The 144,179-nt window shown below is 41.4% G+C and overlaps 2 protein-coding genes and 1 pseudogene across 5 annotated transcripts; 1 reads left to right on the forward strand and 2 right to left on the reverse strand.

Moving 5' to 3' along the window:
* Positions 1 to 7,059: 7,059 nt before the first annotated feature.
* Positions 7,060 to 34,752, forward strand: PANK2 (pantothenate kinase 2; the record flags this gene model as incomplete). The annotated part of the gene is given in 8 exon segments (XM_041732392.1): positions 7,060 to 7,110; positions 7,112 to 7,616; positions 20,977 to 21,329; positions 25,630 to 25,883; positions 27,006 to 27,182; positions 28,824 to 28,947; positions 30,538 to 30,663; positions 34,186 to 34,752. Coding segments are annotated over 8 exon segments (1,641 nt in total), but the record flags the coding sequence as incomplete, so codon positions are not given.
* Positions 34,753 to 39,238: 4,486 nt separating this feature from the next.
* On the reverse strand, positions 39,239 to 118,035 carry RNF24 (ring finger protein 24). Of its 4 annotated transcripts, none has more exons than XM_041732339.1 (7): positions 117,781 to 118,035; positions 91,000 to 91,135; positions 74,443 to 74,592; positions 58,700 to 58,742; positions 56,313 to 56,354; positions 44,469 to 44,548; positions 39,239 to 43,542 (listed from the first exon to the last, which is right to left on the reverse strand). In XM_041732339.1, the coding sequence occupies exons 3-7, from the start codon at positions 74,583 to 74,585 to the stop codon at positions 43,404 to 43,406; spliced, it is 447 nt and encodes a 148-aa protein (XP_041588273.1). In that variant the 5' UTR covers positions 74,586 to 74,592; positions 91,000 to 91,135; positions 117,781 to 118,035; the 3' UTR covers positions 39,239 to 43,403. The 4 variants fall into 4 exon arrangements, with proteins under 4 accessions (XP_041588273.1, XP_041588275.1, XP_041588272.1 ...); XM_041732341.1 differs by lacking the exon at positions 117,781 to 118,035 and adding an exon at positions 92,005 to 92,948; XM_041732338.1 differs by lacking the exon at positions 91,000 to 91,135.
* On the reverse strand, positions 49,337 to 50,959 carry LOC121477802 (annotated as a pseudogene).
* Positions 118,036 to 144,179: the final 26,144 nt, after the last annotated feature.

Below are 144,179 nucleotides of genomic sequence, written 5' to 3' on the forward strand. Positions count from 1 at the left end.
ACACATTATAAAATATTGGAAAGTTCATAGCTAACTGTTGTAATCAGTGAAGACTTTAAGAAGGAGGTATCTTTTGGGCTAAGCCATGGAAGTTGGGTTGAATTTTGATTATGCAGAAGTGTGGTGGGAAGGAATTTCGTGTAGATGAAGGATGAGTTTTACATCTGGGTAAGAATTGAGTCTGTCTGGAGAACTGGGAGATTCATTTTGCTAGAACACACTGTGCAAGCATATGGAAAGTAATGAGGAAAAATGGAAAGATGCTAAATGTGGGACTCCTTGGATGTTAAGTGTTTTGGACTTTGTTCTGTAGGCCAAGAAGCCACTGAAAGTTTTTTTTCTTTTCTTTTTTTTTTTTTAAGTAGGCCCCACGCATAGCGTGGAGCCCAAGGTGGGGAATGAATTTGTGACCCTGAGATCAAGAGCTGAGCTGAGATCAAGAGTCAGAGGCTCAACGGACCTAGCTACCTAGGTACCGCTCATGAAGACCTTTTAAACAGGGGAGATTATATCAGAACATTGGTTTAATAAGATTAATCTGGGAGCAGTGGGCCTGGAAAGTAAACCAGAGGCAGAACAAACATTTAGGAGGCAACGGAAATAAGTTAATGAGCAGAGCTTTTTTTTTTTTTTTTTTTTGGTCTAATTTTATCAAATTAGACACTTGTGGCTATTGACCACATTTTTTTTTTTTTTGGTAAAGATTTATTTATTCATGAGACACACAGAGTGAGAGAGAGACACACAGGCATAGGGAGAAGCAGGCTCTTCCCAGGGAGCCCGATGCAGGACTTGATCTTGGATCCTGGGATCACGACCTGAGCCAAAGACAGGTGCCCAACTGCTGAGCCACCCAGGTGTCCCTTGATCATATTTTTTTGTTGTTGTTTATTTAGTTTTAGTAATCTCTATACCCAATATTGGGCTGGAACTTACAACTCAGAGATCAAGAGTTGTGTGCTTTTCATATGACCCAGCTAGGCTCCCCTATTGATCACTTTTAATGTGACTAGTGCCACATGTTGAAATACTAACGTTTTGGATATTTTGAGTTAAATAAAATATACTAATAAAATTAATTTTGCCCTTTTTTTAAAGTTTTTTTTAATTTTAATTTATTTATGATAGAGAGAGAGAGAGGCAGAGACACAGGCAGAGGGAGGAGAAGCAGGCTCCACGCACCGGGAGCCCGATGCGGGACTCGATCCCGGGTCTCCAGGATCGCGCCCTGGGCCAAAGGCAGGCGCCAAACCGCTGCGCCACCCAGGGATCCCTTGCCCATTTTTTATTAAAGATTTATTTTTATTTATTTATGATAGACATAGAGAGAGAGAGAGGCAGAGACACAGGCAGAGGGAGAAGTAGGCTCCATGCCGGGAGCTCGACGTGGGACTCGATCCGAGACTCCAGGATCGCGCCCTGGGCCAAAAGCAGGCGTGAAACCGCTGCACCACCCAGGGATCCCCTCGCCCATTTCTTTTTACTTTTAAATATGTGGCCACCAGGAAATTTAAATTACACATGTGGTTTTCATTATATTTCTATTGAACAGTGCTGGACTCAAGGGGGACACAAGAGGGAAGAATCACTTGCCTAGAGGAACAGAAATGGCAGTGCTATTAAGAGAACTGAGGAAAGGGGAGCTAAGTTGAAAGAGAACAAACTTGTTTTCAGAAAATAGATGCTTTTACAAAGATGGTTTCTCCTATCTGCGATGGATATGTTCCAAGACCCCTAGTGAATTCCTGAAACCAGAGATAGTACCAAACCCTATATATACAGGTTTTTCCTGTCAATACACACCTATGATAAAGTTTAATTTATAAATTAGGCACAGTAGGAGATTAGTGCAATAATGACAAAATAGAGCAATTATAAGAGCTTATCATAATAAGTTATATCAATGTGGTCTCTTATTAAACTGTACTCACCCTTTTTCTTGTGATGATGTGATAATAAAATACCAACGTAAAAAAAAAAAAAAAACCAACGTGATGAGATGAAGTGAGAGGAATGGTGTAAGTGTTGTGATGTAGCCATTGGCTACTAGTGACCTTCTGACAGTATTTCAGAAGGAAGATCATCTACTCAAGGCCCTGGCTGACTACTTCAAGTCCCTAAAGCCTGGGAAAGTGAAGCTGCAGGTAACAGGGGTGGGGTGGGGGTGGGCTACTGAAGGTTTAATTGGGGATAAAGAAATAGTGGTCAACCTGGGGCACTTGGATGGCTCAGTCAGTTAAGCATCCATCTCTTTATTTGGGCTCAGGTCATGATCTCAGGGTCGTGAAATGGAGCCCCATGTTGGGCTCAGCAATGGGCATGGAGCCACCTTAAGATTCGCTCTCTGGGCAGCCCGGGTGGCTCAGCCTTCAGCCCAGGGGGTGATTCTGGAGACCCGGGATTGAGTCCCACGTCGGAATCGAGTCCCACGTCAGGCTCCCTGCATGGAGCCTGCTTCTCCCTCTGCCTGTGTCTCTGCCTCTCTCTCTCTCTCTGTGTCTCTCATGAATAAATAAATAAATAAAATCTTTTTTTTTTTAATTTTTTTTATTTATTTATGATAGTCACAGAGAGAGAGAGAGAGAGAGGCAGAGACACAGGCAGAGGGAGAAGCAGGCTCCATGCACCGGGAGCCTGACGTGGGATTCGATCCCGGGTCTCCAGGATCGCGCCCTGGGCCAAAGGCAGGCGCCAAACCGCTGCGCCACCCAGGGATCCCAATAAATAAAATCTTAAAAAAAATTCTCTTTCTCTGCCCCTTTCCTCTCTAAAAATAAGTAAGCCACTAGGCTTTCTTTTTTAAGATTTTATTTATTCACGAGACATACAGAGAGAGAGGCAGAGACACAGGCAGAGGGAGAAGTAGGCTCTCCATGGGGAACCCAATGCAGGACTTGATTCCATGACCCCGGGACCATGACCGAGCTGAAGGCAGATGGTCAACCACTGAGCCACCCACGCGTCCCACCACCAGGCTTTCAAAATGGAAAGAACTAGATCTTTCCTGTCTTTAATATAACAGAGATGCGAGTGATTTGTATATCAGAGATGAATTTCCCAAAGTGTGTCTAAGGAAAAGATTCTGTGAAAAAAAGGATTCCACAGTCAATTACATTTGGAAGATAGCTACATACCTCAGCTTCCTCTTGGAGATACATCATGTCCTTCAGCATATTAAAAGCTTTAAGAAGAAGCACTTAAGCTTACCTTATATTTCCCAGACTTATTTGAGCGTAGTGCTAAGTCATTAGTTGTTATCTGGTAATAGTATCCAAATCAGGGATATTTAAAGATAAGAAAGGGGCAGCCCTGGTGGCGTAGTGGTTTGGCGCCGCCTGCAGCCTTGGGTGTGATCCTGGAGACTCTCATCGGGCTCCCTGCATGGAGCCTGCTTCCCCCTCTCCCTGTGTCTCTGCCCCTCTCTCTCTCTCTGAATAAATAAATAAAATCTTGAAAAAAAAAAAGATAAGAAAGGTTGTGAGCTTGAAAAAAGAAAAGTTTTCAACCCTTTTAATACTTGGGAAGGGATAGGATCTTCCATGTCTAGGAAACTCTGAGTTGCTCTAAACTCTATTTCATCTTGGATTTTTAAGATTTTATTTATTCATGAGAGACACACACACACAGAGGCAGAGACACAGGCAGAGGGAGAAGCAGGCTCCATGCAGGAAACCCGATGCAGGACTTGATCTCAGGACCCCAGGATCACGCCCTGACCAAAGGCAGATAGATGCTCAACTGCTGAGCCACCCAGCCGTCCCTCATCTTGGATATTTCGGTCTCTCTTCCCCTGAGACAAGTTAAGCCTTATATCTGAAAGCAGACAACACTTTCACATTGCCTGTGAGCTCTGGTGAGACCACCAGAATGCCACATGCTAGTATACTGTGTGTGTGTGTGTACATGCACATATAACATACATTCCTATCCCTCTTCAGTAGTGGATTCTGGGCCAGGGGTCAGGCCCTGGAATAATGTCTAGGGGCTTACTAACTTTATGTTTTTTTCATCTTTATGAATAGGGAGAGATAGTAAGGTTTTCCCAAATTCTCCACACCATTATACTCTGGAAAAAAGACCTTGTGTTTGAAAGGGGCCTGATTTTATGCTTTTCATCTTCCTGGCACTAATACAAGACCAGTGAAAGGGGAAAGAAGTTGGTCTATATCTCTGTGGCTTGGTACTCTTGTGATCATACTTTTAATTTTTTACTCCCCAGTGATGCTCTACTTTAGCTGCAAGAAAGCTCTACAGACATTCAGAGATGGTCTGGCCCCTGGCTCTTAGAAAGTTCTAAGAGATGAGGATGTGAATCTTCTCACATCCTCTGGGGGCCAGAGGGCATGGCCTCCAATGACTCTCTCCCTCCTGGTATTCACATCTTTGTGTAGTATAAACTACTTTGAAGAGGGCTGATCTGTATAATAGCATATTGCAGTAATGATGGGAGTATGACTTCCTAGGCTAGATCTTAAAAGATACTGTGACTTCTCCATGTTTTTCCTTTGGGAGAAGCCAGCTGTCATGTTGTGAGGACACTCAAGCAACCCAATGAAGAGGCCTGCCCATGTTGTGGGAGCTGAGGCCTCCTGCCAAAAGCTAGTTACAGCTTGCCAGTCACGTGAATAAGCCATCTTGGAAGTGGATCTTCCAGCCCATATGCCTGCAAATGACTGCAACTTCATGAAACACCTCCAGCCAGAACCACCCAGCTAATTACTCCTAAATTCTTGACCCACAGAAACTGAGATAATATATATTTATTACTCAGCCACTAAGTTTTGGGCTTATTTCTGACCTAGCAAAAGGCACCTAATATGGTAGATGTGTATTCTGTGTGTTTTGTCACTGAAATGGCTCTAGATCTGCAAATTATTACTTTAGAATTTGATTAGTTCCTCCAAAACACTATGCTTACTATGACCTCAGTGCTTCTTATTCTGGTGTGATACCAGAAAGCTGGTTCTCCCCAAGGGTAAATAACTGAGAGAAGTGATAGAAAAACTTAATGATACTCTCCTTATAAACTGTTATAATAACCAGAGAGAAAGGAAACCTCTTAATCACTACTTTCGTATGAACTTTTGGAAAAACAAAACTCCCAAAAACCAACGATGCTCCAGGACAAACTTCAAGTTATTTTTTTTAAATAAATGTTTTATTTAAGTAAAACATACAGAAAAGTGCACAAGTGAACGTCTTGATGACGTATTACAGTGAACACACCTACGAAGCCACCACCCAGACTACAGAAAATGAACACTCCCAGTCTTAGAGAAGTCTCTCTGTTGTCCTGTCATCACTACTCTTCCCTTTCCCCCACAAAACACCATCATCCTGACTTCTAATATCTTTTATTAACGTTGAACTTTATATAAATCATATGGTATGTATTCTTTCATTCTGGTTACTTTTGCTCAATTTATTTGCAGTTTTCATTTAGGATTATAAACGTCTTGCCATTAGCGTATGCTTCATCTGTTATTTTGGATAAACTTCAATGATAGCCACAAACTGTAGGTTCACACCAGAGTAGAGAGACATATTTATTTGGGAGGACAAAACGCCTTCTAGTAACTTATTGGAATTTTACTGAATCTGTGTCTTTTGGTTACTGGAAGGCAGAGAGCAGGTGAACTTCTCAGGAATCCAGGCTCTGTCATTTTTTAAGCTGTGTGCCTCTGGTTAAGTTTTCTTCATTGTCCCAGTGTTGCTGGGAGGATTAAATGACATGTAGAGACACTTTGTACGCTGTAAAAGCCAAAAACCAAACTACCATATTTCAGGTGTTGTTTTGCTCTTGGGGGTCATCTTGGCAGCCTTGGATGATGATAGTGATTCCTGATTCTTCAGAACTCACCGCTTGGATGAAAGCTCCCTCAGGTTAAGGAGGACTATATTGGTGGGGGGTAGACAGAAAGGCCACACTGGGCACGGAGATTTAGAAGACTAGCCACAGGTGTTCTTGGTTCTTGTAGGATCCATCTGGGGTGGCTTCTTGCAGGAGCTGGAATTTCCAGAGTTTGGATATAGGGTTTCCAGAGTTATCCCTACAGTTGAGGGGGGCTAGTTTGGAGGGAACATGGTTAGTTTTGTTCAACAAGCAATAGAGAAGCTCATCTTTTTTTTTGGTCAGCCGGCTACTAGCAGTCACTACTGGAAAGGTGAAGAAAATGAGGGCTATCGTCCAAGGAACACTGCAGCGTCCCAAGGGAGGCACTTACCAATGATTAGCAAGCTAGAAAAACCCACTGTCCCGCTCAACTTGAAGGAGTGAGGGAGTGCCTTGAGGGTAAAGAACAAGGCGGGATCATTTCAGGCTAGGGTAGCCTTTGGAGAGGAATGGTTGAAAGGGCCTTTGGTAGATGAGTGGTCACTACCTCAGGGCTGGAGAGGACTACGGTCCCGCCGCCTCCCACCCCCCTGCAAAGGGAAGATAACGATGGACGCGCGCGCCCGCACTCCTAACAACCCAGGCTCCGAGGGAGCCACCAGATCCCACGTCCCCCCAGGGCGCCGCACAGAAAAGGAGTCCAGGCTGCCCTTCAAAGAGCCAACCCCACTCCCCGGCTCCCACACCCCCGCCTCAGCGCAGGAGAGTGGCGACGGATTTATAACCCACCTCTTTCTCCCAGTTGCCATGGAGACCAGCCCCAAGTCCTTTCATTCCTTCTGGTACCGGGAACATTTCTCCGACGCAGGCGGAACGGCGCGGGGCTCGGCCCTGACGCGCCCGTGGCCGCGCTGGGGGACAGAGTGGTGGTAAAAAAAAAATGCAGCGCGGAGGGGCTGGCGGTCTCGACGGCAACGGCGGCACCGAGGCGACGGACAAAGGCTAAGGTCAGCCGCGGTTCACGCCTCCCTCCCTGCCGACGGCCAGACGCCGGGGGGCACAGCGCGGGGCGGGAGGAGGGTGCGGGCCGCGAGAGCCCCGCGCGGCGGGGGCGGGGGCCGCTGAGGCCCGGGCGCGCACCTGTCCACCTGCGCGGGCGGGCGCGCCGACCCCTCCACCCACATTGGGCGGCGCCGCCATCACTCTCCCCTCAGCAACACCGCCTCTCAGCGGCCCAGCGCGGATCCCCTCCCCCGCCGCTCTCCGCCCCGCCCCGTCCCCGGGAGCCTTTCATTGGACGGAGGCGCGGTCGATCCGCCTCGAGGGAGGGAGACGATTGGGCGCGAGGCCGTCGTGCCGCCCCCGGCCTATGCGGATTGGCTTGCTGCGCGTTGGCGCAACGGAAGAGGCGGCCGGCGGAGGGTGCGCTTCTGCTTGGGCTGGGCTGCCGCGAGGGAGGAGGCGACGAGGGGCTCGGCGCTGGGGGCCTGGCTCGGGCGGCAGCGGTGGCTGCTGCGGATGGGAGCGGGCCGGCTCGGCATGGCCATGGAGCGCCACGGCAGAGCGGCCGACGCCTCCGCCTCGTCGGCGGGGGAGCCGGCGCCCGAAGGGCCTGATGGGCGGCGGCGGGAGCTGCTGCGGCGCCGGGCGAGCAGCGCGTCGGAGCCCCCCGTCGGCGCCTCGGCCTCGGCGGAGGGCGTTCGGCGAAGCCGGCCTGGCTCCTACAGCGGCGCCCCCTCGGTCTCCCGCCAGCGCGTCGAAAGCCTTAGGAAGAAGCGGCAGCGTAAGTGCCCGGCGGGTCGTCCTCGCGACTCGCCCTGCCCCCTTCCGGCCCGGCCGCCGTTTTTCCCGCGCGCCGGTGCGGGGACAGTGCCCCCGCACGGTGGTCCCAGGTTGGTGCAGGGGCTGACAGCCGACTGGAGGCCTTGGGTGCAAGCTCGGGGGGATCGGGGATTCGGGCCCCCCGCCCCCAGCCCTCGCGCGCATTGGTCCGCGCTCCCGGGCTAGGGAAGTGGAGGGGCTTTACCCAGGACTCTCCCGCCCCTTAGCTCCTGGCTCCTCGGGTAGTCTTTGCCCGCGAGTCACGTGATTTTATCCTTGGGAAGGCTGCTTTTGACTCTTTTCCACCGCCTCCCCTCCCCCTCATTCCTTTGAATCGCCAATGTCTGTCTTCCGTGGGTTTCCAATCCCTTTAATCTGAAGATTTCAGGCTTCCTGGAAAATGATTAACTGGCCCTTGAGTTGCTTGCAGGCCTAAAACTGGATTCCGTATTCTGGGCACTTAAGCTTTGGCTGCTTTTCCTCCCGTGAGAATTCGGGTCATCTCTCGCCAGATGTGTCTGTTTTCTTTGCATTTATTTGCTGATACGATTCAGGACTGTAGCATTCTGGGCATGAAGGCTTTATCTTTTGAGGGAATCTTGGCAACCTTGGCAGTTGCACGTGCTCTTTCCGGAGAATCCATTTCTTCATTTTATTATCAGGCTGCTTTTTCTGCATTGTGATCTAGTCCAGGTATTTCCTTTGCTTTTCAGGTCTTCGTTTCAGGTGCTCTGTCTAGCAGCCTTTGCTAGTGTTGAAAGTATCCTCTGTCTTAATACTCTAGTATGAGCTTTATCACATAGTGTCATTTTACATACGGTTAGATTTTTTTTTTTTTTTTCTGTCGTTGCCAAATTTCTCTTTCAGGAAATCAGCTTGTTTTAAATGCAGATTATAAGAGTGAGGGAAGGGATCCCTGGGTGGCGCAGCGGTTTGGCGCCTGCCTTTGGCCCAGGGCGCGATCCTGGAGACCCGGGATCGAATCCCACATCAGGCTCCCGGTGCATGGAGCCTGCTTCTCCCTCCGCCTGTGTCTCTGCCTCTCTCTCTCTCTCTGTGACTATCATAAACAAATAAAAAATTAAAAAAAAAAATAAGAGTGAGGGAAAGTGGCAGGATGAGTGTGAGGTCTTTATTGGATAGTCTTCTATCTTAGCCCAACCACCTGGTTGCTTTACTTTTATCTTCTACGGTTGGATGATTAAATGTTAAATGTAGCCCTGTTTCGCTGTGAAAAATTTGGGAGTCTCGATTATTTTGTTCTTTTCTGTTGGAAGAGGGATTAACTGCTTTCAACCTATATCATTTTTCGAGCCAGTTACCTGGTCTGTTTTTTTATTTGAGAAGCAATCTGATTTTTAAGCAATGTACAATATTCCTTAATGGTTTTGTACTACATTGTTAGAAATGGATGTAAATTCCAGAGACTTAGCAAATAAGAATCCCAGCCGTGCAGCCAACTCTTTTTGGCCATTGGCCATAAGGATTCTTTTTTTTTTTTTTTTAAAGATTTTATTTATTTATTCATGAGAGACACACACACACACACACACACAGAGGGGCAGAGACACAGGCAGAGTGAGAAACAGGCTCCATGCTGGGAGCCTGATGTGGGACTCGATCCCGGGACTCCAGGATCACGCCCTGGACAGAAGGCAGGTGCTAAACCGCTGAGCCACCCAGGGATCCCCGGCCATAAGGATTCTAAATGAGTATTGTATTTTGGGTGTTTGCAGTGTTCAGGTACTCTTAAAAATTTTTGCACTCCAGGATCGCGCCCCGGGCCAAAGGCAGGCGCCAAACCGCTGAGCCACCCAGTGAGTCCCACGTTGGGCTCCTGACATGGAGCCTGCTTCTCCCCCTTCCTGTGTCTCTGCCTCTCTCTGTCTATAATAAATAAATCTTAAAAAAAAAAAAAAGGGATCCCTGGGTGGCGCAGCGGTTTGGCGCCTGCCTTTGGCCCAGGGCGCGATCCTGGAGACCCGGGATCGAGTCCCACGTCGGGCTCCCGGTGCATGGAGCCTGCTTCTTCCTCTGCCTGTGTCTCTGCCCCTCTCTCTCTCTCTGTGACTATCATGAATGAATAAAAATTAAAAAAAAAAAATAAAAAAATAAATAAATAAATTCAGGGGTAGCACTCCTCAAAAAAAAATTTTTTTTTTTTTTTGCACTCTTCTGAGAGCTTTAATGACTCATTAGTACTCATAACTCTGTGGTAGGTGGTAGTATTTCATTTTACAGATGAAAAAACTGGCACATTTGCCTCTTGTAAAATGGCTTGTGAGAGGTGGAATAGAGATGTAAATTCAGGAAGTCCAGCTTCATACATCCTCTTAACCACTGTGCTTTATCAAGTTGTTCATATTCTGTTAGCTGTTTCTTCATTGCTCTAAATCCAAGCATAATCTTCATCTTTTGTATTCAAGGTTTACCTGGTGGTGAAAATTTCTAGCTACTGTGGAAGTGCTTCCAAATTTTGAACATAAAAATGACCTTGGAAGTTAAAAATGAAGATTCCGTGGGTCCAACTTTTTTTTAAAAATCAGAATCTGGAGAGAGTTCCAAGAAGCTGCGTTTTAAAAGTCGTATTTTGTAGGTACAGGTGGCTCAGACAGCTCTGGAAAACTCTGGTTTAGACTATAATGGGGAATGGGGTAGCATATAAGGTGATTTTGAGACGTCTTTTAAGGAACGAAGACAAATACGTTGTAGGGCTTATTTTTTGTTTTTATGTCTGATTATTTGCCATGGTTCCCTTTACTGCTTTCTGTGATAAATCATGAAAGCTATATCTCAGGTAATGAGACCTGCCAAAGAAATAAACAAAGTATTGTTCTTCCATTTGTTTTTTCTTTTACTACTCAGGGATGTACCTGTTAGATGGAGAGGCATTCTGTTGATTTCTGAACCCTCCAAGAATGGTTTTCAACTTTGAGAAAATTCAATAAAGACTAAATCTCTGATTTTATCTTTGGGAAAGTTGGGTATAGGGTGGTGCCACCATTCTTTTGAGATTAGCAAGCCTGGTTCTGATGTCCTTACAATACTTGTCTAAAGGGAGGAGACTAGTCGTCATTTGAAACTAGAAGGAGCTACTCATTTTATTTTAGGAATTCTTGTGGGCCCTGGTTGCAGTCCTGTTTGCTACACATGTTCCCTAGAGCAGTGTGATTCTCAAACCTGTTCTCATCCTGGACTTACACAGGCATTAGGGAGGCTAGGCATGTCTGTGTCTAAGAAGTTCTTTGGAAGTTTTAGATTAGGTGGACTGTCTCATAGGATTGAGAGAAATACCAAGTAAAGAATGATTTAACATGATGGAAACAAAGATGCTAATGATAGCTATATAGTGCTTACTTGTTTGTGTTAGATACTGCTGTATATTTTATAGACATATCATTCAAGTCTCACAGCTATCCTGTGTGGTAGGTATTTTTTTATCCTGGGTTTCCAGATGAAGAAACAATGTTAGTGAAATTTGTCCTTTGTCCAAGGGCATAATAGTGAGTTGATAATGGAGCTGTCTTTTGATTCTAGATGTCTGACTTCAGACCAGTGTACTTGACTCTTCCCATTTTTGAGTGGGGGAAGGTACATGCAGTGTAACGCAGAGCAGTTCTCGCATGGAATCACTCAGAAGCTTAAAAAAAAACCTTCAGGTCTGCAAAAGAGTCTAAACATCTGTTTAACCTTTAAAATTTTATTGAGGCATAGTTACATACAGCAAAATGTGCAATTTTGACAAATGTGTACAGGCATGTAACAAGAGAACATGTATTTTAATTGAGGGTCCCACATGTGCAGCAGATGTGCAGGAGGTGTGGGAACCTGCGATGAGAGTGCCTTGTGGGTCGGGGCATGAGCTGGATCTTTGCAGGTGACTCTCAAGCATGTTGTAGCACGCCAGAGAGATCTTTGGGACATACTGCTTTTGGACTCATACCAGTCATGGAGTATCCTTAACCGCCATTGATCTAGAAAATAAAGCTTTTGTTTGTAGCTTGACGATACTAGCCTGGCAAATGGATTGGTTATCCTTGGCTTTTGGGGAGCATCAGTATTGGCAGGATGGAATTGGTGCTGGGGCCCTGGGAGACTGCCCCTTATTAGGTACAGTGTTTCATCTTCAGCTGGGGAATTAGGAAAGGCAGCCTGTTTTTGAGAGACAGAATGGGAGAGGATGTTTTTTAACCTCTTTATCAACTTTAAATCTAAATGAAATCAAAGTAACTTGGCCCTTCATTCTGGATGTACAACAAATGTGAAGCATTAAGCAGGGCCTAAAAACAGTCCAATTATGCAGCTGTGTAAAATGGTACGGTATGTTATTTTAGGGGCTATATGTATGAATCATGCATTTAGGCAATATGTTTGTTCTGTGTTGGTATCCCTGCCCTCTTTTTATCTACGGGGTATTGTATGCAAGAAGTGATGTATACTATTAAAAATCTTTTGCTTAAACACGTGTTAAAAGGAGAGAGAAGGAATACAATAGACTGTAGGCTGTTAGAAAAGAATAGTTATTTTGACTGGTCATTTAAAAGGACAGTGATGTTTATTGGGCTTTAAATTTATAACCTAGTGAGCATTTTTCAGGTTCATATCATGGGGTATCTTTATTTTTAGGCACTGTTCTTTGTCATTGTATTATGTTCTTTATCAGTTTATGTCAGTAAGACTACCGTGTGAAGACCCCTTTTCTAAATAATGGCTTGAAGTTTTCTTTCTAAAAATGGAAGCCATCTTTAGTTTTTAGTTTCTAAGTAGTTTATTAGGTTTTGTGTGTTTATATTTCCTGAATGTAGAATTTATTATTGAGTCTGCTGGTTTGATAATATATAATATTTTATAAGGATCTAGTCACCAAGTTAAAACTATTTTGGGAATAAGAATAATTATTATTAAAGTATGTCTTTTAAGGTGGGGCCAAGGATTGCTGCATAGACCAGCCTTGAGGTTTGGGTTTGCAATATCTTAACCAGTTGTGGTCTGGTAAAGATGTAGTTGTAATGTTGGAAAATTGAACACACTTTTATAAACCATTTATTTTCCATTGGGAGGCATTTCAATTGTTGAGAACCATTATGAGACAGACATGATGCTACAGATGGTTTTACGTAAAACCTGTGATGGAGAGTAAATTCTTTCTAGAAATGTGTCCTAAGTCAAGTATGGATTGTCTAGATTGAGTACCATGAGGCCTTAGATCAGGAAATAGGCTAAGGGTTGCAAATGCACTAAAATTAATGGTATGACTCACTAATTAGAAGTGATAAATAGGTGTTCTGTTGGTGAGATAGGAAGAATGTGATGATATAGCAAAAGTGCCTTTTTCCATGACTTTTCCCACCAGAAGCACAGTGTTTTGAACAAGTATTGGAAAGCTTATTACAGTGTTCATTATATTATAATATCTGGGGCACTCTTGCTGACAGTGATAGGAATCTAAACCCCTTTGGACAGGCTGAATGTTGAGAAATAATTTTGTGGCCCGACACAGTTCTCTCAGCCATTATCAAAGAACCTGTGTTTAATGGACCTCCCATGTTTCTCAGTGTTTCTCCATTCTTGGATATGTAAATGGTTTGATGAGTGCACTGAAAAATCCTGAAGTGGTTAATGGCTATAATAAGCATATGAATTGAGTTTTGGTTAAGACTTTTTTTTTTTTTTTAAGATTTTACTTATTCTTGAGAGACACAGAGAGAGTGAGGGAGAGAGAGAGAGAGAGAGGCGGGCAGAGACCTAGGCAGGGGGAGAAGCAGGATCCATGCAGGCAGCCTGATGTGGGACTTGATCCCAGGACTCCAGAGTCCTGCCCTGAGCCAAAGGCAAACGCTCAACTGCTGAGCCACCCAGGCATCCCTCATTATTTTTCTTATTTTTCTTTATATATATTGTCGATCCTGCTAATTATTTAAATATGTGATTTTTACTCAACTGCTTTTTAATTTTATTTATATGTGTTCTGTCCTCTTAGGTTTGTATAGGTACTTGTGGAAAGAGGCTTTTTAGCAAGTCTAAGATTGAGTCCCGCCTCTGCCTTTTCTTGACTATGACGTTGGGCTCTTTTGCACTTCTGTCTTCTTATTTTGCTTTTTTTGGAGGGGGGTGAAGGGGGAGAGGGAGAGAGAGAATCTTAAGCAGGCTCCACACCCCATGCGGAGCTGGACGCAGTACTCAATCCCAGGACCCTGAGATCATGACCTGAGCCAAAATCAAGAGTTGGTTGCTTAACCGACTGAGCCACCCAGATGCCCCTACAGTTTCATTTCTTATTCTGTAAAGTGGGATGATTATAGTAATTGCCTTATATGGTTGTTGCAAACATTAAATAAGCTAATATAGTCAAATGGCTAATATAGTGCTTGGCTGTTAATAGATGATCATTTAAAATATAATAGCCATATGTTAATGTTTCAGTTTCTTAAAGAAATGGGAGTAAAGCTTAATTTAGAGTCTTCCATTGGTCTTAGATATGTCCAAACCTTCAGGTTTCAACTCTGTTGATGTGATATGTTTGTTGGTGGAGTGCTGTGTCTTTGGTAAACACAAGGTTGGCAGTTGATGGTCAAAGAATGGTGCTGCAGATAGAAAAACAGGAATCAAATTTCCTTGCTGCCATTATATTCAGCGCTCTTGTGTTCTTGAGTGAAGAAACTTTTCTTGTAAGTGCCAAAGACAGACTTTTCATGATTTGTGCCAGGCTGGGTTAGGCCTGTCCATAGAATTTTTGTAGGTGTAAAAAAAGATCGAGGACTATCCCTGGGACTGATGTGGAATGGCTGCTGGGGGCAGTCAATCACAGTGTTCTCTTTAGAATTGCATTGACATTGTTAGACTAATTTGACATTAGTCAAGAGAATTGACATTTTAGTAATACTCAATGCTTTCTCCTGGAACAATGTACATCTTTACACTGCTATGATTTTCAGTACACTATTTTAATAGTGATTGTACATATTTAGTTTTAAGATTTATTTCTAGGTATTGTTATATGTGACAATTTCCATGTCATTTTCTTGTTGGGTTTTGCTTATTATATAGGAAAAGCAATTGGTATTTGTATATTTCTTTATCCACATACTAAAAATTTTTTTATTGTTACTTTATTTTTTAAAGATTTTATTTATTCATGAGAGATAGAGGGTGAGAGAGAGGCAGAGACACAGGCAGAGGGAGAAGCAGGCTCCATGTAGGGAGCCGGATGTGGGACTCAATCCTGGGTCTCCAGGATCACACCCTGGGCTGAAGGTGGCACTAAACCACTGAGCCACTGGGGCTGCCCTGTTCTGTTATTTTAATTGATACTCTTAATTTTACTTTTTTGGACTCTGTTGAGGTAATTTCTTTTTTTTTAATTTTTTTTTTTTTTCTATTTATGATAGTCACAGAGAGAGAGAGAGGCAGAGACACAGGCAGAGGGAGAAGCAGGCTCCATGCACCGGGAGCCCGACGTGGGACTTGATCCCGGGTCTCCAGGATCGCGCCCTGGGCCAAAGGCAGGCGCCAAACCGCTGCGCCACCCAGGGATCCCCCTGTTGAGGTAATTTCTAATGTGAAAACCATCTTTTGGGGATGCCTGGGTGGCTCAGTGGTTGAGCCTCTGCCTTTGGCTCAGGGCATGATCCCGGAATCTGGGATTGAGTACCGCATCAGGCTCCCTGCAAGGATCCTGCTTCTCCCTCTGCCTGTATCTCTGCCTCTCTGTGTGTGTCTCTCATGAATGAATAAATAAATCTTAAAAAAAAAAAAAGAAAAGAAAGAAAAAAACATCATTTGTGTACTGAGAAAAATCTCTATTGACCATGATGTATTACTCCTCCTGCATAACTGGATTCTGCTGTTTAATAATTTATTTTTATTTATGTATTTTTTTTTAAGATTTTATTTATTTATTGATGAGAGACACACAGAGAGGCAGAGACACAAGCAGAGGGAGAAGCAGGCTCCATGCAGGGAGCCCGATGCGGGACTTGATCCTAGGTCTCCATGATTACACCCTGGGCCGGAGGCAGGCGCCAAACTGCTGAGTCACCCAGGGGTCCCCCTGTTTAATAATTTAATACAATTTGTTGTGAGATATTTTTTTTTCTAGTTTTGATATGAGGTTAGAATGACTTACGAATCTTTTTAGATTTTTCTGTGCTCTAGAAGCTCTTAAAAGTTTGCCTGGAAACCATTAGGACCTGGTGCTTTTTTTGTTCTTGTTTAGGTGGTGGATCTTTGACATCTTTTAAAAATTTCTCAGTGCTTTTGTTTTTTGATTATTATTTTTTAAAAATTTTTATTTATTTATGATAGTCACACAGAGAGAAAGAGAGAGAGAGGCAGAGAGAGAAGCAGGCTCCATGCACTGGGAGCCCGACATGGGACTCGATCCCAGGTCTCCAGGATCACGCCCTGGGCCAAAGGCAGGCGCTAAACCGCTGTGCCACCCGGGGATCCCTGTTTTTTGATTAAAAAAACATTTATTTGAGAGTGAGGGATCAAGAGAGAGCACAAAAGCAGGGGAGAGGGAAAGGGAGAAGCAGACTCCCTGCTGAGCTGGGACTTGGGTCTCCATCCTAGGATGCTGGGATCATGACCTGAGCTGAAGGCAGATACTTAACCAACCGACTGAGCCACCCAGGTGCCCCATGGGTATATACTCTTTTAACTTTGAATTTATTTATTTTAATTTTTTATTTTTATTTTTTTTAAGGAAAAGCTCTATCTTCTTTCTTGGATACCAGAAATTTGTCTGTTTTAATGGCTTTTTAAAATCTTGATTTTTATTGATCAGCTCTACTGTGGCTTTGTTCATGAGGTGATGGTCTTTTCTCTTTTCTTTTCTTTTCTTTTCTTTTCTTTTCTTTTCTTTTCTTTTCTTGATAGTCACACACACAGAGAGAGAGAGAGAGGCAGAGGCACAGGCAGAGGGAGAAGCAGGCTCCAAGCACCGGGAGCCCGACGTGGGATTCGATCCCGGGTCTCCAGGATCGCGCCCTGGGCCAAAGGCAGGCGCCAAACCGCTGCGCCACCCAGGGATCCCTGATGGTGTTTTCTGATTTCATTTACATCTTGCTTTTATTTTTAATAATGCCCTTCTGCTTGGGGCACTTGGGTGGTGCAGTTGATTGCCCAACTCTTGGTTTCAGCTACCGTTGTGATCTCAGGCTTATGAGATCGAGCCCTGCATCAGGCTCTGTGCTCAGCACAGAGTCTGCTTGAGATTCTCTCTCCCTTTTTCCTCTGCCCTTCCCACTCGTGTGCATGCTCACTACTCACTCTCAAAGAAATCTTTTTTTTTTTTAATAAATATTTTATTTATTTATTCATGAGAGACACAGAGAAAGAGAGAGGCAGAGACACAGGCAGAGGGAGAAGCAGGCTCCATGCAGGGAGCCCGATGTGGGACTTGATTCGGGGACAGGATCATGCCCTGGGCCGTAGGCAGGCGCTAAACTGCTGAGCTAGCCACTTGGGCTGCCCTGTTTTTTTTTTTTTTTATTTTTTTTTATTTTTTTTATTATTTATTTATGATAGTCACACAGAGAGAGAGAGAGAGAGAGAGAGAGGCAGAGACACAGGCAGAGGGAGAAGCAGGCTCCATGCACCGGGAGCCCGATGTGGGATTCGATCCCGGGTCTCCAGGATCGCGCCCTGGGCCAAAGGTAGGCGCCGAACCGCTGCGCCACCCAGGGATCCCCTGTTTTTGTTTTTGAACTGATTTTTTTTCCATAGTTGTTTGAAGGTCATATGTTCATTTTTTTTTTCTTCTGGAGTTACCTGTAAATTTTGATGCATTTAAACCATCACTTCTTTCTTTTTATTTAGAATTAATCAGAATCTGTGTCTTCTTTCCTCCATCAAGACAGAACCTGCAGTTTGCTTCACTTCCCTCTCCTTTCTCTTCCTTCTTCAACTTCCTGTGTTGAAATCATGTATTTTATTTTATTTTGCTGACTTTTTTGAAAGTCACATGTATTGCTGCTTCCTTTGCTTATCATTGTTTCTTAAAGCTCATACCTTTTGGATTCTTTGTAATATTGGAATGCATTTACTAATTAGAGAAGGTTTTTGACTAGTAAACATTGAGCTCTTTCATGTGTGAAAATTTCTTTTGAAGGAAGCCTGGGTGGCTCAGCAGTTGAGCCACCTGCCTTCTGCCCAGGGCTGGATCTTGGAGTCCTGGGATCAGATTGAGTCCCACATCGGGCTCCCCCCATGGAGCCTGCTTCTCCCTCTGCCTCTGCCTCTGCCTCTGCCTCTCTCTCTCTCTCATAAGTAAATTAAATAAATAAATAAATCCTTTTTTTTTTTTTTAAGATTGATTATTTATGATAGAGAGAGAGAGAGAGAGAGAGAGAAAGAAGCAGAGACTGGCAGAGGGAGAAGCAGGCTCCATGCTGGGAGCCCGATGTGGGACTTGATCCCGGGACTCCAGGATTGCGCCCTGGGCCAAAGGTAGGCGCCAAACCGCTGAGCCACCCAGGGATCCCCTAAATAAATAAATCTTAAAAATAAATTTCTTTTGCATTCCTCCGTGAAAGCTGATTTTGCTGGATATATTTCAAAATCTTTTTCCTTTTAACCTTGAAGCCAGTGCTCCAATGTCTTCTAGCATCTGTGTTGGTGATGAAAAATCTAATTCCGCCTTTATGTGATTTGTATATCTTTGAAGTAATTCAGTTTTTTTCTTTGGAAGTTTTTAGGATTTCTTTATTTCTTTCAAAAAAATTTTTTTTAAAAAGATTTTATTCAATTTTTTGAGAGAGAGGAAGAGAATGAGCAGAGGAGGGTCAGACGGAGAGGGACAAGCCGACTCCCCTGGGGAGCCTGACAAGGGGTTCGACCTGGGGATCATGACCTGACCTGAGCTGGAAGGCAGCTGGCAGCCAGCAGCTGCTTAACCGCTTAACTAGCTCAGCTACACAGGCGTCCCTAATTTCATGACTTTTTCAATAGCATGTCCTGTCTTGTCCTTTCTCCGTAAATTCCTCTTAACACTTAGTGAACTTGAAGATTTATGTCTCCCCCAGGAAATTTCTGGGACTCAGAGAAGGTATATACCGGACTTCCTGTTCTGTGTTTCTCTTTTTTTTTTTTTTGTATTTCTATATATATTTACCTTTCCTTTATATTTGAGAGGCGTTTTGGGAGAATTTCTTGCTTTTGTTTTCCATTTATTTTTTATTGTGCCCATTTTGCTGTTAAATATATCTGTTGAGTTTTATTTTGGAAATAGATTTGTTCCTTTTTTTCTCTTTTATAAAACTCTTTATTGAGGTATAATTTACACACAAGCAGCTGTACCCATTTAAAGTGTACAGTTCCATACATTTTGACAGATTGTATACACCCGTGAAGCTTTCCCCTCAAATCTTTCCAACAGTCAAGATTTGGGCACTGCAGTGTTTTCTGTACCTGTACAGTCCCTCCCTCCCTTCCTCCCCTAGCCAAGATCTACTTCCTATCAAATGCAGAAATGATTGCTTTGTGTTTCCTAGAGTTTCATGTAAAATCAGTCATATGGTGTGTAGCCTTTTGTGCAAGGCTTCTTTTACTTAGCCTTAGTTTTTGTGACTCATCTGTTAAGTATATAGTAATTTGTCCTTTTGTCCTTTTTCTTTTCTTTTTTTTTTTTTTTTGCTTTGGAAAACTTCACTCCCCTCCCCCCAACTGAGAAGTTAACATTGATACAGTTCACAGATTTTACTTAGATTTCATCAGTTTTATATAAACTCTTTTGTGTATGCATATTTAGTTCTGTATAATTTTATCACATGTAGATTTTTGCAGTCACAGCCACAGGTGACCAACATTTCTTAATTTCTGATTTTTCCTTGTGGTAGCTTACTCATTTTTCATGGATCAGATCTCATTTTGTCTCTGAAGATACTCATGATTATTTTTAAGTCTACTGTTTGTTCCTGCAATTCTTTCTTCAGATGTTTAGTTTCTCATTTTTGTGTTATAGATTTCCCTTTTGGTGATCCTAATTTGTAAAGTGATCATCTCTGTTTTGAGGATTGCTGTTGTCAGTAGATGCAATGTCTCTTTACCTGTCTCTCAGGATGGATTGTACAGATATATGGCTAGATATAGGGGCTCCTCATTTCTTCTGAGTGATAGTAGCTACTTGGGTGCCATTCTGAGTTTTTGGCTTAAGTGCCTGTGTTTATTGAAGACTTTGCCTGGCGGGGTGGGGGTGGGGTGCAAAGAGCAGGGAGGGTGGAGATGGGGAAGTGGTTGGTCTGTCTAGTTGTGCCAGATGCATTCCCCACCAGATCACCCATGACCACAGAGTCTGCCCCTGTTTCCCTATGGCAGCCACCCCTATATACATGTTGGTGGAGCACCCCTATGCGTTCTGAATGTTCATAGCTGCTCCTAATTTTTATAGCATTCCTCTTTTGATGGTTCTGGACAGTTACTGCCTCTATCAACTTAGTTCTGCTGATTGTATCATTTCTTGTTTCGCAGAACTATTTTGGAAAATAGTATATCAGTAAAGCTCTATCTTTAGAATTTCTATGGTCTAAGCTGGGAGCCAAGGCATGCATGTCTGTGCAGTCCACCTTGATCTGATCTCCCGAAGCCATTTTTTGGGAAGGATTTTTTGGGAACACCTATAACTCTGAAACGCCTATCTCATTGAAACCTTTTATTTTGGGGACATCAAGTTTCAAGAGACAAATTGACCATTGGAGCTTACGTGTTACATGGGAATTTCCTCTACCCCAGTTTGCTTATTACACTGGAGCTCTGGGACACCTGGGTGGCTCAGTGGTTGGGCGCCTGCGTTTGGCTCAGGTCGTGATCCTGGGATCCAGGATCGAATCCCACATTGGGCTCCCTGCGAGGAGCCTGCTTCTCCCTCTGCCTGTGTCTCTGCCTCTCTCTCTCAGTCTGTGTCTCATGAATAAATAAATAAATCTTAAAAAAAATTAAAAAAATAAACTGGAGCTCTGAAAAGTTTTAACATTTCTTCTTTAAGCCAAGGGAAAGGATGTAGATTTTCATTCTCAATCCCCCTCCCCCAGAGTTGAGGTTCATAGGTAGTCATTTTGTTATTTTTAAATATTTCATAGTTTAGTTTAGGCTTATTTGTACAAGAGGGTTGATTGGTGCAATATTCTGATTTTTTTTTTTCCTGATCGTTGTGGTTTTTTTTTTTTTAAAGATGTGCTTCCAAATCAGAATCCTATTTCTTTTCCCAAATCCCTTTTTATATTTATAGTACGTGGAAACCTCAAGGTATGAATAACTTGCTAATCTAGTACATTTATGTTTAGTTTTCAGAAAAAAAGTTCTTTTTTTTTTTTTTCTCCATTTAGTTTTTCCATGGTTTGGCTTGGATATTGGTGGAACCCTGGTCAAGCTGGTTTATTTTGAACCCAAAGACATCACTGCTGAAGAAGAGGAGGAAGAGGTGGAAAGTCTTAAAAGCATTCGGAAGTACCTGACCTCCAATGTGGCTTATGGGTCCACAGGTATTCGGGATGTGCACCTGGAACTGAAGGACCTGACTCTGTGTGGACGCAAGGGCAATCTGCACTTTATACGCTTTCCCACTCATGACATGCCTGCTTTTATTCAGATGGGCAGAGATAAAAACTTCTCAAGTCTCCACACTGTCTTTTGTGCCACTGGAGGTGGAGCGTACAAATTTGAGCAGGATTTTCTCACAGTATGTATTTTGCAGCTTATATACAGTTTATGGTAATCTGATTTTTTAAAAAAAAGATTTACCTATTTATTTGAAAGAGCAAGTGTGTGTATGAGCATGTGCAGGGGAGGGGCAGAGGGAGAAAGGAGAAGAGAATCTTTAAGCAGACTCCCTGCTGAGCATGGAGGCTGACATGGGGCTTGATCCAACAACCTGTGACCCATGAGATCATGATCCAAGTGAAAACCAAGAGCCGGGTGCTCAACCAACTGAGCCACCCAGGCATAATCTGATTGTTAAAAATAATACCAATAGCAAGTGGTGGAATCATTTCTGTTTCTAATGGAACTTGAATTTTCTTAAGTCAGATTAAGATTAGCCAGAGGGGGGATCCCTGGGAGGCGCAGCGGTTTGGTGCCTGCCTTTGGCCCAGGGCGCGATCCTGGAGACCCGGGATCGAATCCCACATCGGGCTCCTGGTGCATGGAGCCTGCTTCTCCCTCTGCCTGTGTCTCTGCCTCTCTCTCTCTCTCTCTCTCTCTCTCTCGCTCTGTGACTATCATAAATAAATAAAAATTAAAAAAAAAAAAAAAGATTAGCTAGAGGAGTGGTAGCCAGGGGTTAGCCATCTAGAGCTTGTTGTGGAGTTTATTTTTTGCCTGATTCAGCTAAGTTGAGAATCAGCAGCAGTGAAAGCATAGCATTTTGTTCTTCCAATGTGGAAAAGTAGCAAAGCTTTGATAAGCAGACCAAAGAACTACTTAATGAGGAACATGTCATTCAGTCTTGAATGATGAGGGCACCTGGCTGGTCAGTTGGGAGAACGTGCGACTCTTGATCCTGGGGTTATGAGTTTGAGCCCCATCCCATGTTGGGTGTAGAGATCACTATTAAAAAAAAAAAAGTCTTCAACAATGACATTGAAAGATAATTTGGGGGCGGTTGGCTTGCTCAGTCGGTGGAACATGTGACTCTTGATCTCAGGGTCATGAATTCAAGCTCCCCTTTAGGTGTGGAGCCTACTTAAAAAGATAATTAAAAAATTAAAAAAAATAATTTTTACAATGTCATTTCATGTCAAAATTGTTTCCAGTCTTGTCTATTATATAATTTCTCCTGTCCCCCTCAATTGTTTCTTGGCAGGTTTACTATTAAAAAAAAAAAACAAAGAACTCTGGTCCACAGCAGTGGCATTTTGGTCTTAGGGCTTGTTGGAAATAGTTAACAGAGGAGCCTCCTCTCTCCAGATGCCTTCTGATGCGTATTGTGCTCTTGTCATAGGAGTCTCTGAATCATGTGTGGACCCTGGGGATGCCAGTGGGTATCTGATTTTTTCATTCAGTGAACACTGTGCAAGGTCTTAAGGCTATGTCCTTTGAGGTGGATGTGGGGGTAGGGTTGGTGGGAGAGTAGACCAATGGGTTGGCCAAGACCTGGACCTTCAGGGTTCATTATAGATTGAAAATATCTTCAGTGACCGTGTTTTTAATGCCACTAATGAGAATGTGATTCCAGAGGTTCTGCCTTTGCCTCTGTCATTCTTTCCTTTTTTTTTTTCTGTGTGTCATCGTATGGTTTGTGACTTTGTCCTCTTTCTTGGTCTTCTGTCTCCTGTCTTTCTCTTATCAGTGACCATAATACAGAATTGACATGAATTTCTTTTTAACAAGTTTCTATATTCTCTGCTTGAATTTCTTTTGGTGGTTGGTTTTCAGTGGTTCTCTTCCACCCCTGAGTTTTGGGAAGTGTAGCTGGAGGAGAAATGGTTCCCTCCTTTGTGGAAGCCTCATAGTGGGCCCTGGATCCTTTTTTTTTTTTTAATCTCATTTTTTAGATAGATAGATAGATAGATAGATAGATAGATAGATAGATAGATTTATTTATTTATTTATTTATTTATTTATTTATTTATTTATTTATTTATGATAGACACAGAGAGAGAGAGAGAAAGAGAGACAAAGACACAGGAGGAGGGAGAAGCAGGCTCCATGCAGGGAGCCTGATGTGGGACTCCATCCCAGGACTCCAGGATCATGCCCTGGGCTGAAGGCAGGCGCTAAATCGCTGAGCCACCCAGGCTGCCATGGGCCCTGGATCCTAATGGAGATGCCCTTTATGCCCTTTGGAACATATTTGCAAACCATTCAGCTGTTCCCAGAGGTTCAGCATTGTGTGGTAATTCAAGGGGAGGGTGCAAAGTGGATTTTAGACCTGGGGAATTTGTTCTGAGGCTGCAGGAGTTTCCCTTGTATATGCACCATTTTTGTCCTTGAAAAATCGTAGGAAAGTGAAATGCCCATCGAATGCTATTTGTGTATTAGGAGTGACTAGTGTTTAGTAAACCACAGTGAAATATTTTTTAAAATATTGAGTTTACCCTGTTGCTTTTTTAATGTGAATCATTTCCTAGCATACTTGGGTGTGCTTGTTGATGTAGCTCGTACATTATCAGTACCTTGTGTTGGTGAAATCAGCTGTGTATTCAGTCATCTGTTTCATTTAGAGATGGGGATTCATTAGGAATTAGGACATTTCAGGATGACAGGGATTAGAGGAAGGAAAAGGAGGAAATTATAGGAAGACAAAGGAGACCAACTACTTGGGCTCCAGTAGACTACCAGTGAAAAGTGATGAAATGAAAAGCTAGAAATGGAAATGCTGGCACTTGAGATTCATGTGTCAGGAGGCCGGTTTTGAATTCATGATAGCAGGGAGGGCATGAGCACGTATAGTAGGAATGGTGGTGAACACTCCAGGAGCTTGGGTTTGGTCAGAGGAGTGATTTAATATTCTCACTTAGGGATTAATTAAGGATTAAGATGAAGGTATTTGTTAACTTCCCTCTCTGCTGTGGAGCTGAAGAAATTGACGAGTAGAATTAAAGGGGGGAAATATGCAGGGCTAGACCTGATTGTAAACAGAACTAGGTGCCTTAAGTGGGTTGAAGCAGTTTTACCTTTGTCATGTGTATGGAGCATTTGTGCTCGTATTCTGTCACGTGGGTTGGAAGTCCAGGGAGTGACGTGGGGGTGTTCTTTATGCTATCTCTCCAGAGTCACCATTGTTAGAACTTTATATGTCTAGTTTTCTTTGCATGGCTGTGTTTGACACATACACTTGTGTATAAACTTGGCTTTAAAAACAGGCAGGTGGGGATCCCTGGGTGGCTCAGTGGTTTAGCGCCTGCCTTTGGCCCAGGGCGCGATCCTGGAGTCCCGGGATCGAGTCCCATGGGCTCCCGGCATGGAGCTTGCTTCTCCCTCCTCCTGTGTCTCTGCCTCTTTCTCTCTCTCTCTCTCTCTCTCTCTCTCTATGTCTATCATAAATAAATAAATAAATCTTAAAAAAAAACAAAAACAGGCAGGTATCATCCTTATGAAATGTTTCTCAACTTGTTTTTTTGATAACATGTCTTGGGATTCTTTCCACTTCATTCTTAATTGATTGAAGATCCTCTTCACTCTAATTGCTTTACAGTGCTCCCTAATATGAAGAATAATCATTCTTTTATTTATTTATTTATTTATTTAAAAAAAATTTTTTTAAATTTATTTATTTATGATAGTCACAGAGAGAAAGAGAGGCAGAGACATAGGCAGAGGGCGAAGCAGGCTCCATGCACCGGGAGCCTGATGTGGGATTCGATCCCGGGTCTCCAGGATCGCGCCCTGGGCCAAAGGCAGGCGCCAAACCGCTGCGCCACCCAGGGATCCCTCATTCTTTTATTTAAATGGGATTAAGTTGATAACAGTTTTAAATTTTTATACTGCTAAGATCTTTTCATCCTTCAGGGGCTGTAATTGTTTTAGATAGTAAAAAAATCTTGTCTTCCATTTGGACACTTTTCAGCCCTTTGATGTCTGTTTGATAATAATAAAGTGGGGCCTACTTTGGTACTGCTCCATAACCTTGAAGATGATGGTCTTTCGGAAGGCAGATATCAGAGTCCTTGTGGTTCCTGCTGTGTGTCACCAGGTGTTTGAGTCACTTGAATTTCTTGGAGTCGGCTTTCTTACAGGGCTGTGATCTCCCCTGTGCTCCTGACTCAACGTTCCTTCTGAGACCTCTCTTTCTCTGCTTGGGTTTGGGCATGCGTCTCTGCTGCTGTGGTGGTTTGCAGGGGGGGTGGGGGTTGGATTTGGGTCTGTCTGGTCAGTCCATCCTGATGTTTGTTGTCTCCAGGTCTGTTCTGTGAATTGTGTTATAAATCCACATCTGTGAGCACTTCTGTGGTTTATTTAATGTGGAGGGATGTCTTATTAAGCAGTTTCTATTTGTTTGGCTTGTTAAAAAGTCTGAATACATTTTTATTTCATTACAGATAGGTGACCTTCAGCTTTGCAAACTTGATGAACTAGATTGTTTAGTAAAAGGAATTTTATACATTGACTCTGTTGGATTCAATGGACGGTCACAGTGCTATTACTTTGAAAACCCTGCTGATGCTGAAAAATGTCAGAAGTTACCATTTGATTTGAAAAATCCATACCCTCTGCTTCTGGTGAACATTGGCTCTGGGGTTAGCATTTTAGCAGTATATTCCAAAGATAATTACAAGCGGGTCACGGGTACCAGGTAGGTTTTTTATGTAAAGGTTATTGTTTATTCTTGATATCATAATGGGTTACAAGTGAATTTTCAGGTATTGTGTATCCATATGCTTTTAAGAATCTGTTAAAGTTAAGTCAAAATTTTTTTTCTGGGATTATGCAAGCAAATGCAGTTTCTCTTTGAAAATTCTCACATCATGACCTACTTTTAAAAAATCTGTATTGCTTAGGATTTCATTATTTTTGTTCCATAAAATATCTCATTGGCAGACTCCTTGAGCCCAAAGTCCCTGTCCTCAGTCAGTGTATTGTGTGCACACATTGTAAAGTTGCCAAAGCTACTAGGTAGCATTTATAAGAAGTCGAGGCAAGACCCAGCTTTGAAACTGGCCTAGACTTTATACATACAGGTACACATGTGCACACGTATCCCGCCCATCCACGGGATGGTCTGAGATCTAGAAGGTGAGGTACTCAGCAACAGATAAATAATTGGGCAAGCTGAAAAAAAAAAAAAAAAAATTGGGCAAGCTGAAAGGGGAAGAGAAGTGGCAGAAAAGTGGCAGGCAAAAAAGAATATGTTGCAGTTTAAGGATTAGGAATCACTTGAAGCAAAACAAGGAGCTGGGGATTGGGATAGACCAGTTTTTTTTTTTTTTTTTTTTTTTTTTTTTTTTAACAGGTGTGAATTAAAAAATGAGATGAGTAATTTTGGGGGAGAAAACGCATTAAGGGAGGAATTCTTTGTGAAGTGGGGGGCTGATAAGCCAGGGTAACCAGGGCTTTGGAGAGACGAAGGGAGGTGCTAGCATGGCCTGGGTATGGTGGGTGGACCTGCTTCCGAAGCTGCTCACACTCAGCAGATGCTCAGACTGCACTGGGGACGTGGGTGGGGACGTGGGCAGAGATGTGGGCCCTGTGTTTTGCTATTTCGTTTGTTGGCTCACGTGAATATGTAACCTCAAGGTATGTGACAGGCAACAACTTGTTTTTTATCTTTCCACAGACTTGCCTGCCAGTGGCATCTGCGCGATTAGGTTGGGACAAGAGTGGGTTGATGTATGAACGTGGTTTTGGGCTCATAAGTACTACCTTCCTGTTCTTATTTTTAAAATGTTAAAATACTGTGTTGTTTGTTTTTAATCAGTCTTGGAGGAGGAACTTTTTTTGGTCTCTGCTGTCTTCTTACTGGCTGTACCACTTTTGAAGAAGCTCTTGAAATGGCATCTCGTGGAGATAGCACCAAAGTGGATAAACTAGTTCGAGACATTTATGGAGGGGACTATGAGAGGTTTGGACTGCCGGGCTGGGCTGTGGCATCAAGGTAAGGGGGGGGGGTGTGTGTTCTAAGAAAGACAGGAATAAGATACTAAATATTGGGTGTATCTTTTTTCTTTTAAACAGCGTTTATTGAGCTATAGTTTACATACTCTACAGTCACCTGTGTAAAGTGTAAAATTTAGTGGTTTCTAGTACATTTACCAAATTGTGCGGTCATCACCATAATCTAATTTCAGAACATTTTCATCATCCCAGAAAGAAACCTTCTGTCCATTACCTGTCACTCCACATTTCCCCACCTCAGTCCTTGGTAAACATTAATATATTTTCTGTCTTTATAGATTTGCCTATTCTGGACACTTCATATAAATTGTGTCCTATAATACGCGATTTTTGTGACTGGCTTCTTTCCACTTAGCATGTTTTCAGGGTTTACCTATATGGTGGCATGAATCAGTGCTTTGAATCTGGGTGAATTTTAGGATCACCTTGTCAGTGGTTGCAAAAAAGGCAGCTGGGATTTTGATAGGGTTGTACTGAATTTGTAGCTTACGTTGGGGAGTTATTGCCATCTTAACCTTATAAAGTCTTCTGATCTAAGATAAAGTGTTTTTCCATTTATTTAGAATTTTGCTTTTTTTTTTTTCACTGATGTTTTATAGCTGTGATTTTCAGTGCAGTTGTTATACTACTTTTGTTAAATATATTTCTAAGTATTTTATTCTCTTTGATGCCATTGTAAATAAAATGGTTTTTAATTTTTAAATTACTTTTTTTTAAGATTTAAAAAATTCATTTGAGAGAGATAAGCAAGGGGTGGGCAGAGGGAGAAGCAGACTCTCTGTTGAGGAGGGAGCCTGACCAGAGGCTTGATGGATCCCAGCACCCTGAGATCATGACCTGAGCCAAAGGCATCAGATGCTCAACTGACTGAGCCACCCAGATGCCCCAGGAACTGTTTTTTAAATTTCATTTCTAGATTGTTTAGAAAAAGAGTTGTTTTCTTTGTATTGAAATGTGATTTTTAATTATAGAAAAGGAGCATACATAGCATGCTTGTGGACTAATTCCAGGGACTTTGTAAATGCTGTCGATGTTCTGATTTTTGGCATTTGCATATGGTTCACTTTGGTTTCTGATTGGGTTTATGTTCTGCTCACAGTTATTAATGTAGCAATTCTGCTGGTAAAGTACTTTGAAGTACTTTATCTTCCAGGGAAATCTGAAATTCTTAGGGAGTTTACTCTGGTACTTTACTGTCTGCTTTTGTATTGCTCTGATGCAGCTGTTTTCCAGAGCTAATGTGACCATTCAGCTAAGCAAGATGGCTGTGCATTTGGGAATGAATTGCTAATTCCTGGAAGTGTCCCTGACTGCAGAAGGAGCCATGGTGCCTTAGTGTGGATCTGATCAGATCCTAACTAGATGTGCAAAGATCTGTTAACAAAGCTAGATTTTATTGGAATCTGTGAGGGAAAAGCATTTGCTTATTCACAACACGGGAGGGCTTTTGCATTACTCTTTGAGCAGATGCTCTGTTATTTTGTAATAAAAAGTTTGAAGATTTGAACAATGTAGCCCTAGAAGTCACATTTATCTTAGTAGAGTTAACATTCAAGTTCTGTTGGGCTGTGTTGCCTTTGGTTCAGCAGGTGGATATATATATATATTTTTCCCTTCACAGCTTTGGAAACATGATGAGCAAGGAGAAGCGAGAGGCAGTCAGTAAAGAGGACCTCGCCAGAGCAACGTTGATCACCATCACCAACAACATTGGCTCAATAGCAAGAATGTGTGCCCTTAATGAAGTAAGGGGACGTGGATTTCTTTAGATGCTCTGAGGAAAATGCAGAACTTACTAAGCGGGCCTCACCTTGTGTACAACGTCTGTCTTATCCGGACAGTGCCTAAGTGTAGTTGTATGGGGTGGAGTTGTTTCATTGGCGAAGTTAAAGCTCTTCAAATGTAGACTAAACTTCACTGATTTTTTTTTTTTTTCTCAGTGAAGATAAATATTGCCACTGTCTAGAAGTAAAAGTACATCTTTTGAGGAGAAAGTAGGAAGGTAGGAAGGCAGTCAGAACTTCGGGTGAAGGGGACTGTGGGTAGCGGTGATGGCTAGCCATGTCAGATTGAGGTCCCATGCTCCACATAGAGCCCTGGAGTCCCTGGGAAGGCACCTGGAGGAAGTCGCTGAAGCTGGAGAAGACTGGGCAGCCGAGGAGTGCCCATCCACCGCCGCAGAGCTGTCTTTGTGCTTTCAGCTTCTTTACAGTGCTGCCTTGTAGCATTCAGGTCAAGCAGCATTGTACAGGGCTATGAAAGAACCGAGAATGGCCTTCCCTGGGGGGTCCAGAGGTGCAGCTTTACAGCTTGTCCTTATTTACACAATTTTGTTCAAAATACTCTGTTTGATTATGTAGGCATGCGGTTTAAGGAGGCTTTGAAAGGTACAAAAGGATTGTCTCATTTTTTAATTAAAAAGATAACTGTATCAGCATTAAGTAATTAAAAGCATTCTTCATTTGAATATGTTAAAGTTACTGTTTCCTTTATTGCATGTTCCTTTTCCTGTACTTATATATTCTAAGATCTGTTAGTTGTGTGGGTGTACATACCATTTTATATTTTTTACTTACTTAAAATTTCACTGCTGTATATTTGATTTGTTTTTGTATCATCATTCACATAGAGCTGGGCATTTGGTTGCTTGCCAGTGATCGCTCTGCAGGAAGGCATTTTTAAGTGTGAAGCTTTTCTTTGGTTGAATTTTATTCCTGATAAGGAGCTTATAACTCTGGAGTGAGATGAGATTCTCTAAAGAATATGACCATACTTAAGAGTTTTGGTAGGTATTGCCAAGGCACTTTGCACAAGGGCTGTACTAATTCAGATCTCTTCAGCACTGAATGAGTGGATCAGTTACCACAACTGGGCTCATTGTTGGGGTGAAATTTCAGTTAGTTGTTCTGCTAACTTTTAATAGGTTTAAGATGCTCCTTTTTTGGATTACTGGTGAGATCGAATTTTTTCCCGTTGTATTTCTTGTACAATTTGCATATTTTTGTCACTTTCCTTCTTTGAATTGGGGTCTTTTTTTTTTTTTACTTTTCTGTATAAAACATTAATAGCAGTTATTTGTCATATTTAATACAAATGGTTTTCCTAATTTGTTTTCTCTTGTGACATTTTCTGGCATGGTTTGAAGTGGGTCCAGAGTTGTCTGGGTTCAAATTTAAGTAGCCTTGGACTAAATGGATTAAAAGTAAATACTTTTTTATTTTTTGCTCAGCAAATTGCTGCTGAAGACCATGCACATGGTGCTCTGTTTTGGGGTAGCTTTTACAAGAGAACAGAAGTTAAGATGAAAACTAATTGCCTTTTTTTGATGTGCTCAGAACATTAACCAGGTGGTATTTGTTGGAAATTTCTTGAGAATTAATACGATCGCCATGCGACTTTTGGCATATGCTTTGGATTATTGGTCCAAGGGGCAGTTGAAAGCACTTTTTTCGGAACACGAGGTAAGCAGACTTACTTCTTGGGATATGTTACTAACGTGCAGGGCATGCAGTTCCCCCTGTTTTGGAACTTGAAGTAAACGTGAAATAGACTTCAGTTTTTTTGTTTTTGTTTTTTGTAAAAGTATGATATAGGGTTTAACCTTGATTGTAATATTCAAAAGCTATTTTTTACCTGATTTAATGCAAGGGAAATTTTTGGTTTATTTAATTGTGAGCTTCAGCAGTTTCAAAGAAAGCTTGAGGAACACCTATATCTTAAATGTTATGTTCTTTTCTGAACTCTCTTTATATTTTTTCCCATTATGCTTATTTTGTAAATGCATTTACTCTGGGTTCTGCTTTTTTCATTTTGATGTCAGTTTTTGTGTATTGATAGAGTTCCTGTGCCACTTACTTAAAATGCATGTTCTAAAAACAAACAAAAATATATTCCAAGGTTAGAACCACACTTAACACCTAGACCAGCTAGAAATGACAAAATGGAAGAGAATCATTGAATCACTGAACCTGGTATCATCTGTGGAAAGGTGCCCTTCTGTTTTTCCAGCTCGGGTGAAAAAACAGAACCCTAGCTGGGGCGCGGGACCTTTCTTCTGTCCCCTTGGCGGTGGGGCTGTGGAATGGTTTCTTTGCAGTGTTGTTGGATTTTAAATAGTGTTCCCATGAAGTCTTCAGAATTGTTCATGCACGTTCACTTTACCAGTAGTTACGTGAACTGACAATAAGATCTGAAGTGCCATGGGCAGTCACGGTGGCGCAGTGGTTTGGCGCCGCCTGCAGCCTGGGGTGTGATCCTGGGGACCTGGGGACCTGCATGGAGCCTGCTTCTCCCTCTGCCTCTCTCTCTGTCTCTATGAATAAATAAATAAAATCTTAAAAAAAAAAAAAAAGATCTGAACTGCCACCAAGGTTGCTTTTCCCTATAAAATTGCTCTTTTTCCTTTTTAAGTGGCTTCAGTTCAGAGTTAAAATTCAAAGTGCACAAATACCCCTTTTCAAAAGCTTCATGTTGAGTCATTAATTTTTAACTGTGTTTTATTAAAGTTTTTAATTGAATGAATCTGACACGTAGCATTGTGTAAGTTGAAAGGGTATGTGTTACTGTGACGCACTACGTGCCGCCACACGTGCAGCTCAGCCTGAGATCAGTGCGCTGCTGCTGTGGGGGTGCTGGGCATCAGGTCTCTCCAGTTTTTTTACCACTTGTGAGTTTGTACCCTTAAACATTTCTTTACTTTTAATGTTATTAATAAATTGGTACCAAATTATCATTAAGTTGTGTATACCTTTTATATGTATCTTTTTGTGATCTTTGATCTTTTATTTTGCTTTACATTAGAATACAAAGAAACTCTCTTTAATCTCACATCATAGTAGAACTTTCCTCCTCCATTTCTACCTCTTGAAAACCGTTTGGTAGGTGGAACGTGGATTCATTTCTTAGGTTAACTTGTCTTTTTTAAAATCTTCACACCATAAGTTTGAACACCTTCTGGAACCTCGGTTTGACGTGTTATCTTCCTTCCTGCCTGCTGACTTCATTTTCCTCCCTGGCTCTGACACAGCCCTGCTGCCTCTCCTCCCGTGGTGTCCAGGCCTTGGACTCTGGTGTCGACTACTGTGCTAAGGGAAAACGTTGATATTTTAGGCTCTCTGCATCTTGAGGTCTTGAGAACTGTTCGCACACTGAAGTCAGTTTAACTACTGTGAGAGCTTTGTCTGGGTTCCTGTCAGCCTTCTGTACTGTTCTCAGCTTAGCATTTGGCAGCTTGTAATAGCTGACTAGCTTCTGCTTCGTGCTGGGTCCTGGTCTTCAGGGGAGCTCATTATAATGGTTAACTTCATCTTTTGTTGTTGTAAAATAGAAGCTACAGAAAGCCACTGAAAGGGATGCCTGGGTGGCTCAGTGGTTGAGCATCTGCCTTCGGCTCAGGGTGTGATGGAGTCCCCGCATTGGGCTCCCTGCAGGGAGCCTGCTTCTCCCTTTGTTTGTCTCTGCCTCTTTCTCTCTCTCTCTGTGTCTCTTGTGAATAAATAAATAAAATCTTTATGTATATATATATTTATAGAAAAAGCAAGCCACTGAAAACAAAGCCATGAGTCTGTCCTCTGGTGGTGGTGGGGTCCCTCATCGTCCCTTCCTCCTGCTCGGCCAGGTGGCCTGTGGGGTTGTGGGCCGACTCTCATTACACATGGTTTGTGGCTGCCTGTTTTTAAGCCAGGAAACAGGGAGAGGAGAGGCTTCAGCTTCAGCTGTTCTTGTGTTTGGCCACAAGTTTCTTGGAGTAGCTTTCTTTGGGAAACTGGACTGGTTTCTTTGTTGCTTCTGATATTTAGCCTCTTAGCTCATCCTTCTCAGTCTGCCAGCAGGCCTTTCAGGATCTTCCTTCCCACTTTCCTTTTTCAGTCCTTTCTCTCTTCCTGAAAGTGCTTGGCTGTCTGATCATCCATTGGAGACCTTGATGGATTCTGGACCATCAAAGGATTAATCTCTGCTCTGATTCCTGCCATCCTGCCCTTTCTGCCAGCGTGGGTTTTATCTCATATTTTGTTACATTCAGTTCTTTTTCTTTCTATTTCTGGGTTTTAATGTCTTGGTTCTTGATTGTATTTGACTTTGAGTCTTTCTGGCGATGGTCCAGCCTTGTCCTCCTCCAGCCATGCCTCCACCCTCCCTGCTGTCTCCTCTGTTGTTCTGCAGATGGTGCTTCCCATCTGTGCCCCCCACCAAGTGTCGCATCAGGGCACTCTTGTCCATGCCTCCACTGCCTGTTCCTGCCAGTGCTGCCCTGCCCATGGTCTTGTTCCAGATCCAGACATCCAGTTACTTCCTGGGTGTGGCTGTTAGGCCACCTGGGGCCCTTCGGCCTTGCCCAGGCCAGATGGAACCCCTCCTTGTTCACTGCATCTCTTGCTCCCGTGTCCTCGTTTGTTCTTAGGGGCACTGTCACTGGATGCATGGGAGAGACCTAAACCTCCCTGCTGCCTTCTTCCCTGTCTTTAGGCAGGTCTTGAATCCACCTCCCCCCTCTTCGTGGTCTCCCTTACATCCCCAGCCCTGTCAGTCCCCCCTCCCCCACAGTTACCAGCACACCCCCACCACCCCAGCTCTTCTGCTCTGCTGCACTTCATGTCCCATCCTCCCTTCAGTCGTTAGTTGTCTGGAAATGCACCAGGCCTCTGCAGCTTCTCCCATCCTATTCCTGCAGGAGACCGCTCAGTTGGCGCTCACAGAGGTAATGGGGCCAGTGCGGGCCCCAGAGCTGCAGCCCCCACCATGGGCCTTGGTCTTACAGGCTGGCATGCCAGGGTGTCCTGTACATCCAGTCTTCCTCCCCAACCTGGGAGCTCCTCAGAGCTGCTCTGATCCCAGGCTGGCCTTGGGCTCAGCAAAATGGGTGCTCAAGGAACCGGTGTCAGGAATTAAGGGCACTGTTGGCTTTGATACTAGTAATCATATTTATGGTAATATAAGTAAGTCAAAGGAAAATTGCTCTCATTTTTGGTGTACTTTTTTTCCAGGGTTATTTTGGAGCCGTTGGAGCACTCCTTGAGCTGTTGAAGATCCCCTGATCGTTACCCAGGGAGGGGTTCCTGGAACATTCCACAATGGGATCTGTGAACTTTTGTTTTTTAAGAGACTTATTCAGTTTTGTGATTGTGTACTACCCGAATCAAAGCAAGAAAGGACAAGTGTATTTTTCTAAGTCATGAAGATAAATCCTTAAAAATTCAGCCTAAACTAGTAACCAGTAAGGAAAGATACAAAAAAAGTGGACCATGTCTGTGGCAGTGAGGATCTGCTGTGTTGAAGTTGCTCTTCAGTATAGCTTTGTTACACCTGCCACGTATTTGTGAAATTCAGTGTCCTTACTGGAGCCACTTCAGGGGTGGGCTGTTCTGTGTTCAGCTGACTGCGGTTTTGTGTCCTGTCGAACTTGCTAGATGTAAGGCAGGCACTACATGTTGTAATCTAATCACAATGTTAATATGGCCTTGGAGATCATCATCTGTGCATTAACTCTGGTGTGCTATTTAGCCTTTGTGTGAACATACTGAAAAACATGTTTTATTTCAAGGTTCTGTGAACTTGATTGGGCAGAGTAATTCTGTATTTGAAACTTTGGCAATTAAGCAACTTTTGGAAAGGCAGTTCCAGGTTCCTCTCCACACTGCACATCCTGGGGAGGTCTGTTTGGAAAGATGGGGCTTCGTCTACCCTAGGCAGAATTTCCTGGGGGGCAGTGGGGGGGGTGGGGTGGAGGTCATTTTGTCAGAAGTGAGTGTAAGCTAGTAGAAAAAGCACACCTGGAGACTAAACCAGACAAAAGGGGCCTCTTGAAATGCCGTCTTTTCAGGGAACCAGGGAGAATTTGTTTTTTTCAGGCTGGTAGAAAGTGAGGAATTGAAGTCCATTGATTCACTTGTAGGGGGTAGGGCGAAGACTTGCTCCTTCCCCTCCCACTTGGGGTCTGTACTTGCCAGAAACTGCCAGGCAGGCTGGCTCGGTAGGGCTGCACGAGGGCTGCACATGCAGGCTCGAAAGGCCGCTTGAGGAGAGTCAGGTTTTAAGATGATCTTGGTAGAGATTGACTTGGAATGTTTTCTTTCTGCTGTGCAGAATAATTTAAAAAACCCTTCCCCTTGGAGAGAGAGCAACGTTTGAGTCTTCTGTGTATTTTTGTGCCTGCATCGCTGTTGAAGGTAACAAAGGGTCTATATAAAGCACCCTTTGAACTAGAAAGAAGCCTCAAGGCTCTACAGCCTCTTTGTGCCTGGGGGAGGGAGATCTGGAGGGACCTTCCAAGGGTCAGAAGGGAAGGGTCCAGGGCCTAGGGCCACCCAAGGGCCAGGCCTGGTCGCTAAGGGAGGCGGGTTGGATCCCTTGGTACCTCCTGTGTTGGCCACGTGGGGGCAGCAGAGGCATGTGGCACCTGTGGGCAGCAGCTTCCCACGGGCACCCCTTCACGTACTTGGGCATCTGTGGGTTGTTGGTGCTGCCAGCCTGGCACAGGCAGCAGAACTGGGGGTCCCTGCGGGGATGGGACTTGTGGCCTCCAGGTGGTGATTGGCTTCTCTGCTGCTGCCACCCCTGTGGGGCTTGGGGTCCTCAGCTGGAGGCCCCTCTAATCCTGTCCCTCAGCCCTCAGATGCTTGCTTGGAAGCCCCACATTGTGCGCAGCCTCCAAAGAGAGTGTCACTGGCTACTCGCTGATGCAGAGAAGGTAGTGGAGGGAGGGAGGGAGCCCGCTTCCTAGGAGCCCTGGCCCCCGCACCCCGGGCTGTGCTCACGAGGCTGTGAGCAGCCAGAGCTTCACGCGGCTGGCCTCCCTGTAGCCTGTGTTAACCCCGAGGTCACACAGCTCGGGCAGGCGGAGCCCGTCTCCTGCACAGCGCTGACCTTCCTTCCACTTCCGCGCACCCACCCTTCCTGCCCGAGAAGCTGCCTCCCTGACTTCGCCGCATTCAGTGCTCAGCCGCCTCCTGTGTGCCCAGTGAGTGGCCTCTAAGCCTTCCGTGCCCTCGGTTCTCACACAGCGGCCCCGCTCGCGGTTCCCTCTGCCTCCTGGGCCGCTGCCTGTGCTGTGCTGGCGGCTGCTCCTCAGAGGACACAGGCGCAGTGGTGGGCCTCCCCAAGCAGTGGGCCTCCCCAAGCAGTCGACCTCCCCAAGCAGTCGTCAAGGTGGTGGCCCCTCCCAGCCCTTGCCTCTGAGCTGTGGCCCCAGGCAGGGACTGCCTTCCCCTCCACCACTGAGTGTTCCCAAGGCCATCTCTGTACATTTTCTTCCCTGAGCCTGATCCCAGTTTACTGCCACTTCACTACGTCTGGCTTGTGAGATGCTCGTAAACAAACTCCTCTCTCCAGGCACCACTGCCCCTTCCAGCAGTGCTCCTCCCAGTCTGCCCTTGAGGTAGTCCGAGGGTCCCCTTCCATGTGTGAGGGGTGGCCTGAACCAAGACTGGGGCAAGAGACGGCGCAGAGGGCTGAGTGCTGGGATGTGGGGATTGGCTAGGATGAGGGAGTCTGGGAGGGCACCCAGGCTTGGTTGGGGAGGCTTGGTTTTGGACCATGATTCTGATACAGAAAGGCAGCTGGATATTTGGAATTCGAGATTTTAGACCTGAGAATGATGTGTATCTAGATGGGACTCTAGTGAGCATGAAGGTAGAGTGAGAGTAACAGTTACAAGATGGGCAGAGAAGGAAAAGGCTGCAGAGAGTGGTCCGAGAAGGGGCTGGCAGGGTGGAGAAGAGTTGTTCTCCAGGCACCTGCATCCAGAGGGGGTTTAAGAAGTGGCCCAGATTTGTGGCAGGGCCAGGGATGTCCTTGAGGGGAGCGCTTTCCCCCAGGCTACTAGGTCAAAGCTGACCTGCAGGGACCCTAGTGAGGGGTGGTGAGGGGCAATGGCAGTTGCCACAGGATGGCTTTGGTCCAAGAGGTGTTTTCTAATACCAGAATACTTGGTATTTGCGAGCCTGAGCTGTAGCTAGAGGGGGAACATGTGGGCTAGTCCACCACCTCAACCCCCTCGCGCACTGAGGTCCGTATTGGTTATAGCACTAGTGTGTCCAGCCATATCTGCAGTGCTGAAGCCAGGGTGGCAGGTAGGCCCTTGACCTCTTTCTCCCTCACTGTGACCTGGTGCTCTACTCACCCTTGACCCCGCAACCCCACCCCATGGGAGGTGCAGGCCACAAACTCTTTCATCACAATCCTGTGTTGTTGGTGACCAGCTCACTTTGATCAGAGCCCTTCACCTTGACTTTCCAACTCTTGCTAAACAGGCTTAAGTGGGGTGTAGTGACCTCAGGCCCCTCGGAGTTGAAGGGTACATACTCAAAAGTATTTTCAAAACCTGCTTTTTATTTACATTTAAGTCAATTACATGCATGTTTTGTTTTTAAAACAAGAGTAATTAGCAAAAAATGCATTAAAATTTTAAAATAGCAATTAAATATACAAAAATATAGCTTACAAAAAAACTGCGAATGTTTAAAAATATTCTGCTGCAGAATTCTTAGTGTACAAACACGTCTATGAAACCTGAGGCTCAGCATTTCATAAACCTTTTTTTTTTTTGAGGGAATTATACAATAATATCTAGTGAATAAAACCCAGTAGGCTAAACTAGAGGACTTAAACTACCCCCCTTGCTGGCAATGATGTCATAGAAACGCAGAGAGGACAGTTATCAGGAACACTTTGGAAGACCAGGCCCTCACCAGGAGGGACTTCCTAACACTGGCCCCACCTGCTCTAGCAGGGTCTGGGAGGGGAGGGGCACATGGAAGGCCCAGGTGCAGCTGGCCCTAGACACAGGTCCACCAGGCTTGTCCTGGCACAGTGAGCAGAGGGGAGCTTCAGCAGACTACAGACAGGTCCCTTGATACCGGTGGGGACCACATGCTAGGTCCATGTCCCTGGAGCAGGATGGGTGTCCTCCCTTGACCCGAGAGCTGCAAAGTGAGTGCTGGATTAGTTAGCCAAGTGTGCAATGCTTGGTTTAAAAGTGGAACTATCTGCATCTTGCAACAAGTTGGGCTATAAAGGTGAACACTGAACAAGCCCCTTTATTTCTATTTTTCTCCTAATACTCCCACTCAAATGGAAGGACATTCCATGGCTTGTGGGATCTTTCATTCGTTTTATCTACTAAAAACCACTTCCAGTTTTCAACTGCAGATTTCACCAGAATTTAGACCTGTTCATCTCTTAAGTTCGTAACAGCTAATGTGGAAGACCGTTGAACCTAGGACGAGATACTCAAGTAACAGAAGGGTGGCATTTCACATAAACTTCCTTTCAAGTTTCAGATTAGGGCCCACGTTGCACTTTTAATCCTAGGGAAGGCAGGATGCCAGGGACGTAGGCGAGGACCAAAAGGCAGGAGTCCTGCCCCTTCTCACAGGAATACTTGGAGGAAGCAGCTTTATCTCCTGCAGGGGCAAAAATTGACTTTTTTTTTTCCCCTTGAAAGAAGATATGACTGGTGGAGTCATTTCTATTGTCAAATGGAGAAAATTCTATGGGAAGCATTTTGTGCATATAGAGTGGGGAGGGAAAGGTAGCAGAACCATGACCTCAAATATGGACACTGAAGTGTGTTGATCTATGGCTAATTTTGAGGAGACCATCCACCTACCTGCTTAGCATCATGTCCAACCAGTACTCTGCCATCTGAGACATCTTTCTCCCCTACCCCCCAAAACAAGGTTGCATCAGGCTTCAGTTGCTGCTGTTCCTCAAACTGCTGCCTCAAAAACACAGGAGCTCGCCTAAGAAATGGCAGTTGGAGCTGGACATCACCTCCTCAGGGTTTGGCAGGGGTGGCAGGGAGCAGCTTGTCCAGGCTCCTGCAAAGGCTGCTGGACCTGAACCAGAGGCCTGCACTGCTGCTCTCAGCAATGGAGCAGAGCCTACTCTTGAGTGTCCTGTCACAAACCAGAAAGCCAGTCTGGAAACTGGTTGTGCTCACATATTATCCGAGCATGTGTGTGGTAAGGGCCAGGGAGGGATTGATGTTTCTGCTTTGTATGGAAACTAGAATTCCAGTATCTGCTGCAATCAATAAAAAATAATGCCTTATTCAAAAAGGAATGTGATTGCAAAAACATTCCCCAGTTATGGGCTCACTTTTTATAGATACTCCGTCTTCTGGGATGGCTCTTCGCCCATTAACAGGAATGGTCCTTGGATATACTGGTCTGGTACCACATGAGTTTAAAAAAAAATTATGTACACACAAGCACATGTGTGTATTCACCGGTATATGCACAAGTGGTCACTGGAAGGATGTACATGGAACAAACTAAAAGTATTCGAAGGGTGATAAAGTTGGGCTTGCCAGGTCAGGGATGCAAGGAAGACTGATTTGTGAACTATGTGAAGGGATTACTTATTTGAAAACTTAAGGAATAGCATTCAGGGAGCACTATGGGCAACGGTTCACGGAGGTGACTAGGGAAGATCTCAAGAGGAAAAGGAAGGGAGTCAGGCAAACCCAGACCCTGGGGGAGCACGTGTCCATCAGGAGGCTCCTGCTGAGGTTCTGTTGCCACCCGAACTACTGAGGAGCCCCATGTGACCTGCTTGATGTTGCCTATAGTAAGGAGCTTTCACAACCCCAGGCCTACTGCCCACCAGGCTTGGGACATGGCTGGTCCTCACAAGAACCTGCGAAGATGCTATCAAAATTCTTAGGTGTGGATAAGGAAACTAGCTTTGAGAGGCTAACTTACATAAAGACAAATAGCTGGTGGATGGCTTGGGGTGATTCAAATCACTCTGAGCACTTTTTCTGTCTAGAGCTCTAGGGATACCTCCCTGTGTTCATTTTGTAATTCTCAGACTTCCAGAAAATTACTACAGTTGTTCAGAGTAGCTTAGAGCAGGACCAGGCCATGGAGGTGACAGGCTTTGAAGTAGGGCTGTGGAAAGGGACAAACCCTTCCTCTAATGGGCCTAAGGGACTTGGCACTGGGGAAAAGGATCTTCATTTGTTAAGACATATCATGAACAAGCTATCTGGCAAAGATAGGATGTACCCTGTATTCCTCACCGCAGACTTACCCATGGGCCATCTGCTCCCATCTGGCCATTTCTGTCTTGTCCTGTTCCCTACCTTGGTGGGCACAAGCTACAAGGACCTTACTGGCTGGCCAAGGACAGGCCCAACCAAATCACACTGTGGCAAAGAGAAGTGGCAGAAGACAGTATCTTAGGCCTACTTATTCAGGAATCAAGTCAGGCTGGTTTTGTTCCCTGTTTCTGAAGCCAGCTGAGTTCATCTGTACCCCTAGCAATAACTAGGTAATGATGCAGCCACCCATGGAGTTCAGTTGGGGCTGAGTTAGGTTCTTTTAACCCACAGCACACAAGTAACATCCAATCTTTGAGCTGCTTAAGACACATTAAGAGAAAGTAGAAAAACTGCCATGTCACCAGCCAGTGGCCCAAGAGCACAGCAGAATCCCCATGTGTCTACAGTTAACAAAAGGTCACCAACAAAAGACCGATGCGGCTAGGGTGCCTCACTGTGTTAGCCTGTGTCAAGAATACGAAGGGGTCCTTAATTCATTCTTTAAAAAAAAAAATGTCCAGATGGAGATTTAAATTTGGCCATAGAAAGCTGTGTTTTAATCAGAATAAAAGGAAGATGTAAATTAAGCACTGGCCATTGGCAGTTTTGGCAGTGCAGAGAGTCCTGGAGGAGGACCCAATGTGGGGCGTGAGTGCATCAGGTTGTGTTCCTAAGAGTCGCATGAACTACTGTGAGTGGCACTAGCCATGCTGCAGTGAGACACAGAGCCCAGAAAGGACAGTGAGTAGGAGCAGAGGAACACTGACCGCTCCACACCCAGCCCCACCCTGACGGAAGAGCTGCATTTAAAAAGCCCTCGGTTTATGGTGTCATGTTAATGGCACCTCAGGGGGGTTGGTGCCCAGTAGAGAGTGCACAGCATTCTCGGCTTTTCTCAAACGGCCAGCCGGAACTACGGACTATGTCGACTTTGGCTTCCTGGGATACAGGGAAACAAACTCCTCATACCTCCCTACACATTGAGGGACTTGTGGGGCGGTCTCCTCATGTTGGTGCACAGGAATAGAAAAAGGCTGCAACCAATCGGTAATAATCCTGCTGAAGCTGTGAGCTGAAATCATTTGCAGATTAAAGCACAAGAATTCCTCCTTTGAGGGGAGAAATTCTCTTTACTGTTTGAACCCCATAACGACAAGGTGAGATTTGTCCCAGGGCCATTCCATGGGAAATGGTGTTGGCCACTAATGAGGCTACTCCAGAAGCAGGCTTATTTCTCACATTGGTCACTGGAAACCTTTCACTGTAAACTGGGTGCTTTGCAGAATTCAACTCCATCATGCTACCAACACAGAACCCAGAAATGGTGAAGGTAGCACACGAAAGGTTCTCTTCAAGGATGCCCAACAGGCTAAGGCTTTTATATAAAGATACCCACACTTTGCCCTGTTTAAGCAGCAGCCAGTTGGTGTGCCATGAATAGGTCACACGGAGGAAACCGCCAATGCTGACCAACTGGATTTGTAATTTTCCAAGCTGGATTCTGCCCAGCACTTTCCTAGGCTTGTGGGGATTTTCCTCCTCCTCTGACCCCAGGCACCTGAGCCAAGGACAGGTTCCCTCTCCCATTCTAAGATGGATTCCAGGAAAAATCCCTGGAGACATGCTGTGAATAGAATAGCAAAGCTTCTTCCATCCTCTCTCCATATCATGCAGACCACATTTCCAATGAGACATTCCCACTCACCCCTGGGGCATGGAGCAGAGGCAAAGCTGTTGACTAGGAGTCCACCCTTGACAGGTGGAGGTAGAAAGCAGGGCTGTGGAAAAGAACGTTCTAGCTGACCTAAAGCCACTTCCGATAGCTAATTTGTACAGTATTCATGAATCCAAACAGATGGGAGTCATTTCTAGAAACATTGGACAGAAAGCCAAAGAGCAGCATGTGTTTGTTTCTCTCCTATAAAGACACTTTCAATTACTCCTCTCCAAGTCTGAATAGTGAGGCACACACCAGCGGGTGTACCCTGCAGGAGCTTCCTGACACTATTTACAATTTCAAGGGGATCCCTGGTTTCAGAATTACATAAGGATCTTATTTCAGATGCTTTAAATTGTTAGAAAGTCACGACAGGCATTTTCTCTTAAGTAGAAACAGGGTAAGAGGGAAGAAAACAGGGAAGGAGGGGGCGAGGCAAGGGGGTCAGCACCCTCCCATCTCAGCAGGGCTGGGAAGACTAGTCATTCTCAGGAAGGAGCTCCCTTTGGGAGCCCTCTGAGGGGCTCACAGCAGCTCCTTACCAAGGCAGGGGGCTGAGACTAGCAGCTGCTCTGGAACCACGCTGTGTACATGGGGGCATGGGTGGCACTCTGAGGTCCCCTGGGTCACAGGGACAGCATGGGCTCAGAGGCCCAACCCTGCCTGGCTGGGGCTCCTCATGGGCAGCTTGGCCGGGGCTCACTGGGGAGTCGGGGGTAAATAAGAGGAAATGGCTTCTGACCAGGCCTTTCTGAGCACATCTAATGTTCTTAGATGGTTTGATAAGCAAGTGTTGTGAACTTGAGGGAAAAGGGGTGGCGAGGGGCACTGCTGCTCTGGTAACCAAAGCCCTTGGGTTCCAAGATGACCTTATCAAAGGAACATAATGTGAAAAGCCTTGTTGGCACTGCCTCACCAATTACTGGCAACCAGTCGTGCTTCAGCTGAGGTAACTGCTGGTTTTACTTGGCTCAGGGCCTGCCAGGAGGGTCTGCTGCTGCAAAGGCATGCATGGTCTGCATAGAAGCTCATCTGTCCACAAGGTGGGGGTGGGGGTGGCTTTAAAGACCTGCTCTCAGTTCCCTTCTCTAACAGTTCTGTTTATCTTCCCTTCTGCTTGATAAAGATTCACCTTGATACGGAGATAAGTATCTGGGAGACAGAGTAATGGTGTCAGCAAGAGACCCTCGTGAAATTTCTTGAACATAACCTGAAGGCTCATTCATCATCTGCTCCTCTTCTCTTGGCATGGGGTAGTGTCAGCGTGCTTTGGTTGTCACAAGACCCAGAAGTCTGGGTTCCCAGCTTAGCTGGCCCAAGTTCTTCATGAGGCAAGGAAGTGGCAGCTGGTGCCCCAGGTAGAGCAGCCAACAGAGACCGCTTGTGTTCCTCCTGACTCCACATGGACATCGGATCCCGCAGCAGTTTGATCCTTGGGGGAGCTATACAATGTTCTCTGCCCCAGGCAGGGGCCCCTGTGGTGGTCCACGGTCCTGCTTACTGTGCAGCTGGGCCAGCTGCAGAACTGGCATGTTGCACAGTGGACACACCTTCCGAACCTCCAGCCACTTAATAAGGCACCTGCAGGGCAAGACAACACAGGAGAAAGATGTGAGGCCCATGCTTATGGTGCCCCCTGCCTACATGCCTCATGGGTTGAACACCTCTGTCCCTTATTGCTGGGGGCCATGTGAACACCCAGGTCCCAAGCAGCTCCACCAGCAGGCAGACCAGAGCCTCTAGTCTTCCAAAAGGTGATACTAAGAAACCGCAGTCAGTGTGCAATATCCTCAAATTATCCACAACTTTTTAAAGAATGAATTATACTGAGGAGGATGGTGGGAAGTAGAAAAAATAACTTTTTAATAGAAATAAAAACAAAATTGTGAAAGAAGAGGGAATATTAATATGTCTGCATGGGAGATGGTCTTACGCTATTTGTATTCATAACTTTATCTTGATTTAAAATAATGATGGTTTTGATTAAAATAAGTTTTTAGTAATAGAAACTTTTGTTGGAAAGTTCCAGTTAAGTAGCTCTTTCTAGCCTGGGCTCTAAGGAGGTGTGGGCTTATCTGGCCCTGTGCCCAAAGTCCTGCCTGGTGGTCATGTTCCACCACCCCGATCCCTCATGTCACATGTACAATTGCACACCCCTCACCCTATAGAGTAGTTCAGCTTTCTGCATTATAGATCAATCATGAAGCTGTCAAGCTTGCCTGGCACTGCCCCAAGCCCACATGTTGCTTGATGTGCCTCAAACTGAGGTTCCTTTATTTTATTTTTATTTTTTAAAAAGGATTTTATTTATTTATGAGAGACACAGAGAGAGGGAGAGTGGCAGAGACAGAGGCAGAGGGAGAAGCAGGCTCCATGCAGGGAGACCGATGTAAGACTTATCCTGGGACCCCAGGATCATGCCCCGGGCTGAAGGCATGCGCCAAACCGCTGAGCCACCCAGGCGTCCCAACTGAGGTCCCTTTAAAAAATTCCACACCAATACTCACTTTCTGTGGAAGGCATGCTTACATGGACAAATGCCCAACTCATCTCGAGGCTTGAAGTCTTCTAGACACACTGCACAGAGCTGAAAGACATATTCACAGATAAGATAAAGTGTCTGTTAGGTACTTTCGCAGGCCCCAAAGTAAAGTGCAGATCCCTGAGGCCAGCCATTTGAAGGGACTTACAAGGTCCCATAACTCCTTAAGTGAAAGAAACAGGCTCGAATGGGCCAGGTCTTTTGAAGAAGAGTCTTCTGCTCTTCCTGTCATAGGTCTTCAAGATGATGGACAGACAGAAGAAGATAGCAAAAGGCAGCTTCCTCTACTTTGGTGTGTCAGAAGACTCTGACTTAGGTTTATACTCAGTAGATAGCCTGAACATAATGCAATTTTCCTGTGGTGGGTGAGGGGCTGACTTTCCCAAGGAGTGCTTTACCTGTTTAGCAGCACAGCCCCTGAGGGGGACAGCTAATGCTCTGGGACTCTCCTTTGGTTTTTCACCAAAGGTAGAAAGTATAAACCATGACACAGCCTGTAGAAACATGCTTTTTATAGTTCCTGGGGCCCCTTGCATGGCCCTGTCCTGTCAGTGTCGTCGTCATATATAAAGTTATTCAATTGGGGCGTCTGGGTGGCTCAGTCAGTTAAGCTGGCTGTCTTGGCTCAGATCATGATTCCAGGGTCCTGGGATGGAGCCCCATATCTGGCTCCCTGCTCAGCAGGGAGTCTCCTCCCTCTCTCTCTGCTCCTACCCCGTGGCTCATGCTCTCTCTCTCAAATCTTAAAGAACAAAACAAAAAAAGTAGCAGAGTCCTTTGCAATTAAAAAAAAAGTTATTCAAGAAGTTAAACTTTTGAAAATGTAAGATGGGGCCAGGATCACATTCTGACAGGTGGTTAGGCTCCACTGCCTGGAAAGAGGCCTCCTTTACAGTCAGGTGCTAGGTTTCAACCACTACTTCTTGGGCATATAACAGCGCCCAGGGACATTAAACATCATTGCATATACCTACTTTACAGATGAGAAACAGAGGCTCAGAGCCATAACCACCTTGACGAGTAGCTGGGCCTGGCTGAGGACTCAGGTCTGTTGCACTTATGTGCTGCTGTATCACTTGTCTCCTGCCCAAAGGTTGAACTCCTCCCTGCTTCTCTGTCCATCTCCAGGGATCCTCGTTCAACTATCATCATTTCTTGTCCATCCTGCTGACATGGCCTCCCTGTTGCTTGTTTTTTAACCTGTAACATGTAACCCAGTCTTCTTAGGTTATGTCACAAGATACATGGCTTTTGGTGCCCCACGGCCAGTGCTGTGAATGTTGGCTTTCCAGCACCCTTTTCTGGGGAGCTCACAGGGCCTTGTGTATACAGCAGCTAGGATCTTCACAGGAAGAGGAAAATAGGTAACTGTCTTATCAGGTTCAGCATTACAATGGAGATAGCAGGGGAGAAGGCAAGACAGACAGTTGGCCTTGGCTCAGACACCCACTAGATGTGGGACCTCTGCCATCATGATGCCTCTCAAGTTCTGTTCCTTCATCTATAAGGTGGGGACACTACCTGCCCTACTGTCATCAATTCAGACTGAGGGAAGGGCTGAGAAGGTAGTAAGGCAGTCTACCATTACCAGTTGTTTTTATTTAAATTTTGTGATGGGAGCACTTTTTTTTTTTTAATTGGAGTTCAATTTGCCGACATATAGCATAACACCTATTGCTCATCCCATCAAGTGCCCCCTCAGTGCCCGTCACCCAGTCACCCCCACTTTGGGAGCACTTTTTTAAAGGCAACTTTTGACTTTTGGAGGAAGGCTGAGAACAAGCTGTGGGTAAAGATAGGACAGTAGCAGTAGCCTTGCAGATGGTCTTTTTGGCCTTTAGCTTCCCATCTATAAAGGGGGATGATGTTCCCACTTTTTAGACTATATGAACAGACCCTTCAGCCTTAAACACCAAGCTTTCTTCCTACCACAGGGAGGGAAAGTGTCAGGGTCAGGATTGCTGGCTCTGCTTCTGGAGATTCAGCACTGATCCTACCAAAGGGCAAGAAGTTGGTCAAGCCACTCATTTTAATTTGCTTATTTTTCAAGGATCCAAAATTAGATTTGTAGCCTTTTCAAAATGGAGTGATGATTAATGGTTATAATATACTATTATGTACTTAAATTCCAAAACCATAGACACCTGAAAAAATAAAAAAAGATAAATTCTGACATGTTAAGTGCTAAAGGTGACCAGAAGCTAAAGGCAGTCACAAAGAGAAAAGACTCAGATCTGACTTCTCTCACAAGTTACGTGAAGGGCTGAACTAATTTTATAACTTAAAAAAAAATTATTTATTTGACAGAGAGCATGTGCATAAGCAGGGAGAATGGCAGAGGCTGAAGGAGAAGCAGGCTCTCCGCTGAGTAGGGAGCCTGATGAGGGGCTCAATCCCAGGATCCTGAAATCATGACCTGAGCCAAAGGTGGATGCTTAGCTGCCTGAGCCACCCAGGCACCCTCTAATTTTACAACTTTATTTATTATTATTTTTAAAGATTTTATTTATTTATTCATGAGAGACATACACACACACACACACACACACACACAGAGAGGCAGAGACACAGGCAGAGGGAGAAGCAGGCTCCATGCAGGGAGCCTGATGTGGGACTCGATCCCGGGACTCCAGGATCACGCCCTGGGCTGAAGGCAAGTGCTAAACTGCTGAGCCACCCAGGGGTCCCCTAATTTTACAACTTTATAGATCATATTTTGCAAATCGGCTTTATCTTCCAGTATTTCCCTAAGATTGTTTCTCCAGTGTAACTTCCCATACCTTTTTAAAATGGAGATGTAAGTCACATAATATTCAGCCCTTTAAAGTATACAATTCGGCAGTTTTTAGTATATTCACAGAATTGTGCAACTATCACCACTATGCCTAATTCCAGAACATTTCATTCCCTGCCCCCAAAGCTGACACTTATACATAGTCACTCCCCATTCCCCCTTCTCCTCAGTTCCTGGCAACCACTAATCAACTTTCTATTTTGATGGATTTTTCTATTCTGGTCATTTCCAGAATGGAATGAAATCATGAAATGCTATCATACAATATGTGGTCTTTTTTGTCTGCCTTCTTTCACTTAGCACAATTCCAACATTCATCCATGGTGTATCATGAGTCAATACTTTATTCATTTTTAAAGCTAAATAGTATTGCAGATATACCATATTTTCTTATCCATTCATTTGTTGATGGCTACTTGGATTGTTTCTACCTTTTGGCTACTGTGAATAATGTTGCTTTAAACAAGTAACTTGAGTTTTTAATTTTCTGGATATATAGCTAGGAGTAATTGCTAGATCATATGGTAACTATATTTAACTTAAAAAATTTATACAATTTATTTATTTGAGAGAGTGAGAGAGATAGTGAGAGAGAGCATGAACAGGGAGGAGAGGGAGAAGTAGGCTCCCCACAGAGCAGGGAGCCCGACATGGGGCTTGATCCCAGGACTCTGGGATCATGACCTGAACCGAAGGCAGACGCTTAACCAACTGAGCCACCCAGGTGCCCCTATATTTATCATTTTGAGGAATTACTAAACAGTTTTCTAGAGTGGTTACATAATTTCATATTCCCACCAGCAGTGTAGGAAGGGTCCAATTCCTCCATATCATCAGATTATTATTATTATTTTTTATTATAACTATCCTAGATGGTATGAAGTGGTATCTCATTGAGGTTCTGATCTGCATTTTTCTTTTTTTTTTTTTTTTAAAAAAAACCCTTTATTTATTCATTCATGAGAGACACACAGAGAGAGAGAGGCAGAGACACAGGCAGAGGGAGAAACAGGCTCCATGCAGGGAGCCCAACGCGGGACTCGATCCTGGGTCTCCAGGATCAGGCCCTGGGCCAAAGGCGGCGCTAAACCACTGAGCCACCCGGGCTGCCCATGATCTGCATTTTTCTAATGACGAATGATGATGTGCTTATTGGTCTGTTGTATACCTTCTTTGGAGAAATGTTCAAAATTCTTTGCCCATTTTTTTGGTTGGGTTATTTTTCTTTTTATTATTGAGTTGTAAGAGTTCTTTATAAATATTCTAGACACAAATCCCTTATCAGATAGCCAACTGATTTTGACAAAGGTGCAAAAGCATTTCAATGGCAGAAGGACAACTTTCTCAACAGAGAGTGTTGGAGCAACTGGACATCCATAGACATCAAAAGCATGATATCACCCCTAAGCATAAACAACCAAAGGAAAAAATATTGATAAACTGGAATTCATCAAACTAAAAAACTTTTGTTCTGCAAAAGACCTTGTTAGGATGAAAGGACTGATCCAAAATATTTACAGATCTTTTTATTTTGTAGGCTTTTTATTATTGAGTACTAACAGTTTTTTTTTATATTGTGGGTACTAGATTCTTATCAGATACAAGGTCTGCAAATGTTTTCTCCCTGTGGATTGTTTTTGCTTTCTTGATAATGTCCTTTGAAGTACAAGGGTTTTTAAATTTTGATGAAGTTCAATTGATCTATTTTTTTCCTTTGTCTTGTATTCTAGACATTTGAACTCCTTTGCTCTCATAATCTTTGGTGGATTTTATAGTTTTCAGTTTTTATAAATTTATATCATCTGCAAATATAGCTTTTTCTTCCTTTTTAGTCTGTATGCCTTTTATTACTTTTTCTTGCCTAACTGCTTAGGCAGTACAATGTTGAATAAAAGTGGTAAGAGCAGGGACATCCTCATCTTATTCTGATCTTAGGGGAGAAAGCTTTCAGTCTTTCATCATTAGCTCTGTGTTTTTCATAGATGCCCTTTATTAAGTTGAGGAAATTCCTTTCTATTCCTAGTTTGTTGAATGTTTTATCATGAAAGAATGTTGACTATTGTCCAGTGCTTTTTCTGCATCTATTGAAGTGGTTTTTTCTCCCTTTATCTGTTAATAGGGTGTATTATATTGGCTGATTTTCCTTTGTTGACCAACTTTGTATTCCTGGGATAAATTCCATTTGGTTACAGTATATAATTCTTTGTATATGCTTGTGGGTTTGGTTTGCTAGTATTTTTGAAGATTTTTTTCACCTATATTCATAAGGGATATTGGTTTTGAGTTCTCTTTTTTTGTGATGTCTTTGTTTTTGACACTAAGGACCTGACAGAATGAGATAGGAAGACTTCCTCATTACTCTTCTTCTTCTTTTTTTTTTTTGAAGTCAAAGAATACATCCTAAGATAATATCAGCTCTGCCAGAAGCTGGGATAGGGATATATATTTACTGACTTGTCAGTCTATAGGTACTTGAGTTTGCCCGTTTTACATGTTAAAAGTCAGAAAAGTTCTTAACTGATGGGTACCTGCAGAAAGCAGAAGGAAGGTGGTGGGTCAAGTACCTCTAAAGTAATTTTTTGCAGCTTGGGGAACAGCAGAAATTTCAAGTCTATGGGGGCAGTAAGCATCATAATGTAATGGCTCCAGACTCAAACAGATAGGGTCACGCTCTTTTGGTTTTGTTTTGTGTCCAAAATGTGTTTATTGGGATGGTTTCCCACTCATCTTGATTCAGGGTGCTTTTAGGGATGCTTTTGTCTGAAGGAACACCCTTTTGTATGCCTTGCTTTTCCTCTTGTAGGTTGGCAGAGGACAGTGGAGCAGCCAACACACAAAACTACCATTTGTGCATGGTTAAATCTGGTGGTGATTTTATAGCAACCTGGGCATATCACATCTGTGAATTAGGAAGTGGGGCTCTGCACTAGGTGCATCTTATGTTTCCTCTTTTCTTCTGGAGAGGGATGGAGAAGATTCTTTGTGAGGGGCATGTTCTTGTGCGGAGATTGTCACCATGGAAAAAGCTAGAGTCACATTCTTTCTCCATGCTCAGAGCTGGATAACACGTCCATGCCCATTCTACTTGACTTTTAAATTAAATTAATTTGTGAGAGAGCTCAGCAGGGAGCCCAATGAGGAGCTCAATCCCAGGACCCCAGGATCATGAACTGAGCTGAAGGTAGATACTTAACAGACTGAGCCACCCAGGTGCCCCTCTACTCAACTTCCTTAAATCTCAGTTTCTACAAATGCAAAATAAGGAATAATACTATCTTATCTACATTTTTTTTAAAATGTGAGTTCCCTTGCTCTTAAAAGATAATTATATGAAGTAATGGACATCTTGATAATCTTGCCACCTTGTATGCTGATTCCATTCCATGACACAGAGATTATATCCATAAATAAGACACGTTTGAGGAAACAATGGCTTTATGGGGACTATAGAATGTATATTGGACTAGTATCCAACTAGTGCACGATCTCTAAAATGCCTAAGAAGGCAGGCTTTGATAATTTCCAGGTGGCTGATATAATCTATAAATTTACCTTAAATGCAAACTGGGGAATGGAGAGTTATGTGGGGAAGACAATGTCACACAATGAAAATGACCCATAGCTCAGGTGATTCAGCCAAAATAGTTTTCTTTTATTTTTATTTTTTAAAAAGATTTTATTTATTTATTCATAAGGCACACACACACACACACACACACACACAAACACACACAGGTAGGCAGAGATACAGGCAGAGGGAGAAGCAGGCTCCATGCAGGGAGCCCAACATGGGACTCGATCCTGGGTCTCCAGGATCATGCCCTGGGCTGAAGGTAGTGCTAAACCACTGAGCCACCCGGGATGCCCAATGGTTTCCTTTAAACAGATCCTATGGTGGGCACTCAATATCATTATACCTTTCCTTGAATGGTTATGAGGGTATCACATCTTCTGCAGAGGCAACATTTCCAGTTCAGAGGAGTCATTCAAGGTTGGAATCTTTGAGAGTTATGAAAGCAACCTAAATATGGCTGTGCTATTCAGGAAAGATCCAACTTTCCTGTTCCAAACTGAAGTATAGTGGGTAGTCCTTTCAATGGCCCTTAAGTGTTTGTGTCCTTGATCCATACTGTATATACCTCATTAACTTGTAACCTTCTTTCCCATGGGATCAATGTTCCTTGATAGAAGGGAGGGACTACTATATCCTACCCACTCAATCTCTAGGGTCCTGTATACTGTCAGTACCTAGGCTTTGACAGTTATAAATAAAAAAAAATATAACATCCTGATGGGATTTTCAATGTACACAGACATAATATGACAGATATTGCATAAAGGGAAAAAGATGAAGGGATCTATATATGGAAGGTTTCTACATTTCAATTGAAGTGCTAAAAACCGGATTCTGAGTATTTTCTTTGTAATCCACTAAAATATTACATAGAAAAGATAAAGTCAAAATCACAATATATTCTAAAAATTGATTACTGAAATGGAGTACTAAAAATGTTCAAATAACCCAAAGAAAGCAGGAATAGGGAAAAAGAATGACAGAGGGAAAAGCATAAGACAATACAGCTGCAGACCTAATTCCAAACATCAAAAATTGTCTAAACACACCAATTAAAATAAAGACTGGCAGAATGGGTTAAAGAAAAAAACCCCCACCATAACCCAACTTTATGCAATCTATAAGAAAACTCACTTATAAACTCAAATATAATTACATAGGGTAGATTGAAAATAGAAAGATGGAAGAAGACATACCATGCAAACATTAATCAAAAGAAAGCTAGTGGTGCTATGTATTTTTTTTAAAGGAATTAATTCTTTTTATTTTATTTTATTATTTTTTCTGAGAGAGAGAGCGAGAGGGAGAAAGAAAGCGAAAGGGGAGAGAAGCAGAGGGAGAGAATCTTCAAGCAGACTCCCCACTGAGCGGGGAGCCCAACACAGGGCTTGATCTCACAACCCATGAGATAATGACCTGAGCTAAAATCAAGAGTCAGATGCTTAACTGACTGAACCACCCAGGCGCCCCAGCTAGGGGTGCTATATTAACATCAGGCAAATATTTCAAAGCAGAGAAAACCGCCAGAGATGAAGAGGGATATTACAATTTCAATCAAGGGTCAATTCATCAAGAAGACACAATCCTAAGAATCCTAAATGTGTATGCAGCTAACAGAGCCTTATACAAATAAGTGAATAAACAGAAAGACATGATGTGTTTATAGATTAGAAGACGCAACATGGTAAAGATGCCAATTTCCCCCTGATTTATACAGATTTAATGCAATACAAATCAAAATCCCAGAAGGATTTATTCTTTTTTGGAAATACAGACTAGCTGATGCGACAATTAACGTGGAAGAGCAAGGGACTAGACAAGCTATAATAGTTTTAGGAAAGAAGAATAAAGTTAGAGGAATCACACTGCCTCATTTAAAGACTTCTAATAAAACTACAGTAAGCTTTATTAGTAAATCTACATTAAGATGTGATATTGAAGAAGGAATGAGTGCATAAATCAATGGAACAGAATAGAGTATCCAGAAATAGAGTAATTAAATATGGCCATTTGATTTCTGACAAAGGAAATTTAATGGAGAAAGCAACTACTCACCAAAACTAAAGTTGGGTGACTGTGGAGAACAAATCAAAGACTAAATGCAAATAGGGAGCAGATCATAAACTAATGTCAAGACTCCCAGGCTTTTCTTGAAGAAACTAATTTAGCAACAACTGGCTTGTATTCTCCCATGGCAACAATCAGCTAGATCTGAATGCTGGCAATTTCTTTAACAGGACTTGCATGCCCCAGTGTGTCTCAGCTTCCACAGCACCCTTCTCCTTTTCTTGACACCAAGACTTCATTAGATGCCATTTATTAACCCACCTGCATGATTGTTCTATTGTTTCTCTTAGAGATCTCCTTTAGATTTATGTCTCTATGAAAAGATGGAGAAGGGATGCCTGGGTGGCTCAGCAGTTAAGCATCTGCACAGGGTGTGATCCTGGAGACCCAGGATGGAGTCCCACATCGGGCTCCCTGCATGGAGCCTGCTTTTCTCTCTGCCTATGTCTCTGCCTCTCTCTGTGTCTCTCATGAATAAATAATGAAAATCTCCCTTAAAAAAAAAACTTGAAGAAAGGGCCTTCAATTATATATATATATATATAAAGAAAAGATGGAGAAATAAAAATAGGGAAGACTATGGGTACTGAGAGAATTATTTTTCCTTATAGAAGGACAATATATTCTCATGTTTTGATTATGTATATAGTATCTCCTTGGCTTCACTTAGTATAAGTGTTATTTGACTCCTATACTGGTAGAAAAAGTTAAACAAAAATGATATAGTCACAGCTATAGAGCCAACTGTCTAAGAAGCTGGGGTGGGGGGGTGGTGTCTGGGCATCTGAGTCTGCAAGGTCCCAGGAAAGCTCCCTTGGGGAGCAAAAGCCAAGAAGTAGCTGTGTGACTGTGCAATATCAGACCCTTTTCAAGAACTTCTCAGCATATATCCCACATAACACACAGCACCCTTCTGCACACTCCAGTGTGACTTTCTCATTTAGAGTCTCCTCTACCAGACTATTAACTGGTTAAGAGCAGAAATTAGTATTTTATGCTTCTTTGTGTGTCTGTAGTTTAGTACAGTGTCTGACATGTTTTATGTATTCAATAACTCTAAAATTATTATTTTTTTTTTGAAGAGGGGAGTGGGTAGAGACAGAGGAAGAAGGAAAGAGAAAATCCCAAGGATGCTCCACACCCAGTGTGGAGCCTGACAGTGCGGGCTGAATCTCACAACGCTAGTATCATGACCTGAGCAAAAGTCAAGAGTTGGATGCCTAACCAACTGAGCCACCCAGGTACCCCAACTCTAAAATTATTTTAAAAGTAATATATTAGCGGGATCCCTGGGTGGCGCAGCGGTTTGGCGCCTGCCTTTGGCCCAGGGCGCGATCCTGGAGACCCGGGATCGAATCCCACATCGGGCTCCTGGTGCATGGAGCCTGCTTCTCCCTCTGCCTATGTCTCTGCCTCTCTCTCACTCTGTGTGACTATCATAAATAAATAAAAATTTAAAAAAAGTAATATATTAGCTTATTTTCCTTCTTTAAGAATCCATGACATACAAAACTAACATCTCTTTCGATCAACTTCCCCTAATCTTTTTTCTTCTCTCCCTCCAGATAACTGTATGTCCTTTTCAAACCCAGTAAAAAATACTTTGTAGTATGCATATAAATCCTTGAACAATATAGTGTTTATTTTAGTTTACATATGTGATATAAGCATTTATATCACTTTGTGACTTGCTTTTTTGCATCCCACTAAAGATCTATCCCAATTGACACATTTACAGACAGAGCTCAATACTTAATTTTACCTATTTTATAGTACCTCATTGTATGAATCAATCACTGTATCAGGTTTCCTTCCTTCCCTCCCTCTCTTGGTGAATAATATTCCAGTATATCGTGTTTTATGTATTCACCCACCACTGACGGACACTTGTCTTTGATTTTTCACTATTGTAATTATTCACTAATAACAGTATCCATGTTGAAATTCCACATGCTTACACAGGACCAAGCTATATTATTAGGCTACAGTAATGTACACACACACACACAAGTCTGACAAAATAGTTTCATCACCAAGAAATGTAATTGGAAAGGACCAGATGAATTGCAAAAAATACATGATTGCCTCTAGAAACAAGCTGTCGAGCAAAGTTAGGTTTTCCTAGTTACCAGTTTCAAATAATGGGGAGAGGGGATCAGTAGCTGGTCAGACTCAGCAAAATTGGAATGGGTGGGTACAAATGGGATGCTAACTCTGATACATAATGATGCAACACAATGTACTCATTCAGATAAAGACCCATTCTAAACTAGTGGATCAAACCAATAAGGAAGACTTCTGCTCATGAGGAACCTGGTTCTTTAATATTGATAACATTTGTCAGAATGTCATCTTTGTATTTATGGTCCTCAATGAGACCCCAAGTAGAAAAGAGATCATCCTCTATTACATTATGTTAATTTGGGAAAATTTAAAAATCAAACAGTAATTGATGCTTGGGTTTAACCCAAGGTTAGGTCTAAAACACTGTAACCAACTCTTTGATAAAAAAAAAAAATATGCAAAAAGAACAAAGGAGCAGTAGACATTTTCAAAATATTTTACAATAATATAAACTATTATTTTATTATTATTCAAATAATTTCACAAATTAACTCTCTTTGAAGAGACTGCAATGTAGCTGCCCCAGAGTTATATAAAATAGATAATGTAATGTGCAGCTTTCCAAGTCCTTGTTTTACAAACCAATTCAAAAACTCAGAGGATGGAAGAGAAAAGGACCCTAAAATTAAAAATTCTCAACAATTATAGTCAGAAATACAAGGAGTAAAATGGAAATTCTTCCAGGCATGTGTCTGAAAGCACACAGCAGGATAGACCCACACTTTTGTATTCATGTTACAAAGCATCATAACATAATGAACACCTGGAAACCAACCATGCTACTACATTAGTAGGCAATCCCAAGGAATCATATCTCCTCTTAGGTTCTTCTTTATTCTATCCTCTTGCCTCATCTCCCCGAAACCCCACCCCCATGAAGCAATCACTACCTCTTTTGTACCATTTATACAAAAGATTATTAGGAACATTTTCAAGAGTGAAATTAGTGCAAATTCGTCTTGAGTAGAAAACCTAATTTATATCTATTTCCTACTCATATCAGGGACAGCACACAGCATCCCTACTGAGATGAAATCTTATATTAGCACCATCTCTATTAGAAATCTTCTCATGATTGAGATTCATCTCACAATTGATTTTTATGGACCTCACTCTCAAATATTTTAGCAAGTTGATCAAAATAAGCCTAACATTTTTTAACTTCTGAAAATAAAGATGGTTAAGCATACCACAGCATACTACTTCTATTAGATAACAGTTCAAGATTAAAATACTTATAGGCAACTTACCTCATGTAAATTCAGCTCTTTTACTTTCTCTTTTAATATAACCTGTAAGACAAAAAAGTATGTTATACCCATTTAAATCTATAGTTTAAAATTTTCTCTTTATACTCATATACATTTTCCTTTTGTGTATATGTAGCTCATTTCTCCTCCCAGTCAAATTTCTCTTATATTGAGATAGAACATTGTAGCTATATATTTTTAAGCAACATTTTTAAAAAATTTTGAGCAGTGAGCAATGTTCTCCTGCAAAGCAATTTTAAAGCACTTTTGAGTATAGATTAAAATTCAGGAAAAGACATAAACAAGATATGCTTATTTGGACTAAGTGCTAATTTAGGAGGAAAATAAATGAGATTGATCCTCATGATTCACTAAGAAATAGTATTGGCGGATGGGAACTGATTATTAATTTATAAAATATTAAAAAAATAAGGTCAAGCTTAATCTTGGAAGTTTTGCTTTTTTTAAAATTTTTTAAAAAAATTTTATTTACTTATGATAGTCACAGAGAGAGAGAGAGGCAGAGACACAGGCAGAGGAAGAAGCAGGCTCCATGCACCGGGAGCCTGATGTGGGACTCGATCCCGGGTCTCCAGGATCACGCCCTGGGCCAAAGGCAGGTGCCAAACCGCTGCGCCACCCAGGGATCCCAGTTTTGCTTATTTTTATACATCATTATCCTTAGAAAATTTTAGCTCTACCCAGAGTTATGTAAATGAAGTTAAAATTCGCCCAGGTGTCCCTAACCTGATTTTGTGGTGCCTAGATACCAATTTAAAAAAATGACAAGTGATAAGAGGACAGTAGATTATTTTTTAGAAGGAAAATTTCCAGGGGTGCCTGGCTAGCTCAGTTTGTAGAGCATGTGACTCTTGATCTCTGGGTTGTGTGAGCCTCATGTTGGGTATACCAATTGCTTAAAAAAATAAAATCCTTAAAAAAAATAAAAGGAAAAGAAAAAATTTGAGCTTATTAGAACTAAATGCCATTCTTAAAGTGAAAAAGTAGGCAAGTGAAATTTGGGGAAAATCTCCCAGTTTTGAGTATCTTATATTCCTGAATCAAAAATGGTTTTCAAGGAAAATCACATTTTCAGAAATCACAAACAAAAGCTATATCCAGCTATCCAAGGATTTACTGAATTTCCAATTCAGTATGTTTTAAAGACCACTTTTACTGTCTTGTTACTCTATTAATTCTATCAGTCAATTTCACTTGTTAAATGACCACCAATGCCAATTTTATTTTCTAGTTAGCTTACATACAAATATCTTATAGGTTGTCAAGTTTATGATAATATTGAAACAAAAGGATTCATTCATTTAGAAAACCAAGACATTCAACTTTGTATGAATCCCACATGAGACCTATGGGGAAGAGCATGGGGTTACCTATGAACATCAGTGTGGACATCTAAGAGACTTGATAATGAGCTCAGATTTCAAAGAGGCACAAACAAGAGATAGACAGAGATACATAATCCTAAAATGGTGACGTGGTCCTATAGCATCAGTGTCAGCAAGGTTAAAAACTCAAATAAACTAAAGCTTGCTCCACGACCCCACAAGAAGAAAACAAAAACAAAACCCCAAAAACCAGAAAGCAAAAAAATAAAAAAAACAAAAACAAAAACAAAAGAACAACTAAGGACAATAAAAATAATTTCATACTTTAGGCCAAAAGAAGATTAAGGAACACCTAGGCCCACTGTTTGGTGTCAGTGGTAAAACATTCATGGATGATGACACATGGAAGAAAAAACAAATTTTACTTGGCCATCAGGAAAAGCTAAGTTTATTCCCTTAAAGAACAAATCAGCAAAGGAATGATAGTACAAAGAGTAGGGGTTAACAGCAATGACACAGTAGTTTGACTTCTGGTGGTATGATGTGAGGTAACATTAGTAGAAAGGAGGAGATGAGATCACTATAATGCAACTGGTCACCTCTGTGGAACTGACATGTCTTCTAATGGAAGAGGTAAAAAATTCATTTAGTGAAATCTCTGAACTCCATTAGATTAACAGTAACTTTAAGGACTATAAGCCATAACATTTCCTTTTGGCAATGTTGTCTAAAGTTCTCTGTTGTTATATTATTATATCATCTGAACTATATATATATACATATATATATATGTATATATATATCAGTTATACATTTATAACTATATAACTATACATATATATATATAACTTCAAACACTTAAGATAGAAAATACTTAAAGTGAAGTTGATCTATTTTGTTTTGCAAACTGGAAGTGAAATGCTAAAACGAACACAAGTAAATCCAGTTCCAGTTTAAAATGAGTGGAAATCTAAGTTCTCATTTTTTGATTAAAAAAAACAAAAAAAACCTATCAAAGCCAATCTGAAATAAATTTCTTACCTGTTTGTAGGCATAAAATTCTTTATGAGCTTGATGTCTTAGCCTAAAAGACAGAAATGAGCAATGCAATATTGAGGTTTCCAATGTAACAATTTGATAAAATTCTTAAACAGATTTTTGAAATTTATATCATTTACAGTTTAAAATCCAAAATCTTTATCCTGAAAAACACCCAAATGACATATCTGTCCACCGTTATGAGAAAGTAGCCAATGAACCATAAAATGTTATGTTATCCAAATGTTAAGTGAAATCTCATTAAAACAAAATCTTAACACAACAAATATATTTTTAAAAATCTTTGTAAAGATTCATCTATTTATGATAGACATAGAGAGGCAGAGACACAGAAGGAGGGAGAAGCAGGCTCCATGCCGGGAGCCCGATGCGGGACTTGATCCCGGGACTCCAGGATCACACCCTGGGCCAAAGGCAGGCGCCAAACTGCAGAGCCACCCAGGGATCCCCAACACAACAAATATTTTAATGAAGAAGCCTCAATTCTATTTATATTGGTGATAGTCTATTTATTTCAATAATATTTAATGTATCACTTTTTAAAAAAATATTTTATTTATTTTATTTATTTACCCATGAGACACACACACACACACACACACACACACACACACACACACACACACACAGAGACAGAGACAGAGATACAGACAGAGGGAGAAGAAGCAGGCTCCATGCAGGGAGCCCAACGCAGGACTCGATCCCAGGTCTCCAGGATTATGCCCCAGACTGAAGGCGGCGCTAAACTGCTGAGCCACCTGGGCTGCCCAATATATCACTTTTTTTAATGAAAAAATTAAGTATAACATCCATCTAGGGGATCCTAGATGGATTGCATAGCAGTGGTACATCTGTTGTACACTTCACATAAATGTATCATTTGATATATACTTTTTTTTTTAAAGATTTTTATTTATTCATAGACAGAGAGAGAGAGAGAGAGGCAGAGACACAGGCTGAGGGAGAAGCAGGCTCCATGCAGGGAACCTGATGCGGGACTCGATCCCGGTCTCCAGGATCACACCCCAGGCTGCAGGCGGCGCCAAACCGCTGCGCCACTGGGGCTGCCCCTTGATATATACTTTTTGTGTTGACTTCTTTTAGCTAACAATTACTTGTGAAATCCATACACATGGTTGCAGTAGTTTCTTTGACATATAGTATTCCAATATATGAATATAAGACTATCCATTCCACTGTTGATGAATATTTAGGTTACTTCCAGTCTGGGGCTATTATAAAGCTGCTACATAAATTCTACATATCTTTTAGTGGACATATAGACTCAATTCAGTCGAGTACATACCTAGTATGTAGAACTGCTAGTTAAAATGCTTGTACTGATTCCTACCTACTCTTAGATGTAATGCACAAGAGCTCTAGCTGTTTCACATCTTTGCCACTATTTGGTAGGATCAGTTAAAAAACTTTAGCCAATCTGGTAAGTTATTCAGTGGTATCTCATTTGTTTTAATTTGAATTTCCCAAATGATGTTTAGAACCCTTTTATATACTTCTTGTCCATTTGGATAACTTCCTTTATAAAATGCCTGTCTTTAAAAAATGAGTTACCTTTTTCTTAATGATTTGTAGGAGTTCTTTATATATATTTAGATATAAGTCTTCTGTTAGGTCTATGTACTGCAATTATCTCCAACTCCTGCTTGCATTTTCATTCTCTTGATGGTATCTTTTTCTTTTCTTTTTTCTTTTTTAAGATTTTATTTATTTCTTCATGAGAAACACAGAGAGAGAGAGAGAGAGAGAGGCAGAGACACAGGCAGAGGGAGGAGTAGGCTCCATGCAGGGAGCCCGACGTGGGACTCGATCCCAGGTCTCCAGGATCACACCCTGGGCGGAAGGCAGCGCCAAACCGCTGAGCCACCCGGGCTGCCTCTTGATGGTATCTTTTGATGAACAGAAGCTTTTAATTTAAATTTAAGTTCAAACTAATTTATAAACTCTTCCAATAATGTCAGTTCTTTTTGTGTCCAGTTGAAGAAATCTTTGCCTACCCCTTGGTTAGGAAGATATTCTCTCATGTATATTATGAAAACAATTGGTTATTTTACTTCTCCCATTTAGGTATCCAACTAAAATTACTTATGATCCATCTGAAATTATTCTTTATATATGATGTGAGGAAGGCGTCAAGATTCTTTTTATCCACATGCAGATTTTCACTTGATTCATTTATTGAAGACTTTATTTTCCCTATTGCATAGCAGTGGTACATCTGTTGTAAATCAGATCCAATATGTGGGCCTGTTTCTAAAGTTTCTATTCTGTTCCATCGGTCTATTTGCCTATTCTTGTATACTGAGTTGAATAGTATCAAAAATTCATGTCTGCTAGAGCCTCAGTGGTTGAGCATCTGCCTTTGGCTCAGGTCATGATCCCAGGGTTCTGGAATCGAGTCTTGCATCGGGCTCCCCATGGGGAGACTGCTTCTCCTTCTGCCTATGTCTCTGCCTCTCTCTGTGTCTCTCACGAATAAATAAAATTTTTTTTTCCAAAGGAAATAGAGTATTTGTAGAGTAGTTAAAATTAGGTCTTACTGGGGTTAGGGGAGACCCTAAATCAAATACAACTGGTGCCTTTAGAAGAAGAGGAGAAAACACACAGAGACACAGAGAAGAAGGCCAGGTAAAGACAGAGACAAACTGAAATCATAAAGGTACCAAAGAACATCAAAGATTTCTGGTAACTACTAAAAACTAGGAAGAGGTGAGAAGGGGGGAGCAAGGCCTGTTGACACCTTGATTTCAAATTTCTAGACTCCAGAACTGTGACATGAAAGTTGTTATTTTTAAGCCACTTGGTTTTGTGGTACTTAGTTACAGCAGCCCTGGGAAATGAATGCACCTGGTATCATTGCCACATTAATTTTTCTCTTAACTTTTATTCTGAAATAATTTTGAACTTAAAGAAAAGCTGCAAAAAAATAGAATTCATCTATATTTTCCTCCCAGCTTTACCAATGTTCACATCTTACACAACCATTGTACAATGATCAAAACCAGGAAATTAATACGGATATATCATTAATACTGTCATAATATTAAATAGGAGACTTCATTTGAATTTCACCAGTTTGTTTTCCCATTAATGTCCTTTTCCTATTTTATTATCCAAGATCCTACCTTTCATGTATTTATGTATCTTTAGCTTCCTCCAATCTCTGACAATTCTTTAGTTTTCCCTTGACTTTCAAGATTTTGACACACTAACCACGATCAACTGGTTATGCTGGTGTCTATTGGGTCTCTCCACCGTAAAAAGTTACTATTTTTCTCTTTGTGACAGATCAGTATCTTGTGGGAGATGCTGAAACTATGCAAATATCCTATTTTTTTTTTGCTCAATCTTTTGCCCACTGACTTTAGCACCCATCTTACTTGTAACAAGAACTGTAGTGTTTGCATGGTGGTGGTTTTACAGTTTCCTAATTCCTTGTACATTTATTGGAATTCTTCTGTGTAGAAGAGATGTCCTTTCTTCCTCATTTATTTTTATCAGTATTATCCCTGTATTTGTTTTAGTCTATGGGTTATAATTCAATATGGTCACATTTGTTTTATTGCTCAAACTGATCTAGGTTTGGCCTTTAGAAGCTCCATCAGGTTGACTCCTGTGTCCTTTCAACATGCCCTCATCTGTTTCCATGCATGTCTTTGGTTACTGGTACCAAAAGGTGTTCCAGGCTCATTTTGTATTTTCCGTGCCCCAGTTGTGGAAAACTACTTCTTCAAAAGAATATTGGCTCCTTTTATTGGAGAATAGTATTTAGAAACCAAGTCCTGGGTCCTAGGTGAATAGCATTCTGTTTTAAGTAGTAGGGCTTTGAAACAAATCTCGGGTCTGGTAGTGTAAGTCACGCTCTGCTCTTAACTACTGTATTGGCTATTCTTGATCCTCTGCACTTCCATATAAATTTCATGAGGTAGTCAGTCTCCACAAAAAAATCTGTTGGGATTATTAACTGAGGTTGTATATAGAATTTATAGATCAGCTATGGAAGAACTGACATCTTTGGAAGACAGTTTCCAACCTATGAACATAATATATTCCTCTATTTATAAGATCTTCTTTAATTTCTCTCTACACAATTTCTTTTTTTTTTTTTCTCTACACAATTTCTATGAAGAACACTTATAATTTTCCATGTTTCTGATTACAACATCCTGAAAGTTGTGAAGTGGTTATCTCGTAATGGTTTTAATTTGCATTTCCTTAATGACCAAGGATGTTGATCTTTCTATGTACTTGTTGGCTATTGGTATATCTTCTTTGGGGGAAATAGTTATTTATTTAAGTCCTTTGTCTTTTTAAAAATTCAGTTGTCTTTTTGTCGACGAATTGTAAAAATTTTCAAAAAATATATTGCTTATTAAAGTCTTATCAGATATATGAATTGGAGGGGCTCCTGGGTGGCTCAGTCAATTAAGTGTCTGCCTTCTATTCATGATTCCAGGACCCTGGGATCAAGCCCCACACTGGGCTTCCTGCTTAGTGGGGTACCTGCTTCTCCCTTTCTTGCTCCCTTGTTTGTGCTCACTCTCTGTCAAATAAATAAATACATAAATAAATAAAATATTTTAAAAAGACATATGAATTGGAAATATTTTTCTCTTCTGTCGGTTATCTTTTTACTTTTCTTTTTTTTTTAAAGATTTGAGAGAGAATGTGCTAGAATTGGGGTAGAGGAAGAAGAGAATCTCAAGTAGACTCCATGCTGAGCAGAGTCGATATGGGGCTCAATCTCATGACCCTGAATTCATGACCTGAGCTGAAATCAAGAGTCAGACACAACTGAACCACCCAGGTGCTCCCTTCATTTTTACTTTCTTGATAACATTATTTGATGCATGAGTGTTTTTAATATTTGTAAATCTTATCTATTTTTCTTTTGTTGCGTGTGCTTTTGATGTCAAATCTAAGTCATTGCCAATCTGAGGTCATTAGGACTTACCTGTTTTATTTTTTTATTTTTTTATTTTTTTTTAATTTATGATAGTCACAGAGAGAGAAAGAGAGGCAGAGACACAGGCGGAGGGAGAAGCAGGCTCCATGCACCGGGAGCCCGATGTGGGATTCGATCCCGGGTCTCCAGGATCGCGCCCTGGGCCAAAGGCAGGCGCCAAACCGCTGCGCCACCCAGGGATCCCCTGTTTTCTTTTTTTAAAGATTTAATTTATTTATTCATGAGAGACACACAAAGAGAGGCAGAGACATAGGCAGAGGGAGAAGTAGGCTTCCTGCAAGGAGTGTGATGAAGGACTCCATCCCAGGACCCTGGGATCACGACCTGAGCCAAAGGCAGATGCTCAACCACTGAGCCACCCAGGTGCTCCAGGACTTACCTTTCCAAGAGTTTTATAGTTTTAGCTCTAATATTTAGGTCGTTGATCTATTTTTGAGTTGATTTTTTAAAAAAGATTTTATTTATTTATTCATGAGAGAGAGAGAGGCAGAGACACAGGCAGAGGGAGAAGCAGGCTCCCTGCAGGGAGACTGATGTGGGACTCGATCCCAGGCCTCCAGGATCACATCCTGAGCTGAAGGCCGACGCTCAACGGCTGAGCCACCCAGGCGTCCCTGAGTTGATTTTTATATAGGATGTGAGGTAGGAGTTCAGCTTCATTCTTTTGCATGTATTACTCAGTTGTCCCATCATTTGTTAAAGAGACTATTCTTTCCCCATGACAAAAGTTAATTTGCCATAGCTGTTTGGGTTTATTTATGGACTCTCAAATCCATTTCATTTTTTTAAATGTCTATTCTTATGCCAGTACCATAATGTTTTGATCACTATAGCTTTGTAGTAAGTTTTGAAATTGAAAAGTGTGAGTCTTCCTCTTTTCTCTTTTTCAATACTGTTTTGGCTATTCAGGGGCCACTGCAGTTCCAAACCAATTGAGGGTCAGTTCTATTTCCACATAAAAGGCTACTGGAATTTTGAGAGGAAGTATACTGGATCTGTAGGTTGCCTAGAGAAGTATTGCCATCTTAATAATATTAAGTTTTCTAATCCATGAACATATAGAACACTTTTCCATTTATTTAAGTCTTTAATTTTTTTCAGCAGTGTTTTGTAGTTTTCAATGTACAAGTCTCGTTCTTCCTTGGTTAATTTTATTCCTAGGAATTTTATTCTTTTGGATGCTATTGTAAATGGGATTGTTTCTTTTATTTTCTTTTCAGATCATTCCTTGCTGGTGTATAGAAACAAAACTGATTTTTGTGTGTTGATTTTGTACTGTGAAAGTTTGCTTAATATGTTAGGTCTAGTTTTTTTGGTGTGTGGGTTCTATGGGATTTGGAATACTAAATAGAATCATGTTATCTACAAAAAGAGATAGTTTTGCTTCCTTCTTTCCAATTATAGGCCTTCTATTTCTTTTTCTTGCCTAACTACTCTAGCCAGAACTCCTAGTGCAATGCTGAATAGCCGTGGTGAAAACAGGCATCTTTGTCTTATTACTGCTCTTACGGGAAAAGCTTTCAGTCTTTCACCATTGAGTAAGACGTTAGTTGTTGGTTTTCATAAATGCTATTTCTTGTGTCAGTTTGATGTATTATATTTTTTCTAGGAAAAAGTCCAATTCAACTAAAAATTCAAAATTATTGGCATAAAGTTGTTCATAATATCCATTTTGATCTTATCTGTAGGATTTGTATACAGTCCTCTTTTTCATTTACTTTTTTAAAGATTTTATTTTATTATTTTATTTTTTTAAAGGTTTTATTTATTTATTCATGAGACACACAGAGAGAGAGAGAGAGAGAGAGAGAGAGAGAGAGAGAGAGGCAGAGACATAGGCAGAGGGAGAAGCAGGCTCCATGCAGGAAGCCTGATGTGGGACCTGATCCTGGGACCCTGGGATCATGTCCCTGGCCAAAGGCAGGCGCCAAACTGCTGAGTCACCCAGGGATCCCCTAAAGATTTTATTTATTTATTTTTATTTTTTTTATTTAAAAAAATTTTTTTTTAAATTTTTATTTATTTATGAGAGAGAGAGAGAGAGAGGGAGGGGCAGAGACACAGGCAGAGGGAGAAGCAGGCTCCATGCACTGGGAGCCCGATGTGGGATTCGATCCCGGGTCTCCAGGATCGCGCCCTGGGCCGAAGGCAGGCGCCAAACCGCTGCGCCACCCAGGGATCCCTAAAGATTTTATTTTTAAGTAATCTCTATTTTCTATGAGGGGACTGAACTCACAACTCTGAGATCAAGACTCACACACTTTACTGACTGAGCCAGCCAGGGGCCCCTTATTTCTGATACTAGTAATTTAGGTTTTTTCTCCTCCTTTTCTTGAACAATCTTTCTGGAGATTCATTAATTTTGTTAATCTTTCCAAAGAATCAGCTTTTGGCTTCAATGATTTTATTATACATTTGTTTTCTAGTCCACTGATTTCTGTACTTTGCTTTTTAATTTTCTTCCTCTACTTTCCTTTGGATTTAATTGGTTTTTTACAGCTCTATTAAAGGAAAACATGTAATTGGTTTTCAGTCTTTGTGTAATATATAATTTTTAAAAGATTTTATTCATTTATTCATGAGAGACACACAGAGAGAGGCAGAGACTGGGAGCCTGATGTGGAACTCGATCCCAGGACCCTGGGACCACAATCTAAGCCAAAGGCAGACACTTTACTACTGAGCCACCCAGGTGCCCCTGTGTAATATATAATTTTAAAACTAAAATTTCTCTTAATTAGGTCAAATTTATTAATCATGTAGTTCAAATCATCTATAATCCTTACTGCTTTTTTTTTTTTTTTTTTGGTCTGCTTATTTTCCAAGAAAAGCATGCAGTACATTTTTATGTAAAGGAATAAAATGAATCCCATCAGAGTTCATTAAAATGAGGCTTGATCTGTGTTTATTTTGCTTATTTGACTCTTTTAATTGGATCTACATATTTTTCCAAAGCATCATTACTTCTAGTCACAGCATGGGCCAATTTGTGCTCACCTTTTTCTTTAATCCATAGTTTATAATTTATCCCTTCTAGGAAATCCAACTTAAATTAACTTCACTGTTCTGATCATTCCTTTACTCCAAGTCCCATTAATTACCTAATATTTATGTTGTATTTGCTATGCATCTAACACCTATCTTTTTGCTATTCCTTCCAGGGAACATACTAATAATAGAGGTTGTGACTTATTTGGTGAAGGAGGCGAGAATGGGGAATAATATTTTTTTCTTATGTAGTTTGTTATCCAGTATTTAAAAGAAAAGCAAAATAGGTGCTGTCTTCACTAAGAAATTCCAGATTCAAAATTAAAACAAAGAAACCAGTTTTAGAATACCCCCAATATGCAAATCTGTCTTGTAAGAGTGATTATGAAATTCTGAAATGGTTATTTTGAAATGAAGCCTGATAAAAATAATTTTTTAAGGTTAAGAGCACATACTCTGGGGTCAGACCCAAATTGGTCTGAGTTTCAGCTTTAACCAACTTTTATGTGTGTGATTGTAAGATAATTATTTAACTTCTGTAAAATAAAGATAATAAAATTACCTGGTTCAACTGCAATGCAGAGCACAGGGTCTAAAGCACAGTAAGTGCTGAATAAATATCGATTTCTAAAGAAGTATCTAAGAGGGTGTGATTAACAATGCTGAAAGCTGGTGAAAATGATAAAACCATGTAGGTTATGGCCACAATAAATCTGTGGTCATCACTCTCAGCTTAGACTCTCCACATTGTCCTCTGATTCCACCTATTCACACTCAGTATCTCAGGCTTCCATGTAGTAGTCATTCAAACACTTGCCACTGTCTTCAAGCTTTATCCTACCACCTCCTTCCATGACATTTTCAACTACTTTAGAGTGAAGGAAAGAGTCTATCAGATATGCAAGCTCTGGCTCCCAGCCCCACATACTACCAAGTCCTTGACTTAATATGGTTAGCATTTTTCGACTTTTAGATGGTACAAAAGTCGTATGTATTCCGTAAAAACCTTACTTAGAATTTTGATCTTTTTCCAGGTTAGCAATATGCTGTCTGATGCTCTCTTGGGATGCTGGGCAGTGGTAGCACCGCAGTTCCCAGTCAGCCACACAATCATGAGGGTAAACAAGCCATTTGTTTACAACCATTCTGTGCATATACAACCTTTTTCAGTTTTCCCTTTCAGTACAGTATTCAATAAATTACATGAGATATTCAACACTTTATTATAAAATAGGCTTTGTGTTAGATGATTTTGCCTAATTGTAAGCTACCTTAAGTGTTCTGAGCATGTTTAAGGTAGGCTAGGCTAAGTTATAGTATTCAGTAGGTTAGATATACTAAATGCATTTTTGACTTATGATATTCTCAATTTATCACGAGTTTATTGGGATGTAATCCCATCATAAGCTGAGGAAGACCTGTACACATATATTGTCTACTACAATTATTTTCATCTCTGTCTTAAGAAGGTACTCTCCTGCTTAGACCTAATACCACTATAACTTTTATGTGGGTCTCTTCTCACCTCCACGGTTCATTCCTTCTCACAAATCCTCCACAACTAGCTCATTCTCCTTAATATTATATCTATTTACAAATATGCCCAAATCTCTTAAAACAAAGACCAAAATACTCCCTTGATTCTACAGCATACCACACCCCTACCCTACCCAACCTCATTTTTTCTCAGCCAAGATTCCTTAGAGAGGAGGTCATATTTCTTGTATCCATTTTCACCTGCTGGTCAGGCTTTGCCCCATTACAGCCCACCTTTCATCACCCCTATATCCATGCTACTGAAACTTTTCTAACTAAAATTATAGATGCAAATCTAATTATCAAATGTAATGGGAACTTTTCAATTCTTCTCTTACTGGACATCCCTGGGAGCAGTTGACATAACTGATTCAATCCACTGAAACCCTACTTGTGGGGTACTGTTTCATGATTTTCTTCCTATCTTCTGCTGTCCCCTCTGAGTCTCTTCTTTGGGCTCTTCTTAAATATCAACGTTTCCCTGGAAACCATGTTATTTCACTATACACATTCTCTCTAGGACTCTCCTGACCTCGACCTCAACCTCATTACATGACCCCCTATTTCCAGACCAGACTTCTTATAAGCTTGAGACTTATTTATCCAACTGTATACTAAATATTTTGACTGTTACACAGAAAACTCAGTCCTCTCATATCTAAAATGGAATTTATCATCTTTCCACCCCAAACTTTCCTATCCATTTTCTATCTCTAGACTGCTACCCAGCTCCCTAAACCAGAAGTCCAGGAAAAATTCTAAGCACATCTTTTCCTGTCCATCATTAAAATCTGGTCACCAGGGCAGCCCCGGTGGCGCAGCGGTTTGGCGCCGCCTGCAGCCCGGGATTTGATCCTGGAGACCCGGGATTGAGTCCCACATTGGGCTTCCTGCATGGAGCCTGCTTCTCCCTCTGCCTGTGTCTCTGCCTCTCTCTCGCTCTCTCTGAATGAATAAATAAATAAATTTAAAAAAAAATCTGGTCACCCAATTCTGTTCATTTTCACCTCCCAAATATTACAACCATCCATAACACTCTCTCTAGCTCTATTGTCATTATCTTGATTCAAGACCTTATAATTTCTATTAGGTAACTCATAGCCTTCCCCCTAATTTTAGTTTATATTTTTATCAAAATTACATATGCACAAATTTTTTTTCATATGCACAAATTTCAAAGTCATATATAGTTCTACAAAATTAGTAACAAAAAAATCAGCCCTCTACCCTTTCTTTTATTTATTTATTTTTTAATATTTTATGTATTTATTTGAGAGAGAGAGATAACACAAGCAAGTACGAGGGGCAGAGGGAGAGGGAGAAGCAGACTCCTTGCTGAGCAGGGAGCCCGATGCAGGGCTCAATCCCAGGACCCTGGAATCATGACCCCAGTGAAAGGCAGATGCTTAACCAACTGAGCCACCCACGTGTCCCTGCCCTATCTCTTTTTTATTTTTTATTTATTTATTTATTTACTTTTTAAACTTTTATTTATTTATTCATAGACACACAGAGAGAGAGGCAGAGGGAGAAGCAGGCTCCACGCAGGGAGCACGATGTGGGACTCGATCCTGGGTCTCCAGGATCACACCCCAGGCTGCAGGCGGCACCAAACCGCTGTGCCACCCGGGCTGCCCTGCCCTATCTCTTTTAGCTCACTATTTTGATGTTTATTTCCATGTTTCTAAATACCTTTCTTGTGTTGTTTCTTGATTTTTTTACTTTTATGCATATCTAATAACTTCCTACTAGGGACACCATTCTTTGATTTACCCAACAGACATTTATTAAGTACCAAAGGCACTGCACTGTTTGGGATACAGTAAACAGAATAGACAAATATTTACTGGGGCAGAGAAATAGATAACAGACTATTACATGATTCATTATAAAATAGTATCATTGCTAGGAAGTTAAGATGCCCTCCTTTTGTGTTTTCGTAGTGATCTATTCATAACCCTATCATAGGCAGCAGATTCTATTATACAGTATTGTGTAAGATTGTGGTTGGTGGTGGGTGTCTTGTTCAGACCCAATTCCTGTGTTCCTCCTAAGGTTCTGATGAATCTGGTGTGTCTAGAGGGATCTCTGCCTAAGAACAGAAGAGCCCCCCTTGGAAAGGTGCTAGAGAGCTTAAGTTATGTTAAAAAATGGGCTAGGATCATTTTAAAGGAGCTGAATTTATGAATTTCTAAATTAATTGCAAATGACTTGTTAAATCCAAAAATCCAAATTTAACATAGGAAAGGTTAAAAGTTAACAAACTGGGATCATCAGAAAGGAAAAGTTCCTTACATCATGATTTAATTTTCAAAATGGTACCACTGACTTGTAAATGAAGTTTAGAAATGTTTGAACATGACTTGTTTCTCTGATAAGGCAAGAAAATTTTATTTTGGTGTTGCAGATCCCTATTTACTTGCTCTGTTAGCTAAATAATAAAGCATACAGAAAGGATGAAAAGAAGTATACTGATAATGTATGAAAACAAATGTTATCAATTTTTCCTTTCTCTTTACCTATTTGCCTGATTATTAAAAGAAATACAATGAAGTAAAATGGTGTTTCACAACTGATTTCTTAAAAAATTTACTCAGAATCACAATAGGTATATTAGTGTTTTTCTTAAAACAAGAAGATTAAAGGCTTAATTAAATCTTTGACATAGTAATAAAAACTGTATTATGAGCTAGTTTAGAATATTTTATATACATAAAACCCTTTTTTGGGGATCCCTGGATGGTTCAGCGGTTTAGCACCTGCCTTTGGCCCAGTAGTAATCCTGGGGTCCTGGGATCGGGTCCCTCGTCGGGCTCCTGAGATGGAGCCTACTTCTCCCTCTGCCTGTGTCTCTGCCCCACCCTAAGTCTATCATGAATAAATAATTAATCAAAAAAAATAAAACCCTTTCTTTAATGATTCTTTAAAATATTTTGTTACATTTTTGTGATTTTTATCATCTTTTAAAATATAATTTGGTTTCAAATATTAAATTCACAGATTTCTTAGTTAAAAACCACTATTTGTAGGGCAATTACCAAAAAATTTAATAGGTCTGAGAAAAGGAACAAAAAGAATCAGCAGTTCTCTGCTTTCTTCCTCACAGAAAATATTTTAAGGCTGTGAGGTCCTATTTTTGCTATGGCTAATTCCCTAATTTAAAAAAATGCTGAATATTTACATAGCATTTATCAAACTTATTTTTGTTTTGTTTTTTTTAATAAATTTATTTTTTATTGGTGTTCAATTTACCAACATACAGAATAACACCCAGTGCTCATCCCATCAAGTGCCCCCCTCAGTGCCCATCACCCATTCACCCCCACCCCCCGCCCTCCTCCCCTTCCACCACCCCTAGTTCATTTCCCAGAGTTAGGAGTCTTTATGTTCTGTCTCCCTTTCTGATATTTCCCACACATTTCTTCTCCCTTCCCTTATATTTCCTTTCACTATTATTATTATTATTTTTTTTAAATTTTTTATTTATTTATGATAGTCACAGAGAGAGAGAGAGAGGCAGAGACACAGGCGGAGGGAGAAGCAGGCTCCATGCACCGGGAGCCTGATGTGGGATTCGATCCCGGGTCTCCAGGATTGCGCCCTGGGCCAAAGGCAGGCGCCAAACCGCTGCGCCACCCAGGGATCCCCTCCTTTCACTATTATTTATATTCCCCAAATGAATGAGAACATAAAATGTTTGTCCTGCTCCGACTGACTTACTTCACACAGCATAATACCCTCCAGTTCCATCCACATTGAAGCAAATGGTGGGTATTTGTCATTTCTAATGGCTGAGTAATATTCCATTGTATACATAGACCACATCTTCTTTATCCATTCATCTTTCAATGGACACCGAGGCTCCTTCCATAGCTTGGCTATTGTGGACATTGCTGCTATAAACATTGGGGTGCAGGTGTCCCGGCATTTCATTGCATCTGTATCTTTGGGGTAAATCCCCAACAGTGCAATTGCTGGGTCATAGGGCAGGTCCATTTTTAACACTTTGAGTAACCTCCACACAGTTTTCCAGAGTGGCTGCACTAGTTCACATTCCCACCAACAGTGTAAGAGGGTTCCCTTTTCGCCGCATCCTCTTTGTTTTGTTTTTTAAAAATTTTATGTATTTATTTGAGAGAGAGAGTGGACAAGCAGGGGGAGCAGCAGAGGGAGAGGGAGAAGCAAGTTCTCCTGCTGAGTAGGGAGCCTGGTGCAGGGCTTGATCCCAGGACCCTGGGATCATGACCTGAGCCAAAGGCAGATGCTTAACTGACTGAGCTACCCAGGCACCCCTATCAAACTTTTTTTTACAAGATTTTATTTATTTATTTAGTTGAGAGAGTAAGCGAGAGATAGAGAACGCATGCACGTGCACAAGCTAGGGGAGAATGAGAGAGAGAGAGAGAGAGAGAGAGAGAGAGAGAGAGAGAAGCAGACTTCCCACTGAGCAGGGAGCCAGATGTGGGGCTTGATTCCAGGACCCTAGGATCATGATCTGAGCTGAAGGCAGACGTTTAACAGACTGAGCTACCCAGGTCCCTATCAAACTACTATTAAAGAAATGTTAGAAAAAAGAAATTTCTAGAAAAAGATTTTTAAAAAAGCTTTTTCTTATTAAAATCCTATAATTATATTAAAGTGTTTATTACTCTGAGACCTAAAAATCATAACCAGCCAGCATACCTGTGAGAAAGAAGTGATTACAGTTTGTGAGAGCTTCAGAAAAGATTCACTTTCTATGAAGAACATACATTCACTTGTCAGAATATCAGAAATACACACTAAATTCATTTGAATTTGCCCATCAGTGAGTGGTCACTGGTGGCAACAATTAATTATTGCTAAAAGATATGTGATGATGGCATTTATCTTAACCATAATCACATACTGTGTGAACACTAAAAATTGTTAGAGGTATAGTTGTTTAATAAAACCCAGCTTTCTATTTTTTACTCATAAAACTTTCAAGAATACAGTACAATCAATACAATGTGAATTTTTATAGTCTGAGTTTTTGCTTTGAAAATTAGATCCAATTTAAAACTCAAAAAGAGGAAGATGTTTGCTTAAACAATTATGAGTAAGTCAACTGTGAATCTTTACTGGCCAAATCTATTACTCCTTCAAGTGAGGTTCTATCCTTTATCAATTTTCTGTACATGTGCCATGTAGAATATTTAATGTTTTATATAGAAAATCAATCACCTGAACACCTGACCAAAAGAGCTTAAAATTTTAAGAGACCACGAGAACCTGTTCAAAGGCTTAGATCATGTCTTGGACATTGTTTTCTGATCCCTAATGATTTTAGCTAACAATGATGCAACACCTTCCTTGAAAAGACATCATGAAGGGACACCTGGGTGGCTCAGCGGTTGAGCATCTGCCTTTGGCTCAGGGAGTGATCCTGGAGTTCCAGGATCAAGTCCTGAATCAGGCTCCCTGCATGGAGCCTGCTTCTCCCTCTGCCTGTGTCTCTGCCTCTCTCTCTGTGTCTCTAATGAATAAATAAATAAAATCTTAAAAAAAAAAAAGAAAGAAAGAAAGAAAGAAAATATATGAAATCTCTGTGAATGTAGATTAAATCTTGGGAACAGACAATCTCATAATTGTACCTGGACCAGGTGTTAATATGTTAGAAAAATAAATGAGGACAATTTTCTTCTATAGAGTAAAACATTTAATCAGCAAATAGGATTGAAGACTTCATAAAGGTGTTTTAACTGATCAGTAACTGACTCACAGAGGTTAAAATGTTAAGCAGCCTTAATTTTAGAAAATTTGCTAATTATCGGGGTACCTGGCTGGCTTACCCAGAGGAGCATGTGGCTCTTGATCTTGCGGTCATGAGTTTGAGCCTCACACTGGGTGTAGAGATTGCTTAAATAAATAAAAGAATTGGGGATCCCTGGGTGGCGCAGCGGTTTGGCGCCTGCCTTTGGCCCAGGGCGCGATCCTGGAGACCTGGGATCGAATCCCACATTGGGCTCCTGGTGCATGGAGCCTGCTTCTCCCTCTGCCTATGTCTCTGCCTCTCTCTCTCTCTCTCTGTGACTATCATAAATAAATAAATTAAATAAATAAATAAATAAATAAATAAACGAATTAAAAAAAAGAAATTTTGCACTTATATAATTTTTTAACACAAGGGCAGATAGCTGATTTATAATTGGTTGTTTAACATATATTGAAGTAACATAGAATGAAAATTGATTACCTAATCAAGTAGCAACAGAAGAGTAAACTAAGGATGAAGACAAATATTGCAGTGCCAAAGACCACAATATATATGTTGAGAGGCAGATTCTGGAATCCAATATTAGGCATCCTGAAGTTGTAATGTGGGAAATCCGAGCTCATGGATGAACTGTGGGGGAAGAAAAGATTGGAAAAAAATTAGGTTATTAAGACTAAGAACCAAGATAGCATTATCTTTGTTTGTAGACAAAGGCAACAATTTCATTAAGACTTGACCCCCCCTCCAAAAAAAAAAAGACTTGACCCCATTTGAAACAAATATTATAAAGAGGTAATATTCTTTCCATTCATCCATTTATCATGCCACAATTATTTACTGAATACTTACTATGTATCTGGCACTATTCTAGAAGCTTGAGAGCCTACCTAAAAAACCTTTACAAGTTATATTCATTCATAAAAAGGTATTTCACTGAAACAATGCCAGGCATCATCAAACATATGAAAAAGTTCAACCTGAAAGTACCCTACACCCCCCAAAACAGAACAAGTCTTAAGATTTTATTTGTTTATTTATTTAAAGATTATTTATTTATTTATTTATTCATGATAGACAGGAGGCGGCAGGGCAGAGACACAGGCAGAGAGAGAAGCAGGCTCCACGCAGGGAGCCCAATGCGGGACTCCATCCTGGGACTCCAAGAACACACCCTGGGCCAAAGACAGGTGCTCAATTGCTGAGCCACCCAGGGATCCCAAGTCTGAAGATTTTAAAAGCTCTGTAACCTTTAAAACAGTAATTTTAGGGGTGCCTGGGTGGCTCAGTTGGGTCAGTTGGCATCTAACTTCAGCTTAGGTCATGATCTCAGGGTCCTGGGATCGAGTACCATGTTGGACTTCGTGCTTAGCAGCTTAGCAGGGAATCTGCTTGTCCCTCTCCCTCTGCCCCTACTTCCTGCTTGTGGACTCTCTCTCTCATATAAATAAATAAAATATTTTTTAAAAAGTAACAATATTAATAATGGTAAAATATTAGAAACAACAGATATCTCACAAGGAGGTAAAGATTAATTATGTTGAATCAATGTTATAGTACCATGAGGTCATGAACATGTTTCTTTAAATTTTACTGTCAAGGGAAATATAAAGATATGTGGGTGGGATGCCTGGGTGTATGAAAAAGGAAATTTTATGTATCTGAGTAAAAAAGCACTTGCAGGGCAGCCCGGGTGGCTCAGCAGTTTAGCGCCGCCTTCAGCTCAGGGTGTAATCTTGGAGACCTGGGATCAAGTCCCACATCAGGCTTCCTGCATGGAGCCTGCTTCTCCCTCTGCCTGTGTCTCTGTCTCTCTCTCTCTCTCTCTGTCTGTCTCTCATTAATAAATAAATACAATCTTTAAAAAAAAAAAAAGCACTTGCAGAAAATGGCTAAAGGTTCTAAACTAAATATTACCCATTACTTATGTTTGGAAGTTCTCAGAGAAGAGTTTCCATGGGATGCAGTTGTCCTTTGCAGCTGCTGACTTCTTGGTATAAGTTATTAGAAGCTGGAAATTAATAAGTAAAAGTAGTAAGGTGCGGGGCACCTGTGTGGCTTGGTTAAGTATTTGGCTCTTGATTTTGGCTCAAGTCATAATCTTGGGGCCATGGATTGAGCTCTGAGTCAGGTTCTGCACTCAGTGGGTAGTCTGCTAGAGATTCTCTCCCTCTCCCTACTCAAGTGCTCTTTCTCTCTCTCTCAAATAAATAAATAAATCTTAAAAAAAAAAAAGATATGTGGGAAAAATTGAGCAGGCTATATAGATTGTATATAAAATATGATCCCAATTTTGGAAAAGGCTGAACATACTGGTATGTGTGTGTATGGCAGAAAAAAGCCAATGTGTCAAAATGTTAACAGTGGCTTGTGGTTTACTCATTTTGATTTTTTTTCCTTTTTTTTTTAAGCTCCCTTTATTAAGTTAGGCCCTGTTCTAAACATTTTACTGGCTTTATTTTATCTTCACAAAATACCTCTATAAATAGGTACCATAATATCTCCCATTTTGTAGATAAGGCCACCAAAGCTTAGAGAGTTTTGGTCACATACTCATGACTGACCCAAGTATGTACAGGAGCCACGCCTTCTCCAACTCCAAAGCCAGTGCACCCACAGCCTATATACTCTATGGTCTTTCTCATGTGCTGTTTTTATAATCAGAAAACATTAAATATTGTTTAAATGTTAAAAACGGGGCTATTTCTATTAATTTGTTTGGTGATACTTACAGATCACCACACAGTTCAAATTCCATGAATGGAAAGGACAATTGCCTCCCATGGAAACTCTTCTCTGAGAACTTTCAAACAGAAGTTGTGGGTAATATTTAGTTTAGAGCCTTTAGCCATTTTCTGCAAGTGTTTTTTTACTCAGATAAAACTCTAAGAGTTAGGACAAAATACTAAGGTTTTAGTCCGTTTGTGTGTGTTTATGCACATTTTGGCAGGGACAAGAGGAGGGGTGACATTGAGTAAAAGAACATAAAAGAAGCCCTAAGAAAGATGAAGTCTGTGGTGAGGATTTCACCAAATCCTCCTTTCTCAGGGAGCTCCTCTGCACACACTGCCAACCTTTGTGTCAAGTGGTCTGCCAACCTGATCCCCAGAGGCAGGAACTGGCAACTTATTCTGGCTAAAGGCAGCCATCAACATAGGCCAGTAAGGAGTGTGTCAGTGGTGTGAGAATGTTGCCCTTCAGGAGTCCTTGCACTGGGTGGCACCACCAACAAACTTGAGGAATTCTGAACAGGTACACGGACAAGCAGAGTATTATTATAGGTAGGGGTGTCATTAGAGGGAAGAGACATCTACCTTAGTACTCCTGAGACCTGGATGTTGAGACTTTCTTTTGAGTTCTCTCTTCTTGGCAGGGCCTTACAACCTATTAGGGGTAGGGCTGGCAGAGGATATGCTGATGCAAAATACATTTTAGGAATTTTCTCCTTTTCTTTTGATAAATGAAATTGCTTAGCTACAACCGAAATGTTGGTCCAAAAGTCTAAATAGTTGGTATCTTATTCTAAAATGTTAATCCTAGTCTAGTGACACTTTAGTTTTATAATATTTTCATCATAATATCTTTTCAGCATGAGTATTAATAATCTTTTAAAATAAGGTCATCTTTAAAAAGAGAGCCACTATTGGAATGCCTGGGTGACTCAGTTGTTTAAGCAGCTGACTCTTGATTTCAGCTCAGGTCATGATCTTAGGGTCAGGAGATTGAGCCCCATATTGGGCTCCATGCTTAGCAAGGAGTCTGCTTGAGATTCTCTCACTTTCCCTTTGCTACTCCCCCCCCCACTTAGTCACTTTCTAAAATAAATGAATAAATCTTTAAAAATATAAAATAAAAAGACAGCCACCATTAACATCCTAGTAATAAGCATACTTTGTTATATAAGTATTACAAATGTAAAAATTATTTAGGAACTGCTCCTGTGGAAGTAAAGAACAAAAACAGAACATACAGTGTACTGCTGGATCTTACTTGGCATTTCTGACTTCATTCACATAAAAACCTTTTACTTCCTTATGAAATCTCTAGTCTTAGCCTAAATTTTAAATCATCTAATCAGGTTATTTAAAAAAAGTAAAGAAAGAGATGGGAAGGTCGGAATATTTTATGCAATGGGATTTCACATTGATATACAAAAGGGACAGAGTATGAGATTTGGCTGCATAGAAGACCTGAGTTAAACATAAAGCACCACAGCCAGAAAGGCTACAGCAGTGTTTTTCTTTTTTTTAATATTTATTTATTTATTTTTTATGATAGACAGAGAGAGAGAGGCAGAGACACAGGAGGAGGGAGAAGCAGGCTCCATGCCAGGAGCTTGACGCGGGACTTGATCCCGGGACTCCAGGATTGCGCCCTGGGCCAAAGGCAGGCGCTAAACCACTGAGCCACCCAGGGATCCCCTACAGCATGTTTCTTGAAGTGTGTTTAGAAGCCACATTCTTCCTAGGCCAGTTACTATTCCCTGGACAATACCACATCATCATCTTCCCAGTAGTTAGCATTCTACTTTTGCTTTAAAAATGCTCAGAAAAAGAGACACCAATAATTAGATCACTGTATTTTACAATTTATGGTTCACAAACTATTAAACAAAAAAACCCACATACTTGTGTCTTATAACACAAAAGTCCTCAGGAAAAATTATTTTAGGCTTTCAAAACCTTTTTTTTTTTTTTTTTGAAAAAGGAGACATAATTTACATTTTAAAAAGCACCCATATTGTGTGTACAGGTCAGAGTTTGGACAAATGAACACACCACACCCATGTTAATCACAACCCTAATCAAGACATAAAACATTTCCATTTACCTGGAAAGCTCCCTTGTAGCCCTTTGCAGTTAATCACCACTTCCAATCACTGATCTGAATTTTATCGTTACAGATTAATTTTCCTTATTCTAGAATTTCAGAGCTAAATGGAATCACAGAGTATGTACTCTTTTACATTCAGTATCTGGTTACTCAGTAGGTCCTTGAAAGACCCTTTAAAAAATAAAAGATTTACTTTTTTTTAAAGAGAGCAAGTGATATAGTGAGTTGGGGGAAGGGGAGGGAGAGAGGGAGAGAGAAAGAAGCTCGAGCAGACTCCATACTGAGTGTGGAGCCTGACATGGGGCCTGATCTCATGACCCTGTGATCACGACTTGAGCTGAAACCAAGAGTCAGACACTCAACCAACTGAGCCACCTGGGCACCCCTGAAAGACTCTTAATAAATAGTTATAGAAAATACTTCACATTATATTCCCAGTTTGCTCTAATTATCATATTATCTATAGTTATGGTCTCTTAAAGGTCATTAACTTCATCTTTGAATATATCAATGTTATGGTTTAATCCCTTGATATTTCTTTTTATACAAAATTCCTGTCATCCATTTTTTTGTTATTGATTTCATGGAAGAAATTTTCACTGTGATCTTCTGAGGTCAACATTACCTTGATTCCAAAACCAGACAAAGACCTCACTAAAAAGGAGAATTACATAGCAGTATCCCTGATGAACATGGATGTAAAAATTCTCAGGATACTAGCAAATTGAATCCAACAATACATTAAAAGAATTATTCACCATGATCCAGTGGGATTTTTTTTAAGTAGGGGAGATTTATTTATTTATTTATTTATTTATTTATTAAATTTATGACAGTCACAGAGAGAGAGAGAGAGGCAGAGACACAGGCAGAGGGAGAAGCAGGCTCCATCCACCGGGAGCCCGACGTGGGATTCGATCCCAGGTCTCCAGGATCGCGCCCTGGGCCAAAGGCAGGCACCAAACCCCTGCGCCACCCAGGGATCCCTCCAGTGGGATTTATTCCTGGGCTGCAAGGGTGGTTCAATATTCACAAATCAATCAATGTGACACACCACATTAATAAAAGAAAGGATAAGAACCATATGATTGTTTTAATAGATACAGAAAAAGCATTGAAAAAAGTACAGCATCCATTCTTGATAAAAACCCTCAAGAAAATAGGAATAGATGGAACATACCTTAACATCATAAAGACCATATATGAAAGACCTACAGCTAATATCATTCTCAATCGGAAAAACAGAGCCTTTCCTCTATGGTGAGGAACAAGATGATAATGTCCATTCTCACCATTAGTATTTAACATAGTACTGAAAGTCTTAGCCTCAGCAATCAGACAACAAAAAGAAAGAAAAAGCAAGGAAGAAGTCAAACTTTCACTATTTGCAGACAACATGATACTTTATATAAAAAACCTGAAACACTCTACCAAAAATTTGCTAGAACTGATACTAGTTCTAGAATTCAGCAAAGTCACAGTATATAAAATCAACATACAGACATCTGTTGCATTTCTGTACACCAATCATGAAAAGACAGAAAAAGATACCAAGGAATCAATCTCATTTACAACTGCACCAAAAACCGTAAGATACCTAGGAATAAACCTAACCAAAGAGGTAAAAGATCTGTACTCTGAAAACTATAGAACATTTATAAAAGAAATAAAAGAGGACACAAAGAAATGGAGAAACATGCCATGCTCATGGATTGGAAGAACAATTTTAAAATGTCTATACTACCCAAAGCACTCTACACATTTAGTGCAATCCCTATCAAACTTTTACCAGCATTTTCCACAGAGCTAGAACAAACAATCCTAAAATTTGTATGGAACCACAAAAGACCCTGAACACTTGAAGCAATCCTGAAAAAGAAAATCAAGGAGGCATTACGATTCCTTTTTTTTTTTTTAAAGATCTTTTTATTTGTTTATTCATGAGAGACAGACAGAGAGAGAGAGAGACAGAGAGGGGTGGGGTGCAGAGACACAGGCAGAGGGAGAAGCAGGTTCCATGCAGGGAGCTTGACGTGGGACTCCATCTCCGGTCTCCAGGATCACGCTCTGGGCTTGAAGGCGGTGCTAAACCGCTGAGCCACCCAGGCTGTCTGGCATTACAATTCCTGATTTCAAACTGTATTACAAAGCTGTAGTCATACAAGATGGTTTGGTACTGGTACAAAAAAAGACACATAGATCAATGGAACAGAATAGAGAACCCAGGAATGGATCCACAACTATATAGTTAACTAATCTTTGACACAGCAGGAAAGAATAGCTAAAGGAAAAAGAACAACCTCTTCAACAAATGGTGTTGGGAAAACTGGACAGCAACATGCAGAAGAATGAAACTAGACCACTTTCTTACACCATACACAAAAAAAAATTCAAAATGGATGAAAGGGGCAGCCTGGGTGGCTCAGTGGTTTAGCGCTGCCTTCAGCCCAGGGCGTGATCCTGGAGACCCGGGATTGAGTCCCACGTCGGGCTCCCTGCATGGAGCCTGCTTCTCCCTCTGCCTGTGTCTCTGCCTCTCTCTCTCTGTGTGTTTCTCATGAATAAATAAATAAAATCTTTAAAAAAATGGATGAAAGACCTAAATGAGAGACAGGAACCCATCAAAATACTAGAAGAGAAAACAGGTAGTAACCTCTTTGACCTCAGCAGCAGCAGCAGCAGCAACTTCTTACTAGACACGACTCCTGAGGCAAGGGAAACAAAAGCAAAAAGGAACTATTGGGATTTCATCAAGATAAAAGCTTCTGCACAAGGAAGGAAACAATCAACAAAACTAAACGGCAGCCTACCAATGGGAGAAGATATTTGCAAATGACATATCGGATAAATAGTATCTAAAACCTATAAAGAACTCATCAAACTGAACACCCCCTAAAACAAATAATCCAGTTAACAGATGGGCAGAAGACATGTAGATGTCTAACAGACACATGAAACAACAGATGTTGGTGAGGATGTGGAGAAAGGGGAACCCTCTTGCACTATTTGTGGGAAAATCAAACGGGGGCAGCCACTCTTGAAAACTGTACAAAGTTTCCTCAAAAAGTTAAAAATAGAACTACCCTATGACACAGCAATTGCACTACTAGGTATTTACCCAAAGGATACAAAAATACAGATCGAAGGGGTACATGCACCCTGATGCTTATACCAGCATTATCAACAACAGTCAAATTATGGAAAGAGTCCAAATGTCCATCAACTGATGAATGGATAAAGAAGAGTGGTATATGTACACAGTGGAATATTACTTGGGAATCAGAATGAAATCTGTGGTTGACTTCAAGTTTCATACCATTGTGGTCTGAAAATATACTTGGTATGATCTTGATCTTTCTGATCTTGTTGAGGGCTGATTTGCAACCCAGTATGTGATCTTTTCTGGAGAATGCTCCATGTGTATGCATAAAGAATGTACATTCTGCTGCTTTAGGATGAAATGTTCTGAATATATCTGTTAAGTCCATCTGGTCCAGTAGGTTATTCAAAGCTATTGTTTTCCTTGTTCATTTTCTGCTTAGATTATCTGTCCATTGCTGTAAGTGAGGTGTTAAAATCCTCTACTATTATTGTATTATTATCAATGAGTTTATGTTTGTTATTAATTGATATATATATATATATATAATTGATATCTATCTATCTATCTATCTACCTATCTATTTGGGTGTTCCCACACTAGGGGCATAAATATTTACAATTTGTTAGATTTTCTTGTTGGATAGATCCCTTGATTATAATATAGTGCCCTTTTTCATCTCTTGTTACAGAATTGTTTTAAAATCTAGTTTGTCTGATATAAGTATGGTGTTCTAACTTTCTTTTGTTGTCCACTAGCATGATGTAGATGGTTCTGCACCACCTCACTTTCAATCTGCAGATGTCTTTGGGTGTAAAATGAGTTTCTTGTAAGCAGCATATCAATGGGTCTTTTCTTTTTTTTTTTATTCATTCTGATATGCTGTGTCTTTTGATTGAAGCATTGAATCCATTTACATTCAGAGTGATTATTGAAAGATATTTTAGTGCTATTGTGTTACCTGTAAAGTTGGTGTTTCTGGTGATGTTCTTTGTTCCTTTCTAGTCTGTTGCTTTTGGTCTTTTTTTCCCCCAAAGAGTCCCCCTAAATATTTCTTGCAGGGCTGGTTTAGTGGTCACGAACTCCTTTAGTTTTTGCTTGTCTTGGAAATTATCACTCCTTTTATTCTAAATGACAGCCTTGCTGGATAAAGTATTCTTGGCTGCGTATTTTTCCCATTTGGCCCAGTGAATATATTTTGCCAATCCCCTCTGGCCTGCCAAATTCTGTAGACAGGGCTGTTGCGACTATGTGTCTATCCTTGTAGGTTAAGAACTTTTTTTCCCTTGCTGCCTTCAGGATTCTTTCCTTGTCTGTGTATTTTGTGAATTTTGACTACGAAATGCCTTGGCAATGTCTGGCTTTTGTTTAATTTAATGGGAGTTCTCTGTGCTTTTTGGATTTTGCTGTCTGTGTCCTTTCCCAGATTAGGGAAGTTTTCAGCTGTAATTTGCTCAAATAAACATGCCCCTTTTTCTCTCTTTTCATCTTCTGGGACTCCCATGAAATGAATGTTATTACATTTTAATACGTCACTGAGTTCCCTAAGTCCAACTTCGTGATCCATTATCTTTCTTTCCCTCTTCTTTTCAGCTTCATTATTTTCCATAATTTTATCTGCTCCTATGCCTGGTAACAGTGCAGCATGTTGGGACCACTCCTTCTTGTGACCCATGGGATCCTCAGTCCGTGCTGTCTGCTCCCACATCTCTACCCTCCTTCCCCACTGGAGCACCTTTAAGCCAGGCATGACCTTGGTGGTGGTGGACTTCTAAAACTGCTTATGATACCTTGTGGTAGTCTCCATTAGCAGAGCTCCCTCCCCTCCACAGCACCTGCAGTTCTATCTCCCCCAAATTTACTCTCCACAGCTCCAACCTTCCACAATTTTACTTGTAGACTTGCAGATTTGTCCTCTCACTCCCTTTTTTGAATAAAACAATTTTCCCTGATATTTTATTGACATAATTGTAGATTCATAGGTAGTTGTAAAAAATAACAGATCTTCCTTTTTATTTTTAAAGATTTTATTTATTTATTCATGAGAGACACAGGGAGAGAGAGGCAGACACAGGCAGAGGTAGAAGCAGGCTCCATGTAGGGAGCTCGACATGGGACTTGATCCCAGGTCTCCAGGATCACGCCCTGGGCTGAAGGCAGCGCTAAACCGCTGAGCCCCCCCAGGCTGCCCCTGCTGAGCCACCTGGGCTGCCCAGATCTTTCTTATATTTTGCCAAATTTCCCACAGTGCTAACATTTAATTGTTTAAATTCACAACTAGGGATGCCTAGGTGGCTCAGTGGCTGAGCGTCTGCCTTCTGCTCAGGGCATGATCCTGGGGTCCAGGATAGAGTCCTGCATCGGGCTCCTTGCAGGGAGCCTGCTTCTCCCTCTGCCTATGTCTCTGCCTCTCTCTCTCTCTCTGTCTCTCATGAATAAATAAATAAATCTTTAAAAGAAAAATAAAAAATAAAATCACAACTATATTGGGGCAGCTGGGTGGTCAGCTGGTTAAGCATGTGCTTTTAGCCTAGGTCATGATCTCAGGATCCTAGGATTGAGTCCCTCATTGGGCTCCCTGCTCAGCAGGGGGTCTGCTTCTTCCTCTCCCTCTGCCCCTTCCCCCTGATCGTGCTCTTTTTCCTCTCAAATAAACAAAATCTTATAAATACAATAAATAGGTGTGATTTTTTAAAAAAAGATTTTATTTATTCATGAGAGACACAGAGAGAGAGGAATTGGTCTTTTTTAAGACCAAAGCAGATGCCAAAGCAGATAAGGATAGTGTCTCACGAATATAAACACAAAAATTCTCAACAAAATTTAGCAAGTAGAATTTGTCAACATAAAAAGAATTTTACACTAGGACTAAGTGGAGCTTATTTCATGGATGTAAAGCTGGCTTAATATTTTTTAAAAGTCAATATAATCACCATATTAAATAGCTTAAGAATTTAAAAATCACATGACCATGATAATTGATGCAAAAAAACCCATCTGACAAAATTCAACATCCACCCAATATAAAAACTCCTAGAAATATAGAAATAGAAGGGAACTTCATCAACTTGATAAAAAGCATCTACACAAAAAAACAAAAAAAAACTAAACAAAAAAAATCAAACAACACAATATGTTTGTTAAAATGTAGTGAACCACAAATTGGATGTATAATTTGCATGACTAGGAGAGAAGAAAATGAAGCAAAGAAAACTGGATCATTTTAGTAAAATCTAAAATGGATAAAAAGGGAAGGGAGTAGGCATAAGAAAGCAAATTAAAGAAATATAAAATAAAATGGTAGGCAGTTAATTATGAGGGTATTAAATGGTTTAAATCTCCTTATTAAAAGACTCTAAGACTACATAAAAACAATAATCAGCTATATGCTACTTATAAGAAAACACTGAAAACAATTCTAAGAATCTTCTAAATGAGGGTGGAATAAGAAAATGAGTAAAAATACTGCAGGTAAATATTGTAGGAGTACCAATTTCAGACAAGTAGAAATGAAGGCAGAAAAAGGTTACAAGGAACAATGATGTCTTATAGTGATTAAAAAATTAGAGGTGTATATGTAACCAAATAAGATATAACAGAAATGGGGCACCTGGGTGGCTCAGCTGGTTGAGCATCCGACACTCGGTTTTAGCTCAGGCTCATGGGTGGGTGGTGAGATCTCATGGGTGGTGAGATCAAGCCCCATATTGAGCCCTGTGTTCAGTAGGGAGTCTGCTTGAAGATTCTCTCCCTCTGTCTGTCCTTGCACTTGTGCACTCTTTCTCTTTTTCAAATAAATAAATAAATAAATCTTAAATAAAAAAGATAACAAACACAAACCTTTACACAGCATCAAAATACAGAAGCAAACATTATTAGAAACACACTAAGAATTTGGTAAAAACACGGGAGCCTAAAGAGAGAGAGAGAATATAAAAATATCATTAACAAATAATATACATTTAGAACTTTGTGTCTTACAGGAAAACACATTCTTTTCAAATGACTCCAGAATATCTATGTTTAGATAAACTGATTGTTTATGTTATAAGGAACATTTAAAAGGGTAGAAACAGATCACATTCTGTTCTCATAATGAAAAATTAACTCAACAAAAGATAAACAAAAGAAAACTAACTACTTGGAAATTCAAAAAATAATCTTTGAAATGATGTGGGTTCAAGAGGTAATCAAAACAAATTACAGACCATTTAGAAATTAATCACATTGGAGGAAAAAGCCTTGTACTAAGAGAAAAATTCGTATTTTCAATCTTATATTATCAATCTAAAAAGAATTATCAAAATAAATGAACAAAATAATTCACTTTGGGAGCTAGAAAAAGAACAAATCAAACAAAATAAAACAGAAGATATTAATATAGGTCAAACAAAAATAGGTGAATTAAAACAAACAAAATATCTACAGGGGAACTGAAATCAACCAACTAACCAATAAAATATTAAAAGCGTGGAAGAGATAAAAGCTACTGATAAGCTATATTAAAAAAAAAACTATAAGAGAATTTACTTAAACCTAGATTAAATGTACCATTTTACAGGAATATGAACAACCAAAACTGGCTCAAGAAGAAATCCTGAAAATATAGAACTCTGTCTTCACAATAAAAGCTCAGACCTGATGGCAATGGAGGTGGAACTCCATCTAAACTTGTACAGATAATTCCTCTGCCAGATAAACTGATATAGAGAGAGACAGTCAGACAGACAGAGAGGTTGAGAGAAAGAACACATCCCAACTCATTTAAAGAGGTAAGCATAATCATGAAGCCAAAACCAAAACTATACAGTGGAGTTCACAAACTCGAGGCTTATATGCCGAATCTGGCCTTGTGAATATATTTTGTTTGGCCTATACAAAGTTATAAAAATTGAGATAACAGTTTAAATTTGGGAGATTTTATATATAATTTGCAATGTCTAGCTTTACACGGAAAAAGATCAGAAGATCTGATGATTCTGGGCTTCATTCTTGCATGGCAGCAATTGCTCAGTGGCCTTGGGGCCTCCAAGCTGCCATGTTGTTGGACAAATGGGAGGGAGGAGAGGAGGAGATATTCTTACATACTAGGGTGAGTGCATCCTTGGGCCTTGGTCAGTATGCTCTCCTTTGTCACAATTTCCACCACCCCCTAACACTCCCTAACTCCGAACCAAATGTCAGTAGTCACTTATTGTTGTACTTATCCTGTTACTTTTCTCAAAGAAGATAAATATTTCTACTTCTATCAAAAAATAAAAGAAATCAAGGATTACATGATTTTGTTTTCTACCAAAGTGCACTTGAATGATTCAATTTTCTACCTGGCCCTGTTGCACAAAGTTTGTGACCCTCGCTTATGGTTTCTGTCTTTGATTTGAGATTATAGAAATTCTCATCTATATTCTTTATAATACCAACATGGTTTTGCATCATAAATTTATTATTTTTTAAAGACTTTATTTATTTATTCATAGAGACACACACACAGAGAGAGAGAGAGAGAGAGAGAGAGAGAGAGAGAGAGGCAGAGACACAGGCAGAGGGAGAAACAGGCACCATGCAGATAGCCCGATGTGGGACTCGATTCACGGTCTCCAGGATCACACCCTGGGCTGCAGGCGGCGCTAAACCGCTGCGCTACCGGGGCTGCCCTGCATCATAAATTTAAATATGTATTCAGCGGCCGTGCGGGCGACGGCCTGATCCTGGTAGACCCAGGATCTTTCTCTCGGTGTCTCCCATGAATAAATAAATAAAATCTTTAAAAATAAATAAATAAATTTGTAATTCATCTTGAAACTATTGCATGGAAAAAAGACCTAAAATTGGTTTTCCAAATGGTTAGTCATTTGTTCCAATAGCATTTATAAAGTTCTCTTCTGTCTTAAAATTCTACCTTTTTGGGCAGCCCGGATAGCTCAGAGGTTTAGTGCTGCCTTCAGGCTGGCGCGTGATCCTGGAGACCCGGGATCACACACTGGCCAAAGGCAGGCGTTAAACCACTGAGCCACCCAGGGATCCCCCAGAGTCACTTTTATATATGCCTGAGTCTGTTCCTGGATCTTGTAGTCCCTTCCCCGTTTTCTATGATAACGGCCTGCTTCAGCTCCCAATGTTTTGTTTTAATACAGTTTTAGCATACCAACAATTCATACACAATAGAACATTATTTTCATTAATACTCTTAAAAAATATTTTCAAGGCTATTTTTTTATACCATCTTTTTTCACATAAGCAATTTACAAAACAGCCTGTTGGGAGACAAACCATAAGAGACTGTTAACTATAGGAAACAAACCGAATGTTACTGGAGGGGAGGTGGATGGGGGATGGGGTAACTGGGTAATGGGCATTAAGGAGGGCACTTGATGTAATCAGCCCTGGGTATTATGTGCAACTGATGAATCACTAAATTCTATCTCTGAAACTAATATACTATATGTTAATTAAATTAAATTTAGATACATTAAAAAATATATACTGTTGGGAAGTTGACTAAAATTATATTAAATTTATAGCTTATTTTAGGGACCTTATTTTTCATTTATTCTAGTTTTACTTTATGCTTCTCAATAGATTTGTATAGCTTTATTCATATAGGATTTATACTTTCCTTTAGTTTATTTCCAGTTATTATACATATTTTTGTTGTTATTATAAATGGGATCTTTTCTTCTATTTTATTTTCTTTCTTTTTTCTTCCATTATATTTTCTAAGCTGGTCATTCCTGGCATAGTAAAAAGCTACTGCTTTTTGCATATTTATTTTGGAGCCTAAGATGGAAAATTTTTTAGGGTAGGTGCAACTAACTGCTTGCATAAAAATAAATCTTTTTTTAAAGATTTATTTATTTATTTATTCGTGATTGACAGAGAGAGAGAGAGAGAAAGAGAGAATGAGAGAGAGGCAGAGACACAGGCAGAGGGAGAAGCAGGCTCCATTCAGGGAGCCCGACGTGGGACTCCATCCTAGGTCTCCAAGATCATGCCCTGGGCTGAAGGCGGCGCTAAACCACTGAGTTACCCAGGCTGCCTAAGTATACTGGCTTTACGCGTCAAGTCTGGAAAATAAGTACATGCCAAACTCTCAATCTGTAGGCAAAGAAAAAACTCTACTGGAGTTTTCTTCCTATTTGCAACACCCCCCTTCCCCTGCCATTATTTAAAGGAGAGTTGCAGGAACAAAAAACTAGTTATATAGGATTTATTATAACCTATTTGTCCATTCCATCTGTCTTTCATTTTTTAAAAGATTTTATTTATTTATTAATGAGAGATACAGAGAAAGAGGCAGAGACACAGGCAGAGAGAGAGAAGCAGGCTCCATGCAGGGAGCCTGACGTGGGACTGGATCCCGGGTCTCCAGGATTACACCCTGGGCCGAAGGCAGGCACCAAACTGCTGAGCCACCCAGGCATCCCTCCATCTGTACTTTAATCTGGATCTTTTCCATTTAGCCTCAATTTTATTGACCACTCCACTATTCCGATGACATTTTTTCTCTTAAGGGATATAAATTTTGGGGATCCCTGGGTGGTGCAGCGGTTTGGTGCCTGCCTTTGGCCCAGGACGCGATCTTGGAGACCCGGGATCGAATCCCACGTCGGGCTCCCGGTGCATGGAGCCTGCTTCTCCCTCTGCCTGTGTCTCTGCCTCTCTCTCTCTCTGTGACTATCATAAATAAATAAAAATTTAAGGGATATAAAATTTTAAATACTTTTATTACCATGCTTCCAGGTTTGTTTTTGTTTTTTTTAAATTCTAACCAGGATTTTTTTTAATGCTATTAATGCTAGGTTTTTTGGGTTTTTTTTTTGGTTTTTAAATTTATTCATGACAGACGGTGGGGGGCGGGGGCAGAGACACAGGCACGGGGAGAAGCAGGCTCCATTCAGGGAGCCCGACGTGGGACTCTATCCCAGGTCTCCAGGATCATGCCCTGGGCCGAAGGCGGCGCTAAACCGCTGGGCCACCTGGGCTGCCCCTAACCAGTTTTTAATAGTCACTGTGTCATTTATCCTTTTCAACCCTATTATTGATAATCCCATTCCTTCTGCATTTTAGTTTTCTTTTTTTCTTATTTTTCATTATTCATTGTTTTCTCTGGGTTTACATAAAGCTTTTCTCTTTGTTGGTGTTGCCCAGGTTCTAAATTCAAGCTGTGGTGCTATCTTTGCTGACCACAACTGAAGTCTGTCTCCTTAAACATTTTATATTTCAGATGTTTGTTATTTTAGTGGGTCTCTTTTTACTCTGTCATATTCCCACTACTTATTTTGTGTTGGCTCTATAAAGACTTTTTCTCCATTTTTGTGTAATGATAAAGTCTCCATATTCAGTTTAAATCATTCTATCAGATATTTATTTATTTATTTATTTATTTATTTATTTATTTATTTATAAAGATTTTATTTATTTATTTGAGACAGTGATAGTGAGAGATAGCGAGAGAAATCATGAGCAGGGGGTGGGGAGAGGGAGAAGCAGGTTCCCCCTCAGCAGGAAAGCCTGATATGGGCTCCATCCCAGGACCCCAGGACCATGACCTGAGCCCAAGGCAAGATGCTTAACCAAGTGAGCCACCCAGGTGCCCCATTCCATCAGATTTTTATGAGATTTCACTTTGATAACAGTGAGGTATTCAAATTTGATGTCTTCTATTCCTCTGTGACCTTTATCCCACGCACAACCATAAATGCATTATAATTTCACAAATAATCTCTTAGCGGCACATAATGACCAACTTCTATTTAATTCACAGTCTTGTGGTTAACTAAGGATGGAACTCTTAAAGAGTATTGATCCTCTTAAAGAGGATTGTAGGAAAAGAGGAGAGTAATGCTGAGATAAAAGGAGTATGAAATGAGAAGTTGTAAGGAAGGAAAATACTTCACATCAGAATTACAAAGGCAGTGAAAAGAAATAAGATGCAATGAGAAGTTCTCATTCTCAACATGAAACAAACCTTAGGTGTAATACAATACCTGCTTACTTTTAGAATAATCGGATTTTTCCCCCAAGAAAACAACATGTTTTTTCTCACAACAAAAGAATTCAAAATGCAATAGGAGAACAATGCCTATGTCACTCAAAACTCTAATTACCTGGGGATGTTTAATTTTCAACATCTCTTAAGTTTGATGAATGGGCCAGTGAGCCTCTTTCTTTAGAGATAGATCATATTCTACATTAATGGCTCATCATCTCCTGAGTTCCTGTGCATGTGGGCATAATAGACACCTGCAGAGCATAAAACAAATATAATTCTTAAAAATTTGGTAAAAGCTTCCAGTTGCCAGAGGAAATAGATTATTGTTGGGGTAATGGTAATCTACTTATTTACTAGAATACAAAGATGGATTATGAAAGGAAAAATCTTCAGTATTAACTTTTTTGAAAAAATTTTCAATTTTGTAATGGATATGTTATTTGAGAAATTATTTTGAGAAATTATTATATCTTTTCTACTTCTTCAAGAAAACCAACCTAATTATCAAGAAGGTATTAAAATAACCATTTGCAGATGATAGTAAAATAAAAAATACTTATTAATAAATATAAACAATCTATATTAATATGAAAGACACAAAAGATGTAAATAATTGAAAACATGTATCTACTTCTTGGCAGTGGAAACTCAATACTAGGGATCCCTGGGTGGCGCAGCGGATTGGCACCTGCCTTTGGCCCAGGGCGCGATCCTGGAGACCCGGGATCGAATCCCATGTCGGGCTCCCGGTGCATGGAGCCTGCTTCTCCCTCTGCCTGTGTCTCTGCCTCTCTCTCTATCTCTCTGTGACTATCATAAATAAATAAAAATAAATAAATAAATAAAAAAATTAAAAAAAAGGAAACTCAATACTATAAAGATGTCAATTTTCTTTAAATCTAATGCAAACAAAATAAAAAATATTGACAGAATTTGGCTTTTTTGGAGGGCAGAAGGTGGTTAGAGAAGCTAATTCTAGTTCAATAGGAAATATGAAAATGAGAGAACAGCCAGACACATTCCAAAAAAGAAAAACTTGTGTTTCCACCATATGAACTGACAGATTAACAGGACAGAATAGAGATATGGTAGTTAATCATAGCTGCTGTTTGCCAAATACCTTCATCTTTCCATCTTCCACCTTCATTTTTCCATGTACATTCACTGTACATTGCATGTACAGTCAATACATGCATGACTGTATTGATGGTGTGAGACTCTCCAGAGCCCTCTTTCCTTTAGCCAGGACAACCAGCAATGTTCAAGATGACAGCAACTCTGTTAGCCAAAGTTTTTGAGTAAAAGTCATGGCACAGAACTTCCAAGTGACCTTTAATGGCCTTGTACCAAAAGGAAAGATATTTCTTATTATAAGCCACTAAGATTTTTTTTTAAGCCACTAAGATTCTGAGGTTGTTTGTTACTATGGTATAACCTAGCCTACCCTGGTAGATACAAAAAATCTGAAGAGCAGTCCAAATTCATATAGGAATCTAATATACCATAAAGTTGATATTACCTAGTAGTTGATATTACTTATTAGCAAGCTCTCTCATACATTATTGCCAATTAGTAAAACTATCAGCCTCCACGAGAACTTAGCAAAATTATACATGGATTTACACTGATTCAGCAACTCTACATTTAGTATTTTAACTTCCTTTAAAAAAAAAAGGATTTTATTTAGTTGAGAGTGTGCACATACCTATACTTGTGAGCTGGGGGGAGGGCCAGGGATGGAGGGAGGGACAAGCAGATTCCCTGCTGAGTGGGGAGTCAGACATGGGGCTAATCCTAGGGCCTCAAGATCATGACCTGAGCCAAAGTCAGATGCTTACTGACTGAGCCATGCAGGTGCCCCAATAATTTAACAGTCAAATATGCTTACATGTGTACTCAAAACCACATATGTACCAGGGTCTTTGCAGCCTTGCTTATAATAGCCAAAAGGCTAGAAGCAACCTAAACATGTAACTGGTTATAGTTTATCACCAGAGCCTAAATTTACAATTGTTAAAAAAAAAATGCTATAAATAAGATATTTAGGAATAAACCTAACTGAAGAGGTGAGAGACCTATACTCTGAAAACTATAAAATACTGATGAAAGCAACTGAAAATGACAAAGAAGTGTAAAGACATTCCATGCTCATGGATTGGGAGAAAAAATATTGTTAGAATGTCTATACTACCCGAAGCAATCTATACATTTAATGAAATCCCTATCAAAATACCAACAACATTTTTCATAGAGCCAGAACAAACAATCCTAAAATTTGTATGGAACCTGAAAAAGAAAAACAATGCTGGAGGCACAATTCCAGACTTCAAGTTATATTACAAAGCTGTAGCAATCAAAACAGTATGGTACTGGCACAAAAATAGACACAAAGATAATGAAACAGAATGAAAAACCCAAAAATAAAGCCACACTTACATGACCAATTAATCTTTGGCAAAGCAGGAAGAATATCCAATGGGAAACAGTCTCTTCAAAAAATGGTGTTGCAAGGGACACCTGGATGGCTCAGTGGTTAAGTGCTTGCCTTCAGCCCAGGGCGTGATCTTGGAGTCCTGGGATTGAGTCCCACATCAGGCTCCCTGCATGGAGCCTGCTTCTCCCTCTCCTTCTCTGTGTCTCATGAATAAATAAATAAAATCTTTAAAAAACAAAACAGAACAAAAAACATGGTGTTGGGCAGCCCCGGTGGCGCAGCGGTTTAGCGCCGCCTGCAGCCCCAGGCGTGATCCTGGAGACCCTGGATGGAGTCCCACGTCAGGCTCTCTGCGTGGTGCCTGCTTCTCCCTCTGCCTGTATCTCTGCCTCTCTCTCTCTCTCTCTCTCTCTCTCTCTGTCTCTATGAATAAATAAATAAAAAATCTTAAAAAAATGGTGTTGGGAAAACTGGACAGCAACACATAAAAAAATAAATTTGAAATGGATTAAATACCAAAATGTGAGACCTGAAGCTATAAAAATCCTAGAAATGAACATGGGCAGTAACTTCTTTGACATCAGTTGTAGCAATTTTTTTCTAGATATGTCTCCTGAGGCAAGGGAAACAAAAGCAAAAATAACTATTGGGACTATACCAAAATTTTGAAAAGCTTCTGCACAGAGAAGGAAACAATCAACAAAACTAAAAGGCAACCTATGGAATGGAAGAAGGTATTTACAAATAATATATCCAATAAAGGGTTAGTATCCAAAATACATAAAGAACTTCTAAAACTCAATACCCAAAAAACAAATAATCCAATTAAAAATGACCAGAAGACATGAACAGATATTTCTCCAAAGAAGACATACAGATGGCCAATAGACACATGAAAAGATGCTCACTATTACTTATCACTAGGGAAATGCAAATCAAAACTACAATGAGCTATCATCACCTTACACCTGGCAGAACAGCTAAAATCAACAACACAGGAAACAACAGGTGTTGGGGAGAATGTGGAGAAAAAGGAACCCTACTGCACTGTTGGTGGGAATGCAAACTGGAGCAGCCACTCTAGAAAGCCATATGGAGGTTCCTCAAAAAGTTAAAAATAGAACTACCCTACAATCCAGCAATCACACCACTGGGTACTTACCCAAAGAATACAAAGACACCAATTCAAAGGGAGACATGCACCCCTATGTTTATTGCAGCATTATTTACAATAGTCAAAATTTGGAAGCAGCCCAAGTGTCCATTGATTGATGAATAAAGATGATGTATAAATATACAATGGAATATTAGTCATAAAAAATGAAATCTTACCATTTACAACATGGATAGAGCTAAAGAATATAACACTAAGCAAAATAAACCAGTTAGAGAAAGACAAATACCATATGATTTCACTCATGTGGAATTTTAAAAACTTTTAATTTAAATTCAGTTAATTAACATATAACATATTATTGTTTCAGAGGTGAAGGTCAGTGATTCATATGTAGAATTGAAGAAACAAATGAACAAAGGGGAAAAAAAGAGGCAAACCAAGAAACAGACTCTTAACTATAGAGAACAAACTGACCACTATGAGAAGAGAGGGGGGGTGGGGGCATGGATGCAATAAGTGATGGGGATTAAAGAGTGCACTTGTCATGATGAGCACCAGATGATTTTTAAAAAAGTTTTCAAAAAAGATTAAGATTTTATTTATTAAAAAAAAAGATTTTATTTATTTACTCATGAGAGACACACAGAGAGAAGCAGAGACACAGGCAAAGGGAGAAGCGAGTTCCCTGCGGGGAGCCTGATGCGGAACTTGATCCCAGGACTCTGGGATCATGACCTGAGCCAAAGGAAGATCCTCAACCACTGATCCACTCAGGTGCCCCTAAAAGATTTTAAAAATGTAGATTGTGCTGATCTGTCATCATTTCATGATAATATCACTAAGTAAACAAAATAAAAACAAGGTATAAAAATGTTTATGTGGTACATTACCATAAATGTAAAAAGATTGAGAAGCTAGCTTTGTATATGTCAAACATGTCTCTTAGAAGGATATTCATAAAAAACTGGTATCAGTGACTATTTCTGACAGGGCTGGAATACTGATTTTTCACTGAATAGCTATTTAAAATACCTTTTGTATTTTATAATATGTGCACGTATTACTTATTATAAGAGAATAAAAAAGAAATTTAATTGTAAATGGAGATAGAAAAAGGTTCCCTGTGTTTATTTGTAACAATTTGTAAGGATTTTTCAAATTTGATTATTATTTCAAGGACCTGTTTAAAATCTTGGCCTTATCTGGATAGACATGGTGAGGAAAATTTTCCACAAGATTTATTAGATAAATATCCTATAGCTACCCATCTTAAATCGACATTTGCTTAATTATTTCATGATGATCTTAATTCTTCCTTTACAAGTAAATATATTTCTTCTCTGAGTTGTCTAATATTTCTAGAACAATGTTAAAAATACAATGGATATTGTTGTCTTATTTGTAATCTTAGGAGATTGCTGTTTTATCAATAAATAGAATGTTCATAGCATGAGACACAGAGACAGACACATTGACACCATATATTAAGGAAGTCTCCATTTGTTCATAATAAACTACTTTTTACTGAATTGGAAAATGCATTCCTTGAGGATTTTACTTTTATTTTACCAATTCAGTAACAATTCATCGTTTTCATTTTTCTCTTATTCAAAGGTAAGCACTTGGGGACTACTGATGAGCAGCTTTGACTTCACTAGAAGATCTTCTATTGCTTTGATCTTTTGGTCTTGGTTTTAGATTGGGATTTTTTGAAAAAGAACCTGGTTGATCTATGTGAGGCTGCTTTAGTGAAGCAACTAAATCAGTAGACAGACACAGCAAGAAGAATTAACATATGATTGAAGTGACACAGCAGCCTTCCACCACTGAATCAGAGCATTTAACCATCTGAAATATGGACTAGAACCAACTTTACACCCCTCAGATATAAAATTAAAAAATAAAATAAAATTTTACCACAGACAGTTGGCAGCACTACTTAAATATTCTGACTGAGCTCCTTTTTTCCAATTTATTATAGAATAACTTTTGGAAACAAACTACAGGATTACAAGTCTCATGTAATTAGTAGGCTGAACATTTTAACTTTCTAGGGTCTTTCTTGAAAATAGCTACATAGATTCCATTGATGGCTTTTACTTTAAATTTCAGGAAAATCAACAAATTTGGAGCTTTCATATTTGAAATTCTTTTCTTAGTGTTATGACTTCTAAAGCAAAAGGGCTAGACATTGGCTTAAGTAAGAAAAAATGTGCATGTAAATCTCTATGTTAAATAGACTATATATAATATTCAGTTTACTGCTTCGTGTTTCTTAATCATATTGATTCAAGCTCAAATGATTGTTTTTTTTAATGTTTTATATATATATAAGATTTATTCATTCATTCATTCATTCATTCATTCATTCAGAGAGACAGAGAGAGAGAGGCAGAGACACAGGCAGAGGGAGAAGCAGGCTCCATGCAGGGACCCTGATGTGACTCCAGGGTCTCCAGGATCACTCCCCTGGCTGCAGGTGGCGCTAAACTGCTGCGCCACCAGGGCTGCCCTCAAAATGATTGTTAATGAAAAAGATTCAAAATATTATTAGCGGGATCCCTGGGTGGCGCAGCGGTTTGGCGCCTGCCTTTGGCCCAGGGCCCGATCCTGGAGACACGGGATCGAATCCCACGTCGGGCTCCCGGTGCATGGAGCCTGCTTCTCCCTCTGCCTGTGTCTCTGCCTCTCTCTCTCTCTGTGACTATCATAAATAAATAAAAATTAAAAAAAAATATTATTAGCACAATTATAAATGTTAACACCTATGGATTTTGATTGCACTCAGTGCTGCAATACAATTAATCTAGGAAAAAATCACCTCAAAAATTACTGAAACTGGAGAATCCTTTTTCTTCAAACAATTCTTTAGGATACGAACCAAAATGAGCATTTTGCATAGTGTTTTAGAGTTTATGGGTAGTATTTACATAAATTTTATTTAATCCTTAAAATCACTGTGGGGTGGGTATTATACTCTGTATTCAGATGATGGAATTAAGACTTAAAAAGTCCAGTTAACTCCCAACTGAAACCACTGAATGGTGGAAGAGGGGCTGAAACTCCTATCTGAATCCCATAAGATTTTGCTGCCTTCCACAGACCTTACTAAGCTTGTATCTGACTATTAGTGTTTGAATGCATGCACAAATAAAATGATTTCTATGACAAGCTCATTTGGGCAGTCAGTATGCTGATACATCCTGGGTCACTGTCATTGCCTTTGAGAGAAACTCAAGAAAGGCGAACACCAGAATTGCCAATTTGGAACTGTGGGGGGGGGGGGAATATATATATATATATTTAAACTTTTGATTTTGAAATAACTTTAGATTTACAGAAAAGTTGCACAAGTTACCATAAACTCTTCATCTAGCTTCCTCTATTGTTAAATTCTTACACAACCATGGTATAAGGACAGGAAATCAACACTGGTACAATACTATTAACTAAACTGCAGATCCAAATGTCACTAGTTTTTCTATTGATGTTCTTTTTCTTTTCTTGGATCCAATCCAAGATCTTATGTCACATTTAGTTATGTCTCTTTAGTCTTCTCCAATCTGTGACAAAGAACTGTTTTTTTTTTTTAATTAAAATTAATCAAAGCTTTATTCTGAAAATGTCATGGCATTTCTGGAAACAGCACTGAATATTGAAAACTTGCCTTGGGAATTGCTGAGTGTATGCAATAACCAAGAAAATATCCTGAAATAAGGAGCAAGAGTGGCCCTAAAGACAGAAAAAGAGTCAGTCTTTAAATAAAGGGGAATGTTGGGTGTGATAATCTGGAGAAGCCAGTTGTATTTAAAGCATTTGCCCACAGAAAATTTATCAACAATTTTAATACCCTGGAAAAACACAGAGTACCAGACAGAAATCAATACAACTCTGTTTAATGGAGCAGTCATGAAAGATAAATTTGTTTTTAAATTAAAGGACGTGAGTTTGTTCAGTCTATAGGTAAGGTAACTTAATAATTACATTCAAGTATACAAAAGGTTATTAGAAGGCACTAATTTCCTTTATATATATATACATATATATATATAATTTTCTTTATATATGGGACCCCTTTTGTAAATTGTAGCATAAAAGTGGCTGAGTGGTGGGTGATCTAATTCAAACCCTGAACCACTGAGAAAGTGCAGTCTCTAGACCCTATCCAAGTTACTTTGGGATACGTGGCAAGAAGGTTCTCTATAAACCTTTACAGGTTACCTCCTATTCTTGAGAGTTCTTTGAGCACATTAATTCCAGAAATTTACTGGGGAATTCTCAATTACCCAGTAACGGTAATGGTTTTTCAGAATTCTTACATGAACTATGAATCCCTGAAGAAGAAAAGTTACAAGGCATAAATTATATGTACTAAAACCTAAAAAAGTTAAATAAACCACAAGCACTTCTAGAGTGATAAAACAGGAACAAGCTAACAAATGAAAAAGACTCTGTTGTTTGAAGAGTCTGTTATTGTACAACCTTAAAAGTAAGAGAAAGCAATATATATGTGATTGATTCTTGAAAATAGCTACATAGATTCCATTGATGGCTTTTACTTTAAATTTCAGGAAAATCAACAAATTTGGAGCTTTCATATTTTTCATATTTAGAAATTCACCAGCCAGGAAATGAGGGTAAATCAGAGGGCTCCATCACAATAAGTAAGCTCTATGGATGATGCCATAAGAAGAGGCATTAAGTGTAGAGTCAACTTTAGCTACTCCCCTAGCTAGGACTGCAGGCAAGTCTCAATTTCCTCATGTGCTAAGTTAACAACATCTGTCTCTGGAAAGTGTACCTGGTACAGAGTGTTCATCAGCATTATCAAGATCTTCTCTAGTTCTGTGGTGTGAGGTTAGCATTGAGTTGGGGTCTGAGGTTTCTTGCATCAAGGACAATTTGAGCCTAGGCTACAATTTCCTGGGCCACTTTGTTTCAATCCAAATCTTTGAGCCTGAGCCATGAGTGGACTGCTTTCTAAAGTGATTTGGAGTAGGGAATTCTGAATTCGTTTAGCTACATATCTTCAACAACTGCTTCTAGATGTCTAATCTGTGTAAATGAAAAGCCTATCAGTTTTTAGATCTTAATTTTGTAAAATTCTACAGTCATAAAATAGCATCTAAGATGCTCACAACTAACTCAGCAAATCCCAAATAGTTATGAAACCAGCAAAGTATTCAGGCTGCCTGGTTCTTTGATACTGGTGATAATTACCTTAAGTTTCTAGATATTATGGTCCTATGCATGGCCTCAAAGTCTCTCCTTTGTTTACTGGGATCACTTTGTTCTTTTAGGACAGATATGAGAAGACTTCATCGTTAAGATGATTTCAGGCAGACTATGGAACAGCTGAGATAATGGCACAAATGAAACATGTTAGTTCAATATTCTGGGGGTGAGTCTGGTTCTGCTGATTTTGGATTTTTAAAAATTCTGAAAAGGTCACAACCATTCCAGAACAGTGAATAATTCTCTCAAAACGAGTTTTTAAGAGTTAAGACTTGCAATATCATTAGCCCTGGAAGTTCTTTCCTATATAAAAACATTTTATAAGACCACTACTAATCTTCATCATGCAAAATACTATTATTTTGACTTTGTATATGGATATAGTAAAGACTATTTACAAGTTTGTAATTTTTTCCCCCTTCAAGATCAAGGATAAGAGATGGGTGGCTCAGGTCAGATGAAGTCTTACAGGGCATATGTTCCTGCCCTGTAAAAGTAAGTAAAGTCACTGTATATTTAGGGTTAGGTCTACTTTCTGTTTGATCAGTTTTCTTAGGGGCTACTGGGCTCAGTGAGAAAAATCCATACTAACTAAACTCACAAGAGGCTAGCTCATAAATCATAATATCAGCTCATGAATTCAAACTATGAAATATATCTAGCAGTTCTCTCTTGGAAGATTCTGTGCATTAACTCAATTACAGAAAAGAGAATCATATATTCTTGAGATGTTCCCATTACATTGTCAGCTCTTCACCTGTAAAATGACATTTTCATTTTAAGAACCAGGATCACGTACAGAAATACAAAACACTTCTTTGGTGGAAAGATACAATGGCAAATGCTCCTTAGTTTTCCCTTTGTTAATCATTAACCAGACTAGCAGACTCCTCACCTCCCAACATCTTTTCTCCCTTTCTTCCATGGTAGGTAGAATTTGGAATAAAATAGACACATGGCCATACTTCCTAGCTTTCCTCAAAGATACTCATGGCCACCTGTCTCATGGATTTACATGGAAATATCTGGAAATCATGCTTACAGGGCACTGAAAGTACCTTCTATTTTCTGCTTCATCCCTTTCTCCATCCTGCTTCCTGTAATGCAGATGCCACCACCTTGCTCAGTAAGTTTACACCCAAGAGAGAGGGTAGAGTGCCAAGAAGGAAAAAAGGGACAATTGGTAAGAGGTCCCTGATGCCATGAAGCTCCATACCAGACTTATGCTAACTTTTACATGAGTGAGAAATATAATTTAATGTTTTAAGCCACTTTGTTGTTTTGGGTTTTTTGCCACTCATAGCTGAACCAATTTATCTAATATACAGATGTTCTAGGTAAGTGTTATTTTAAATTATTTTGTATTAACAGACCATTTGGAATAATAGACCATGGCTTCTAATTCTAGTACAGAAAAATATGATTTTTGCTAAGACAAATCATTAGCCTTCTGTCATTACACCACATTAGATAACTAATTAGAGCACAGGAAATCTGCATTACAATGCTAACATCTTGATGCAATGTAGGAAGTAGTCTAGGACCATCAGTAATACTTTTGCCAATTACCTTCAGAGAGCCACAGAGTTAAAGATCATCAGTACTAATTATCATAGTCCAACTGCTCTACTTTACAGAGGAAGAACCTGAGGCACAGAGAGTCTGGGTTTTTCAAAGTCAAAAGGCTGTTCCCCCCACCACCACCCTGCTTTTTAAACTACATCCACAAAATTGGAGGCAATGTGCTCTGAAGATTATATTTCTGTGCATCCTGCTTCCAACATTTATACTAATAATCATTGGTTATCCCCAAATAAAACACCTAAGCTTTAGCTCATCAAGCTCACATAAAAATAAACATTAGGGGCAGCCTGGGTGGCTCAGCGGTTTAGCGTCGCCTTCCACCCAGGGTGTGATCCTGAAGACCTGGGATAGAGTCCCCCATCGGCTCCCTGCATGGTGCCTGCTTCTCCCTCTGCCTGTGCCTCTCTCTCTCTGTCTCTCATGAATAAATAAACTCTCAAAAAAAAAAAACATTAGCATGTACCCACAGACATTTTATAATAATGTCTGAATTATGCAGAATATTTAGCAGGAAAATTAGTTACAAGAGGAAAATAGCCAATAAAAACGACAGTGGTGCAACAGTTTTAGTTACATTAGTCCCACAGAGTTATTATTATCTTATTATCCATACTGAATGATGTACCAATAATTATGACATTATTCACATACACAAATGCTGCTAATAAGAATGCTGAGACATGAATCTTTTCCACATTCAGTGTTAGAACACCATTCTTTGGTTTGCAGCTACAGTAACTATTTACAGTGCTTTTTTCATCATTTGTGACTGACAACCAGTCCTGGAATACGAATCAACTTTATTTAAAAAAAAATCATTTAGTCTCTTCTTCCCACAGGATAGGTCAGTATGCTGCTAGGAACTTTAATATCTCTTCATTATAAAAGAGAAACATAGATAGACCTTGAAAATATCATGGTAGGTAAAACAAAGCCAATCACAAAGGACTACATATTGTCTGATTCTTTTTTTTTTTAAGATTTTTATTTATTTATTCATGAGAGACGAAGAGAGAGAGGTACAGTGACACAGGCAGAGGAAGAAGCAGGCTCCCTGCAAGAAGCCTGATGCAGGAATCAATCCTGGAACTCCAGGATCACACTGAAGGCAGAGGCTCAGCCACCGAGTCACCCAGGAGTCCCTTGCTGGATTCTTTTCATATGAAAGCCCAGAACAGGCAAGTCTATAGAGACTGAAAGAGTAGATTAGTAACTGCTTAGGGTGGAGAATGGGGGGGTGATGGTGGCAGGATTGAGGAGTGATGGCTTAAGGTGAAGGGTTTCTTTTTTTTTTTTTTTTAATTTTTTTTAAATTTATTTATTTATGATAGGCACACAGTGAGAGAGAGAGGCAGAGACACAGGCAGAGGGAGAAGCAGGCTCCATGCACCGGGAGCCCGACGTGGGATTCGATCCCGGGTCTCCAGGATCGCGCCCTGGGCCAAAGGCAGGCGCCAAACCGCTGCGCCACCCAGGGATCCCAAGGTGAAGGGTTTCTTTTTGGGTAATAATGAAAATATTCTAAAAGTGATTGTGGTAATGAATGCCTAACTCTGAATATGCCAAAAGCCACTGCATTATACACTTTAAATATATGGGCTATAAATGTCTTGTAAAAGCTGTTTTAAAAGGGGGGTGGGGCAGAGAGAGCAGAGTTAACCATCAGAAATGATGTATCCAGAGTCTCCTAAAAAGTTAAGAAAGTATGTAGAGCAGTTAAGTAGTAACAACTTTTTTTTTTTTTTTTTATATCATCTGACCACCACTGGAATGGAACCTCTAACCAGCCACAGTTCAGTAACCAGGCTAAAATGCAGCATAACTGGTTCCATCCTTATGTAAAGGAGGGAATTGAGATGTAGCAAAGATTGTTTGGTCTTGTGTTCACTCTTTCCATGTCCCATCCCTTGTCTAATAACAAAAATCATTGGGAGAGCACTTTATTAAAGGAGATAGACTATACTCACAATATCTCTGAATTCAGCTATAAATTTAATAATTCTGAAGCATTCCATCATAATTACCTCCATCTGAGGCTAAGAGAGGTAGTGACTCACCAAAGCCACACAGTTAACAAATAGTAGGGCCAAAACTTAAATATCACATGCCTTTTTTGACTTTATGAACATAAACTTGGAACTAACTATGCAAAAAATACATGCTTGGGTTTTTGAGAGTTGGAAAGTTAGTCTGAATAAAATCTAAATGCAGGTCCACTGATTCCACTGCATTTGTGGTTAGTTATCTTAGCCTGCAGAAAGTACTGAAATTCCTTATAAGGAGCCAGTTTTCATTTGCTTTATAGGAACTTCTAAGTTAGATCATATTTAAAATATCAGAAAAAAACATTAGAGTTACAACCTCAAATCTAATAAATTCAGAACTGAACTATACCTTAACTTCATTAAATGTACTGGAGTTATTCAATAAGAGTTTCTTACCATAAGATATGAAATTTCTAAAAAAAAAAAAAAAGATATGAAATTTCTATAAATTCAGAATGAACAATACCTGGTACTTAAAAGATACTCAATAGGCATTTATTGACCTGAATAAAGGTAAGATGGTAAATCCAAGCAGCATACTGGGTGAAATAATTGAAATTCCCTAAAAGACAAAAATCATTCTGTGTCTGGCAGAGGGAGGAAGGAGAATATACTAGCTTTCTGGCCTTGAAAGAGCAGAGTTTCAACCCCACTAATTCAGTGCTCCACAACTTTCTAGCACACACAGCATTTAACAAGCAAGGGAACAGGACAAAGGGTGCATGGTGGGGTCCAAGCCCAGGGTCTTCTGGCTGCATTAAATGAAGGTGAGGAGGCAATAGCTGAAACACAATTGCCTAGAGAGCTCTTTAAAAAAAAAAAAAAATTAAATAAAAAATAGCACTATCTTCATCCAAATAGTGAAATCAACCCTATTACTCAGCAAATACAACTTAAAGAGAGTAGGTGTTCCAAAAGCATCTGTTCTATAGGTAGGAAAATGCAATGGATTTTTGTTTTTGTTTTTTGGTTTGTTTTGATGCTAAAACCTGGGGAAAATGTAATTTTCAATACTAAAATCATTTTAGAGACCTGATGAGTAATTAGCTTTGAATCTTAGCTCAACTGACTAAAAATAAGCATACTGATTTTATCTATGGTCTTTTGAGGTATCCTTTTATAACAGCATTCTCTGTCTTTCAGAAAAGACCCACAGCATTATTATTTAAAAATAAACAGTATAACCATAGCAAGGGTTTGCCTATGAGAAATCATACTAGCATAAACTTTTAAACGTCTTAAATAACATTAGAGGCTCTCTAGAGATGGTCACTAAGAACATTGGCTAATTTTCATTTTTTAAAATATTTTATTTATTTATTTGAGACAGAGTGAGAGTGCATGGGTTGGGGGAAGGGGCAGAGATAAAGGGAAAAGCAGACTCCCTGCTGACCCTGGAGCCCAAGGCTGGGCTCCACATGGGGCTCCACGCAGGGCTGGATCCCGGGACCCTGAGATTATGACCTGAGCCGAAGTCAGACACTTAACCAACTGAGCCACTCAGGCATCCCTTTAATTTTTATTTGATATCAAGGTTACTTTCCCCACAACAAACAAATTCAAAAGATGAGTGAAAACGATCTGGCTTAAGGTAAAATGGAACAGGACAAATAAATATGCCGTTTTTCAGTACAATTTGATTCTATAGTTCTACTCAATGAGAACATGAAGACATGAAGTTTAAATGAGGTATTATGAGACTTGGTAATCAACAGACTCCCATAAAGTACAATTTAAATAAAAAGAATGATATTCAATAAAGAATTCTGTCTTTAAAGATATTTAAGCATTAATACTATAACATACAACTTTGATTTCTTTAGTCTACATCCAATTTCATGAAAACACTGACAATATTTTAGGGAAATTTACACAAAATACTCAGCCTATAAAAGGATGGATGGATTTAGACATTCAGGAGCTGGGCCAAATTGACTCTAGAAATCCCCTGATTTTTAAATCCTAATCTAATACTCTTTCCTCTCCACTACTTGATTCTAGTCTGTAACAGGCTTTCACATATACACCTTTAACTTTCAGAGAACTGGGGTCCATATTCTTAATTGTAAAAGAAAAGCAATCATTCACATTTTGCTATAGTACTCAGAATTTCATTGTAAAATTCATGAAAATGAAAGATTCTCAATTCTTTTTATTCTGATTCCAACTCACTATCTTTTACCAAGAACATTATATTATGAAAGTACTTGACAGTCTCTCACACAAAGCATATTTCAGAATAACCTCAAACGGCCGTACTTGATGAGGTAGTCTTCTTTACAGAATTCCTGTTAATAAATGTGGAAGAGATAATAATTTCACCATTCTGGCACAATGGATGAAATGTTTGATACTGACATGACCATCAGTGGGGTCTTGTAGCATTACAAGTGGCATAGCCAGATACAGCAGGCCTCTGGATATGATATAATATTAGCCACCTCCTAAACATTCTTGCCAAAACACTGAGGTCTGATTTTAGTCAGGCCCCTAGAACTAACTTCCATTTGTAAGACATACAGGGAATAGATCATCAATACACTGACACCAAGACGAAACAGATAAATCTCAAATGTGAGAAATTCATAGGGCAAATGACCCAGTTCCTATAACTAGTCCATGACACATCTAAAAAGGTGGGGAGAGAGGATGAGAAGAGGAACTGCCCTAGATCATATTAGACATGAGAGACAAAATGATCAAATATGGTTCAGAAACTTTGAATCCTGGTGTGCATAAGACATCTCTAAAAAAAGATATTCTTGAGACAATGAAGCAAACCTGAATTCGGTCTAATAGATGACACCAGGGAATAAATGTTAATTTTAGGTGTGAGAATGGCATTTTGGTTCTATAATATCTTTACTTTTTTTTTTTTAGAGATGCATTTAGAAATGTATCAGGATACCTATACTGAAATGCTAGAGATTTGCTTCAAAATACCTTAACAAATGAAGGTGAAAGAAAATAGGATAAATGAAACCAATGTGGCAAAACCTTGATAACAGTTGAACACCTAAGTGATGGGCATATGGAAGTGTGTTGTACTATCTACTTTTCAGTGTATTTATAACTTTTTATAATAAATAAATGAAAAAGAAGAATCTCACTAGCAGAGAAGCCTGAATAACAACAGTACAGGTAAACTTATCAAGTAATACTAATCTAAAGGAGAAAATAAATGGATCAATAAAAAAAAAATCAATGGTAGTTGATAATTTAGAAATTGAGTGATATAGAAAAACACTGATTTTCTCCCTGTATCATATGGTCAGTGCTATAGATCGAATGCTTGTATCTCCCAACCCTCAATTCATATATTGAAACCTAATCCCCAATGTGATGGTATCTGAGGATGAAGCTCTCATGATTCGGATTAGTGCCCTTATAAAAGAGGCCCAGATAGCTCCCTTACCCTTATCTACTACATGATGACAAAGCAAAAAGATAGTGAAAAGTACAATTTATGCAGTAGGAAGTGGGTTCTCACTACACACTGAATCTGCTGGTGCCTTGATCTTGAACTTTTCAGTATTCAGGACTGTGAGAAATTTCTGTTGTTTATAAGACACCAAGGCTAGGGTATTTTGTTATAGCAAACTAAATGGACAAAGACGTTCAAACAGCTATGTAATATATTGTTTTATTCCTGAAGTAGATTATTCCACTGAAAACCCACAGCAGAGAACAAGCAGTTTTATAGAATACATTAAAAAAAAATAAAAACTTTTAAGAACGCAGCTGTTGGTTTCCTCTCCTCAGAATTGTGTCATGCTTTTATATAATTCTGGAGTTCTAAATGGTAGTGAATTGAAATAGAGAAAATTGAGACACAAAACAGAAGTCGCAGCTGCATTTTGAACTGAATGTTGTGAATTTTTCCTTTTGTGTAATCATTTGATCACTTTCCTAAGAACCCTGGACCTACTTCACATCTCTCCTGAAATAGTATTTTAACTTTTAGTATGCAACATTCATCACATATTCCACTGCAGTGCTGACTAAGGCTCTTTGGAGTTCTATTTTATTATCTTCCAAGTAGTTCAAGGTAAACCGAACAGAAAATCAATAATGTCCCAAAAACACCTTCAAAGCATAAAACGCTTCATTTCTAATACAACAATGGTTCTCAATCTATATTTAGCATTATGAATCCCTCTGAAAATCTTTTTATAGAAAGAAAAATGTAATTTTTTTCCCAAAAGTTTTATCATAGCTCAGAAGGCCCCTATTAGAAACCTTTGTAATATAGGGATGCCTGGGTGGCTCTGTGGTTGAGGGTCTGCTTTCTGCTCAGGTTGTGATCCCTAAGTCCTGGGATCGAGTCCCGCATCAGGCTTCCCACAGGGACCCCGCTTCTCCCTCTGCCTATGTCTCTGCCTCTCTGTGTCTCTCATGAATAAATAAATAAAATCTTAAAAACAGAAAAGAAACCATTGTAATATAGTGTTCTGGACAAGCAACTCTAAACAAAGTACAAATTCCTCAACTCAACACTAAAGGCCTCCCGTGAATAGCTCAGACTTTTCAACCTCATTCGTTACTATTTCTCTAAGCACCACACTTTAGTCAAATGCATTAGTTACGGTTCCCTGAATATGCCTCACTATCTTTGTTCTGGGTATTTCCACTATCTGCACATTCCAGGCTATTACAACTCTATTCTTCATGATCTGTCATTAGCAATACAACTTCCATGAAATCTTCCTTGATTCCCTAAACCTTCCTCTAAACTTGTCTTCTATCCTATACTTCCAATATCTTTCCCCATTTTGTATCATGGTCTATACCAAAAGCTCGTCTAATCTGGGATTCTGTGTGATACAGCAGTGGAAATGAAAATTATCACCAAAGTAGTTCTTACTCCTGGTAGTGGGCTTAATGGTGGCCCCCCAAAAGGTATGTCCACATCTTTACCTGAAGAACCTGTGAATATGACCATATCTGGAAAAAGGGTCTTTGCAGATATAATTAAGTTACGAATCTGGAGATGAGATCATTTTGGATTATCTGGGTGGACCCAAACTCCAATGACAGTGTCTTTACAGGAGAAAGAAGAAAAGGCTATTTGAAGAGAGAAGCAGAGATTAGAATTATGTAACCACAAACCAAAGAATGTGTTCCACCAAAAGCTGGAAGAAGGAAGGATTCTATCCAGCAGTCTTTGGAGGTAATGCAGCAGCCTTGTGACACTATTTGATTTCAGACTTCTGGCCTCCAGAACTGTGAAAGAATAAATTTCTGTTGTCGTAGGCCACCAATTTTGTTGTGATATGTTGTGACAACACTAGGATACTATATAGGAAATTATTTTTATTTACTTCATTTTTTGTTTATTGCAGTTGTTCTGAAATGGCTAATTATTTAAAGAGCATCAGAGAAGATTTAAAAATATGTAGAGCCTCCCCAAATCTCTATTGATTCTATTTTCTGCAACAGTCTCTGAATTTCCTTTATCAATAGTCTTCTGAAAGTGCCAGTGCAGGATAGATAGCATCTGATTAAGAAAGAGCTATATTCCTGTGAAGCTTACATCACCAACTGCAACATGTGGTGGATTGGAGGATGAAAGCCCAGGTTCTAAATCCAGCTTCTGACTTTGTGAACCTGAACAGGATACACTTCTTTGACCTTTTATCATCTATAAACAATTCATTGAGGGCTGCTGTAAGAAGTAAATAAACAATGCATGTGAAGCTAATGTGAAGGATGATTTTCCGGGTATAATATTGTCCCTGGCTTTTGATATACTGTTATTTGATTTTTAAAAAATCATTCTCAGTCCCACAAAAATTCATTCTGGCCTCTTTTTAGGGACAAGAAGTTTAAGTAAAAACTTTAATTATAGCCAAGCAGGAGATTTCTAGCATATTTCTGAAGTCTGCAATTTCTTTTGCGCTAAAGGAAAAGAATGAAAGCCTACAACTTTGATTTCCCTTCCCACCCATTTCCTATAAACTACATTAGCTCATACTTTGGTGTTTCATTATCTGCCAAGCTTTTTCAGTTCACGATGAAGAGCCTATTTGGATAGGACACCTAGATTCTATTTGAAGTTTATACCACTGAGAATTTCTCATGCTCAGAGTTGGGAGAGAACCAAAAAGAAGTTCATAATTTTTTGGTTTGCCTATAGGAACTTAATGAACATAGATATTCAATCTCCAAATTTGAAAAAAGAATTGAAAGTAACATAAAGCATACTGACTGCGGCAAAATTATTACTTTTTAGAATTCAATAAGCATTATCATCAAATGAACTGAACACTTACATAATGCCATATTTGCACTTTTTTTGTTCTCAGTTAAATTATTCCGACATTAAGTTTACTAATGGAAGAACTGTAATGATCCAAACACCTACCTAGTTGGAAAAACCTAAATAACAGACAAAATGAGACACAGATTTTAAGGCAACACACATAATTAACCTTCCACAGGAGCCTATAGTTTATATAGAAGCAAGCTTTATGACAGGATGATAATTTACTAACCTGAATGACCAAAACTTTTGAAGATGACAATGAAAAGAAAAGGCAAACTTCCCTTTAAGCAAAGTCAACAAAAAAAGGAACTTGGAAAGCGGGTAAACTGGAGGTTATTTACAATATAAAAACATTCACTATAATTACTTTAGTAGTAAGCAACCCTAATACACCAAACACACTAAATGCATAAAAATTCAAGTTGCATTTCACTTTTTCAGAGAAAATTTACAACTTAAGGTGAGGTTCACTTGTAATGGTATCTAAAAAGTGGCTTTCTTTCCTTGCCACTCAGGCTTGCTCCAACTGTCTGGAGTACCATGGAGGCACAGAGCAACTCTCTGGCATTACACTGTTCTCAGGGCAGATGGAGGGCCCAGGCTGGTTTTCCCAGGAATGGCTAACCAAAAGTAAGGCCACTGGCCAGCTACTCCTGGGCCAGCTGGCATGGAACAAAGTGTCTGGTTCCTACCTCCAGAGCAGAGGAAACTCAGCCAGCTGGCTTTCGATGGACCGCACTAGTTGGAGTGCTCACAATTCCTTTCAAACCATCTGGCATTCTTTTCGAACCCTCAATTTACCCAGCACTACACTCTGATGTCTGAAATGCTCAGATAATTGGAGGAATCCCCACTGCCTACCTAGATAAGAAAAGAAAGAGGAAGAATAACTAAGTCAATTACTTCAAGAAATAATTTCTAAAGTTAAAAGTTGCTCTCAATTTTAGATTGTGTATTATCTACCTTAAAATCTAAACTATTCCCATGATTATTAAGCAAACTTTCAAAACAAAGATCAAGCCAAATAATAAGGAAATAGGCTTAAACAGAAATGTTTAGCATGTCTAACATGTAGCAAAGTTGTAAGAACTCTTTAAGGCTTATAGGACATGATTCTCACTACTCCGAACTTCTACAGAGCCTGTCTGTATCCTTCAAGTGGCCCTAAAAGTGGACTTTGTATTGCTACATATACTTATCTTACCAGCCAATTAGCAAGTGAAGACAACAGTATCTTCCAGATGCTTTTTTTTTCTTATAGCTAATTAAAAACCTGTTAATGATAATATTGGGTGCTTTAAAAGTTCCATTTCTAGAAGTAAGAAAACTTAATCTGGAATAACATGAAGAAAGGATCTTTCCTCCATGCAAGCCAAATAAAGAACAAGACTTGGCTTGACATTAACAATATTTTATCAAGTGGTCAAAATGATTTATCAAGTGACCAAACTGTTGGGAAGTGCTACAGGGTGCTCATCTGTCATGATTCCTGGGTCACTCAGTCAGGTAAGCATCAGACTCTTGATTTGGGTTCAGGTCATGATCTCAGGATTGGACTCCACATTGGGCTCTATGCCAAGTGTGGAGTCTGTGTAGGATTCTCCCTCTCCCTCTGCCCCTCCTCACTTCCCTCTCTTAAAAAAAGGGGGGGGGGGGAGTTCATCTGTCAATTGCTGATCGTTTTACTAATCTAACACATGGGATTAGAAAAAAACACAAAACAGGTGAGTTGCATTTATAGCCAATAGACTTTATAAGATAGAAGTACTCTGAGCAAAATTGAATATTAGTAACTGGAGAAGGCTAATATAAAGAATAACTATACTTTTAATTTTCACTGCCCCCATGCCAAGTACGGACTTTAGCATTTTACTTATTATTTCATTTCATCTACACAACAAACATAGGATGTGGGTACTATTATTTCTATCTTGCAAATGAAGAAACAGAGTCTTCAGGAAATCCCTCCAAAGTCACATGGTTAAATTACAACAGCTGGAATTCAATTCCAAGCAGTCTTGCTCCAAGAATCCAGTGCAAAACTGCCTGTGTTGTTATACTTATGAAAGAATGAAATGTAATATAGGGAAAAATTCTAACATTAATATAGTCTTTGTAATTTATTCAACTCTTAGCGAAAAGTATAATTACAGGCCCCTGGGTGGCTCAGTCGGTTAAGTGCCTGACTCTTGATTTTGGCTCAAGACACGAACTCAGGGTTCTGGGATAGAGCACCTCCATGCGGGTGGCAGGGGGTGCATATTCGGCAAGAGTCTGCTTGAGATTCTTGCCCTCTGCCCCTCTCTCCATTCATGCTTGCTCATGTTTTTTTTTTTTTTCTCTCTCTCTCTCAAATAAAGAAATCTTTTTAAGTGGTAATTTAAAAAATTAAACACTGATTTTCTTGTCAGACATTTTTAAAAAGAGCTATTCTGCCAGATTAAAAATGTCCATTTTGCCCCCTTTTGCCCATATACTGAATAGATATGGTGCTTGTTTGCTATTCTAAGGGACACAGGTAAACAGGACAGATGGAAGTCCTTGCTGTCTTGGAGCTGATGTTCTAGTGGGGGTAAGACGCACAAAAAATCAGTTAATGACAGAATTTCAGAGAGTGATACATTTTGCAGAGGAAACAGGAAGGAAATGTGTATTTCTCTTTTAAGACATTTAACCATAAAGGTAAATAAAGGGGATGGATGGGAGGTCAGGGGGAAGTTGTTTTTAATTTTGTTGTAATTTTAAAAATGATTTGTTTTAAAACGTTATTTGTTTGTTTATTTATTTATTTGAGAGAGAGTGCGCACAAGCAGGGGGAGTGGCAGGCAGAAGGAGAGGGAGAAGAAGGCTCCCACTAAGCAGGGAGCCTGATTTGGGGCTCCATTCCATGGGACCATGACCCGAACCAAAGGCAACCTGCTGAGCCACTCAGGTGCTCCTTTATTTTTAAAGATGGCCAGTATCAGTACATATGTGTATGCTGACATGGATGGTGCCCTGGAGAGCTGCTGATGATGCAAAAGAGAGACAAATTCAGGAGTCAAGTCCTTGACTAGGTATGAGGAGGAATATAAAATGGAGGGAAGCTGCCTCTGATAGGAAGAAAACATAAAACATGGGCAGTAAGGAAGGTGGATTCCTAGATTTGATGAGAAGTTGACTGGTACCTTGTCCAATCACTTCTAAACCTCAATGAAATATGAAGCCTGCTTATCTGCATGGGAAAGTGTGGGCTGCTCATGAGTTTAAGGAGTGGAAAGAAATTACTAAATAGTTACAGACAAAAATATTAGGAATCTGATAGCTTTCCTGGATAGTGCTGTGAGTCCACTTCATATTTCTGGTCATGACTCTGAAGCTTCTCTAATATCCAACCACTTATGTGCATTCATGGAAAAACCAGATGAGAGACAAAACAGCTGTAAATAGAAAAAAAAAATCATGGCTTAAAAAAAAAATGTATCCATGTCACAGTCACTAACAATGTTCAATCAAGCTATGGCCCATGTAGCCCCATTTGTCTCCACCATCTCACAAAAAATTCTTATAAATCATATATTTGTCATACTTAGTCATGACATATTTAGTCATGAAGCTTAAATATTTCTCCCTCCCCCCAAAAATTATTTCTTTTTGTTCATGAATGCTTCTGCCACTATTATAAGGTAGATTTTTAAAAATGCATCTGATAGTCTTCTTATACATTCCAGAGGTGACTGCATTTCATTGCTTGAAGAAACTTTCTCTGTGTTAACTGAGATCCTAAAACAGAAAGATCCTAAAAATCTTCCAGGGTAGGAGAAAAATAGGAATGGGGATTAGGCTTGGATTGGAGCAGCGCCTTCAAAAGAGGGACACTTCTTTTCAATCTAGAATTCAATATTTAGCTTAACCACTATTTAAGTGTGAGGGTTAAATGAAGACATTTCCAGATATGCAACTTCTGAATTCAGGAAGAATTTCAGTTTATATGTGCCCTGTAAAACAGAATAAGGAAGACATAGGATTCAGGAAATAAAGGATCCAACATAGGAGGAAGGCAAAAAGAATTCCCAAGATGACGACAAAGGAAGTCCTAGATAATAGGCAGAAAAAAAATGAAAACAGATTACCTGAAAATACTGAAAGATTATCAGTTCTGTCAGAATTTGAGGATGAATCAGTGATTGGTGCAAAGAAAACTAAGCAAATGAAAAACAAAAGAGGTAATTAATTTAGAGAAACAAAAGTTGTACAAGACAGAAAATGCGGGATGCCGGCGTGGCTCAGTGGTTGAGTGTCTACTTTCAGCTCAGGGCATGATCCTGGAGTACCAGGATCGATTCCTAAATCAGCCTCCTTGCATGGAGACTGCTTCTCCTTCTGCCTGTGTCTCTGCCTTTCTCTCTCTGTGTCTCTCATAAATAAATAAATAAAATCTTAAAAAAAAAAAAAAGACAGAAAATGTAATACTAGTACTCTATATGGGTCATCTGCGAGTACCAGGTACATTGTCACAGTCCTATAAATACTGAATACTGATTTGACTCTGAACTGCAGTTATGAGTGGGGCATGGAAGGATGGTTATGTAGGACAACCAAGTCCTCAACTTCCAAAATAGAAGTCCATAGGTGATGTTCAAAGATGGAAAATCAAGAAATAAGCTTATACATTAAGAACAAAGTAAATATAAAGGTACATACTCTCTGCAGAGAGTTGAAAGTAGCTCAACATTCTGAAATTGCTGATTTTTTTTACTACTCCCCAATTTAGGGCAGCCCCGGTGGCGCAGCGGTTTAGTGCCGCCTGCAGCCCAGCTCGATGTGTGATCCTGGAGACGGGGGATCGAGTCCCACATCAGGCTCCCTGCATGGAGCTTGCTTCTCCCTCTGCCTGTGTCTCTGCCCCGCCCCCCTGAATAAATAAATAAATAAATAAATAAATAAATAAATAAACTACTCCCCAATTTAAAATATGGCAATTTCATATAGCTTAATACATTATAACATTATTGATTTTAGAATAAGCTGCCATTTGACACAAAAAACAGTTGAAAATGCTCAACAGAAAAAAACCCTCTACTTTTTGTTATCAGACATTGTTGGGGGAATAATATATTGCAGTTTGAAGTAACAAAGTGTTACCACGCATTCTATCACCATCACTGGCATAACAATATTAGTATTGCTAATATAAAGGATATACTTACTACTAAGACAGCAGTTAATTTAATCTATCTTCATGATACAGAAATTACTTTAGAATTTTTCTTCAAACATGATACTACAGAAATGCTAAACTATGGGTTGGTAAAGATTTTGATTAACAGAATGCTGACTAAAAAGGCCAGGATGTTTTTAAGTTCCTTTCTTGATACTAGCTAAGTCACTCTTGCAAAATAAAGTTCCACAATACTGCAGTACTATGCAAGCCTGTTTCAGTGATTATTCCGGTTATACTACTGTTTATCTAAGACTTCCTCTTATGGTTTGTTTTAAGGGAATTCGTAAAAAAAAAATCTCATGCAGGCAGTTATAAGGCATTGGGGTTGCTTCGATATTAGTGACACTAGTTAATGAAGCCCTTGTTTTTAAGTTAACTTATTTTGAGTTCATTGACATTAAAATTTTATTTAAATTCTACATCATAAAACCAAAAGTTATCCAAATTGAAAAACCCACCTTTACTAATTTTGACTTTTACAAAAAAAGAATTTGACTATGCTAACATAAAACTTGTACCAAGAATAATATATCCCTATCCAGCCAATGGAAAATTTCCCCTTCAAATTAAAAGCAAATGTTTTTAATAGAGGAACACTCATAAACAGATGCTGTGGAAGACTGCTTAGTTTGGATTTCATTTTGCACTAAAAATTACCAGGAATTAAAAAACATGTGATTAAAAAATAATCTTAAAGAGAATCTTAAAACTGGATCAATTATTCTTATCACCCAATAAGATCCTCTTAATTTTACCATCACTATTTTCAATAAAAGATCAGAATAAGGGGATCCCTGGGTGGCGCAGCGGTTTGGCGCCTGCCTTTGGCCCAGGGCGCGATCCTGGAGACCTGGTATTGAATCCCACGTCAGGCTCCCGGTGCATGGAGCCTGCTTCTCCCTCTGCCTCTCTCTCTCTCTCTCTCTCTCTCTCTCTCTCTCTCTCTATGTCTATCATAAATAAATAAATAAACCTTTAAAAAAAATCAGAATAAAAATCTATTTTGGAAATGGGTTCCTTTTTTTTTTTTTTTTAAAGATTTTATTTATTTATTCATGAGATACACAGAGAGGGAGAGAGAGAGGCAGAGACACAGGCAGAGGAAGAAACAGGCTCCATGCAGGGAGCCCAATGTGGGACTTCCCGGGTCTTCAGGATCATGCCCTGGGCCGAAGGTAGGTGCTAAACCGCTGAGCCATCCAGGCGTCCCTGGAAATGGGTTTCTTATAAACAAGTTTAGCTAATTTCCTATCACTGCAAAATTAAAAGGGTAAAAAAAAAAAAAAAAAAAAACTGAAAGTGCAACCAACAATATTTTAAAATTTATAAAATCTGGTCTAGGGCAGCCCCAGTAGCTCAGCGGTTTAGTGCCGCCTTTGGCCCGGGGCCTGATCCTGGAGACCCGGGATCGAGTCCCACATCGGGGTCCCTGCATGGAGCCTGCTTCTCCCTCTGCCTGTGTCTCTGTTTCTCTTCTCTCTGTCTCTCATGAATAAAAAAAATCTTTAAAAAAAATAAAAAAAAATTAAATCTGGTCTAAAAAGAGAAAAAGGTCCAAATGAAATACCACAGAATAACTGGTACTATTACAAATGCCTCCTTTTAATTGGTCTGCATCAACTGTAACTCTTCATAACTTTACCAAGACAACAAACTCAGGCAGTCCAACCCCTGGAACCAAAGTCTGTGGGAACCTGCAGAGCTTCCTTCTCTCTCGGGGATGAGGACAAGGATAAAAGGTGTTCTGTTTTCCAGTAGTCCTGTAAGAGGAGCCATTGAGCTGGGCCACACAACCAGACAACAGAGCACAGGAAAATTTAGATCAAAGCAAGGACGCATGCCAGGGTAATATGCAATAAAACCCTTTGCCAAAGCACTCAGAAGAAAAAAGCAAGGAGGTGGAGAGAACCTGCTGGACCACCTTCTTAACAGGGAGACGGAGAAACAAAATCTGCTTCTACTGAGGAGCTGAGAAGACAGCGTCCTAGATACATCGGAGTATTTCAGTAGACGTGTATATGGGTAAATGGACATATTACCAATGAACTAAACCCAGAAAGCAGTGTCCTGTGTGTTCTGGAGTATTCCCCCCCACACACACACATATATTACCTAAACCCCAAAAAGTAAAGTGTTCTAGGTATACAGATATATTGAGAATATGAATTTCCAACGAACACATAAAAACATTCATTTTCAATCAACAAGACGCACTGGTTTTACAGTAAGAAACAAAATATTGTTTGAAAGAATATCAGGGACAGAATTGGGTGAAGGTCTGATAAAGTAATATCTCTTTTTCTTCATATCCTTTTTAATGATCTCGGATTCTGTCATATCATAGGGGAGGACGGACGGACACACACACACAATTAGGTCTCCGGAAACAAAGGAGGGTCCTTAATTCCCCGGTTTGGGGACGCACACACGCCCCCCGCCCACAGATAGGGGCCACCACCTGACTTTAATGAGTAAGCTGAGGCGATAGGTCTCACCCCAGCCCACAGCCCTACACAGTGACAAACGGGCACGAGACAAACGCCACAAAGAAAGGGGAGGGGCAGGTGGGGACCAGGAAAACACTGCCACGCCGCGCCCCCAAGGCGCGTTCTCAACCGCAGCGCGGAGGCAGCCGTCCTCGCCATCCTCGTCCTCGCTTCCCGGCTTATCCAAACCGCCTCCCCAGCCCGGGGGCCGACGCCGGGCACGGGCGCGCGGGGCGCCGCGAGCCTTCCCTCTGTGACCTCCCGGTGACAGCCGCGCGCCGCCCTTTGTGAGGGACTGAGCCTCCGGTCCTGGTGGACTCCCCCTCCCGCGTCCCTCCCGGCCTGGGCCGCGGTCCCACCCCTCCTCGTCCCCGCCGAAACGCCCGGAGTGTGAATGGGGGAGGCCGGCGCGGGCCCACGGTCTCCTCAGCATCCCAAGCCCGGAGCCGCCCGGTCCCCTAAGCCTCAGGCGGGGGGGCGGGGGGGGGCAAGTGCCCCCGGCGCCCCGCCCTCGCACCCTCACTTACTCGGGCGCGCCGGCTGTGGCGGCGGGCGTGCGGGACCGTCAGCGCCGGGCGGCAGAAGGAAGGCTGCGGAGGGCGAGCGTCGGTCGGGACCGAGCGCGGCTGAGGTGGCGGCGGCGGACTGCGCTCGGCGGCCCCCGACGAGGGGCGGGCCCGGCGGGGGAGGGGCGGGCGCCGCGCCTCTCATTCATGCAGCGGGGGCGGGGTGAGGGACCCGGATGCCCGGGCAGCTCCCGCCCACCCAGCTGAGGGTGCCTTGCCGTCAGAGTCTGCAGTGCGCAGGCGCGGCGCTCGGTGGCCAGGCCTGGTTCCGCCCCGCCCCCTAGGGGCGGGGGAACGGTTCCACCCGCTGAGCTGCAGCGGTGAGATGACTCCCTCGTCTGTTTAGTATTTTGACATGTATATGAACATTTTTTTTTTTTTAAGTGAGAGTCTGGGACGCTACCTCCCTCCTAGAACCCAGCCTCCCAATCTCCGAGGGTACAGGGATGCCCATTAGTTTGACGGAAAGACCGTACACGCCGCCCCCATCCTCCATCTGTCTCTCCAGCAGCAGGTCCTCTCCGCTGAATGCTGGCACCACAGCGGTAGATGAGACCTGGAATCCACCCAGAAGGTGGAGAGAAGCGTGTGCAAGAAAGAGTGCATTACATTGTTTATTTGCATTCACCTGGCACCGTCAGCCTCCAGCTCTCATTCCACAGGGCAGGCAAGAAATTGACCTTGATTTCTCTAAAATCAAGGCCTAGGGTTTTGCAGCTCCAAGGACCTGTAGAGGCCTCTCATCCCTGGTAGGCAGTGTGTTCTGTGGAGACACCCTCCTGGTCTTAGCCCTTCAGCTCTGCCACTCTGTAGGCCATGGAAATCTTTGGTGATGCTGGGAGCCTGCAGGAGGCCTTACAGCCTTCCCTTCTGAAGTTCCTCAGTTGAGTGTGAGGGACAGCTTAGTCTCCATGTCCCCTTCTGAGGTTTCCCTTCTTTTCCTACCTTCCAGGCTTCCCTCACGTTAACCATAAGCAACTCAGTGGCTTAAATTTGGGACACAGAAGTTATCACGGAAAGTGCCTGTAGACAAATTACTTCTGCTTTGGCAAACCGTAAGTCTCCAAGGCAAACCAGGAGCTTTGGTAAACCATAAGCCTCCAAGGCAAAAGGGAAATAAAGACAGAAACATCAGTGAACACCTCAACAAGTTATCCAGTTGTTACAGTTGCCCAAAGTTGGAGAGATGTTTGGAGGCACGTGCTCTGTAGAGTGTGGCAAAAGGAAGGATGTGGGAGACCCATTCTTCCTCTAAAGCTGGGCTGTCAACACCTACCCCCAGCCTTTCAAGCCAAGAACCTCAGGGGCCCTTTCTTTCTCTCCTTTCCCTTCTAGGTCTCAATGGGAGCTGTTGTCAGAAGGGCCTTCCCAGCTCTGATTTGCTGATACCTGTCACTCTGTCTAAACCAGGCCTCCTGGTCTCTCTCCTGGCCCATTGATACTCATGCAAATCAATTCTCAGGATGTGCAGATCTACCCATGTTGCCATCTTTTTCTAAAGTGCCCCACTTAGTACTTTGACCCTTATTTTCCAGGCATTTCCAGAACAGTACCATAGTGTTTCACCCTTGGTGCCTGTGTTCATGATGTTCTCTTTGCTAGGGAAGCAAAATTTCTCGAGGAACACTCAAGAGTCATTTTTTAAAAATGAAGTCTTCCTTCCTTTCCCCACCTTGTTGACAGACTTTCTTTTGGAATCCTCCTGAGTCCTGTACCCAAGTCCCTCTCAGACCCATGCACACTTAGGATTCATAGTCATTTGCTAGTATTTTCCTCCCTTAGCAAAATGTGAGCCTTCCAACAGTGGGAACAATGTCTCCTTGAGATCTAGCAGGTGATTGGCAAACAATTAGGGAGCAATGGTTGCTGGGGGAGGTGATGTTCCCTGGTGGGCCAGGGAGATTCCACAGGGGTAAGAAAAGCTGAACTCTCTTTTCTTTCTCCCTCCCTTCTTGTGGCTTCCTTACCTGTCTTGTGTTAGGAAACCTGTTTTGTTTGTTTAAAAAGCTTAGCTAGAAATTCTCTAGTCCAAGCCGGCTGTAGGCTGGAGGGTGGAGTGGTTTTTAGCTTCAGGTCCTTTGTCCTTGTGAAACTCAGGAGAGAAAGAGAGAGAGTAGTGGATTGTTCTTTGTTCCTCTTGGGAGAGAAGTCAGATTTTTTTGGTGGTCTGGTGTCTCCAGCTGGAGATTCACAAGATGATCCATGATCCTATCTGCCTAGTAATACAGAAGGCTCTACATCCCTATCATTATACCCACCTAGGCAAAACGCATGTGGGGGTGGAGTGTGGGCACATTAAGAAAGATCTGGGCAATCAGGGGGTACCCTCAAACAGCAGTCATCCAGAACTTGAAGTAGTAGTGGCTTTCTCAGCTGACATGGGCCCTTGTTCCTTGTGGTGGGAGGAATGGAAAGGCTTCACTGTTTAGGACTTTGGAGGATAGCTCTCTCTTTCCTCTCCCCTCAGCCCTCTCATCCTTTTCCTACATTATACTTCATTTAAAGCATTTCCTCACTTCAACCCCATGACTCAGAAAACTGCCCTTACCTACACAGTCAAAAGTGTTTCAAGACCTATAACTTTACCAAGACAACAAACTCAGGCAGTCCAACCCCTGGAACCAAAGTCTGTGGGAACCTGCAGAGCTTCCTTCTCTCTCGGGGATGAGGACAAGGATAAAAGGTGTTCTGTTTTCCAGTAGTCCTGTAAGAGGAGCCATTGAGCTGGGCCACACAACCAGACAACAGAGCACAGGAAAATTTAGATCAAAGCAAGGACGCATGCCAGGGTAATATGCAATAAAACCCTTTGCCAAAGCACTCAGAAGAAAAAAGCAAGGAGGTGGAGAGAACCTGCTGGACCACCTTCTTAACAGGGAGACGGAGAAACAAAATCTGCTTCTACTGAGGAGCTGAGAAGACAGCGTCCTAGATACATCGGAGTATTTCAGTAGACGTGTATATGGGTAAATGGACATATTACCAATGAACTAAACCCAGAAAGCAGTGTCCTGTGTGTTCTGGAGTATTCCCCCCCACACACACACATATATTACCTAAACCCCAAAAAGTAAAGTGTTCTAGGTATACAGATATATTGAGAATATGAATTTCCAACGAACACATAAAAACATTCATTTTCAATCAACAAGACGCACTGGTTTTACAGTAAGAAACAAAATATTGTTTGAAAGAATATCAGGGACAGAATTGGGTGAAGGTCTGATAAAGTAATATCTCTTTTTCTTCATATCCTTTTTAATGATCTCGGATTCTGTCATATCATAGGGGAGGACGGACGGACACACACACACAATTAGGTCTCCGGAAACAAAGGAGGGTCCTTAATTCCCCGGTTTGGGGACGCACACACGCCCCCCGCCCACAGATAGGGGCCACCACCTGACTTTAATGAGTAAGCTGAGGCGATAGGTCTCACCCCAGCCCACAGCCCTACACAGTGACAAACGGGCACGAGACAAACGCCACAAAGAAAGGGGAGGGGCAGGTGGGGACCAGGAAAACACTGCCACGCCGCGCCCCCAAGGCGCGTTCTCAACCGCAGCGCGGAGGCAGCCGTCCTCGCCATCCTCGTCCTCGCTTCCCGGCTTATCCAAACCGCCTCCCCAGCCCGGGGGCCGACGCCGGGCACGGGCGCGCGGGGCGCCGCGAGCCTTCCCTCTGTGACCTCCCGGTGACAGCCGCGCGCCGCCCTTTGTGAGGGACTGAGCCTCCGGTCCTGGTGGACTCCCCCTCCCGCGTCCCTCCCGGCCTGGGCCGCGGTCCCACCCCTCCTCGTCCCCGCCGAAACGCCCGGAGTGTGAATGGGGGAGGCCGGCGCGGGCCCACGGTCTCCTCAGCATCCCAAGCCCGGAGCCGCCCGGTCCCCTAAGCCTCAGGCGGGGGGGCGGGGGGGGGCAAGTGCCCCCGGCGCCCCGCCCTCGCACCCTCACTTACTCGGGCGCGCCGGCTGTGGCGGCGGGCGTGCGGGACCGTCAGCGCCGGGCGGCAGAAGGAAGGCTGCGGAGGGCGAGCGTCGGTCGGGACCGAGCGCGGCTGAGGTGGCGGCGGCGGACTGCGCTCGGCGGCCCCCGACGAGGGGCGGGCCCGGCGGGGGAGGGGCGGGCGCCGCGCCTCTCATTCATGCAGCGGGGGCGGGGTGAGGGACCCGGATGCCCGGGCAGCTCCCGCCCACCCAGCTGAGGGTGCCTTGCCGTCAGAGTCTGCAGTGCGCAGGCGCGGCGCTCGGTGGCCAGGCCTGGTTCCGCCCCGCCCCCTAGGGGCGGGGGAACGGTTCCACCCGCTGAGCTGCAGCGGTGAGATGACTCCCTCGTCTGTTTAGTATTTTGACATGTATATGAACATTTTTTTTTTTTTAAGTGAGAGTCTGGGACGCTACCTCCCTCCTAGAACCCAGCCTCCCAATCTCCGAGGGTACAGGGATGCCCATTAGTTTGACGGAAAGACCGTACACGCCGCCCCCATCCTCCATCTGTCTCTCCAGCAGCAGGTCCTCTCCGCTGAATGCTGGCACCACAGCGGTAGATGAGACCTGGAATCCACCCAGAAGGTGGAGAGAAGCGTGTGCAAGAAAGAGTGCATTACATTGTTTATTTGCATTCACCTGGCACCGTCAGCCTCCAGCTCTCATTCCACAGGGCAGGCAAGAAATTGACCTTGATTTCTCTAAAATCAAGGCCTAGGGTTTTGCAGCTCCAAGGACCTGTAGAGGCCTCTCATCCCTGGTAGGCAGTGTGTTCTGTGGAGACACCCTCCTGGTCTTAGCCCTTCAGCTCTGCCACTCTGTAGGCCATGGAAATCTTTGGTGATGCTGGGAGCCTGCAGGAGGCCTTACAGCCTTCCCTTCTGAAGTTCCTCAGTTGAGTGTGAGGGACAGCTTAGTCTCCATGTCCCCTTCTGAGGTTTCCCTTCTTTTCCTACCTTCCAGGCTTCCCTCACGTTAACCATAAGCAACTCAGTGGCTTAAATTTGGGACACAGAAGTTATCACGGAAAGTGCCTGTAGACAAATTACTTCTGCTTTGGCAAACCGTAAGTCTCCAAGGCAAACCAGGAGCTTTGGTAAACCATAAGCCTCCAAGGCAAAAGGGAAATAAAGACAGAAACATCAGTGAACACCTCAACAAGTTATCCAGTTGTTACAGTTGCCCAAAGTTGGAGAGATGTTTGGAGGCACGTGCTCTGTAGAGTGTGGCAAAAGGAAGGATGTGGGAGACCCATTCTTCCTCTAAAGCTGGGCTGTCAACACCTACCCCCAGCCTTTCAAGCCAAGAACCTCAGGGGCCCTTTCTTTCTCTCCTTTCCCTTCTAGGTCTCAATGGGAGCTGTTGTCAGAAGGGCCTTCCCAGCTCTGATTTGCTGATACCTGTCACTCTGTCTAAACCAGGCCTCCTGGTCTCTCTCCTGGCCCATTGATACTCATGCAAATCAATTCTCAGGATGTGCAGATCTACCCATGTTGCCATCTTTTTCTAAAGTGCCCCACTTAGTACTTTGACCCTTATTTTCCAGGCATTTCCAGAACAGTACCATAGTGTTTCACCCTTGGTGCCTGTGTTCATGATGTTCTCTTTGCTAGGGAAGCAAAATTTCTCGAGGAACACTCAAGAGTCATTTTTTAAAAATGAAGTCTTCCTTCCTTTCCCCACCTTGTTGACAGACTTTCTTTTGGAATCCTCCTGAGTCCTGTACCCAAGTCCCTCTCAGACCCATGCACACTTAGGATTCATAGTCATTTGCTAGTATTTTCCTCCCTTAGCAAAATGTGAGCCTTCCAACAGTGGGAACAATGTCTCCTTGAGATCTAGCAGGTGATTGGCAAACAATTAGGGAGCAATGGTTGCTGGGGGAGGTGATGTTCCCTGGTGGGCCAGGGAGATTCCACAGGGGTAAGAAAAGCTGAACTCTCTTTTCTTTCTCCCTCCCTTCTTGTGGCTTCCTTACCTGTCTTGTGTTAGGAAACCTGTTTTGTTTGTTTAAAAAGCTTAGCTAGAAATTCTCTAGTCCAAGCCGGCTGTAGGCTGGAGGGTGGAGTGGTTTTTAGCTTCAGGTCCTTTGTCCTTGTGAAACTCAGGAGAGAAAGAGAGAGAGTAGTGGATTGTTCTTTGTTCCTCTTGGGAGAGAAGTCAGATTTTTTTGGTGGTCTGGTGTCTCCAGCTGGAGATTCACAAGATGATCCATGATCCTATCTGCCTAGTAATACAGAAGGCTCTACATCCCTATCATTATACCCACCTAGGCAAAACGCATGTGGGGGTGGAGTGTGGGCACATTAAGAAAGATCTGGGCAATCAGGGGGTACCCTCAAACAGCAGTCATCCAGAACTTGAAGTAGTAGTGGCTTTCTCAGCTGACATGGGCCCTTGTTCCTTGTGGTGGAGGAATGGGAAAGGCTTCACTGTTTAGGACTTTGGAGGATAGCTCTCTCTTTCCTCTCCCCTCAGCCCTCTCATCCTTTTCCTACATTATACTTCATTTAAAGCATTTCCTCACTTCAACCCCATGACTCAGAAAACTGCCCTTACCTACACAGTCAAAAGTGTTTCAAGACTCCTCTAACCTTCTGGAAAATAAATAACATTGAATTTTAAATCCAGTGTTAGTGACCAATTTTGGTACAGTAATTTTCTGGATGGTAACTGTTATGGGAGCAAGGGCTGCTTATAGTCATCTTGGATCAACACAAGTTTGCCAAATGACTATATGATGAATAAAAGCAAAAGTCAGGGATCCCTGGGTGGCTCAGCAGTTTGGTGCCTGCCTTCAGCACAGGGCATGATCCTGGGGTCCCGGGATCGAGTCCTACTTTGGGCTCCTGGCATGGAGCCCGCTTCTCCCTCTGCCTGTGTCTCTGCCTCTCTCTCTCTCTCTCTCTCTCTCTCTGTCTATCATGAATAAGTAAATAAATCTTTAAAAAAAAAAAAAAAGCAAAAGTCTATCAAAGAGAAGCTAGAAATCAAAGGTTGTCTGTCCTCAGCCCAACCCCTCTGCCCATCCTCTCCTCTTGGTGAGGACTATTCATATGTTGAGTGATGGGCACTATCCCAGAAAAACATTCCTCATATTGGCCAATGATTGGGCTGCTTAGCTATCTAGACCTCTGAATGACCCTTTCAAGGGCTGACCAATCAATGCTTTGACCCTTTGCACTGGGTCAGCAGAGGAGTCTCACCCTTTCTGTGAGAGCCTGAGGCATGCTCCTGTGTTCCCTGAACCTCTTCATTTGAGAATTCCAGTCTCCTACTGGGCCTCCTCCTCCAAGAACCCTCCCAATAGCACATGTGGACCCCTAGATGGGATGTGACCCTGCCCATTGAGGCCTGAATTGCTTCTTGATGCAGGATGTGTGTACACAACTGTGAAACAGTGCAAGTGTGGGAGGAAGTGGAGACTTTTATGGGCAAGGTAGTTTTGGGTAAGACTGCATCCACCCTCAGAAACAGAAGTCATAGATTCTGTCCTCAGCCACCAGCAATCCATGCTGCCTTTCTGGCCTCCACAGGCCCAATCACTCAAACAGAACTCAGAGCCCTGAAAATATAAATGTGTTCAGGATCCCAGGCAAGAGTTACCTGAGACTAGCTTCAGATGGAGGAAGTGAAGGCGCAGTTTTCCAGGGGGTGGTGCAGCCTGCTCAGACTAACTCTTGGATTAGAGTACACCTGTCTTAGTGTGGATTCTCCCCAAAAGAGGTCCAAGACAAGGGCTGGGATGTAGGTAATTCACTTAGAAAGTAATCGCAGGAAACAAGAGTGAAGAAATGGGAAAGCAGGATATGGAAAGGAGAAAAGCCAATACCAACGTGGGCTGATGAGCCTGTTATTGGCGTGGGCAACAGTGTTTCCATCCTGCTGGCAACTCAGAGAAACCTTGTGGCACAGTCCTCTCAAATGATGAGGAGAGTGGAATATTTATCTACTGACTTTCATCTTCCTGTTGCTTCTAGATGACCAGGATGGAACTTTCTGATTATGGCTGTGCAGCAAGGCAAGCTACCTAGCTCAGCTTCTCCTGCCTCTGCCACTACCACCACCGTCAGAATCCTACCATCACCATATTCCTGCCCTTCTTGAGTTCTCTTACCCAATTGTATCACTACTTTTTCTCTTTGTTCTGAGGTCTGAGCTTGTAAGAGGAAGTGAAGTAGGGTGATCACTTTGCCCACAAAGTGTTCTAGGAAAAAGGAACTATAGTTGTTCTTCCCCCATCTGAACCTATCCAGTCTACCCATATAGCTCTCCACCATCATCACCTCATCCCAAATCAAGGGACAGGAAAGAAAGAGAGGGAGCAAGAAAGCAGGCAGGTTTTTTTGGAATGACTTCTGGCATCACAGAGTCATAGAAGAATAGCTAGAAGGAATGAACTATCCCCTTAGAAAGATGAGACTCAGTATCTTTTGCTTCTCCTGCTGCTGTAGCACCTCCTATAAGCAGGCTTCCCTGGTTTATCTTGTCTTGCCACCCTTCTAACCCATATGATCATAATTGGGACTCAGTCCCTCATGCCCACTGAAGGCTCGGAGACAGGCAAAGACCATGACTGGGGCAAGAACCTTGAACTCTGTGGTGGAGTTTGTCCTCCACCATGAGGCACTACTTCCATCACCGGCCTGTGGCTCCCTTACAGAGAGTTCTCACCTGCCTGTCTGTAATCCAAAGAAGGACACCAGAAGAGCAATGCTGGGAGGCAGTATGTTTCTAATACCACCAGAGGCTTCTTTCCCCACCCCGCCTTTGTTAAGATGGTGAAATGACCCTACACATCTACTTTTGCTCCTCCCTGAAACACCCTAAAACTGTTCTAGAGGGTTTTTTTTTTTTTTTTTTTTAAAGAGAAGGACAGAGAATAGAAGGGGGAACCGTGGCAAAAAGAATTTTGTAAGCTGGAAAACAGATGGATGAGTGGTGATTGACTTAGCAGACTCAAGAAAGCAAAAAACCAGGAAAAGCTAAGAACAGCCCGTTTTTCACAGCAAAATCCTAAAAGCAAAACAAAATAAAACAAAAACTCAAAAAACCAAACAAACAAAAAAGGAATTGGCAGTCCTCAATAGCTCTGGAATGGAGCAAGCTGCAATCAGAAGAACCGGATGAAAGGTGACTGGAAAGCATTTAAAGTCCTGGTTCCCTTCTACCTCCCTCCGTGCTGCAGAGCCCCAACTCCCAATGGGCAGATGGCTAGAGGTATAGTTTCCAGGGAGGGTAGAACAGGTCTCTGGATTCTGGATTGCATGCACCAGGATGGCTTCAAACAAAGGTTTCATGTGAAGAACGGGCATGAAGTGCGTATTTACTCACCGCATATAGATTCTCAGCTTTCTTTTTGGCTCACTTACCAAATCCCTTGCAGCCACACTCCACCCCTTGTCTCTGGAATTCTGATCAGCCCCAAAGGAAAGAACTAAGGATACTGACATTAGAATTTCCAATAAATGACAACCCATGGCTCCCTATGGTGAACCTCTGACTTGACAAGTCTGACTACCACACTTTTAATAAGCTTTTGAAAGGTCTTTAGTCTTAACCAAGAGCAGACAGCCAAAGATCATGTGCTAGGTTCCCTAGAAACAGAATGGAAATGAAGAATCAGGAGCACGTGATGTATTGAGAGGTGGGCTCTCAGGAGAAGCCTTCCCCATGCCTCATGTCTCACCTCCTCCAGAAGTGGCTGAGCCAAGGGTGTGGTCTTGGCCTCAGTCTGATCCCACAGAGAGCCCTGGAGTATGAATTGCACCACAAGATTGATTTCACCTTGAAGTAAGGGCTATTTTGTGCCACACACTAATCAATCATTGATTGTGGGCTGCCAGGGAGGAGGCCGATCTCCCAGGCAAGGCAGCTCCTGGCTGAGGTCAATTCTCTAGAGAAGGGGGCAGCTCTGATCCATTAGTAACCAACACTCCCAGCAGCTGGGGTATTGGGTAGGACACCATAACATCTGCTACAGGTTACCAGATATCTGAGGAAAATGGCTAACAGCAAGAGAAGGAAGAAATAATACAAACAAATAAGCAAGCAAATTAAAAACAAAAATAAACATTAAAAAAAGTCACTGGGAAGAAACCAGGACTTGTTCTCAAGGGTAAGAGGGTAAGAGATGATACATGAAACAGCATAAGAGACTGTTTTAGAAGACAGGAAACAAAAATCAGCTTTTAAAACAAACATGATAGCGGAAATGAAAAACTCAGTATTTCCCAGAAATAGATCCAAAAGACTGAAAACAATGAAAAATAGGAAATAAAAGAGGAATGCAAGAGGAATAGTCCAGAAGGTTTAACATCTGAATACCAGGCATTCCAGAGAGGGGAGGAAATCACTAAGGAGATAATTCGAGGAAAATTTTCCCAAACTGAAAAAAACAAATTTCCAGATTGAAAGGGCTCATTGTGTGCCTAGACCATTGCATAAATTTGGCCCAACCAATACACATACTTGTGAAATTTCAGAACCCTGGGGACAAACTCACAAGCTTGAATAAAGAAAAGTCATATGCCAAGTCTCAAGAATCAGAGTGGCTTCAGACTTCTCTTCACTGGAACTGCTCCAGAAACACTGAAAGGTAGAATACTAGAGTAATCTCTTTCTAATTCTAAAGGAAATTTGTTTACAATCTAGAATTCTATACCCGCCCAACCTGTCAACCAAGAACTAAGTAGAATAAAGACTTTCAGATATGCAGTCTCATGCTTTCTTTACTTGGAAGTAACTAAAATATGTACCCTACCAAAATGAGGGAGTAAGCCAAATAGAATGACAGAATACAGGAAGAAGGAGATCCAACATGGTGGGGAAGTCTGGGAATCCCTGTGAGGCTGAGATAGTGTGAACGTTGGAGGACTGCTGCACAGGACTCAAGACACAGATATGTTAAGTATTGTCATTCCCAAGATGACCACTGACATTGTACCACTTTATAATGAATTTTTCTTCAAGGTGCGGTCTTTTGGCTAAACGACAGAGACCCTACTTATGATTGGAAAGAGCTCTTGCCAATACTGTTGAAACTTGGTATTTAGTCCTGGGTTTGTCTTGAAGTAGCTGTGCTACTTCACAGGAAAGGGAAAGTCTCTTTCCCTTCCTGGACTTCTAGATCATCCTCTGTCAATGTCAGGAATGGGCATGTGTCTTGAATGCGCAAGAATTCCACGTGTCTTTAATTAAGGCTATCTGTGCCTCTGTGAAATTTATTCTTCATGATATATAATTCTATGAGTCTTGAAAATTACATAGTTATGTAACCACCTCCACAGTCATGTTACAAAACAGTTCCATCACCCTAAAAAATGCTCTCATGCTACTACTTTGTAGTCAATCCATCTCCCCTCCCCTTAGCTCCTGGAAACCATCTATTCTCTGTACTTATAGTCTTACCTTTCCTGTATACTAGACATGGAATCATACAGTATAAAGTCTTTTGAGTCCAGCTTCTTTCATTTAACATAATGCATTTAGTTTTATACACTAGCCAGAAATTACTACTAATCTTGTTTTCAGTTCTCCCCCAGATTTTGGAGCCTGATGTGGGACTTGATCTCAGGACCCTGGGATCATGACCTGAACCAAAGGAGATGCCCAACCACTGAGCCACCCAGGTGCAGCTAAATTAATTTCTTATTTTTAGATAATTATAGATTCATATGAAATTATAAGTAATAATACAGAAAGATCCTTGTACCCCTCATTGAGTTTCCTCCAAAGGTAACATCTTGTATAACTATAGCACAGCAGTAGAGCCAGGAAATTGACATTGATGCAATATACCAATCTTACTCAGTTTTCTCCAGTTCTACAGACAGGTGTGTGTATGTATTTCATTTTATGAAATTTATCACAAATGTTGATTCATGTAATCACCACAATAGTTGAATTTTACCACCACAAGGATCCCTTGTGCTGCCCTTCTAAATCATACCCATATCCTTGCCTCTCCATCTGTATAATTTTGTTATCTCAAAATGTTATATAAATGAAATTATACAATGTGATGCCTTTGGGATTAGCTTTACTTACATGTAATAATTCCCTGGAGGTTCATCCAAATTGTGTGTATCAGTAGTTCATTACTTTTTATTGCTGAGCAGTATTCCATAGTTTAACCATTTGCCCACTGAAAGATTCTCGATTCTTTTTCTTTCTTTCTTTCTTTCTTTCTTTCTTTCTTTCTTTCTTTCTTTCTTTCTTTCTTTCTCTTTCTTTCTTTCTTTTTTTATCTTATTTATTTATTCATGAGAGACACAGAGAGAAGGCAGAGACATAGGCAGAGGGAGAAGCAGGCTCCTCACAGGGAGCCCCATGCGGGATTCGATCCTGGAACTCCTGGATCACGCCCTGAGCAGAAGCCCAACTGCTGAGTTGGTCCCATCTTGATTGTTTCTAACTTTGGCTCTTATGAATAGTCAAGACAATGCAATGTCTGATGAAACTGCCAAATTGTTTTCTAGAGTGGCTGTACTATTTGATATTCCCACCATAATGTAGAAGTGATCCAAATTCTCTGCATTCTCACCAGCATTTTGTTTGTCACTATTTTTTATTTTAGCCATTCTGGTAGATGTGTAGTGATATCTCATTGTAGCTAATGAGATGTTGAACTTTGTTTTTTTTGTTTTGTTTTGTTTTGTTTTTTCATTTCCCCAGTGGCTAATGATGTTGAACACATTTCCCCAGTGGTTAATGATGTCAAACATTTTTTTCATGTGCTTATTAACTATCTGTAGAACCTCTTTGGTAAAATGCTTAGTTAATCTTTTGCTCATTTTCTAACTGTATTATTTGTGGGGTTTTTGTTTGGTTTTGATTTTTTACTGTTGACTTTTCAGGGTTCTTTATATATTCTAGATAGTAGTCTCCTGTTGGATATGTGATTTTAAAATATTTTCTCCCAGTCTGTGGCTTTTATTTCCATCCTCTTAAGATCCTTCATCAAGCAAAAGTTTTTGATTTTGATGAAGCACAATTTATCAGATATTCCGTGTATGGATTGTGCTTTTGGTGTCAAGTTATGAACTCTTTAGCAGGCCTTGGATCCTAAAGATTTTCTCCTAAGTTTTTTTCTAAAATTTTACATCTTACATTTAAGTCCACGATTCATTTTGAATTAATTTTTGTATAAGGTGTTATATTTACGTTGAAGAGTTTTGTTGTTATTTGCCTTTGGATGTCAAATTGTTGCAGCACCATTCATTGAGAAGGCTATCCTTCCTCTGTTGAATTGTTTTTGTACCTTTGTAAAAAATCAGTTGGGCATATTTCCATTCATATATATATATATATGCCTATCCTTATGCCAATACCACAAAGTCTGGATTACTATAGCTATATAATAACTCTCTAAATGGGGTAGACTGATTCCTCTTTATTTTTCTTCTTTTACATAGTTATTTTATCTATTCTGTGCCCTATGCCTTTCCATATAAATTTTATTTTACTTTTGCCTAGGTTCATTGAGATATAATTGACTTATTACATTGTGTAAATTTAAGGTGTAAACATAGTGATTTCATATATGTATATATTGCAAAATGATTACCACAGGAAGATTAGTTAACACATCTATAACCTCACATAGTTAGGATACTTTTTGTAAAGATTTTTAAAATTTATTTTAGAGAGAGAAAGAGAGAATGCATGTAGGGGCAGGGGTGGGGGGCAGGAAGAGGGGGAGATAGAATCTTGAACAGATTCCATGATGATCTCGAGCCTGACACAGGGTTCATTCAGTCTCATACCTTGAGATCATGCCTTGAGCAGAAACCAAGAGTTGGGAGCTTAACTGATTGAGTCACTCAGGCGCCCCTTTAATATTTTGTATGTGTGGTGAGAACTTTTAAAATCTATTATCTTAGTAGCTTCTGAATATACAGTACAGTGTTGTTAACTATAGTCACCATGCTGTACATTAGACCCCCAGAACGTATTCATCTAATAACTCTCACTTTCTCTTCCTTTGCCTACTCACCTTCTCCTTTTTCTTTTTCTAGTCTTTTTCTGGTTTTGGTATCAGAATAACATTAGCCTCACTAAATGAGTTGGAAAATGTTCCCACTTCTATTTTCTGGAAGAGATGGTATAAATTGTTTGTTGGAATTTTAATGTTGGTTGGAATTCCCATATGGACCTGGAGATTTCTTTTGAAGGAGTTTTTAGATTATAGATTCAGTTTCTTTAATGGTTTTAGGATTACTCAGATTATCTACTTCATCTTGATTGAAATTTGGTAGCCAGGTAGGTTGAAATTGGTTTATTTCTTTTAAATTGTTCAATTCGTGAACATAAATCTTTTACCAGCATTCCCCTCATTATCTTCTTAATGGATTCAGGAATGAAGTGAAATCCTGTTTCATTCCTGAAATTGGTAATACTTGTCTTCTCTCTTTTTTTCTTAAAGTTCATAAACTTCATTAATTTCGTCAAACTAGCTTCTTGTTTCAATGATTTTCTCTATTGTTTTCTTGTTTTTCAGTTTAATTGATTTTTGCTCTTTATTATTTCATTATTTCAGCCTCATTTGGGTTTATTTGGCTGTCCTTTTTTTCCAATTTCTCGAGGTAGGAGCTTAGATTATTGATTTGAGGCTTTTCCTCTTTTCTTTTTTTTTTTTTTTTTCCTCTTTTCTAATATAAGCCTTTAGTGCTTTAAATGTCCCGTTCAACACTGCTTTAGTTGAATCCCACAAATTTTGATGTGTGTGTTTTCATTTTAATTTAGTTCAACTTAAAAAAAATGTCCCTGGAGACCTCTTTGACCCATGGATTATTTAGATGTGTGGTCAGCTTCTAAATTTTGGAGCTTTTAATGTTGTCATTCCAGTATTGATTTTTTGCTTTGATCCCATTATGGTCAGAGACCATACTTTGTATGTATGTTTTCAATTATTTTAAATTAGTTGAGGTTTGTTTTATGGTCCCAGATATGGTTTATCTTGGTGAATATCCTATGAATTCTTGAAAGGAATGTGTGTTTTGCTATTGCTGGGTGCAGAACCCCTTAGAGCCTTAGGATATGTTGCTAGTTGGTGGCGTTGAGTTTTTCTCTCTATCTTTAGGGATTTTCTAAAAGTTTTATCACTTGCTAGAATGGGCTTGAAGTCTCTATTTGGCATTGTGAGTTTGTCTATTTCTTTCTACAATGCTATCAGTTTTTGCATCATATATTTTGAAGCTCTTTTTAGCATGTACAGATTTAGGATCCTCGTGCTTTCCTTTCGGATGGATCTTTTTATTTTTATGTAGTGTACTCTTTGTCTCTAGCAGGAGAAAATATTATTCCTATTTACAGATGAAGAAACTGAGATGCAAAAGAATTTACAATTAGGTCTAAAATGCAGGAAGTCAAAAATCCCCACAAGGCAAACCCTACAGTAATAACAGTTGCAGGCAAGATCTATTGATGATTGTAAAAATTAGGTGAAAATTTGATGAGAAACAAAATCTCCTCAGCATGCCTATATGCCACTATAACCAAGGGATCAAAGTTAAGGTCATGAGTAATAGTCATATTGACATTACATACCTCTGACATGATGAGCTGAGAAGGGCACAGTATTGCTTCTTGCCTCACTCTAATCATGATAAAACACCAGACAAACCCAAAGTGAGAGACAGGTTACAGAATCCCACAGAGGTGCCTGGATTAGAAACCAGAACCCCTACCCTTTCTACTTTAGTCAAGAAAGATGTGGAAGCCAAGGATATGGGGGTGCCTCCTCTTTGAGGGAAGATGCACTGCTGGCTGGACAGTTACCCACCTCACTGCTTGGAACTCAGTAGTTTAGTGTGCTCTGTGGCTAAAATCCACATCTCTTTGCTGGAGCACTTTTTTCAAAGCATGGAGGTGGCTCCGTGTGTGTACCCAGAGATTAAAACATTCTCCCACCCCCCCTGTATAGCCCTCAACCAATAACTGATGGGAGCAGATGTATCACACTCTAGCTCCCTTTCCCTTCTAGGGTGGGGAGTAGGGCATGTTCTTCATTGGCTCCCAGAATTCCTCTGTGGGATGGAACTCTAGTTGCTTGTATGGTAACTGGTTGGTAAGGTACCTTTAGGGGCTGCCTTCCCCCTCCCTGTCTCACTTCCCCACTCCCTTAACAATATTTCTTAGCATCACCTCTCAAAATACTTGGATCCAATTTTTTGTCTTAAAGTCTGCTTCTGGGGAACCTAAATGAAGCCATCTGCTAATGGGTGCCATTGTCCTTCAGTCACATAGAGACTGGAGCCAGCAAAGGCATCATGCTAGGGCAGTACCGAACAAGGCGACAGTAAACAGCTACTCAGGCAGAACACTATACAACTACCCAGAGTTGGGCAAATTGGTTTCCTATTGCTGCATAACAAAGTAGCTTAAAATGCCACACATTTGTTATCTTGTAGTTCTGGAGGTTAGAAGTCCAAAAGGGGTTTCACTGCCCTAAAATCAAGGTTTGGGCTGCTGTGTTCCCTCTGGAGGTTCTATCTAGGAAATGATCTGTTTCCTTGCCTCTTTCCAGTTCTTGAGGCTTCCGGTATTCCTTGGCTTGTGCCTGCCCCCTCCCCGCCCCCTCTATCTTTGAAGTCATTAGTGTAATAGCTTAAATTTTCTTTCTTTTTCTCTCCTCTGTTTTTTTTTTTTTTTTTTTTTTATTCATGAGAGAGACAGAGAAAGAAAGCAGAGGAAGAAGCAGGCTCCCTGCAGGGAGCCCAATGTGGGACTTGATCCCAGGACCCTGGAATCACGACCTAAGCCAAAGGCAGACACTCAACCACTAAGCCACCCAGGTGCCCCTCTTTTTTATTTTTAAAAGATTATTTATTTTGAGACACAGAGAGAGAGAGAAAGTGAGAGCATGAGCATGGAGCGTGGTGTATGGAGAGGGAGAGGGGAGGAGAGAATCTCAAGTGGATTCTGCTGAGCACAGAGCCTGACTAGAGGCTCAATCTCAGGACCCTGAGATCATGACCTGTGCTGAAACCAAGAGTTGGATGCTCAGCCAACTGAGCCACCCAGGTCCTCTATTTCTATCATCACATCTCTGACTCTCCTGTCTCTTTCCTTTATAAGGACGCTTGTGATTACATTGGGCCCAGCCTGGATAATCCAGGATAATCTCCCCATCTCAAGATCCTTGATTTAATCACACCACAAAGACCCTTATGCCATAGAAAGTAACATATTCACAGGTTCTGAGAATTAAGACAGGAACATCTTAGAGGGCCATTATTCTGCCTACCATAGCACCCATGGTCAAGAGTCTAGAATGAAGAGGCCATGAGATGGCAATACTTCTCCGGAGGAAGTCAGCACTGTGAGGGAGAGAAAGGTGGCAAAAAGAGGCTATTAAATGAAATGGAGAGATACAAAGAAGACCTATTTCACTGGCTTTATATATAATACATATTTATAGGGTGTGTGCACGTGTTGCATACATGATCATGGTGGGGGTGGGTGAGGAAGGGAGCTGGAGGAAGCAAGATGACAGTGAAAGGGGCCTGGAGGGAACAGGAGGAGGAGTAAGGAGGAGACAGGCAGGTTGCGTCTACTTCTGAGGAAGTGGCCCTGCCTGAGGTGGGGCTGCAGAGAGACGGAGTGAGGGTGGAGCCCATGGATTTTACAGAGAGAAGTGTTAAAGGCTGCCAAGAATGTGCACATGTGGTAAAAACAGAGGAAGAGAGTGTGGTCTGAGGCTCCAGGCAGAGCAGAGGGTGGGCGGAACCTTCTCATTGCAGAGAGGGAGCAGGCGGGGCTCTGAGACCAGTGAGGGGGAAAGGAAAGAGAAACTAGGTTTGTTATGGGAAATAGGACTGTGGTTTCATATTTGGAAGTGCCTGTGTGTGATGAGTATGAGTGTAGAATTTATTAACTGGCAGGGGAAAATGATATTTGCCACTTCAGGAAAGCATTTTGTCCCCTATTAAAAGTCCTCTGTGCATATAAAATGAGATTAATTTGAGAATTCGTGTAATAAACATTGAACAGGGCACCGGGCAATGTTTGCTGCACGGTGTATACAGTGAGCAAGTGAGGTAAGCGAGTGGATTCGGGGGATCAGTGTGGAAGAAAAGGAAAGACAAGGGTATGGAGGAGGGAGTGACAGAAGCAAAACAGGGGATGATGTGTGTGGTTTTCAGTATCCTCATCATCTGCGGAGGGAGGCTTGTCCAGTTTCCACCCTCCATCCCACCTGACGTGGGAAGTGGCTTTGAAGCATATGTTCCCCACCCTCTTCTTCCTAGGAGCCTTTCCCTCTTTTCTTTTTTTTTTTTTTTCCTTTCCCTCTTTTCTTCCTCCTCTTCCCTTCTCCACATCTTCCTTTGTCCTAGAGCTTCAGAGGACCAGGGCTGGAGGAGACAGTGACCATGGCTTCCTTCTCTTGCTTCTATTTTTAACTCCTACTCTTTGGACCCAATTCAAAAAGCAAAGATGAATAGGGGCTTACTCTAGGCCTGGAATATACAAAATGGAAGACTCCCATGGCCAAGGGCAATTCTGCAGCAAGGAGGCATCTGGGAGCCATTAGCAGCAGCATGCACAGCAGCTGGGCCAGGGGTGTACCAGCCAGCAAAGGGGATCTGTGTGAGGCACCACACAGCGTCCACAAAAATGAGGATGTGGAGTAGCAAATGATCTCATACCCAGCTCAATGGAGTGTAAATTGGTATAGGGCTTTGGAGAGCCATTTGGTAATGTAGAATAGAAAACTCACATGTCCTATGACCCAGCAATTCCACTCTCAGCCATATATCCTAGAGAAATGTTTGCATGTGTAGGAGAATATGAACACAAGTATGTTTGTTGCAGCATAGTCTGGAATAGGGGAAACTGGAAATAAGATGTTCATCTCATATGACATTGGATACATTCACACAATGGAATGCAGCAGGGTAAAAGGAATAAGAGTTACAAGTATCATTGAAGTGTAAAAAGCATGCTACATAACAACATGCATAATGTTTCAATTTATACAAAGTTTAAAAACATGCAAAATAATATAATGTATTTGTGTGTGTGTGTGTGTGTGTGTGTGTATCTGTGTAAATGTGCTCAAGAATCCTGAGAGAGTCAACATAGAGTAGCAGGACTTGCAGCCAGATTGCTTGGATTTGCATTCTCATTCCATTTCCTATTAGTTATGTAATTTAGAAAGGTTAATTAACCTCAACAGGCTTTACTTTCCTTATATGTAAGATGGGAAATGACAATTATATTAGTCAGCAATTGCTGCACTAATGCTGTATAACAAACAACCCTGAAGCTCAGTGGCTTACAACCATGAGCATTTGTTTTTTATTCACATCTATGGGTTGTCTGTGGTTCTACTGGGCTTGGCTCCAGACTGCGGGTTGGGTTAAGGTCTGTTCCACGTGTCTACATCAGTAACTATCCAGGGTATGTTCTTTTCAAGGCAAAGGTCACAAGTGTACGAGAGAAAAGCGGAAACACATGATGCTTTCCTAAATCTTTGGCTCAGAACAGCATGTTGCTTCCATCCACATTCCATTGGCCAAAGCAAATCACCAGGCTGATATTAGTGGAGAAGAGGAAGCATGCTCCACTCACAGAGAACCAGAGCAAGGACAGGAGGAGAAGTAACTATGAGCAAATAATAGCATAATAGTGCCTACTTCCTGGGGGCTATTTGGAAAATTAAACAAGTTAATGTATATAAAGGGCTTAGGGCAGGGCCTGGCATGTGGTAGGTGCTATATTCTTGTTAATCAGCAGAATGATGAACTCTGGGAGAAAAGGGAACTTTAACTCTGTTGAATTTCTCTCTCTCTTTTTTTAGGTCATAAACAAAAAGAGAAAGAGGAAAAGTATTTGTTTTCAGGAGATGGCTTTTGAGATGGTTGAGAATTGGCTAGTCCCGGAAGGCAGTGTTGGTTAGGGACAGACATTCCCATTGATGGGCACGTGACATCTGGAGAGTGGATGACGTTGTAGTGAGAAAAAGAGTAGAGGGGAGGGCAGGAGAGCTGCCTAGGGAGTACTGGGGTCTGGACAACTGGAGGAAGAAGAGGAGGATGGAAGACTTGGTTATAGATTCCAAGAGGCCAGGACTGTGTGGTTTTGTCCATCTCAGTTTCCCAGCATCATGCCTGGCATGTGCTAAACACTCCTAAGGTGCATGGGGAGGGCAGGAAGAAACCGGGAAGGATACTGCGGTCAGAGAGAATCAGAGAAAAATGAGGAGTCCAGACCCTGAAAGCTGGAGGTGGAGATGGTGGTGGTGGGAGGTGGGCAGCTCACATTGGCTACCATCCTGCTCTGGACCTGGCCTTGCTGTCTGGATCTGGTGTTCGGGAACAGAGAGGACAGACTCCTGTTTCACTTGGTAGGCTTTGTCTCAGCCCCAGCTTATGAGCAGCAGGAGCTGAAAGGCCCCATTTCCGTCTGTCTGCCTGTCCATCTCTTTATTCTGTCACCAGCTTCTCCCCTTTTTCCCTTTTCTTTCCCTCGAGCACCCCCATCATGTCTTCTCTTCAACATCTGTTCCCTGTGGTCCCCACAGCAGAGAGGCCCAGACTGGAAGGAGACCTGGGCCTGGGGCAGTTGAGGCTCTCTGGAGCTGGGAGCCGAGGGAAATGGAATGGAGCCCCTCTTTGTTGTTCCTTCAAGCCTGAAAAGTTCCACTGAGCCTTCATGAAAGGCAGGCAGCCAAAGGCCTCAGGAGAAGGTAGACTCATTTCCTTATAAATGATGTGGTTATGAGGGCGGGAGTTTCACATGTGGCTTTTTGCATAATCAAGTTATCAGGTAGTTAGCCCATTAGAGGGCTCATAAAATCTTTGGCTTCTCTGACTCATGGCACGAAACATCTGTGAGATGAGCCAGCAGAGATGGAGCTCTGAAGATGAGCCTGCCTAGATGGTCTCAGGTGGGGATACTCTCTGGGGTTTATGTCATGAAAACCTAGGCTTTCAAATCAGCCTGAATTCAAGTCCTTACCCTCACTGCTTGCCAGCTGTGTGACCTTGAGCAAATAACTAACCCTCCCTGAACCTTTATTTCATTAGGGCCATGGTGGTTTTGAGGTAGAAAATTGGCCTGAGCAAGTGCAGCTGGCTGCTTTGACAGATTCCCTAAGGAGGGCAGTACCTGGGTGTGGCCACCAATTTCTGGAATCTGATCCTCAGACTTCCCTCAGAAATTTAGAGGTTGGCACTTTGGCAAGTAGACTCACTGTATCAGGTCCCTAGGGCTGCTATAACAAAGTGCCACAAACTGGGTGGCTTGAAACCAGAGAAAGTTATTCACACAGTTCTAGAAGCTAGAAGTCTGAAATCAAGGTGTCAGCAAGGTCATGCTCCAAGGCTCTAGGGTGTCCTCTTGGGGGTAGAGTAGTCACCATTGTTCCCTTGCCCAAGGTGCTCACTTCTCTGTGGAGGCCAGGGGCAGGGCACAATGACGCATTTGTTGGTCCTGATGACATATGGAAGGGTTGGGAGCCCTCAGTGCAGGAAGAAAGGAAGGAACACTATAGAGTATAAGCTAATTAGGGAGGATATTTGGGCATCCTCGCATTCCTTTGTGTCCCCCTGAGATGGCCTGAGTCCTCAGCATCCTGGTGAGAACACCAGGAGTGAGTGGGAGCAGCGCACTCTGGCAAGTGCTGCCCCTTCTGGATCTCTTTCTCTCTTCTGGGGATTCACCCCTCTGCTCATGTCTCTACCACTTTAGGCTAGGGAGGGATTGAGTGCACAGAAGCAGGAGGCAGAGCTGGTGGGGACTGGTGGAAGGTCCCTCAGGACCACAGTGCCTACCTGAAGGGGCTGCTTCGGGAGCTGGCTGAGTGGATGCCAGGCAGTTTGGAAGAGTGGGGCTCTGTCTTGATTCCCAAGAGTTAAGCCTCAGAACAAGTGGGGATTTGGAATATCATAAGTTACCTACAAGGACGGTTAGGTGGTATATAGGGCCATGCCCTTGGACAATGCTGTTGAGTCCTGAGCTGCCCATATCCTACTCTCCTTTCTATGTGTAGAAGTCCAGGTTCCCCAGAGAAATGGACCAATTCAATATACATAGACATACGGATTGGAAGAGGGTGTGGGGAAGAGGTAAGGGGAAGAGGAAAGGACTGGTTCATGAGATTTTGGAGGCTGCTGATAAGGCCAAAATCTGAAGGGTGGGCCACCAGGCTGGAGACCCAGGGAAAAGATAATGTTACAGTTCCAGTACAAAGGCCATCTGCTGGCAGAACTTCCTCTTGTTCAGGGAAGGTCAGATCTTTTCTCCAGTCAGGCCTTCAACTGATTGAACAAGGCCCATCCACATTACTGAAGGTAATCTGCTTTCCTCAAAGCCCACTGATTTGAATGTTCGTATCATCTAAAAGCACCCTCACAGAAATATCCAGAATAATGTTTGGCCAAATATCTGGATGCCCTATGGTAAGCCAAGTTGACATATAAAATTAACCTTTCTAAAATGACTTCACCAAGCAATAGGAATGGTAGCTTTTGGTAACTGAGGACTTACTTAGCTTTTATTGGGGGCCTTGTGCTTACTACCCAACACTTACCATGTGTCTGGTAAGTTTTATGTTCCTTTCACAGAGGAGTCAATTGAATCTTGTCCAGTGTAAGAGCAAATGTGGATGATCTGCTTGGATCTCTTTTCCCTGCCAGGGACCCCTTCCTCCAGCTGCTGCCAGGGAGATAGCTAAAAACTGACACCTAAGAGTCTCTCTGGAGGATGGCTTGTCGCTGATGGGATTGCTTTTTATCAGCACCTTCTGGGAACCTACACCCTCCTCTCCTATTGCCACGGCTCCCAACCTCCAGGGATGGACAATGATTAGTTGATATAGGGGTACAAAAGTGTGGCCTACTTACCTAAAAGGGAGACATTGCTGGACCATTTACCCACCAGAGCTCCCTATGGGATCAGTCAGAGGTTAGACACCAGCTGAGACCCTACTCTTGCTGAACATCTTCTCCTACCTTGTCCTGCCTCCCTCCCTCTCTCCCTTTCTCTTGAGATTGTATCCTCAGTAAATCATGTGCCCAAGAATCCCCATCTCAGGTTCTGATTCTAGAGATTGCAATCTAAGATACCTGATAGTGAGGGATTTAAAGCCAGGTCAAGTCGACTTCAAAGATGGCTCACTGAACTCCTGCGTTGTCCATAGCTGGGAGTGGTAAGCTGGCCGGGGTGAATGCATCCTTGAAGGACTCTGGTCTCATCTGAGAAAAAGAGAAGAATCCTAGCGTTTAGTAGGGTGGTAACTCTGTCACACTCCTTCCCTCATTTGCTTATTGTCCCTTGCTGCTGTCTTATTCCATAAAGCCTGGCACCAGCAATGAGCTGCCCAGTTAGGTACCTCCACCAGGCCAGGGAGGGGCAAGTTGAAGTCTAGGCTTGTGGGTAAAGAGAACATGGGTCTCTGGGTCTCATGCCTAAGGCTTCTCAGAGCAGAGGATCACAGCTTTCAATAGCAGGAGGCCAGATGTGCAGTAATAGGAATGTACTGGAAGTCCTGAGTTACAACTTGGGAGTGGGTGTGAGCCAGACCCGGGTGGGCAGGATGCCTGGTCAGCAGGCTCTGGGACTGGGCTGTGGTCCGAGCCCCCATTCACAGCCCCCTGCCTATGGGAATGCTGAGTCATCACCCTGGGAAGATCTCTGCTGGATTTTTCCATAACTTAGAGGTTTGGGAGTGCTCCAGTCATGCCTGCTCCAGTTAGAATATTGCCTTCAGCTTTCCCAGGAGGCTTCCAGCCCACTCTAAGAGTCAGCTGCTCAAGGATAGCAAATAAGTGAGAACAAGCTGTCCCAGGTAGAGATGAGAGAGTCTGGACCCAAGAAAGTGGAGCCAGAGCCTGGCAGAGAAATTACCGAAGGTACGGTTGGAAAGGGGGGCTCGCTGGCCCCCAAAGAAACTTCCACTCCACCTGGCTGGAGGAGACAACAAAGAAAGGGGTGCCCATTGGCTAAAGGTTGCTTCTTCTTCTTCTTCTTCTTCTTCTTCTTCTTCTTCTTCTTTTTCTTGTTTTTCTTTTTGAGAGAGAATGAGAGAGAGAGAGAAAGAGAGAGAGAGAGTGCGCGTATGCATGTGCAGGGAGAGTGGGGGAGGGGAGAAGGAGAGGAAGAGAATCCCAAGCTGACTCCCCGTTGATCTCAGAGTCTGATGTGAGGCTTGATCTCATGACCCTGAGATCATGACCTGAGCCAAAATCAAGAGTCTAGCACTTAACTGACTGAGCCACTCAGATATCCCTGGCTGAAGGCTTCTCTTAACAAAAAGAGACATGTTGGGCTCTTCTCTTTTGTTAAAGACCTTTATTACTGCCTTCTCTATGAAAGAATATAGTGTGGGGGTTTTGGTGTCACGTAGACCTGAATAAAAAGCTCTGTTCTATCCTTATAAATTATGTGATGCTGGGAGGTTCAGAGCCTCAGTTTCCTCATCCAGGAAATGGGTGGCCATGGTCATCAGACAGGCTTGCTGTCTGAGATGGGGCAAGTCAGAGGAAGGAAGTAGACCATCAAGAGGCAGAGATAGCTGGATGAAGAATGCTAAGGAAAAATTCCTCCAACTTTACCATGAAGGAGATAATTTGCTTCCAGAGCCAGGGTGGTAGACATAAGGCCACCGCTCACTCACTCCAATGCTCAAGGCAGACATCACTAGGTATATCTGTGAACTGTAACCCCAGATAGAGCCTCAGGTAGCTTCTTTTGTTTGATCAGCGGTGGCACTTGAGATACAATGTATGTGTCATCCTTGCCCTAAGGTCAAGATGGCTTGACAGCCATCACGTAGGAGTCCCCGCGTGAGTATGCAAGGAGGAATTTAAAGGGGAGAAAATTTGTCTTTAAGGTTTCTTCTAGCTAAAATGCCTGGGGATGGAGATGGTTCTGATTGAGCAGCCCAAAGGGTCTATTCTTTTCAGGCAGCTTGTGTTACTGGGCAGAGGTCAAGCTTGGTGTGGACCTTCCAGATGACCACTAGTTTGGCAGGACTAGTCTCATCAAAGATGGACTTTTAGGCTTTACTACCCTCAGAAGGAGACCCTGAGACAAAGGAGTGTACAAGTAGTACAAGAGTAAAGTAGCTTATTTGCAAGATGATCCCAGGACCACCTACAGGAAATTCAGGAAGTGAGACAGGGAGGAGAAGGAAGCCTGTGCAAGGTGGATTTTGAAGTAGGTTGTCATTGTAGGTGCCTAGAGCTTAATCCTGCTGAGGAAAGGCTGGGGGACAGTTCAGGGCACACATCTGTGTTACGGCATCCAAGGGGCGAGGGAGCTGGGTTATTTATATGCCAACCCCCACCAGTCATTAGTTGAGAGCTACTAGGGATAGGATGTTAACTCCCTGGTTATAGATGGACAGGGTGGAGTCAAGCAATCAGAGAAAGCTCTCAGGCAAAAAAAAAAAAAAAAGAGAGAGAGAGAGAGAGAGAGAGAGAGAGAGAGAGAGAGAGAAAGGAAAAAAATCATTGGTACTGGCAGTCAGAAGTGGTAAGAGTCAAAAGCAGTTATCTTCTATTCATGTGGTCTCCAAATCCCACGGAGCTCAAGCGAGTCTATTCATTGCAAATCAGATCAGCCTAACTTTTTCCAGTGTGTGGTTCTCTTTAAAAAGCCAGACTCACCCTGCCCCACTCTGCTCCACCCCCTAGGGGCATAGAATGCATTGTCCCTGGACTGAATGACCAGAACCCTAATGATTAAAATAGTAAATATTTATTTTACATTTACCATAGACCAGGTGCGGTGGTAATTGCTTTATAAAAATGATCTCATTTACTTTCACGACAGACAGCACCATGAAACAGGTGCTATTGCTTTTTTATTTTTTAGAGAGGAACGGGGGAGGGGCAAGAGGAGAGGGAGAGAGAATCCTAAGCAGGCTCCATGTCCAGTGTGGAGCCCAATGTGGGGCTTGATCTGACCACTCTGAGATCATGATCTGAGCCGAAATCAAGAGTTGGACACTTAACCGACAGAGCTGCCCTGGCGTCCCCAACAGGTGCTATTATCATCTCTGAAGTTCAGATGTTAAGTAGCTTACCCAAGGTCATATAGACAGTGTTGTGTACAGAATGATTGTGTTCCTCCAAAATTCATATGTTGAAATCCTTACCCCCTATGCGTATCTCACCTAAGTGGCACTACCCCACAACAGCTCATGCTGCCTGCCCACACTCCACCTACACACCCAGGCTGGGCTCCACCTCACCATTTCCCAAAGCCTCATCCAATCCCTGAGCTTGCGCTGGACACGCACAGGCTGTCAGACTGTGGGCCAAAGTGAGCTAGATCACTGAGGTGGGGAGCAGAGAGAGCCCAAACAATGCCCTTAGCAATCTCTTCAAGAATCCAACATGCAGATAATGAGCTCAGGGTAGGA

This window comes from Vulpes lagopus, chromosome 18 (assembly GCF_018345385.1).
Source record: "Vulpes lagopus strain Blue_001 chromosome 18, ASM1834538v1, whole genome shotgun sequence".
NCBI lineage: Eukaryota > Metazoa > Chordata > Mammalia > Carnivora > Canidae > Vulpes > Vulpes lagopus.

Excerpts from the sequence above, each read along its gene's own strand:
- RNF24 (XM_041732338.1), bottom strand. The coding sequence starts at position 74,585 with ATGAGCTCGGATTTCCCACATTACAACTTCAGGATGCCTAATATTGGA. Across the intron at positions 44,549-56,312 it reads AAGAGCTGAATTTACATGAG|CTCTGTGCAGTGTGTCTAGA; the intron begins GTAAGTTGCCTA and ends TATGTCTTTCAG. Across the intron at positions 43,543-44,468 it reads AAGCATGCCTTCCACAGAAA|GTGCCTTATTAAGTGGCTGG; the intron begins GTGAGTATTGGT and ends CTTGCCCTGCAG.